The sequence below is a fragment of the Scaptodrosophila lebanonensis genome, unplaced genomic scaffold (genome assembly GCF_003285725.1).
Source record: "Scaptodrosophila lebanonensis strain 11010-0011.00,11010-0021.00 unplaced genomic scaffold, SlebRS2 tig00000043-arrow-pilon, whole genome shotgun sequence".
In the NCBI taxonomy this organism is placed as follows: domain Eukaryota; kingdom Metazoa; phylum Arthropoda; class Insecta; order Diptera; family Drosophilidae; genus Scaptodrosophila; species Scaptodrosophila lebanonensis.
Window position 1 is genome coordinate 7,702,829 of NW_022060545.1, and position 144,179 is coordinate 7,847,007.

Sequence of the window (144,179 nt, forward strand, 5' to 3'; positions counted from 1 at the left end):
CTATCTCAACCACTGAGGATTTAACCGCCGAGTCCACATCTGACTACATCAGTGTTATATTGGATGACTTTGTAGGACCCAAACACATATTGCCCGTAACAGAGGGAACCATTACTACTCCAGCGCTTAAATCGGATAGTCTCGTGAAGCAGAAAACTACGAAAATTCCAAATACAACGACCATCACCACAGATGCGCCGGAAATGCTCTCCACGACGCCACAGAATGCGACACATTCGCGAAAACTGCAATTCGATTGGATCATTGACAGCGAAATCGAAGACACAGATTCCAAAAACAGCACCACACAAGCAGTCGTCTCTACAACCACCACCACAAGAATGCCACTTACAACGACCGCCAGCGCTGCAACCGTCCGTCCCACTAACCCAAAGCCATTGAAAATCAGTTGGATTATCGATAGCGGTGGCAGCAGCTCTGAGTTTAGCAGCACCTACAAACCCAGGACCACCGTCGCCTCATCGACTCAAAGTCCAGAGCGGGATGTGCATCCACTGGATAACCCCAGTAGTGTGGAGAACATGCTGGACAGCTTTGAGCGGCATGAGGCCCAGAAGCCTCTCCTAAAGGCTCAAAACAACGCAACGACTACAACTGCGCCGAAAACTAGCAGCGATGTCTACGATCGCCAGCACTGGCTGGAACAGTTCAAGCAGCAGGCAGCGCCAGCCCAGACCCAGGACGAGCTTATTGATACGTTTGGCAGCGGACTGGATGCCAAAAGTCTGGACAATATGGGGCCCAAAATAAATCCAGCAAACATAAATTTATTGAATGGTAAGCAAAAAGAGTGGGCATATTTTATTTTCTTATGATTACATCAACAGATATGGGTATGTCGATACATATTACAATAAATTAAATTGAATTCAAAATAAGTTATAATTTTTACTTCAACAATAAGAAAGCCTAAAAAGTCCCAGAACAAAAAATTATATACTTACTTTGATCCTGTTTCGTTAAAAAAATCTTGTATTTCTACCATTAATCCTTATTTGGCTATTTTATCAATTTCATCAAATTGTTAGCCTTTTTTCATATTGTTACAATAATAAAGATATTCGTATAGAAGATAGTTTTTAAACAGTTCGAGTTATATTTTAAAGGCCATTTTCAAAGCTATTGGGTTTTTCGAGTTCTATATATGGTTTTAGATGTCATTTCTTTAATACTTATTATTTCAACAAAAACTTAATAAAGTAATTTTACACCTAAGAAGTCACAAAACAAACTCCAAGTCCAAAAACAAGAAAAAACAGTAAAGAAAAATTAAAATAAGACAAAAATATTTGCATTCAAATCTTTAATTGGGGCCTGTAACTAAATTGGTATGAATTTAAATTTGTTATTAAGCCTTTTGTTTTTGATGTAGTTTCAGCATTTTGATTTTGGGACATTTTTGACTAACAAATAAGTAAATATTTCTGGTAGTGCGAATGTATTTATTATTCTCATTTAAAGTAATGACCAGTTGCGAGAAATTGCGCCTTTATAGTGTATTGTCTATTATCAAAAGATCTTCCTTATTCCATTAATACTTTTATACTAGATTTTGATTAATCTTCAACTCCTATTTTCCACAGCGGCCGATGCCGAATTTTTGACAGTATGCGAGCGCATGGCCAAGAAAATGCGCAACAAGATGGGTGTGAGTGGCGAAACTGGTGGTGCCAGTAATCCAAGCAACCCAGTAGTTGCACCCGTGCCAGAAGGGGAAACGGAAACCTTTACATCTTCGCCCAACGTGCAGTTCACTAGCCGGGGACCAGGCGGGTTTCCCGTGTCCGGCGAAACAATGAAGGCCTCGGCACAGTTCATGTTTAATCCCAACTTTGGCATGCCCAGCATTCCTGTTTGCTTCTACATGACGCCTGCCAATTTCCGCATGCCCATGTGGTCGCCTTCGTATTATGGCATGCAGGGTGGGCAGTTCGGTGGCATGAATGGAGGCGGCGCAATGCCAATGGGCGGGCCTGGTGGCATATTCTTTGTGCCCAATCAATTTGGCACCACTGCCAATTTCTTTGCGGGCCCCAGCGGAGGCACTGCAGCAGCGGCGCAGAATAATATGCCAAATATATTCTCTAAGAATGCCTCCCCTCAAAAACTGGGCAGTCAGCAGCAACAGCAAGTCTACTGCACCTACATGCAGAATCAACGAGGACAGCAGCCAAATGTGCCGCCCAATCCAGCGACAGGCAACCAACTGGGCCTCAACCCGGGAGGTTTCTCAAATGCCAACTTCAAGATGCGCCATGCCAACCAGACAGCGTCGACCCAGGGCCAGATTATCTATGCCTCGTATATGGGTCTGCCCACACTTCCAGCTGACCGACCCAAGTGTGCGCAGCCCGATCAGGTGTCCTGCTACGGCAGCCAGGAGTGCATAAGCTCCGAGCGTTTCTGCGACAATGTCGTCGACTGTTCAGATGGCAGTGATGAGTCCGCCTGCACCTGTGCCGATCGCTTGGACGAAGAACGCCTGTGTGATGGCTATGCCGATTGTCCCATGGGTGAGGATGAGTTGGGCTGCTTCGGCTGCGAGCAATTCGCGATTTCCTGCTACGATCGACCGCAGGACTATGAGCGACACAATCGTTCCACACTGTCCATGTGCTACAGCCAATTGGAACGTTGTGACGGATTTGTCAACTGTCTTAATGGACGTGACGAACAAGAGTGCAGCATGCTGGTCACAGACGTTACACATCCCATGGTAAATAACTATAAATTCCATAGAGCTTATATTTTCAATGTTTTCAATTAGTATTAGTATTTAGTGTTGGTGATGCAGAGTTAAGATCTAGTTGGCTTATCATTTAAGTAACCAGGTATAGAACAGGCCTCAAGACTACAAAATACTGACTAGCATTTTGACATTACCAGACTTAATGGGTGTACAAACCTAACGCAGTTTTGTGTAGAAATATTAAATTATGTTGAAACAAAATCCAGTAGCACGAATAGATGATGGATCAGTCGTTAATTTCTTCAACTCTAATAACTGTAAGGCATAATGCCAAAATTTGTATACACAGGCTCACTCCGTTTCTGCGACGGAAGGATACCTTTATCGCAACCATCGCGGCGAATGGTATCCTGTTTGTAATAATGGGGCCAAGTGGGCGGCATCTGCCTGCGACTTCGAGGACACTCAGTCCAGCTCCAAGGCAGCACCAAATATCACATTTCAGCCTTTGACGTTGCCAGGACCTTTCATCGAGCCCTCCCTGCATTCGGGCATGCACTTTGCCCAGGCTTGTCATGGACGCAATAGCGAGGATAGTCTTGTGAATCAAGTGGCCTATGTGAAGTGCGCGCCTGCCGTCTGTGGCGTGCCCAGCAAACCGAGGCAGAGTCTGCACTCAAAACGGGCGCGTCGAGCGGCCATTGCAGCCGAACTAAGTGAGAAGTCGGATCCAGAGGTTGGCACAAGTCGCATCGTAGGTGGCAGCTACACAGATGCACTGCAGTGGCCCTTCGTGGTGGCCATCTACAGAGATGGCAAGTTCCATTGCGGTGGCACCATCTACAACGAACGCTGGGTAAGTCAGAAGCAGAAAAGTGGAATGGCAGTCTAAGCGTTGCTTTTCATTCCAGATTATTAGTGCGGCTCACTGTGTCATCAATTTTGCCAAATACTATTATGAGGTGCGCGCAGGACTCCTGCGACGTACAAGCTACTCACTTGCCACTCAAATCGTGCCCATCTCCCATATAGTCTTCCATCAGGCCTATGAGCGACGCAGTATGCGGAATGATCTGTCCTTGCTCCGTCTGGCAATGCCGCTTCAGTTCAATCGTTGGGTGAAGCCCATTTGTCTGCCCGACAAGGGTCGCACCACAATTGGTGATGACTGGATTTGGGGACCTGAGGAGCACACGCTATGCACTGTCGTTGGTTGGGGAGCCATACGAGAGAAGGGTCCGAGTAGTAAGTAGAGAACAAAAAACTTATTAGAATTCTGCTATAATCTCTGTCGTCATATCCAGGCGAATCCTTGCGACAAGTCACGGTGCCAATACGCAAACGCTGCACAGACCCCGAGGATCAAGCTGCTGAAGATATATGCGCAGGCGATCCAAATGGGGGACGCGATGCCTGCCAAGGCGATTCGGGTGGACCGCTCTTTTGTCGCAGCGTCACAAATTCAGATGAATGGTATCTGGCCGGCGTTGTGAGTCACGGTAATGGCTGTGCTCGTCCCAAAGAATTTGGAGTCTATACCCGCGTAGCCCTTTACTTGGACTGGCTAGAGATGGCCACAACACAAGATCTGCTGCCGTCGCGCCAGCCCCGCCAAATGTGTCCGGGATTCTTGTGTGTCTGGGGTGGCAAACGTTGTATAGCCGAACGATTGCGTTGCGATCGTGCGGTCGACTGTCTGGGCGGTGAAGATGAGGTAGGCTGTACCTACAACTTTATACCGGACATGGTGGGCAGTCAACACAATGTCAGCAGCACCACAGAAAGTGATTATCATCCTGAGCCGGAGCAGCAACAGCAGAACCAACAGGATGGGCAGGCCGATGGCGATGAAGAGAGTACCACACCCTTGGATGAAGCTACCACACAAGAGTCGGACTTGGATAGTTTCTCAGCAGCTGAGAGTGTTACGGTGACGACTACAATTGATGGAAGCACCAGCAGCAGCAGCCTAATTACTGATGAATTCAACGTGGAGGACAGCACTTGGACCAATGAGCTTAGTACCTCTATTACATCTGAGCCCACAAGCCTACCCACCACAACGGAAACTTTCACAACCCTGCCTACAACAGTACCAACAACCACAATACCAACAACATGGCCCACAACAATCGCACAAACCACATGGCCTCCCACCTCGACGGAGGATTTTATGAAGCTGGCCGATTTGGCTACCCAAGTCTTTGAGGAAGCAACGCGAACCTCTAAAGAAGCCGAGGCGACGACATTGCCTTCAACGCCAATTACAACCGAAGCTCCAAACAACTCGAGCAGCACAGTGCCAGCAACAACAATAACAACAACTTCCACAACCCCAAAAACAACAACCGCAGCGACCACAACAACAGAAAGCAGCAGCACATCTACCCCCATCACCACGTCAACACCCAAGATTACAGCAGTAACATCATCATACGACAGCCAACAGACGACAACAAAGAGCGTGAAACTTTCGCCCAAGACCGCGCCGCCCAATAAATTTGTTTGTCAAAAGTGAGACTGAACTAACAACTTCCCACCACAGCCACCCACCCACCAACTAACTAACTGTTGTCCTTTGCCTTTTCAGAATGTCCCAAATTGTGGAGTTGCAGCATCGCTGCGACAAAAAAGTGGACTGCGAGGATGGCACAGATGAATTGGACTGTAGCTGCCGTGACTATTTGAAGGGCTCCTTGAGTGTGCTAATATGCGATGGCAAGGCTGATTGCGAGGACCTAACGGATGAATTGGAATGCGGTAAGATCTGGCTTTCCAATTAAACCTGATTACAGTTTTTTACTTTCTTAACTGCATTATAGGCTCTTGCGAAGAGAACGAGTTCCTCTGTCCGCTATCCAAAACATGTTTGCCTTTGACTAAACGCTGCGACAATTTCGCCGATTGTAGATTCAAGGAGGACGAAAAGGATTGTTGTAAGTAAGACAGCACACGGTAACCAAATATATGGCTGACACTGCTCCCTTCTCTTTATCCTCTCCAACAGTTGCGCTCACCAATGGCCATGACATTCACTTCGAAGCCCACAAACAGCCAAAATTTAGCAGCACCGGCATCTTCTCACGAAACGCTCACGGTCAGTGGCGTGTGGTCTGTGCCCATGAGACGGGCTTCCACACACATGGAGCTGCCACAGCCGATGCGGTATGCGCACTGCTCGGCTTCAAGGGCGCCCGCTACCACAACAGCACCGAGTTTGTGGCGCAGCGGTCGATGATGCCCATTACCCCAGAGCTGGCACGTAAATCACGACTGGGCTCACAACTGCGGGCTCTTGTGCGTGACAATGTGCAATTTACTAGTAACGAGGACCTCTTCCCACTGCATCCGCACTCGCAACAGCATCTGGCGCACATCGAGGGCGAGAAATGTTTGGGAATTTATGTAGAGTGCAATCCTCAGGCGAACAAGACTACGCCCTTAAAGACACTCAGCGCTGGACAGGCCATCAAGCACTCAACGGCACAGAATCTGCCAGTTATGCAGCCCACCATTGAGACACACAACACGCCCAATGTCCACTTCAAGCCGCAACTACCAGCACAGCTGCTGAACAAGAAAGACGAGATCCTTGACCGTTTGGACAAGCTGATCAAGAGCAAGAAGAATCAAACTGTGCTGGTGAATGAACAGCTTCACGAGGCCATCGAAGAGCTACATTGGCCTTGGCTGGCGGATGTGTATGCCAATGGGAACCTCTGGTGCCTAGGGGTGCTGATGGACAGGCGTTGGCTGCTGGTGCATGAGAGCTGCATGATTGGAGTGAGGTGAGAGGAACCCACAAATCTCCGATATCTATATACCCATTTACACTTAAATTCTTTTCAGATTTGAGAAGCACTATATAAGCGTATTGCTGGGCGGTGGAAAGACCAAACGAACACTCCATCGAAGTACACACGAGCAAGTACGACGCGTGGACTGCTATGAGGCAGTTCCCGATACGGATGTCCTACTCCTACACCTGGCAGAGTCGGCGCGATTCACACACCATGTGCTGCCCACCTTCCTGCCAGATATGTAAGTATGTTTAGATAGGTTATGATAAGGATATTTCGAGGAGTTAAGAGTTCGTTGAGAATCCAACGCCTATTAAAATGGCACTCAACAATACATGATTGACAAATTCTAACGAATGTGTCCTTTCCAGCTCCAGCAAGAATTCAACACGCGACTGCATCAGCGTCCTGCATGATGAACAGACGGGTCGAATCAAAACTGTGGCCATTGCAGCCGCTTCAAATGACACGAAATGCCAGAAAACAGAATCTATATCCTGCTATCAACTGCAGGAGAAGCAACCACCCGTCCATTTAATGCGTCTGCTCAATGTCAGTGCCGAGGATATGGCCTCTATATCTGAGGAGGTGGAGCTCATCAATGGCATAGCGCCCACGGAACTGCCCGCCCTCACAAAGTTTACCAGCTGCTCACAATTCGGGCAGAAGAATGCAAACGACTCATTAGGACGACCCGTCGATCAGGGTATCCTGGTTTGTCGCGATCCCCATACGGGCTGGTATCCAACAGCGCTCTTCAGCTACAACAACAGCGATTGCCAGAGTTTCAAAGCGCCATTCGGCATACGGACATTGGAGCTGGCCTACAAGAAAATTCAACATATTATAGGTAATATTTCTTTCTTAGCAGCTATTTTGATAATTGCTGTGAAAATCTTCATACTCTACAGACCAACCGCACTGTGCGAGTGTGAAAAGCACTCCATCGTGCAACACCCATCGTTGTCCACTCGGACTCTGTCTGTCGCATGCCGCGCTGTGCGATGGGAAGAGTGACTGCCACGATGGCAGTGACGAGGATGAGCAGATGTGTCGGGCGTTGAAAAAAACCTGCGCTCCTGGCGAGATGAAATGCCGATCCAGTCGCAAATGTGTGCCCAAGGAAAAGTTTTGCGACCATATACCCGACTGTGCGGACATGACTGACGAGCCCACAATATGCAGCTGTTTTACCTATTTGCAGTAAGTTATAAGCAACCCATTCTTCCCAGATTTTATCCATTTAATTTGCCTATCTAAAGAGCCACCGATCCCTCTAAAATATGTGATGGCAAGCGCAACTGCTGGGACAAGAGCGACGAGAGTTCTGTGCTTTGTAACTGCACTTCGGAACACTTTCAATGCAGCTCGTAAGTATACTTGTATTTTGATTTTCTATAAATTAGTTATTAATTTAAATGTTCAGTTCACCGGAAGACTGCATTCCACGCGACTTTGTGTGCGACAAGGAGCCTGATTGCCCAAATGGCGAGGATGAGCGTTACTGTTTTGGCATAGAGCATCCGTTAGATATGGAAAAGAAGGACTTCTGGGCGCCCAACCAGCACAAGTGAGTTTTCAAAAGACGAAATATATACTTCAATTTATTGGAATTTGTATTTCTCTTGCAGACACAAGGAAACGGCTCCCCAATACGGACAGGTCATTGAGCAATCTTATGGCATTTGGCACACAAAATGTTTCCCAAAGAGTACACCGCCTGGCATTAAAGAAGTGCGTGCGATATGCGCCAAGCTTGGATATAATCCGTATCGCCAGCCCAGCTATCGACTTATAGACGATGGGGCTAATAAGGCAGTGGAAACTTACGAATGGGCCGACCAACGTGGTCGCAGCTTCAGCAACGATACGCTGGTGGGAAAATATCGTGAGTCCACCAAGGCAAAGATAGTCAGCAAATTCTCGCCTCTGCAGCTGAACGACCAGCTTACGCTCTTCCTAAAGCCGAGTCGACCCATAGCCGAGTTGGTCAAGTGGAATGCCACCGACTCAAGTCGTTGCTTTAGGCTGGAGATCCGATGTGCCTGAGGAGGAACGTGTGATGTGCTCGTGATTTTCCTTTGTACGTTTTAGTAGAAAATAAATACGAGATAAAACTGCAACCATCGTCTGTTTTATTAAGTCCTTTTCACGTAACTATTCTTTTAGTCAGTTTTCTATATTACTGAGTTTATTTTATGATTTATTCATAATCCATTATTTTTTCGTACTTCGTAAGCATACTTGGGGTTTTTTTTTTTGGAATTTCGTATTATATGTTTAACAAACAAATTTTCATGTTTTATAAATGTAAAAAATTGCACGCTTTTTAGTAAAAATTCAAACAATTTTTAATACTTCAAGCACTTAAAATATATATGTATGTATATATTTGTTTAAATTTGTTTATATGTTAAATTCGTTAAAAAGATTTTTAAGATGTGTTGTTATATGTATGTGAGTAGATATATTCTATAAATTAGTTAAGAATTATTCTTGTTTTGTATTTCGAAATAAAAGGTACTTGAGATTTAGCTTAAGAATAATCCGCTTTAGGGGATCAGTTAATCATTAGGAGGCAATAACAATTGGTTGAATTTATAAATACTTTAACACATCCATTGTGGGAGGCTTACTTTTATAATATATTTCTTTTTAAAAAAAGGCAGGGCGTAACGTTCCCAATTTTGTTTTGTTCGTAGTAGTAGTAGTTTGTAACGCTGGATTGTAACGTTGATTTTCTGGTAAGTCTTTGGCGCTGAGTACAATTTAATTATTTTGGAATACTTTTAGGAAGTAATTAATAATAAATAATGTTTAGGATTTGATTTTGTTTTGTAAATACTTTGAAAGTTATTAAGGTTTGAGGCTAAGGGCTTTGGTTTGATTTCTTTTTCTTTTTTTTTTTTTTTTTTTTTTTTGTTTAATTTAATTTGTACAAAAACAATGTTCATTTGTATAATTTAAAATTTAATCACAAATGTTGAATTAATATTTTAGTATGTAAGTAGTAGTAGGCTTATACTAGTATTTGTGTTTAGTGTGTTAAGCAAGCATTTGTTAAGTTTGTGGCTAATAATGTGCAAATGTGTGTGGCTGGCTGTCGCAAAAGTGTGTGATCGAATGTGATTGATTTGGTTTAAGTACCTAAGAGTACAGACAGAAAGATGCCTTCGCATTTGTCTCAACACAACCATATTGGAATTCTAAATTTAGTTATGAATATAGTAAAGCTTTTTAGTTTTCTTTTCCGTTTTTTTTTTTAGTTCGAAGAAAGCGTAAAAGGTATGAGTTGTGGCTAAGTTTTGTGGCTTATTCGACTACAGTGCGGCTCCCATTCCCAACTAATATTTAAAAGCCAATTGGGGACAATCAGCCGATCTTGTAATACATACTCGTACAAACATACTATAAGTACATATTACAATTACAATACTCGATTTACGTTGTCATGAAACACAGCAGTTTTTTGTAATCATATTTACACTTTCTAATTATAAATTAGTGGCTTGATCAATTTTAAAGCGTCACCTGCAATGGCAACGCATTTCTTCTCACTAATCGTATGCTAATATTAGGATTTTATAAACATTACTATCTACGTGTTTATTAAATGGATTTCCTTCCCTCTTTCTTTTTCCTCTCTATTAAAAACTTTATGAAATAGTTGGTGCGTTGTCTATGTACAATTTGTTCATCTAGTCTAGGTTTAGTTCTCATATTTATTAGTTAGTAAGTTGTTGTAGTTGTTATGATTATTTTAAAGCTTAGGAAGTTGGTTGCATGTGTGTGTGTGTGTGTGATTCGGATCCCCATTGTCATCAATATAATATAGTAGTATAATGGTCATCAAGAGCTGTAAATTGCCTGAGATGTGACAAAATTTGCATTGAACCTGTGTCCCAAAAAATGAAAACAACTACATAAATGAACGAACCGAAATCAGTAAATAAATAATTCATTGCATACTTGTATTTCACTAGAATTTGCACAAAAACATCTGGTAGGAGATTGTCATAATAAATAATTTATAAAATAAACAAAAATGTTGCTTACTTCCTACGTAGTTTGTTGTTGCTTGTTTGTTTGTTTACGGAACTACCGAGGGCTCGGCATTGTGCGTGTTGAGTAGTGCGGCGAAGTAGTGCCATGCTACTCGCAATTACAAATAAATAAACATAAACTGGATATACAGAGTCGTCCACTTACTACAAAACAGAACAATTAAACAAATCAAAACACACACTAACATTTTGAAGCGCGCTTTGGAGCTTCATAGAGAACATAAGTAGAACAAGTCTTAGATGTATATATATAGATGTATATATAACTTTCAATAGTTGACTATAATTTGAATCACTTTCACAAATTCTTTTGTTTTTGTTTTAATTAGCTAAGTGATGGAGAGCGAGCGTTATAAATTAAATTTGAGTTTCATTCGCATAGGTGGTGGCTACATCTGATTCCCATAGCCTTCTAGCTATGACGTCCTTCGGGAGGCTTAAGTACTTTTCTCTTTACTCTTCGCGTCGCTCGCGCTGCTGTACCCCAGCGGGGGCAACTCCGATTGTGTGCGCACTAAGTGCGAGGGCAGTTGCATGTTGAGCGGATCCTGCAGACGCCTCAGGTTGTATTCGATCTCCGCCGTCTTGCGCTTCAACAGATTGTAGTGATCCAAGTCGAAATTCACCTTCTTGGCACTTTTATACATGGTCAGGATATATTCCCGATTCTTCACATGCTCCATTACATATTCCTGCAAAACAGAGAGGTGCCAAATCATTCAATGTGTTTCATGAAATTGGGGAGCTTTGCTCATTTACCCGCTTCGTCACACAATAGTAGGCGTACATGGCCATTGTCGTGCCGTAGGTAACAAAATAGGTAACCGGTTCCATAATATCCCACGAGTACTCCCACCAGGTGAGGCGCGCCAGTATGCCGAATTGCACGGACATGAGGCCGAGACCCAACCAGGTCATAATATTGGTGCGACGGGACGCCTGTCTGCTCAGTTCCATTTTTTTCTGCGCCAGCGAGAAGTTAAGGAATTCTGATTAGAAATCCTATCTGGCTGTCTTAATTTATGTAGATTTGTGCAGTTTTTTTCTCAGAATTTAATCTTTCAAAATAAGAGCTAATTTGTTTTCATATTCTGACTATTAAACTTCCTCTTTTTTAAACCAAAGACATATATATCCAATTCTGAGCTAAATTTTGTAAGTAAATACCATTTAAATTTCATCAATTTGTTTCTAGTTAGTGAGAAAGTTGGGGCTTCCCCTTAACAGAGGGGGGCAGAGCTATATATTTTTCCAAATGAAGTTTAGCCTCCTCTCTCCTCATGCACCAATTGAAAGGACACACATATTTAATTAAAAAGAGAAAATTAACTTAGCTAACGTGAAACGTAAAACAGATTTCTTTAAATGCTTCGTATAAACATGTGGAGGATGCTGCGCTCTTAAAAATATCACCACAATTCTTAAAAAGGCTTCGGTGAAATGTTTTTCGTTATTTAAATCGTAATAAATATTATGAATAAATCCGCAACTAGTGCTTGATATGGCTTTGGTTAAGGGGTTTTAAAATAAGTGGCTGACGAAGGCTCTAATTTAAATTTAGTCGTAAAATGTAGCTTAGTTTCGTCTAAAAGCCAACTTTCTTCTCACTAGTTTGTCGGATACTTCTAGATGTTAATACGGACAGACGAACTCGACTCGCCTCCTCATGCTAAACTTTTCAATTTTATGTACATTTGCAATGATCTGGTATGCGATTTGATGAAGTTGTAAGCAATTCACTCACCTCTTCCATCGGCTCCAATTCATAACGTAGGTTTTCCAGTTCCTTAGCCAGCTGATTGGCCTTTTCCAGCTGATACTCGCTGACATTAAAGGCTTCGTATAGCTGCAGAATCAGCGCAAGATTTTAGATAGTTTTGAAGGGCTCCTCTGCGCCACACACTCACCTGTGCAATGACGCGACGCACATCGTCCACCTTATCCATGGCCTCTAGCGAGATTTTATCGCGCTGCGGTGGATCTACTTCCAGTGTGCGGTCATTAATTTGTATGCTGGAGAGTTGGATTATTTATTATATATGTAGGAGGGAGACAGATTTATTTCGCATTTTAAAATGTATGGTCAAAGAGGCAAATAATTTGCATGCAAACTAAGAAAATTCGCATGTTAAAGGTGCCTTTTGTTGTAGAGAAACAAGTAGTAACATTTATGTCATTAAGTTAGTTGTGATGTGAGATTATTTGCCTGTCTGACCAGAGCAAGCTGACTGCAGACGACTCACCTAAACTTATCATCCAGCAAGCTGTCGATGGTGCAAGAGGAGGCAATGCGTATGCCGTGCTTGTTGATGATTGCCGCCCGATCTATGCCACGATCCTCCATCTTCAGCATGTCCAGCAGATCCCCGACGTTGTGCGTGATGGGCTTAAGGGCGAACTGGCACATCTCATTGCGGCTGGGCAGGCGCACAGTCAAGTGTGGCATACCATTCACATATTCCACATAGATATCACCTGAGTGGAGGCAAGACAGAGAATGAGGCACTCATTAGTTGTCCATGTTGTATGGGACCTGGGCTAACAAATTCAACGATTCCGATTTGTGCTACTTTATTGCAGTTTTCTTTTATTTATTATTTACTTAAAAGCACATACGAGTAGAGATACCATATGTATGTATGTACGAGTATCTATGTGCAACAACTCAAGGTTATTGCTTGGCTAAGCCAAAGACGCAGTTAGGCGCACCAATTGCGCTGCGAGGCGTGAAAATTCGTTTCAGCCTGGGCGCTGTGTTTATCGTACATACTATGTACATATAGTGTGTATATATGTATGTTTGTGTCTGTGCTCGATATTGGCTTGTCAGATGACAGAATATTTGTAGTGCAACAGCAAAAAGCACAGCGATTCAATTAAAATACATATATAGTATACAATGTATATATAGTAGGTTCGTCGTCTTCGTCATCTCTGGGGCGCTGCTTGGAAATCGGTCAACAGTTAATTTTCACTTTATGCGGTATGTTTCTTGTCGCATGTGTGATTAATGCAGCCATGAAGTGGCGCACGCATACACACACACACACACAGACACACCTACATCCTCTGAACATAACAGTCTATTAATTGCATGCAACAAATGCGGCAACACGCCAACAACAAGCAGCAGCCAATTTCTATACAGAGAACAAAATAATCACTAAATCAGTTCAACTGCTATTGCTAGACTATTGCTAGACTGACTACATTGAAGAGAAAAAGTTCTAAGGGGATATTATTTTTAAATTATATTCAACTAGCAAATACCCTCACTGGTTCCCATAAACTATACTTGTTACTATTTGTATTTCCATTTGTGTACACTCACTACAATTAACCCATGAAGAGAGCCAATAAATATTACAATCACAATAAACAGAAAACATGCAGTTGCCTACAGAAGATTCAGAATAGGACACACAAAACTTACACACGAATATCTACTCAATAAAACGCTTTGCCCATTCTGAAATAGATCTACCCTAGCAGTTAAACATTTTATAAAACAATGCACCCCCACAAAAATTCGCGCTCCCAACCAACTCCTCGCAGAGGCCAACACTTTAAAAATAAAAGCACTTGTTAAACTTATCTCTGAATTAAATATATGTATAGGCGAGATATAGGCGAGAATATATTCCAAGCAGCTTGTGGGCCTTAGCTTTAAGTTCAAATAATGTAAATAAATAAATACAATTGTACTTTATCTTTTCTAAGTAGCTACTTAGCTAATTAGTTAGTTGGCCTATGTATGAAAATTCACGAATAGAGAAAAACCATTTGTGATTTAATTGAATTATATTTTTCTCTTAAGTCGTTTTCAGTTTTAGAATTTATCTCTAACAGTAGATAAATGGCTCACCAAGGTTATGGAATCATAATACTTTAAGTCCTAATATATGCAAAACAAGTTCTTTGATAACAATCGAGCGATAGCTTTAGCTTTAGCACAAGCTTCAAAAACCGTAGATTAAAATTGGCGCGTTCTGTAGAGGCGAGCGAGATAAAGCTTTTTATTTCCACAATATCTAGTATGGCCTAAAACGGTAAATAGGTTGTTCCAAAATGAAAACCAGGTGCGAAGCGATGGTCAATTTTCTTGCAGTGTAAGTACGAATCGAAGTAAATCTTAGCCACATATTCGCTTGCCAAAGAGGTCTGTTCAACCCATTGGCGGCGCCAAATGTGGGTAAGTAGTGGTGCTGTGCTGTTGTTGTTGTTGCTCAAGCTGCGCAAGCGCGACTATCGAAGTGGCCGCCGTCGCCGCTTAGACGCCGACAACGCCTCCATCAGCACCACAACACCACACCACACAACACCACACCACACTACACACCACAGCACAACAGCACCACCGACGCTCGTTAGCAGTCGCCACCGCTGCTTGTTGTGATTATTATTTTCATGCACTTTGATTTTTTGGGATTTTAAACATTTTTTATATGTATGTATGTATGTAGGAGCGAGTATATATTGTAGTTTATGTTTTCTTTTTTCGCTTCTACCTTCTGCGGCTTTGTGGCGTTTTTATTGATAGTTTCAGATCTTTTTTTCCTCCCCACAAGTTAATTTTCAGTTAACTTTCTGATTTTCGCGCTTACAGACGTGTGCACAGTGCCTCGTACTAGTAGTTGTTGTTGTTTTTGTTGTAATTATTATTTTATTGATGCGGCGATAGTGTTGGTTACTATTCGTGTGTACGTGGCAAATATATTTTTGAAATTCATATGCAAAAACGCCAAGCCATAGAATATACTCATACATATATATTTGTGTGATTGTGTGTTCAAATAGAATGTATGTCTGACACAAATACTGTTTCGTGTTTGCATTCTAAACGAAATTCTTTTTTCAAAGCCACTTCACACAACTCATTTAGGAATTTTCAGAACTGTCATTTATTTGTGTGTGTGTGCATATAAAATAAACTTCACATGGACAAACGGTTTTGCAGAATATTGCACGAGTTTGTTTGTAAATTTGCAGCACATGCTCTTATAACCATAAAACGAAGCTGAATTCTAATCATACATAGTTGGATATTGAACATATCGAGAAATTCGATACACAGTCGACAATTCCAAATTCCAATACCAAGCTATTGTGTTTCCAATTGATAATGAAAAACATTTCATAACAAATTCCAATTGTGTGTCGATATAAACAAATAAAAAAAAAGAATTGTAAAACTAGAAACGAGATGACATTCGAAATTTAAGCCAATAATATTAATGCAATATATGTACATATCAAAATAAATAGTTTTGTGAGGAAAACATTTTTCTGTATAAAAAAAAAGATATGCTAAAAAGTTAATCTCTGCAACAGACTCAGTGAACGATCCTATAAACAATTTGATTTTTATATGCATGTGTTTTTTAATTACATTTAAAATATCACATATGATCATTATTATAAATGTCGCTGTGTGTTGAGAGCTATTCATATCGAACATTTTGTGGCGAGATCTGATTAGATAAGTTCGGTTGTATTGTCTTCTGTAATATGTTGAAATATACCAAAAGCATCTGCAGAAAATAAATGACCGTACGTCTAGTTGCTTCCAATGGCTTCAGCGAATACATTTTACAATTTTTAAACGCTCTTTATCTCGATACATATACTCGTAGTTCATCTAATTAAATAGTTTCAATATATAGTAATAGCTGCTAGCAACAAAATAGCTTGAGAACTGTGAGTTCAACAATGAAAAATAATGAAAAACCTCTTATTGGCACGACAAATCTGACATGAATTGAGACTCACAATTACTCAAGTATTTGATAATTGTTAAAGTATATTGAAGCTATGTGTTATTTTCAAGCTAACCTGAAAAGGGCCTATATATATTTTTAAAAGCAAAAATTGATCGACTTATTATGAGTTCAATATTTTCATGTAAATCAATTGTCTTAATGAGTTATGTGATACAAAAAAGGTATAAGCTGAAAAACGGTCTCCAGTTCTAATTATAATTTAACTAACTATATAAATCTTTTTTATAAATGCCAAATAGTTCCTATTTATTAAAAAGATACTTGACATGTGCATAAAATTGATATTCTGCTTCTGCCACGCCTGGGCTACGCACAACGTGTTAGGCTTAAATATCACCTGCCTGGAAATTAATAATTGAATATATCTTGAAACTTTGAAGATTTTATTACCTGCCACCTCTACCAAACTCCAAGCGTATAATGCATGTTCTAGTGAGTTGGCAATATGAGAAATTAAGTTTTTGAAGTGAAGCACGATAATTTCGCTCATTTGGTTGCTGTCTCAACCCACACATACACAAGCATGTATATGTATGTATGGTATGTTATAAAATATGCAGAAACAAAGTTTGTTTGCACACTGATTTGGATAGTAACAAAAGTTGTTTCCCATGTTGTTGATGTTGTTTTGCTTGTTGGGGCTGCATACGCAAGTTTTCGACACCCATCAAAACCGCATAAAGCAATAGTAGATGCAACAGCAATAGCAACAACAAACAAATTGGGTTGAAAACATTGATTCAGCCGCTTCTCACTTGGGCAGGAATGGGATTGTGGACAGGATAGGGCCACAACTCGACAGAGCATTTGTTTCATCAAAACTTAATAGGCAGTTCCGACAAAGACACACACACACACACACACACACAGATACAGAACCGCAGGGATAACAAGTGTCAAAAGTACACACACACAGACCCCCTACACTCCTAGCTGTAACTACAGTCACCGCCACATTACTAGCCACAATCACACGTACGTCATAGGCATGGCATCGCTTCCAAAACAAAATGGGAGCAAAGTGTGCCAACCTAGTTGCCTCCAATCCTTCCCCTATTCCTGCGATGCTCCGAATCAGCGAACCGTAGTCCGTGCCGGTGGTAGCGGAAATGCAAGCGGCAATCAGCCTACAATTTATAGCAGTTGACGGCTATACTCGTAGTGGGGGCTGTTGTTGTTTCTGGTGTTGTTGCTGTTGCTGGTGTTTTGTTTTTGTTGTCACAGCTGCCGCACTGGCTGTTGCTGTGGCTATTGTTGTCGCAGCGCCTGTTTTGATACCTGTGCCTGGTATGTCAAGGTATGGGTGTGTGTGTGTCTGTGTGTGCAGTTCCCTGTTAGCGAGTGCTTGCAATTAACTTTTTTATATAAATTTACAACCTCACGCTATTAAATAAAAGTTCATAAGAGGAAATTGCAAAAAGGAACCTGAAGGTAATACTATAAGCCCGCTAGAAACTTTGCTGCACTTTACAAATTTCTGGTAGGGTAGAGGAAAAGTTGATATCAAAATTGTTATGAAGTGAAGATTTACTTAAAGTTTGTTCTTACAAATTACTGAAAACTGTTGTTGCTACTGACTTTGCAGTAAAAGCTACACCGTTTCCGATAAGAATGGTGGGGCGTGAATAATAACAATGAGTGACTAAAGCTACAGATACAGAACTGACGGTAAGCAATAGCCAATCGTGTGGGCCGAGAGTAGTGTCCTAACCTTCAATTAAAACCTATTTATATTCTAGGCTGCGAATAAAAAGCGCAAAAATAATTGCAATTTCTTAGGTGCATCTTTTACTTAGAGATTTCTAGGCGTTGATCTATTTCATTAAAGACTCCTCGCTTAAACTACTATTATGTTTATTAATTTTCAATTGTATTTAATTTTTTTCAATGTAATTTATTTATCAAAATATAATTTTTTTAAGAACAGTATTTTTTTAAGAAAAACAAGAATTTAGATTTCAATGTTCGCAGCCGCATATTTATGTTTTACGAGGCAAACAAATTGAAGAAAAAAGGTCAGGTATGGATGGGCTTGAAATTTGATTTAATTATTATTAATTTTTTAAATAAGCTAAAGCGCACAAATTTAAATATGTGCCTTACGTGCATAGCAAGTTTTATCAGTCAACTTTTTCAGCTCATGTAAGCCGCACCCCTTTCCATAGCCGAGTTTTAATAAAAATCAATAGTTCGAAAAAGTCGTAAGTTGTTCAAAGTTGTTGTCTGGTTCAGTCATCGATGCAGTGCATACAAATAACAGGAAAATTTTATTCATAATCTGTAGCATACTTCAGGGCTGCTTGAAGCATTCGAGCCTCTGTAGTGCACATAACTGCAGAGAAGCGCGATACATAAGCGTGTAGCACATATATACTACACATTATGGTATGCAGGTACAAGTGTCCTTTGGTTTTATTAAAAAATTCCACAGGCCACATTTCGTTATTTAATTTGTACAGAAAATTATTTTTTTCCCCCATCGAAAGTCGCGTGTTGCCAGCTGCTTTAAATTCTACTCCTCCTCTCACCTTTAATGTTGGCTATGAATGTGTGTGTGTGTGTGTGTGTGATGTGTGTGTGTTGGCTTAACTAGTAAATCAAATTTAAATATACAAATTTATGGTAAAAATTTAATTCAATTAATGACATTCCGAACAAAAACCAAAGTTTGCAAAAATTTAAAAGGAAACCTGTGAAAAACGAATTCGTGCACTCAACGTGCGGTAAGTTCAAGTCCCATGAGCAATGGCAGGTAATATTTTTGGCTAAGCGGTATGCAGATTTGCAGCAGTAACCACCAATCATCGTTAATGTGACTACAGAAACACCAAAAACTACGACAGATGCTGGTTGAAATTGCTATTCTCTGTATTTATGCTGATCACACAGTCTGTTCGGTTGGTCGGAAAAATCTGGCCACTACAGGGACATATTGTAGATAGCACTATCCAGCACCATTATTGACAATTGGTTTTCCGAGCAGGCAGTACTTTATTTAATTATAGAGGGCTATACACTTTTACAGTATTCTTTTTTTTTTGACTGAAGCTAAAAAAAAAACTCAAGAATTTAATTAAGATTGTTTTGCAACCCTTTGTTAAATCATTTGATAAACGTTTCTTTATCTGACGGCCCCAAAGTTTACCAAAAAGTGTTCAAAGTATTCAATTATTTATCAAAATTGGTTTTATTTTTTTTTTCGAGCCCTGATGGCACTGAGCTTGAAATTCTTCTTATACTTCTTCTTTGAACAACAATTATGCTACGAATACGAAGCTTTTAAGCAGCATTGCCGATTTCTTTTAACAAAACCTTCTTTTCTATAAACAAAACCTTTCTTCTATAAAATCTATAAATACTATATCGAATTATATACTATGTACTTTTCCTCAAATTTCTTAAATCTTTGTCAGCGAAACTGTTAATTTGTATTTCATATAAACAAATTATTTGCAAGCCGATGGAAATTTCAGCTTATTTCAAAATCTGTCTTACATTGAGAATCTTTAAAATTATGTTGTCGAATATCGGGGGATGCCGGAATAATATTCGAAATACATTCACTGATAAAAATGGGGTTTAATTATGATTGCCCAAATTTAAAAATCCATTGGTAGAGGTTCACATTCAAAATATAAAGGTTTGCTCTAAATATATATTCTGTTAAATTATAAAAATTATAAAATTTTAGTTTAGTTTATGTTGTACTTGTAGAAAAATAATCTGTTTTATGTTGTTTTTTTCAAGTCCACAGTCAATTTCGTTTTTGCTATGCAAATCACCGTTTTTTAATTATGAATAATTTATAATTGCAGAACAATACAGAACTTAATAAAGTCCATTATAATTCGCATTTTCAGTTCGTGTTATGCACTCTATAGCAGAAAATCCACGAGGAAATTATAATCCAATGTCACGGAAAAACGCCCAGAAAAACGTCCAAGTCCTCAAAAAGGTATAGAGAGCTTGAGAGCTGCCAAGGGAGAGACTTAATGTTTCTAGTATTCTTAATTAAAAATTGTAATTCTCATTTTAAGCCGTTGGCTTGATTAAAGTACTTTCTCTTAGTTTCTTGTCTTTCGTTTTGTTGCACAGTTTAGTTGCAGGTGCAAGTGCAGTGTGGCAGACTAGAACTGATTCCCAGCTGCCCCACCACTCCTACCTGCCTCCCTCCCTCACACATCTACCTACCATGGCGCACAGAGGAGGTGGCAGCAGAAATAGAATTATCGGTACTCTCGTCGCCAGCGCCGGAAGCAATTGCGTTGGCAAAATGATTCACGGGCTGTTGCTGAGCCTCCGAGTCGTCTGTTGGTGTTGTTGTTGCTATCGTCGCCATGGTTGGCAACTCGTCAGCTCTTGGTGGCTTCTCCCAAGGGCACGCCTGCGACAAATTGGAACCTGTTGGGAATTCTTTGCCGTCGCATTTTGCTTGTGTTGCTGTTGTTGTTGTTGTTGTGGTTATTGTTGTGCTTGTTGATTTTGTATCTGAACAGTTTTCCAAGTTAATCAAGCGTTCGATTAAAATTTGTTTTCTGCCCGTTGCGCTGAGGCCACGGGAACGCAGACGCGCCCTCAAGGCGTCCAGAGTGAGGCGCGACAAATCATCAACTGCGGCGGCCAAAGTGATGAAAAAATAAAAATAAAAGAAAAGAAAAGGGAACGAAAAATCGTGGCCAAAGAGTACATAAAAGAAATTAAAATTTTGTATTAAAATAAGAGCAGGTTGTTAGCAGGAAAAGAAAATGCGGGCGTGTCTTCAAGCTTGGCAGTTGATGAAAATGCAGTGGGAGGCGTGTGGATGCCACATATCGTCTGTATATATATGTAGATAAGCATATATAGCTATATATATATATATATTTTTGGCCTGCATAGACTGCGCCCAGTCACGAAAATAACACGAATGAGTAACAAAGAGCTCGCTAGATAATGAATGAAAAAAGGAGCCGAAGCAGACGACAAAGAAGGGGCAGAGAAGGGCTAGAAGTGGGGGAAGTCGTTGGCAGTGGCAGTTAAAAAATGGACGGGCACGTGCAGTTAACGCCACGGCGTGGCAGAAACATAAAAAAATGTGAAATGTGTTGACAAAAAAAAAACACACACAGAAAAAATACAAATTTTGATGAGGCACGCACCACGAAGCGCCAGCCTGGGCAGCCATCGCTGCACATTTCGGTGACAACATATATTTTATTCAGCGCATTTTCATAATTTTATCAAACCGGAAATGACACGCACACAATAAAAGAAACAAAAAGAAGCGTTGACGAAGATGGAAAAACAGAATTTTATGACAATTTTGTAAATGACACAAATGGTAAAAATATGATTACATTGTAAGTGGTATGCGAGGGCAGTATTGGGTTAGATGTGGTTAGGAATCTCATGCAAAATAATAAAATAGAAAAAAAATTGTTCTTAGACATAATTTCGAGCACATTTAATCGTTAGTTTTGCCAATTTAATTCTCATAAATCAGTTACTTCGGTGCTGATGTTATTGCCAAAATTTGTGATGAAAAAGCACATAATGATTGCAATTTTTTAAATAGACAAATATGTTAGATGAAGGAAGGATGTGTATCCCAATTAATCAACTGAATTGTTATTTTTAAATTTCCAAATAACGCAACGCTAGTAAGCACATTGTTTTAAGGAATCAAGTTCCTATTTAGAAGCAGTCTCCTTAGAGTTAACAAGGCTTTTGAGTGTTATACCTATCTTCTTAAATGTATTGTAGTAACCTTTTTTATCAAAAATGTATTAACCCTTATATACAAGTATATATCACTTAACCCCTCAGGCTAACGCTTTTCTCCCTCTCATTTGAAAACATATTACGGCTTATTTGCAACATATGCTGAATATGTTCAGATTAATCGCCTGTCTGAGCACATCATTAGGTTTTTATTTTGTTCGCTGCTTCGCATTTTTTTCCCCCTTACTTGTCCCATTGCTAAACTAAAATTTTGCTTTTTTTTGGATAGAACAGTGGATAGTTACATTTTACACTGTTTCTGCCTATGCATGCAAATGTGTGTTTGCTGGCTTGTCTCACTAGAGAAACTCATAAACATGTGAAATGCAAAATGAACATTCGCAATGCAATGGCAATGTCGAGATGCATTGTTGTTTCTGCTCTAAAAACGTGTTGTTACTTAGCAAGTAAAACATGCTGAAGAGGTCCTTTACGCTTTTGATTGTGTTTACATGTTCAACTTAGCGAAAATCTTCAGACTGCGATGTTAAATTAAACAAAGCATTCTGCAATCTTCGAAGGGCAACAATGCAGAGATAACAAAACGAGAAGAGCAAACAAAAGAGTAGAGCAGGGAAAATACAAGTAAATACAAGTAGTAGTTTCAATTGTTTCAAAATAATTGTACAGCACTCATATGGTGTATCGGGGCATGTGATATTTGAATGCATCTGCAATCCCATAAGTTATAATTTATCAGAAAATCAATATCAATCGCTTAAAAAACTTTTTATTTTATAGTCTGATGAAATACAATTGAATCCTAATCTCTAGGCCACGCCGCTTTAATAAAGATAGTAATTCAAGTTCAATTTTGGGGACATTGTTCAATGCTTAAATATGTTTCCAATAATTATAATTTACTGGTCTTTCAATTTTGTTCATAACAGGATTGTTGATATTTTAAAAACTTCGATAATAACTATTTAAAAATAATACACATGAACAATTCGAGCTTATAAAAATAATAATATAATTAATGAGTTAAACAGTGAAGATAATTGCCAGCCCAATATTTTTAAACACACAGACTTTATATTTATTCAACGCTGACTCATTTGACTGCCCTCGCTGAATGTTCGTTTAATTTCTTTAGCCTGGCTTAATCCAATTTAAAACTATTTGCATTCTTTAATTAATATGGCTGCTTTGTGAGTGACGTAATATTCAAAGAGCTTGGAGGCTTTAATTCTAATTGAACTAAAGACAATGGAAGTGCAACAATAACTTTAAGAAGCAGAACTCCCTGAGGCAAAAGCGCAACAGCATAAAAAGTAACGACCCAGCTTCCATACTTCATAATCCTTTGGGCTCGTAAAATATTAATGGAATTGCCTGTCATATGTTTTATAGCCGTTTTCGACACAGATTGTTTATTTATGATTACCGTTGCAATAAATTCATAAAATGAGCACGCATTAGGCGCTCAACCACATGATTTGAAACATTTTACGCTACGCCAGTCACAATAAATATTTTATGCTTCAATGTATGTTAAACAAGTTAAAATTATAAAAAAACACATCATATTCAAATAAAATTTGCATACATTTTGAATGCGCCTAAGCACGGCAATTAAAAAAGCATCGCATGCCATCCAAAAAGAGTGGCGCGTGAAAAGTTTCAGCAAACTTTAGCTGCTAGTTTAGCTTTGAAACGAGGCAAAGATAAACTTTGAAAGTGGCATGAAATGCGATGCAGCTTAATTAATGAAGAACGCGCGGGGACCTCCGCCAACACCAATGGGGTGACGTCAGCAACGCCACTGAGTGTCAAAACACCACCGCGCTTCAGTTTTGTGTGAGAAACTGAACGAGAAGCTGCAACGGCAGCTGCTGTTTGAAATCAACAACCTTGTAAATCTATGCACGCCCATCATTGTGTGTTTCATTGTGCTTAGACTTTTAATATTTTAGTTGGGTTAGCTTTTTGCTCGAGTTTGTCTGTGCGAGCTGGGCGCATTCACCAGTTACCTTGAGCTCATTTCTCTGTTTGCGCCACAAAACGCCAAAGCAGCTGCGGAGTTTGCACAATAAACTAGCAACAGCAGCAGTAGCAGCATCAACAGCAGTAGGCTAGCAAACAAAAGCGTAACAAAGGCCAAAAACTCCACAACTGTGTGCAGTCGACCCGCAAAAGTAGGCAACACTTTTTGCACTTATTACACTGAGTCATGGTTGAGCAAACTTGTCGGCTTCATAGCATATATACTAAGGCAGGCAGGATGGTAGATAAATAAAGCAACACACTAAAGTTCCGTCCAGACATGAAAGCAACACTTTAAAGAAATTAGCTGTCGAAAAAATGCTTGAAATTTAGGGAATTACACATGAGGACTTTTTCTAAATCAACTATTTTTTTATTTCTACCGTCCACTCAGTGTTCAGTTACAAGTTAGAATTTATTTTAATATTTATATATGTATATCGTATCTTTTAGGGATGTTTTCAATTTATGTGAAAATTAGCAACTCAAACATATGTAAAAATGAGTAATAAGTTTATGTTACATGGGTAACATGGGTTGACTGTTTAGATGAAATTTAAAAATACAAGTTGATGGCAATCCTTTTCAATGTATTTTATATTCAAGTCTGAATAATAAAATAATTATTTAAGTAATTCACTAAATATGTACCACGATTTCAGAACATACTACATTTTAACTGTACATAGTACTGGGAAAGTGTGAGTTTTAAACAGTTATGCAAATATTTATAATACATGCACATTATGGGGCGCAAGCAATTGACAATTTATGGATTTGAACTTGTTTTATGTTTTAAATATTACATATATACTAATTATGAAAATGGGAAGTTATTATCTTTTCATGGAATCTAAAATTGTGTTTATGTAATTGATTTGTGTTTTAACGAAATATCCTTTCTTTAAATGCCCTTTAGCGTCTTATCTATAGTAAAAACCCTAATATTTTGCTGCTCGGTTTCCAATATCCAAAAAGTTATAATTTAATTGAGTTATAACATTTTTCTATTTCCACTATACGTTAAATATGTGAATATTTTTCTTGTAAATTAATCATGTTCCCATTCTTCCATTCTGCGAAAACGTGACTAGTGCTGTGTTTTCATGTGTCGAACTTCAATTGAAATGTTTAGTCTAGTTTCTTGAAAAGTATTTCACCATCTGACCAATACTTAAAAGACGCGCAGACGGTTCATTTGAGCGCATGGTCAGAATTTTGATTTTCGGGTCGAGTGCTGTTGAAGAACGGAAATTATACAACTGGCAACATTTGCACTGATTGCCAAAAAGCAGTCCCTAGGCCAATTGCGAGCCACCTTACGATGCCATGTTTACAACTTAAGTAAAATCAAGCGAACAGCCTGAGCTTAAGTAAACTTTTTAAGCTCTTTACATGAGAAGCGACCTTAAGCAGAATGATGCGACATTTTTAACATTTTTTAGTGCCGACAGCAGCCGTTCAAAAGATGCACAATTATGCTCTTAGTTTGATGTCTCTAAGTGCTTAGGTGGACGTCTTAAGTGGGCCGCTGCTTAGGACAAGTGCCGCACTTAACCACTCTTTAGCTGTGAAATAAGACCCTTACGCATGTTTATATTTAAACACCACTGCCTTAATTAATGGCACAAACTTTGACAAATTCAAAGTTAATTAAATGTCAGGCAACTTATCTTCTATTTGCAGTAGCCGAAGCCACAAACCCACACAGAAATATTGGAGCGGCCTTTTTATTTATTGACACACTGTCCGACACATTTTGCACGTCAAAATAGGATCCGGACAGAGTCACAGTCTCTGCTATGGCGGCACGATGGGCAACGGCTATTTTCGAACGTCACAAACGTCGTCTACATCACGGCAGAGGGACAAGCGGTAAGTCGAGCACACTTCCATACTCAAGTGGGACGGGTCTCAAGTGGCAGCTAATAAAAAAGTGCGACTATGGGTGTCACATGTGGGTAATGTAATGTGTGGGTTAGTCCCTTGTTAACCAATGTAAGTGGGTGTATGAGCATATCAGCTTGTTAGTTTAACCAAAGGGTTTTATTGAACAAAATTACAACCATAAAAGTCAATGGAATATGAGTAACTGCTAAGTGAAGGAGTATTGGGCGGCTATGTATCCTCGCATGTATCCTGTTAGTAATAAGCTGGCAACCCAACGTCAATATTTATGGCTGGGCAGTAGACTTTGGGGTTCAGCTTACGACTTTGACAAATAATTTGACAACAAACCTAAATCAAGCAGCAAGAGGCCTACAAATAACAAACAAAAGCATATCTTAGCCCGGCAACAGTGTTTGTCATAATAGGCGAGGGGAAATTGGCAAGCAAGCAAAATTTGACTCTATAAGCAGCGCATAAAAAATGTATTTTGATTCTTCACTTAATTTTAATCTTAAAGCTAATTTCTGTTGTCACGATGGCTTTGTTGTATATACACGAAGCTCTTTATTAATTGCATGCCAATTATAAGCCATTTATAATTGAATCTTCTATTTATAGCGTACTCTTTTGATCCTAAATTCAATTAAGCCATTTATTTACCATTGCCTTTAAGCTAACTTGTTTTGCCACGATGCTGACCCTTTATAAAAAAGCATTTCATTCACTTCTTTAAATTAAATGTAAATATATTCATTATATAATTTTATTATTTTATAGACGTCAATAGATTTAAAGCGTAATTAGAATCTTATAGGGGAGTGGAAAGCCAGAAATTAGGTAACTGATAAAACATATCTGTGGGACTTCTATGTTTTCCAATAAATATTAGGAGCGATTTATAGCTGAACAATGAAATGCATTCTTAAATTTAAATATTTAAAAAGAACAAAGAACGGTTACCCTTTAATATGGAAAAACTTAAGCAAACTTAAAGCTGGACGATCTTAAAAAAACTGTTTCTGTAACTTTTGAGTCCAAATCAATATCAATATATTCTTGCAGTAAATATTAGCTGGGCTATAAAATTGAAGAATAAAATAGATTCCTAGGAAAACAATAGAATGGAAAGCGTACGTACATATGTAAGCCTCCAGTCTACAAACTTTTACGCATTTGCATTGTTTTCACATTAAAGCCACTCATGCGGAAAACAATGAAAAATTCGTCATGTGCTACACGCATACACACGCATATTTAGGTGTGTGTGTGTGTGTATTTGTTTGCATTGTGAAGCCCAACAAAGACAAATAAAAATGTCGAAAAAAGTTTTACGCGCATTGCCCAAAAGCGAAAGGCAACAAAAAAGGAAGACCGCACAATGCACAAGCATCAGGATAGATCCAGACAGGCTCGTTAAAATGGCCAAAGTGAAGGAAGTAAGGAAAGTTTGAGTCTTTTTGTTTTTATTGCGCACAATTTGCCGCAAAATAATTAAATTTCGTACTTGAAAACATCAGCAGCGAATGTAAATATAAAAGGGAAATCTCAATAGATGCGGTCGAAAACAATTAGCGATGACTTAACTTGAAAAGACTTCGACTTCGTGTTCGAGTGGGGGAGATAATGGAATCGATTTTAATTGAGCAAATGATGCTGAATGAATTATGGATAGGCACACTGAGGCATCGGAAATCGTGCCAGAAATGCCAATTAATCAAATGTCAATGCGTCGCACCAGAGAGGATGCAAAAAATTGCGGCCGAACATCAGAAAATACCAATTAAAATGGCTTACTGGGCATACGAGATGCCAAGATACCAAATACCAAGGCAGGCCAATGGCTGTTGCACTCCGGCAGAGGCCATTCAAGGCGATTGCCTGTACGTGGGAGTTGTGATGACCTAATCTGGATCTTAATCTAGATCTAGTTTCTTAATTGAGCGCTCAATAGAATTAGTGCACTAGCTGCTTATAACAAAAAATTATCTAAATACTATACTATGTATATGCTGATAATACGTTCCTGAAGTTTAAAAAAGTAATGAATAGAAAACTTGCTATAGTCCTTTTGAAAGTACGTTGTGATATAAATCCCCGATAAGCAAGTGCTACTGAATTTTTACTTTAAGGCTTTTTAACTCATTTCAACTAAAAAATATATGTATATTGGAGTAATTGAACTAGTATATGGCAAAAATTGAACCGCCTGTAAACCATTCAGTAGACAGCCAGCGGTGCTTAAATTCCAATTGTCTCTTGTTTATCCTGTTGCTTCCGTTGCAGCAGAGCAGTTGTCGCTATGGGCGTCCATTCCATGCCTCAAATCGACTTGCTGGACGGACCGAGTAAATATTTGAATATTTTGAAAGCTCGAATGGAGCAACAACGACAACAACAATATAAAATGCTGTCAATTTTCGGCAGCAGGCTGCCAAAACGTATTTTTCCTTTTTGTTTTTTCTTTCGTTCTGCCTTGAGGGAGGGCCAGAGCTCCTGTACATGCATGTTCACCAAATTGAATTGTCGTACATATAGATTTGGCTCTTTGCTGTCTTGTTTTCTCGTTGCATACGCACAGGCGCAGGCGAGAAGGCAAAAACCCCGCTAGTCTGTAACATATTCATTTAAATGCATAAAGCAGGGGAAAATTTATGATATCAACAGACTGTTAACGACAAATAAATGGACGCCCGATACGAATGTGTGGAAGTGCGTGTATAAAGATGGAAGGTGGCATACGCACATACGCACATATACAAAGAGACATACATAACTGCAAGACGATTTAATGTTGTATGTGATAACTGACGCAGCAAAAGAAACACATCGATTTATGAATAAATTTTACATGCACCACACACCAAGTGAGACCTGCGACTATCTGAAGCTACTTATACAAGTATTTGTGTATGCGTATGTATTTGTGTGTCGGGGTGAGTTAGGACTGCCATACATGGAGCAGTCAGTTAGCTGTTTAGTCACGTTTCTTCGGCATTTGCTCGCTGACTTTTTATTGAAATTGCCGCAAAAATGTCTTGATATGTGTATACGTAAAAGTAAATGAGACCAAACCATGTGTGAATATATCTATGTAGCTACGTAAATGGTGTGCGTGTGTATTTTGGCGAACCGGGAACATGCCGTTTAGTGTCAGCAATACGTGTAAGGCATTTTTCCAATGCTCTTTCCTCCACCTTACCAAATCATACTTTGTGACATCAAACTCACCTGCAAAGAGAGGAGCAAAAAGAGAGAGAGAGTGTGAGTGTGGAACGAGTTATAGTTAATACAGTTTTGTTAAGCCAAATCGCTTGCAATTGGCACGTAATATCTGTCGAAACCGAATTGACAGCATTTATTGAATTCATGCAAAAATTTGTATAGCATACTTTTGTGCGTTGTCTAAAAGTTCCCCCATTCGATGTTCATTAAAAAAGTTTGTCGAACATTTTTGCTGCCATCGGCTATAACAAAACAACAGTTGACAACAATTTAAAGGCTTAACTTTCGCAAACTTAATTTAAGAGCATTTAACGATTCAAATGACGATAAAAGTGTAATGAGAAAGGGATGGTAAGAGAGCTGAGAACTAACCTCAAAGCATTTCGCCAATTAGTTGCGCAAAAATGAGAGCAACTGGAAAAAGTTTTGGTCAGCAGCGCTCGTAAACTGCACAAGTACAATATAATTGCATTCTACTGCGTTTTACGATCCCACAATAAAGCATATTTCTGCAGTAAATTTACACCATAAAGGCACGGGGCCAAGTAAATGAAGCGTAAATGAATGCTGGCGTCGGCAACAAAGTGAATGAAAAATAAGTAGCTTGGCTAGGATACAAATTGTTATGTGTGTGCCTGTGACAGCAACAACAACAACAACGATGAAAGGCAGCTGTGGAATAATAAAGCAAAACTTGAGACAATTTCCTTTTTGTTTGGGCAGAGAAACGAGTTGAGTTAAGTGCAGGGAACAGCTCCATAGCGCCAGAAAGTAGGCTAAGCGTTTGCCGACAAGCTAAAGGCGTAACGAGCAGCAGCAGCATAAAAACCCACCCAACAAAATATGGGCAGAAAACAGAGTCGTTTTCCAATCCTATCTAAAGCTGGTTTATTCGGAAAAATTATTGTCGAATTTTCTGTATGGAAGTCCCAATTGGCACATAAAAAATTCGATTCGAAGCAAACAAACATGGTAGTTATCATCTTTTTTATTGTTATTTACATTCTATTTCTTTTACGAATTCGCCTTTTTCATATTTTGACATACATCTTGAGTCACTGTTGAAATAAAATTACAACTGCAACTAAAATGTAGAAGATGATCAAATTTTGTAATAAAAAATAAAACCGTGCTTCATGTAATAAATAAAAGGAAAATATTGTGCAGTCAAGAATGTTAAAGTTAAGTACAAAAAAAGTTATAAAATAATCGAATTGCAAGTAAGGCAAAGGATTTTTATTATTTCTTTTATTGCTTTCATTGAAATGCACATTTAATAAATTATTCCAAAAATACATAATAAGGAGTAAAATAAATTTCCCCATCAGAAACCGAAATAATTGTTATTAATTTCATTTGTCGTTTGAGCAAAGACTTAGCTAATTAAGAAAAGTTTAAATAAACTAATGTTTAGTTAAGTCTTAGTTTTATGATATTACTATTATTGCTGTTATTGGCTAGAATTTTGGAGTTCGAGTTCTTTTTCTAGACAAGTTGAATGAAATGGTTTCAAGCAAGCATCGGCATTACGGTTTTTCTTTGTATAAATATTTTTCTTATATTTCAGTTTGTATCTTCAGTTTACAATTCATGATTGCTTAGTCAAAAATAAAGCTACGAATATTTAACAAACAAAACTACTATATTCTAGGAAATCGTCATCAAATTATTATTCAATGAACGAATTAGCATAGTAAATGGTTGTCGGGTGGACACAACGACTACCAGTCAATTCGCGAATACAACCAGTCCATGCATTACACAATTAGGCTCACATTGTCAATGTCAAAGGCAGCTAACGAAGCGGCAAACTTCGGTCTGTCTGTTCGACTAACTGTAGAAATCTATAATGCAGACAACCGTTCGATAGTGGATTGCTGCAGCGCTTGATTAATGTTCGACAAATTGACAGGCAGGCAAGACAAGAACGAAATGCATTTACAAATTGAATGTACTGGCAAATTGCCTCGAAGTGAAAGGATCCTTCTTTGCAGTACCTGTGTGTGAATATTCATACAGTTTAATGTAATTTTTTAAATGGAATTCCCTTGCTTACACAAACATACACTTATCCCCTACGCACACACACTCGTACTTTAGCCTGAACATGTAAGTTTGCGGTTTTATTTTTGCATAAAATTTCGCTTACGCTTCTCACACACGCGCCATTGGCTCTCATCTTGTTTACATTTTTAAGCTGCAGGCCACTTTGGAATATGTACCGATGTATATAAAAAGCAAGACGGCACAGAATAACGGAAACAATATTTGTTATAAGAAATATTCACTGGCTTCGCAGACAGAAAAACAACCCGAGGCTGCAAATATGGCAAAGGAAGCGTAAGCAAGTTTTCCATTTTCCATTCACATTTTAAAACAGCATAAGCGGAAAGGACAGGCGGGCTAAAAAACAAAAACAACGCGCAAAGTTATGTTTCTTATTTAATATATGAGGCTAGAAAAATGCATAACAAGTGCTAGTCGGATATAGAAGTGGGTGGGCATAGACAAATGGAGAGGGAGAGGGGGTCGGACACAGTGACAGACAGCAGCACATGTTTTATTTATTGTTACTGCAACTGACACTGTTGCTGTGTTTTTTTTTTTTTTTTTTTGCTTCTTTGGCGCTCTTGGCTTGTCTTGCTGGTTTATTGGACTTTTCAACTTTAGCTTAGCTCAACTTTAATGTACTGGCAAAAAGTAAAGTGCATCTGAATCTGAACGAAATGGGTGGGGGGAAGTCATTCTTGTTGTTGGTAAGCCAAGCATTCCATTACAACATTCGGATAAAGTTCAGTTCTTGATTGAAATGCGGATTTAAAAGCAAGTGTTTTAAGCAATTTCATGAACATACAAAAAATATTTGCTTTTTGCTTTGATACTCAAACAGCAAATGTTCCAAAGATTTGTAATGGGTTTATCCTGTCTTTATACAACTACGAGTAGTTAAGTATTATTTTAAAAACGCGCTTGAGGAAGAAGGAAATTCTCCTTTGAATATAGTAGCATATACGAGCTATGTTTATTTGACATAATTTTCTTTTATTGTTGTAAATTCTTATTTTATTTAAATTTATTTTAAAATACCCTTATTCATTTTTATTTTCATTTGAGGAAGAAGGAAATTGTCCTTTGAATATAGCAGCATATACGAGCTATGTTTCTTTGATAAATTTTATTTTATTGTTTTTAATTCTTAACTTATTTAAATTTATTTTTAAATAAATTTATTCATTTTTACTTTCATTTGAGGAAGAAGGAAATTGTTCTTTGAATATAGTTAGCATATAAATAATAAATTTTATTTGATTGTTTTAAATTCTTAACCTATTTAAATTTATTTTAAAATACCTTAATTCATTTTTAACAATTTCTTTAAATTATTTAATTAATCTCAAATTACTTTTATTCATTTGGTCTCTCTTTTAAAATATCAGTCAGTTGAATGATATTTTAATCGGATCAAAAATTGTAATAAGCCGCTTCATTTTCAAATATAAATTCGACTATTAATTAACAAATAAATAAAACCACATATCTTAACTAGTACACAATTATAAATAATTCAAGCGAAGGGTCGCGTTTATTTAAAATAAATTGAAAGTGTTTTAGTAAACTAAGAAAACAAATTCTAGGAACAAATACAAAAACGCCGTTTTGAAGAAATGAGTTAAGCTATTCTTCATGATGGGCTAATAAACTAATAATTTAATATATAACGGCATGCCATTGCGTATAAATACTAGAGTTCATAGCAGCATTTGGGAGTACTTGTACAACTCATATATACATTTTTCGATGAATTATCAAGACCATAAAAATTGCAATAAAAACACCTCTTAGAATCCCCCCGTCGTAGCAAAAACGCAACTGACTAACTGTTTCTCTATTCGAATTGTGCTTTGCGCTAAAAACTGCAGCAGGCTGCGGCGCCACAGAGCTGCCAAACATTGCAGAGACGTGCCCCATGGCGTGCAGACAAACTATACACACACACGTGTATATGTATGGAGGAGACTCTCAGAATAGACAGTCGAGACACAGCGTGTAGCCTTGGTTCAAAATGCTGCAAGATTTGCTTAGCATTTAAAATTTAAGCATTCTAGTTAGAGTGGCAGACCGAGAGAGAGAGAGAGAGAGCTACTCCAACATTCTACCCGCAAGCGTCAGGGAGAGAATGAGAATGGAAATGTTCTGCATCTGGAGCTACAAAGGTGGAGCGGTGTGGCATGGCGTTGCATTTTCCTTCAGTACTCGCCGTCACGGCTCGTTGCATTCTTAATACGCACTCAACTTTTGCTGCTTTTTTTATTGAAATATTTTTCCAGTTGTTTATGCAAATGGGTTGGCTGTCGGGCAATGCAAACAGCCAGCTGATTTCTGTTTGCTAAATTATATACGCACGGACATACATACACACACACACACATACAAATCACAGGAGTGATGTGGCGCCTGCACCCAAAAGTATGCATCAAATGTCACTCACATTGAACACAGACATGCGAGTACACCCTCGCATGTAAACAATGCATTAGTTTTTGTCAGTGTAAATTTGCCAAGCATCGTTGCTTGTTTTTTTGTTGTTGTTTTCCCTTTGGAGCGTTTTTGTTGCACGCCATCACCAACAGTAGTTGTCATGACAAAAGACATGGAGGTCGGCACTGGACGAATGCATTGCAGATGTGCGTGAAATAAATAGCACTTGAGTGTGGCAGAAAGTTAATAATATCAGAACTGTTTAGTTTTCTCAGATATTCACGACTTTAAGGATAAACCACATTGGTTATCAACCGACAACTAAAGCGAAAGAACGTTATACTAAAACTTAATTCAATTAATTAAACATCACATCAGTTTAATGTGTTTTTTATTATGCATTATATAGATAACATATAATGACAATTTAGTAATACGAGAAATAAATATCATCGGATTTTATTAGTTTCGAAACAATATATTTTTCAATTGTTAGCGTAATCTTAAAAAAAACAGTTGGACAAAAAAATTAATTTAAATTACTTGATCCATAGATTTTTTGGGCCCTTGAATAGAGAAGATATTATCTTGGCTAAAAGCTGTAGCTATTACTAGTCTTTAAATATTTAATTAATAAAATAAAAAACACATTTCAAATAAATGAAGCATTCGATTTCGCGTGATTCTGCAATCACGCGCCCATCTGCAGCTTGAAATCTTGTTGGGGCACGTCTTGCACAAAATGTCACAGCCGGATTTAATTTGATAGACATTGGACAGCTTTGATCCTCCTGCACCTAGATACCTCCATCACAGAGGGCAGCTCGAAAGCATGCTCCGGGTGCAGACTGTGTAATTCATATCAATTTTTGCAGCACGTGCTGACCTTATAGTTGGGTCCCGTTGCTGCAATTGCAATAAAAAGTGAAATGTACTTAAACCAGCGACTGCGAATGTCTGCTTCTCATTTTGATGCTACAAATGTTTGTAACAAGATGGAAGGCAGTAGTGAGAGGGCTCTTTTTGTATTTATTATCCCATTTGGCTCTCAATACAAACAGCGCACAAATAGAACTAACCAAGCGCGCTCTTTTCAATTTGGCTTCTCCGCCCGCTTTTTATTTCATTTCAACCTGCCTCTATCTAGTCAAAATGGAATTCAGCAAATTCTGCAGTTATTTTTGAGGAGGGTTGGGACTATAAAACGAATTATGTTGCAACAATTTGCATTTAAATGTAAAGTAAGAGAATATTCATGCGTAAATCTCGTTAGCGTAATGGGAGGAAAGGTGTGAGATATTTTTCGGGCGGCCATTAGGCTAATCATCTTTAAGAAACGCTGACTCTGCCAAAGTATGAGCCGCAAATGACCAATTTGTAAATTAACTTTTTGCTTTTGGCGCATTCGAGAAATTAAAATAATCATATCAGAAATGTTGAGTCTTTGCACAGCAATTCATTAAATTGTAGATAAGGACTGTTTAACAGGAATTGTGTCTTGAGAATGCTTAATGCTGACTTAATTGTCAGTTGAGTCATTTCAATTATATTGTCAAGTGATTAAGCTTTTAGGACTCGCTTGGGTTATTCACGATTATATAAACACTTTTGCTGTAGTTCGTACCTCACCTGCCACTTGAAAATACATCGAATATTTGTAAATTTTCACATACAATATTTTAAAAATCTTTCTTTAGGTCGTAAAAAATTCGATTTATAGCAAAGGTTTATTAAATTTGTTTGCTTTAAACTTAATCGATATCTTAAGGAGCAAAGGAAACTGCCTCCAAGTTGTCTTCAAAAACACTTTCAGCTATGTTTGCTTAAAGCTTTAAATGTTAAAAAGTCGCTGTCTGTTGCTAATGTCACACAGTTCGAGTCTGGAAACCAAATAAATGTTGGGATCGGTTGAAAACGTTTTGCTGAAAATATACGCCAACCACACCGGCCACACATCACTTGCTTTATGACACACACACACGTGCACACACATCAAAGCCATTCATGGAAAAGCCAACAAAATTTAAAATAAATACAAAAAAATTCGTTTGTGGCCAGCCAGCAAACCACACCAGAAATTAATATGAAAAGGGCAAAAGAGTGCGAACAATAATTTCATTGGTTCCAGAGACTGAACAGCCAAAATAAAATTGCGTACGTGTGTGGGTTCCAGAGCTGATACCCAATGAATGAATAGAATGGTAAATGCGAAAAAAATAAAACAAAAGCTAACAACAGGAACTAAAAGTCACAGACCCGCAGACCCGTCCAGCACAGATCGGGTTATTTCAGTCTAGTGCCCAGCAGCATACGTCACATGTCCATGCATTAAAAAGTCGTTTCAAGCGAGCCAAAGCTGGGGATTGGGGTTGCTTTTGGAGCCCTAACTGACTCATACAGCTAGCCATGGAGGCTTTTTCAAGCACACATTTTAATAATTCGCTTTGCGTCATTTTTCGACGGAGACGCTTCACTGCCCGCCCGAAAAAACGCTTTCAAATGGGGGACACAGTGAGTACGCAAAGTATTCGCCATACTGTGTTGCAAGCTCGTCTATTTACTGCTCTGCTTACACACTTCCGGCAATACTCGCCAAACTCTATGCTCCACTCATATGCTGGTATAGTTTTTATTATAGTGGTAGTAGTAGTTGTTGTTGTTGTCATTGCAACGCATTTCCGCCGCTTTTGTTGTTGTGCGCGTTGGCAGAAAGTCTCACTCTTCACATATGAGAGTTAAATAGGTGAGTGTATGAGTGAGCGCTTGATGACGAAATTGCCATGCACACAGAGAAAAATATGTATGCAATAAAGGCAGCCAGTTTTATATTTTATTTAATTAAAAACGAAAATTCTATTTTCAAGAAAATGCTGTAAAAAGTTGATTCAGTTTCCAAGCCTACCTAACGTCTAAAGAATTGCTTTGTAAACTAAATTACGCATTGTTTCAATTAATATTATTATTAAATATTAAGACTATAAGCTATAGTTTAATAAAGCTAATATCGCTTTAATAGGGAGCTGGTTCTCTTTTGTCAAAAAATTTTATAAATTCCACGTTGAAATGTAATTTTGATTTTATATAAAAGAAATTCTGTCATGCCGTGGCGGAGATTCATCATATCATAATAGACATTTTTTTTAATATTAACTATATTCAAATTAAGTGTATTTTTTCCGTGTAATAACACCAACAAAAAAGCACACACACACAAGCCCTTTGTGCACACGTCAAAAGTTCAATTAACGCGGCAAACGCTTTTGAGTTCAGCGCCAGTTCATTGTGACTGACATGCCCGGCCACTTGCTCCAGCGACCTATTGCCAAAGGGATTTTTACTTTGCCATGCAATATTTATTGCTACATGGGGCGCAGACAGGCAGGCAAACTCATTTCGCATTCAAATACCATAATTTTGTTTTACTTAGCAGCTGGTCTTTGGCCACAATCGGGAGCGTTCAATCGTGCGCGGGTTCAAATTAGATTTTTATGGCCAAAACATTTCACTGGCACTTATCGAGCTGGTGTGCCCCCAATTGGTAACACATGACGTCTTTTGGGTCTGGCATTTTCACCCACCTAAGGCGTTTTTAATGAGCAATAGATTCACATTGGCAAACAAGTTCGCCGCGCATTTGTTTAATTAAGCCATAAATTGCTTTTACTTTTCCATTGCTGCCACAGCTGCCGTCCTCGCTTGCCGAGCACTGCACACCAATATTATGATATTGGTAGTACACACAACACAGAAACACAAACGCACCCAGCTCTAAGGTCCAAACAATTGCACTTATTAAGTGTGGCTGTGTTTTAAAGTTGAGGCGCAGCTCGGCGTAAAACTTGGTTATAAAACCTAAAACTTGAAAATTTGTAATATGAAATTACGAGAAGTGTGTTTGTTGTTGGTGTTGTTGTTATTGTTGGTAGTGTGGCATGTAATTTTATTAACCTTACACCTGTGTGCAAGCTAAATGCCACCCGGCAACGAACATTGAACGCCAGACGAAAGCGACCGGCAAGTTGGTTGCACAATCTCGAGAGACAGCGGTGGTTGCTTGGCAGTGAAAAAGGTTAAAAACGAATACAGAGTGGCAACAAAAACATATCTTTGCCATGGCACACTTTTAATACGCTTTAATGTCAGAATAAATTCTATAATTAGGTAAGATTTCATAACATTTTAAATGCATCGTTCTGTTCTATGCACAGTTTTTGTGTACAATTGTATTTTAAAAACGTATTTGATGGCTTTTTTTATTTAATTAATTTTCGTAATACAGTGAAAACTCTCTTAATGGACATCTTTTATTCGGATACCCTTTCCTAGATCATTTGTTCGGTAAACTAAGTTCTTTTTTAGTGTACCATTAGGCGGATAAAATTTGGCCGACGCATCGGCGAATCTGTCAAAAAGAGTTTTCAGTACGAAATTTATAAGTATAAGTACAAGTATATACATATGTATAAACAAAATAAAATCAACAGAGTGGTGATTTCTTTTAATTAAAAATTGTGAATACAACAGAGTAATGTATTTATTTTTAATTAACAATTGTAAATACAAGCTGCCGCTTGTTTGCGATGCAAACATCATTGCCAGCATAATACACTCCGTAGAGAAGAGAAAACCATAACAATGGAATACACCGATCGGAGAGCATCGTCGCTGCTGGCAACGGCGCGAGACTGGCCGAGGGTGCAGGGGCCGCAGCGACGCTAACGCGCATGTGCGGCGGCGTCCGACGCTTTCAGTCGTCAGTGAGACGCAAACGGGCGCACAACACAGAAAGCGGTTGGTCGGACGAGTGCGAGTGGAAAATGTGAGAGAGAAGACAGTGCGGCTTACAGTGAAAAAGCGTGCGAGTGAGCTTTGCGATCACCAGTTGCCGTTGCCAATTTGTCTAATTGTTAGCTGTTGATTTTGGCAATTTCATGCGCAATAAATTCGATTTTTCTCGAGCTAACAACATTGTGTGCAAAAGAAGAAAGCAACATCACCTAATAAGCGGTCAAATTTATTTACACTTGGCACGCCGACCCACACACACACACACACACACACACACACAAACACACTTTTTCCCGAAACGAACAACACACGCAATTTGTCAATATTTGTTCTGCTAGCATTCGACGTCATTAGGAAGCTGGAGGCTGATATTCCGCCCCAGAAATCAACGAATGAATGGATTAATGAGCCATTAGGCTATTAGTGTGCAGTTCGGCGTAAAGGCGCCTCAGGAGTGCCCAAGGTAATAAAAATGTATATATACTTGTATATTTGTATGAATGTATGTGAGGCCATGTGCTGGTAATTAAGTATGCCAGGTTCAATGGCGTTTGTAATTGGGATGCAGAAGTTATAAGGGTGGCCAGCTAATGGAAGCTGTACAGTTTGCCAAAAAAGTTGCCAATATTATGACCCCAACCTGACGTTAGCAGTCGAAGCGCCCTTTGCAGTCAAATTGCCGCAAAGCAATAAATGTGATGATAAAGTACTTATAATAGAAATTTGTCAGAGGAATGATTGAGAATGCCTGTTCAAAAGTCTGGGAATTTTGAATCACTTCAATTTGCTTTCAATGGTCTTGAAGTTCTTTGAATTATGTACATACATACAAAATAGTTTTAAAAGCACTTGTCTTTTGTGAACTCCGTCCTACTACTTCTTTTCTTGTGAATACAATTTTGCATTACATGATTGCTTGCCTTTATTGCTTGCTTTTTTGCCTCTTATTATTTAACCTTTGCGAAGACTGAAACGATTAGGTTTTTTCAAAACATTTAGATAAGCATAAGCCACCACTAACTTATTAATCCTCGCGCGGAAGTGCTCGAGGTTCGGCTATTTTATATTTGTAAAAATGTATTGTTAAGGTGCTAATCTGAATGCACGGCTTCAATGCATTGATTAAACAGAAGAAAAAAAAAATTATTTAAAGTTTTAGTTAAATTCCTTATGTGATAGTTAAGCCCAACTGGATTAAATGGGACTCTTCTGTATAATTTGAGTTCGAATATATATTTTCTTAATAAAAAATCATTGGTAAAATATTAAGAAATATTGTATTTTATTTGCTAGTTCTTTAAAAATGCTACTTTATGTTAAGGTCAAAATAACGAAATGCATATGTTTGTATTTCCAATCCAGTAAGCTGAATTATTAAGAGAAAGGCGAAGTGTAGTTTCACTATTTTTTTAAAACCTTTATTTTTGTGGGGTATTTCCTTGAATAAATTCTTAAATTGTACAAGGCAATGAGCTAGGAAAAACTTTAACAATACGCTGACAACTCAATCGTACAGATGTAGTGCTCCATGGCGGATATCATTAGTTGTGATAAAATCACAGACACGCATCCAATGTTGCCCATCTCTAGCAGATCATATAACGCAGAAGGGTCTCTTTGCGGTAGACCGCAGTAGTCACGCAGTCGGCGGAAGCTTTGACAGAAATGACCAAATTGATTTAGCATTTCATTTTCCCGCATTGTCAACACGATTGCTACTCCGAAAGTTTGTCCGAGTGCCTGACTGTGCCCTTCTTTAGCAATTTCTGCACTCTACATCATATGTACGAGCCACTTGATGTTTGCAGCAATTCAGCCAGCACCGCCATTAGTGTGGAAATTGCCAAATTTTCAAATGTCACTCGAAATGTCGCGTGTTGCTGTTGCTGTTGCTTTTGTTATTGTTTTCGTTTTTGTTTTTGTTGTTGGTGTCGTCCCCAACAAACCGCGCCATGCTGACAGGTTTTGAATGCAACGCTTGGCATATTTGGCAATGTATTTTTATTTTCGCTTGTCTCAATCCCTCAATGCTTCTAACAATACGCTCTGATTATTGATGCTGAAGCCCGCATTGTCTTTCTTCTTTTTTTTTCTTTTTTTTTTGGTTTTTGGCTTAATGTTTATTCTATTTTTGCGCAATTAATATACAAAAAAAGAAAAACGTGGTGTGAAAACTATGTATTTTGCGGTTTGTGCATGTTCATCCTATTGTTATTGTTGTTGTTACTGTGGCGGCTGCTGCTGTTACTGCTTTTTATGTAAATTGTATACTTTGCACATTGTTATTGTTGTTGTTGCTGCTCATATACCCAATAATTTTCTGTGTTAATTAATTTGACGCTGCCATGCGAGATTTGATTTGGTTTTCTTTTTTTTTTTGCTATGCATGAAAGTTTGCAATTTATGAAGAAACATATACATAGATAGATATATCATTTTATATTTATTTGCCTTATTTTTTACAATGTTTTATTAAATTAGCAGTTTTCTAATTCATTTTGAAGTGTGCGTGTCTTTGCGGATGAGTGCGGTGGCATTGACTTAGCTTATTCATAGATTTGTTTATTGAAGTTTCATTTTTAATTGAATAAACATCAACGATGTCTATATGCAAATGTTGAATTTGAATTATTATCGTTGTTTTGCTATGAGCTTGGATTCAAATTGTGATGTATCTGATGCTGTATTTTAAATACATCCACTCAAATTATATATGTATTTATTATATGCGAAATGTTTATGTTATGCTAAGGTCGGACAGACAAAGAATTTGCGCAAATTCGTATAATATTGCAAATGCAAAGCTTAATTTAAAAATATTTGTTGTATATCACTTCTATTAAGTGAATAAAAAAATAGTTAACTTTGACCATCGGGCCATCTATTTGTCTATATGAATGCAACGATCTCCCAAATTCTTTTCGACTCTCATCCGGTTTGGTTAAGTTCAAAAAAAGACCTGTGGCTATTTTGATGTATTTAAAAAATACAATTATTAAAAACAAATAAAATAAAATCAATTAACTTCCCCAAAATTAAAAACAAAAGAAGTGAATGACGAATATATTTAGCTTTGATTAGGTCCTCCAAATAAATTATGTATGTATGTATGCATAATTGATGAACAAATAAGAACAATCGGGCACAAAAGCGACGTTGCATTTCCCAGTGTCAAGTGTCACTAAGCAACCTCTGACATTTATTTTTTAAGTATCAGAGGATTATGTGACGGAAATGTCTATTTAAGCATAACTTTTTTCTAGCAATCAAAAAACTTTTTGAGTGGAATCAGATGAGATACCTAAAAACTTTATTTATCTGATTACTTGTGACCTTTTGCGTTGCAAAGACAGTTTTGATAGATTTCGACAAATCCCGAGATAACGAAATAATTTCGCGTTAATTGTCCCGTCAACAGCTTTGATGTCCTTGAGCGGCCAATCTGTAAACGTGTTTAATTTTGCACTTAATTGCAAATTAAAGTGTACGCTTTAGGCAATTAAATCCAGTCAAAAGTAAGCACGTGACTGGCAAATAAATTGCACAAAACTCGTGCAACAAATGAAAATGAATTAATTTTACAGCAAGCCATAAAGTTGTGTACATACTTGTATGTATAAAAAACCAATTAACAAACTTCCTATGCACACACTTGATATAAATGCGTGTGTAGAAAGTAATTAAAACTTTAAGCCCCGCACTCAACGAAATGTAAAAAACAAAACAACTTCGAAAAAGAAGCCAACGAAGCTCTGCTCACAAAAAAGTGCAAATTTGTGCGAAACATTGGCCGTGCCTTATTTTTTATTTATTATTATTTCTTTCTTTATTTTTGAATCAACAAAGTTGTATACTTACTGTATAAAAGCAAAAGGTAAACAGCAGAGAGAGAAAGAGAGAGACAGCCAAATGATAATGACGATAGACAGTGAGTCGAGAGGCACAGGCAGCCAAAAAGAAAATTGTTGCACATTTTTCATTTTATTTAAGTATTTTTTTTGGGCCAGGGCGCGGCAAGGCCAGACGGTCGTTGTCGCTCAGCGAACTAATTAACTTTTAATTGAATTACAAAACGCGACCATTAAACTCACCAGCATAACCTTTGCCATCGGACCCCCCAAAAAAATATAAAGTATATACCTACTTAGTATATGCTTTGTATATAAAACCGTAAGACAAATAGGCCTTTCTGGCCTATTGCTAAACGGTGAGGCCACATGCATTTAGTTTTTGGTTGCCAGGAGACACTTTGCGCATAAATCCAGCAAGATGCCGCCAGTACACGCCTTAACCCGTTAATTCTCGGCTGTTCTGAGACGCTTGAGGCACGCAGGATGCAAGGACAACTGCAGCGGACACAAGCCGCCAGCCTGGCGCCACACACACACACACACACACAGAAGCCGCTACTCGTCTGCATACTCGTACATAGTTAAGCAACATTAGTTGGCAACATTTGCAATTGTAATGGCGTTTATGTACCTACGAGCTGAAGCAAGTGGGCCAACACTGAGGCAGCTGAAGCTGTTGCCATTTTGAAAAACAAATGCAAAATGCCGACACATAATGTGTTAAGGTGGCGCCGCTAGTTGAGCCATTAAGGTCAGGCCAACGGGCAGGCTACAATGTGGGCGGCACAATGTCTGCCTCTCTGTTTGTGTGTGTGTGTGTGTGGTGTGAGTGGGACTGTTGGTAGTGACCAACTGCAATTAGCATAGAAACTAAGCTGAGCTTCATAAACGATGCGAATTCGCATTATTATCGTGATATTATCTGCACATGCAGATCTAGTGTAAAAGAAAGTGATAGTCGCTAATGGGCTTAACTGCTTTTAAAAGGCACAACTGAAACTATATTCTATATATGCATATTATCTCCACCATCGAATGAACCGATTGGTATTATTAGAAGAACGTAAAAATCAATTAACTTGTGCTGTGCCACTCAGTTACAATTTTGCTTTTGTTTGGTTGAATAATTCCCGCGTTGTCTGTGCTTTTGTCAATGTGTAGTATTGATTTACTCGTAAGTAGCAAATTCTTGATTTTGTAGTACATTTTATTCAACTCAGAAATTAAAAACACTGCACGATTAAAGTTTGTTTTTATTATTTTTATCGAAACTAGCGAATAGTCTATATATAGTCTTTTGCTGAACTTCTTTAAACTTTTAAGCCTTTAGAAGCAGATACTATATTATATCCTCAGAAGAATACTCAATATTTTGCTTATATTATAAATGAAATAAATGAAATAAATGCTAAAAATAAAAATAAAAATGCCCGAGCAAAAACCTTAAAAAAAGCAATTACAATTAATTAAATAAAAAAAAGTTTGAAATAAACACTTTTCATTTATTGAAGATACCAAACTAAAATTAAATATTTTTTGCCGTAAAATGTTGGTTTTCCGGTCGAAGTCCATAAAGTCAAATGTTTCTGTAACTAAAGATTAGCAAGTAAGACACACCTAACAAGGTGCATAGCTTATGAGGAACAAAAACTGCTAGTACTCCATTAGCAATGGGAACTTAAAAACAAACAAATTGAATCAACAGCAACAAGCAATCAATTTGAATAATATGATTGGTAATCTGAATTTGTTTGTATTAAAATCGATTCGAAATCACTGCAAATCGAAATTGCTTGTTTTTCGATGCTACCATGTTCCAAGAAAATATAATTAACAGACTGGACTGTCGAAAACATGAGCGTTAGTCTCTTATTTAACCTTTTCCCTGTCATTTTCCCTATCTACTGAAGTTCAATTTGAGCTCCGAACGTGTATTAGCATTGAAAGTCTGCACAGAAACAATCAATTTATGCAATCAACTCATCAATCTGCTGCAGTAGCAGCAATTTGCAAATAAAAACTTGGGCTTTCACCCACAATGGCTGCAACAACAACAACAATAGCAACAACAAAAAATCTAAAGGCATTTGATGCCAGCAGCAGAAGCTCGCGCGGCTCACATGCTTCATTGCACCCCAAAAGCGCATAAGCTCTTCAAGCATCTGGAAATGGCAATGGGTGAGAGAGATTTTGATTGTGTGCGTGTGTGTGATTGTGTGTGGGTGGGTGGATGCGGGTGGGTGGCAATAAGCAATTGCTTGGCTTAAATGCTTGAATGAACGCCACGCGGCTGATGCGGTTGGCATTGCTTCAGTTGCTTCAATTGCAAGATCGTAAAACTGTTTGACTTTTATTAACATGAGGTACAGTTGTGCTCGAAATAACTGCAAGAGCCATTGCGTGTGTGTGTGTGTGTGTTTGTGAGCGTTTATGTACCAACTTGAATACAATTGCGTGCCATAAACATTGATTACTATCAATGGCTATTAAACTCGCGAACTACCCAACTATTCGCCATTATATGAAGTCATTTAACAGGCAGGTGCAAATAAATCATAATCTAAAAAGCCCCAAAAATAGCGTAGCAAAGCTAAAATAGTACATATAATAAAAGGAACCATTCGGTGTGTGTCACATAAATATATAGAGCTATGAGCTAGGTACATTTTCAATTTCTGTGTGTCACGGAACACGAGCCATTGTGGTGAATGGTGGAAGGTTAAATCTTGGCAACTCAGAAAATGACTCCGTTCTGAGTTTTATGGATGGAGAATCTTTGTCCTTAATTTAGTACTGCAGTGGTATTTTATTTTGTTCTGCGATATTTACTGCGAAATGCTGCTCCTCTGCTAGAATTTAATTGTGTTCTGCTTAGATTAATTGCTTAATATATTTTTTATAATTAATGTTGAAAACTGTTGGAAACGGCCAGCTTTATTTCTTTTATTTTCGCCAGCTAGCCAGATAAAACGTAACTACATTTTAAAAACTACCCTTTTCAAATGTTGCGCAACTAAAGTTATTCGTTTTAGTGTTTTTAGTGTGCCTTTTTTGCTGCAGTTAAATTTTTATAGGTCATTCTAACTATCATTCTTCTCTGACGACATAATTAAAATTATAGAGGAAACATGTTAAAGACTTTTTTACAAAATGAAAACAATTTTGTTAGGCAGCGGGCCACGTAAAAAATAATAGTACCCTTAATTTATATAGAAAAATTATTGTTAAGTGGCGATTTGGATATTATGTAGATATATAAAATATAGATAGATATAGATCTTAGAGATAAATAGCTCTTAAAGATCTCACAGACTTTTCTTCAGAGTAAGAGAATTTTGCTGCAATTGTTTAAATTTTCTTTTCATTTATCATTTCAATTAGTGGACAACGCGGTAAGGAAGGTTACAGCTATCAGCACAATTACGTGGATCGGGTTCGACTCGAGGATACGCACGCCCATCATTTGGCTCACGATCCGCGCTGTCCACAACTGCGCGCTGGCGGCTGGCGCCACACGCACAAATCCATATCCCATCTCGATTTAGCCACCAGCTGTCATGGCGCAGCTGACGTTGGTATAGATCATCAGATAAAGCAGCCGCACAGCAGCAACAAATCAACACATTTGCCCCACCACTCCCCCCATCATCACCATCATCATCTGCCGCCCTCGTTGCATGAACACGCTCAGCCCCATTGGACGCAGTGTCGCGTGGGCGGTGGTCAGTTGAGGAACCCACGTTCCTTGGACTACACACAGTTGGAGCGCGACGAAAACGCTTTGGACATTGCCGAGTTCTATTGGCGTTTCGATGCGGAAGCCGCTGCCCTTAACCAGTCCAACTACGAGGGTGAGTGTGGGTGTGAGGGTGAGTAACAATTAAAAAGAGTGGGTTGCGCTCAGTTGACGGCAACCTTGCAGCGACGCATTCAAGCTGAACTACTTGGGCGTGCTGTAAAATACAATTCCTATTATTGTCTTTCCACATAGTTGACGACTTTAAGCCGCAACAAACGTCAACAGGGCCCACAACAACAACAACAACAACAGCAGCAGCAGCAGTAGCAGCCACTTCAACAATCAACAATCTGAGCACCACAGCAGCCGCTGCCACATTCTTTGACTTTGGCAACGAGTCGTGCAGCTTGAGACGCTCACGCAGCTTGGCCGTGATTCGTGAGGAGACGTTTAGCGATCTGCAAATAAGCTCAGCAAACAGCAGTCGCCGGCGATCTCAGCTAATACCGCGTGCTCGGCTCGTTAATCGTGGTTTTTTCCGCGACTCGCCGCAACCAACAATACAACAACAAAATCAGCACAGGTGAGTCAAGCACGCATACGCCCCATTGGTCGCTGAATTGTTTTATGCGTTTGCGTTCACGTTTTCTGCGCTCGCTCGCAAATTTTCATTTGCAGTCGATTTCAGTTTTTTAACGAAGCTGGCCACAAAATCTACAGGTTGTGCGCATCATGCATAGTAGTAGTACTCGATTTAAACAGTCGTCTCCATTGTTTGTGCACTTTGCACATTTGGCTTTTCTCTCTGCCGTATGTGTGTGTGTGTGTGTGTGTATTTCTGTTTGTGTGTGGATGCCAGTGAAGTATGTGTTTGTGCGGTTTCGATTGCCATGGTTATTGGCCAAATAATTGGGTTGCATTGTATTGCCAGCGGCTGTGGCTGCTATGGCTTGACATTTAATGCCATAAGCTGATTTATGCACACCAGAGTCACGGGGTCTGTCGAAAATGGTTTAAATTTATCGCTAAGCATGACTTTAAAACGTTACGCAACTTTTTCATCGTAATAAATTAATTAGCATAGCACAGAATTAAATGAAATAGTGAAAGATGCTGCGTTGGAAAAAAGAAAGCTGATAAAACCAGTAAATGCATGAAATATCTAGTTAGCCAAAAGTTGCGAAAATATCGCAGCAATTCCAAAGTACAGATGTTGTCAGATGTTTGAGATTTCATCGCTGTGATTGTGTCGTCAATTCTCTTGACCCCACTGAACCCACGCACTCAACCGCAACATTGATGACTCTTTTATTAAATGTGTATGCTTTGCATTTGTCAACTGTTGGGTAGTCTCCGCTGTACACAACACACTGGGTCATGGAGCTGTTGACAATGCACTAGAGAAGTTCTGACAAATTTAAGCACTTCGCTTTTTCATGGCGTCTAGTTTACGGCTAGCTCTTAACAAGGAAAGCTTTTAGCTCTGCAGTGGATTGCAGGACAGACAAACACAATGACAATGAAGAGTGCAATTGAGCCAATGCATGCAACTTGGTTTTTATTTAATTTGCCGCAAATCGCAGCGTCAAGTGGTTGGATAAACTTTTAGACCAAGTGAAATGTGAAACGTTTAGCTGTGTGTGGAAATGTGCGTGGCTTATTGCTGGAGCCGAGTTATGACAGCTGCAGAGCATCAGGCAACGGGCAACAAGAAGACAATGCCAGATGAGAAATGGGCCATAGATGTAGCGACAGAATGGTCTGACACTGACAAAATACCAATTGCAATCTGTTTTGATGAAGCTGCTGTAAATCACAGCTGTTTCATTCACGGTTACCTTTGGGAACGTGCGAGTCTACCTGTCGACGTGCCAAATCGCGAAACGAGAGAACAAGATGGTACACGTACAGTGGTCTAAATCGGCTTCAAATGCAAGTAATTTAATACATAACATTTGGCCTGGCTTGCTTTTTACTCAATGATATCTTATTTTGATCACAATTTTCCGCATTTGGAAACCAAATTTATAAAATAACTGGCATCAGCAGCATAGGGTTTTATAGAGGTCTGAATTGTCTTCTGTTCAGATATTCTCCTCGTTTCACAGATACACATTAGGCCAGGATTTAAAAAAATTCTATTTACAAATATTTTAATTAACTGACCCAATATCTGTCAGAAGGAGAAATAGTTGGAATATCCTTTTAGGAATATTAAATATAGCCTCAACATTATTACAACATTTTCTATAAAAGTAACTTGTTGAGTAACAAGCCATCAACTCGAATCTTCAGAACTGTAATCTTTTCGTAGCTTGACTCAAAAGGTGACATTTTTCTAGAGAAAGTCCCCTTTATAAATTAGAACTAACCAGATTTGGACACCGTTTTAAACACTGTTGAGCACAAGAGGAAAGTGTGAATGCCTGTCACACTCTATTCGTGCATAGGTTTGATTGATTACACCAGCACTTCATGATTGCTATAAGAATGTATATTGATTGCGTGTGTAAGTAGGTGGGAATGTGTGTGAGTGTGTGTGTGTGTCCTCGATCAACCATTGTCAATGCACGTTATATTGTTGTTAACTCAATTAAGGCTGAGAGCAAACCCATAGTAGCGACAAGGTCAGCCAAGTTATTGAAACGTGCGCCATAATTTACTCTTGAGATGCGCCCATAAAGTTGATGTAAAGGGAAAACAATGGCGCTCATTACGATAACGTTTTCTCACCATTTCCTCTCTCTTTCTCATTGTACACAGACTAAACTGCAGTGTTTACAAACAGCAAACAGCAGCAGCGACGACAGCAGCATCAGCAGCTACAACAGGCGTCCCGTGTGACGAATTGATAGACGACACCCACAGCCACACAAGCGGAGCGGCCACTTGCGATTCGCATCAGCAGCAGCAGCAGCAGCAGCAGCATAAGCAGCAACTACAACAGCAACATCATCATTGCCACCATCAACGACGGCATCAACAGTTGACCGGAGCACGCGATACGCGTGACTTTGAGGTCTATTACGATAATTTGAAGCGCTTGGATGCACTGGCCCTTGGCCTCAGCGAGCAACTGCATCCCTGGCACAACGACAAAAGCGATTTGGAGAGTCTGAACTCGGACTATTTTAAGAATTCACTGCATCAGAGCCACGAGCAGCAGCAGCAGCCATCATCGCTGGAATTCGAGGCTTTGGAACAGACTGTCACGTTACTCACAGAGCGACCGCGAATCTACCAGTCGCGTCGTCAGCGACAACAGCAACAACAGCAGAGTCGCCATCTGTGCGTCCGACACACAGACGCAGATAAGTCAATACAAAGCGGCGGCGATTCTTGTCCAGAGCACAGTCAGAGCAGCGTTTTTCCCGAGACTACAACCAGCAACTCGGACGATCAATCAGACAGTCCTTCATTATCCGAGCAGGAATACGACCTCACGCACATTGAGCAAATCTTTCAGCAAACGCAGCTGGAGGGTGAAGAGAGCTACGAACTCATTAGCCTGACCACCACCACACACACGCATTACGAGGAGAGCAGCGAAGCCGAACAGGAGCAGAGGTCAGTGCTAGACTCCGACCGGGTTGATGGGTCTACCTACGAGAGTGAAACCAATACAGAAAGCACTTTAAAACGCGTCCACAGTGAGCAGCTGGACAAGCTCATAGCCTACGATTCGGTTTATCTCTCCTCCGAGGATAGTTCTGAGTGCACACTGGTGGGCGATAGTTGTGAGAGTTTTGAGCAAAGCACATTTGCAAGCTGTTTGGAGAATGAGGAACTAGAAGCTCGTAGTTTACTGCACATATCCATAGAAGACACTGTCTATGAGCCCCAACCAAAGCAGTACAAGAAAGAGACGACGACCACAGGCGAGCAGCCACAATCAAGGGAAACAATCGAAGAACCAGCATTAGCAGTCAGTTCAGCTAAAATTGTACTCACTGCCGAGCCCAAGCAGTCGCAAGTCTTTACCCAAATCCTAAAGGTGGAACACACGCCTAGCACAACCACCAATGTAGGCGTAACCTCCAGTGCAGCCAGCAAGCCGAAAATATTGTCCGTGGTAGAGAAGCGTAAGCTTAAGCGTTACACGGAACCCTTCGGCACACCGCTCGAAGACTGTTTGGAGCACAAAGCACCGCCGCAACTGAAACGGCAAGCTACTGACTCGTTGGTAATCGGACACAAGACAAATCTCACTGAGAATCAATATCACAGTTTACCAGACGTAAACATTGGCCAAAGCCTCAAGGTGTCCGAGTGCATTGATGCAGAGCTAAGATCTTCCTATAATTTGCAGAGGCAGCAACGCAAAGAGGCGGGTGCGAACTCAAAGCAGACGAAACGACAACGCGCCGCTGAAAGGGCGGAAAGAGGAGAACGCGGGGAAGTGACGAGCGCCGAGACCTACGATTCAATTAGGCGCTTTGGTCGCGCTCATCAAAAAGCTCGACAGCTCGAGTACAAGGAGCAGCAAGAGCAAGAGAAACAACAGAGAGAGCTTGCCAAGCCGGAAACGGAAACTAAAAGACAAGCGGAAGTACTGCAGGAAAAGCGCAAGGAAGGGACGTCAACGATAGCTGCGAGCAGCGACCTAGCGGCGCCAACTCAAGTTGTTGAGCAGCAACCGTTGCCTCCTCCTCCATTACCCACTCAAGTTGAACAGCACAGCGGTAGTGACGATAGTTCCTGTCCGGAGCAACCCAAAGAGGCACCGCTCATAGAGGTTGCAAACTTTACAAAACTTATTGAGAGACGCGCACAAGAAATTAAAGAGCGCAAGCCGCAATCGAAATTGGAAACAAACTCACAAACTTCAACACCACCATTCCGCATCATTGTCACAGACGCACAGAACAATATTATTGAGCAGCAAGCCATACAGGAACAGCAGGCACAGACCAACAAAGAGACCACAGTTGAGCCCAAATCCATTTCATCCGCTAAGGCAGCTACTGTCAGCAGCACAACTCTAAGCTCCCCCAACTCTACTCCCACCCATCGCTCAACATCCTCCTCACTGAAAAGAGTGAGTAGCAAGACCCGACGGCATCACGACTTGGACAAGCCACCGGAACGACGTGTGCTGAGTTGTGGCACACCCATTTATAAGGCACGTCCCATTAAGGTGCTGACGACAGGCGATTCATTTAGGCGCAAAATGTCGCGACCGCAAATTTTGCACGTTGTTGACAGCAATGCCGGCACCATGCGGCGACGGAGCAGTGCAAGCAGCAGCGGGACAAGCGCCGGAGGAAGTAAGACGTCCAACGACTTCATTAGCAGCGTCAGCAATGCCGGAGGTAGCCAAGTGGAAAATGAGTATTTGCAAAAGGTTGATGCTGTACGTTGCTATTGGTCCCGACTGGCAGGAGATGCGGAGCAGGAAGCTGCAGAAACGACAGCACCTAAGGAACCCTCACAGATATCAACACGACAATTTAAACTGGGCGCCGAACAACCACAGTCCACAATATCTTCACCAGCAACGGCACTAGCGCCTTCTAGTGAGCTCGACTACAGCAGCTACATGCCGCCCTCCATTGAGATTGTGGAGTTGGGGGATGGGGCCCAAAAAGCCACTATAGTTAGCGCCAATGTCAATGCCAAGCAGGAGAATAATCTTAACAACAATGCTGCTACTGATGACGATGATGATGCTGGACAGTTCGATCACATACGCTATAAGGTGCTCAAGTCACAACAGCTCATACGCAGCAACATTCTGACGGCACGCAACAAAAAGGAAGCGCAATTCGACGGACTCATACAATATCTGCAGGAGTATAGTTTTCAGGAACTGTTGTCCAACAATAATGTGGTTATTGTGGAGCCCGTCCGCACCAAAATCGAAAAGCCATTGACTGTGAACACAACTACTACTTCAGCATCGTCAGCATTGACAACAGCAACCACAGCAACCACAGCAACCACAACAACACCTGCCAAGCCCAGCAATAACATAAGCAACCACAAGGCCGTGAATCAAACGCGTCGTCAAGCAAGGCAACGCCAAGGTGGTGGCGGCGGCCTAAGGAGGCACTTCTTTTATCAGCCTGTGCGTGTCAATCGAGAGCTATACGAGGACGAGTTGCCCGATCCCGACACCGTACGCAATGTTCGTCGCTTTTTCGAGCAACACATCCTACCGACGCCCGGCCAGGGACTACTGGTGCAATCCCAAAAGTTCGGTGGCTCTGCTTGTCAGCTGAGCCCCAAGACAGCCAGGCGTGCGCGCAAATATCGCTACTTGACCATAGACACCAGTTACGGGAGCACTGGAAACTCCAACGGAGAGCAGCCCAAGGGCATGGACCTGCACACGGAGGAGGAACACCTACGACAGCAGCAGCTCCAACTCAAGACCAAGCACTGGGACAATGCCAGCCTGTCCAGCGGTATCTCCAGCGGTGATCTGTCATCTCCATGCGGTGAATGCCAGCACGATGGCGTCAAGGAGTCGCCCATGCTGGCTTGCAAGGACGTGCACGTACAGGACGTGGTTAGGCGGCACAATAGCAATGCGGCTAATGCAAAGGCGCGTGCCAAACTCAACCGCCGCACATGGTGTGCAGCTGTGGGTGTTGGTGGTGGTAACAGTTCAGGTGACTCCCGCTATCGTCAAATTTATGAACATAATTTGGGCCAGACTAATGCGGCGCAGCGTGCAACGACAAATTCAAATGGCACTGGCGAACAAGAGAATTTCTATGACGACGGAAACGAGGATGAGGATGAAGATGATGACGATGTGGATGATGTTGAACAAGACATGTGTGAATCCTATTATGTCAGCAATGTAAGTAGCGGCCCACAATTTCTTTTGTTCGTTCGCCCACACACTCATTGGTTTTTTTTGTTTGTTTGCTTGCTTATGCGCCAGGATTTGTGAATTTCGGAGGATTTTCGTGCGCTTATAGCTTATAGCCACTTCTCTCCCCTCTTGAAAATCCCGTTACCTCAACATACTTTGGCTAATTTATTTTCGGATCAGCTAACATATTATTGCGCATTCTCTGGTAGCTGCTCACTGTCCATACAGTAATTAATCTTTGATTAGTCAGCGTGACTTTACGCTGGTTTTCTTTCCAAAAAAGAAAAATGTATTATCGACGTTTGCAAAGTTTTTGGCTTTCTATATCAGCTATTTACTTTGTTCATACTCGTATATCAAAAACAGCGCATGTTCACAAATATTCCATCGCATAAACGTTACATATATACATACATATGTGCTCAGAACTTTATGAACCATTAACACTTGATGGTCGCACATTTATTTTTTGGGCCAGCCAGCTAACGATTTTTTTTTTTACTCGCACAGGACGTGCTGGCCAAAATACGCGAATGTGGCTCCACAGTGACCTACTATGGAGGTCGTGTGCTGGAGCGCACGGCGCATGCTGAAGCGCTTGCTGCGACAGCGCAGTCAAAGCAGAAGAACTCGACATTGTCGAATACACGCACACGGGTGCGTCAAATCGAGGCCTGCAATGTGTGTCTGCCAAGTCAAACCTGCGACCATCAGTTGCAGACGACGCAAAGGACGACGGCAGAGGATTCTTATCAAGGTGAGTGCTTCAATAACATAATTTGCGACACTAAGACAACTGAATAACCCACCCATCTTAGGCATAAAATTCAAGTTGGTCAAGTCAAACAGTTGCAGCAGTCGCCTCGAGTTGGCCGGCGCATCTGAGTCGCTGTCCATGCCTGCGGAAGCGGAAGTCGTTCGTAAAATGGTGCATCACTTTGAGGGTAATCAGACGCATACACATGACTCTAACTTGACAATAAACAGCCAGAGTACGACAAAGGGCATGAGCGATGGGCAGGAGGAGAAGGCGTTGCAGGATCAGGCACGACAAGTGACAGTAAATAATCACATCAATGTGCTTAGGGAAGCGACGACAGTGGCGCCTGTCGAGGCTCAGCTCAACAAATGTGAAAACTTTAATGGCCAACATGACGCTGATAAGCAGGCGGAAAAAACGACAGCAACATATCAAAGTCAGGCCATGAACATAAGCCTTGATGTGAGGGCTACGATTGCTGATAATTCCAACAACATAATCAACAATGGCAGCGGCAAAATTTGCCGCAATAAAAATGTTGACTTGGCCTACACAATGGCCAAGCAGCAGGCACACCAATCCCAGCCGCAGTCCCAACAGCAACTCCCTCCCGGGGGAATTGTAAGTAAAGCCATTGGTACACCAAGCACGCCCAATGGCAATCAGTGGGCACAAGCGCAGAAAATTGGAAAACAATACACCGAAGTCCAAGTCGAGCCCAAAACGGAGCGACTAAGTTTTGGGAACACAACAACGACCACCACGGCCACGTCCACGACCACGTCCACGTCCACAACGAAAGTTGTCAAGCAGCCGGAAATTATGAACAGAGCACAAATCATTGTGCCCGTAGAGATTCATCAGCACGAGCGCAGGCTGAGTAATGCCAGCAGCAGCGCCTCCATTGTGGACAAGAGTGTGGTGCGTCAGTACGTGGCCAATGACAAGAGTTTGTTCGAGAAACGTAAATACGATGACATTGAATTCGAGGAATTCGAGGTGTACGATCCGCTTAAGGATCCGGAACGATTAGCGCAACAACAACAGCAAAAACAACAGCCAGCAGACTTGCCTCCCGATTCGGAGCTCTATGACAGTCTCGACGACAAGTTGTGAGAAGTTAAGAATGCTCAATATATACATAGGTGCAACGACTTTTGGGTGTGGGTATAAGGATAAGCATAAACATTATATACACATACTTATATTAAATACTTAAACTAAAGCCTAGCCACTAGTTATTTGTAAAGCCAAAACATATCCAAAGTACTTACAAGTAGACGCTCTAATAGCTTCTCTATCGCTATATTTTCCGATGCATATTTTAAAACATAAACTGCACAATTTATGCGCTACATAAATGTTCAAAATATGTTTGTAAAAAATTAAACAATTATGGTAAATAAATTTGCGAGTTATTTAACGATCTGTGGCAGCTGTCAATTAATTATTTACGATTCATAATACACATATTATATTTATTCAATCACCAAGCCGCACAGAACCCAGCCTGCCAACTATTTCATGCGTGTTAATTGGCAAAAATTTCCATTGGCATGGCGCCCAAAGAGGGCCACAAAATCGAAGGTCATTCGCCAAGCGGCTTTGAAAGAAATAAGGGGGAGATAATTTGGACATGCGGGATTTAACTCGCATAAAAAGACTAGCCATGTGTTTGACATGAGAAAGGCAACCACAATGCAGGTATGTTTATCCGCCCGATTATAAGCCACAAATCATTTGGCTAAATCTGCCACTAATGGCCATTTTATATGGTGGAAAATATGTACGGATAAATTATTTCTGGCAAATAAATTATTACTAATAAAACAAGAAACGGCATTAATACTTTTTCAATAAAATTTTAGAATGGCAAAAAGATGACTTCATTAAAAATGAGTAAAGGTTACACTTTTTTAAACAATACAAATATACAAAAAAGAAAGTTTACTAACGAAAAAACTATTAACGTCAAACTAATATAAAAAGGCGTTTTTACGAAGTTTTAAGCTAGCAACTATCACCAAAATAATCCGGACTTTTTTATATTCTTTTTAAATACAAAACAATTAAGAAAAATGTTCCTAAATCCTAAGTCAAAGTGCTTTATTTTTCAATGTTCTCTGAACATATAAACTCACCATATTTAGCTCTATATTCTTTCATGAAACATTTTGCCCTTTTTTCTATGAGAGAGCCACCAAAGTCAAGGCTGCCATCGCTTTTAGCATCTGTTAAAGCGGAATGAATATCAAAGGCACGAATTGCATACTCAAGGGATCGCTGGGGTGGAGACACTCACCTTTCCTATCCTTTGAAATACTTTGAGTTTGCCTCACTTTGCATATTTCATGCTCTGATTTCTTTTGCTCGGATTTGATTTCGCATTGCTTGTTTGTTTCTTTGGTTTCATGCTTCAACTCGCTAGGCCTATTTTCTTCACATTTCACAATTTCTTCAGGCATTTCTGCCTTTGTTTCACCTTCTTCTTCTTTTATTTCTTGGTCTGCAAAATACCGAGCTCAAATGGATAACAAACCAATACCAAATAGTTGAGGTTGTAGCAATGAGGCAGTATTTTGTATTTTGCGTACAAAGCAATCATACAAAAGAACCAACAATTTTCAAGTAGAAACGCACGTACATACTTCAGTAAATATGGTAAGCCCGAACCGAAAAAGCAAAAACAAAAGCACAATCACTTGTTTGCTGCTTACCTCCAATTGGTGGCTGCTTCCTCCTCCCGCTGTCATCGTCACTCGTCGAGGACGCATAAGTTCTGTGGCCAGGTCGCAGGTGCTGAAAAGTGAAAGACAATAGGGAGAAGCTGATGAGTAAGACATTTGCGTGAAGGTGTAAGTGCAAATTAACATTAATGGCCCTATTAACATTATTTCACCTTATTGATTGTGGCTTAAAAAGACCATAGATCTTATGGGAACACCTTTGCCGCAGCCATCAAGCAAAATATGTCGAAAGTACTCGCCGAAAATATAAAACAAAAATTATAAGCAACATAGGCAGCAAGAGCCAGAGGATGAAAAACAAAGACAGCGTCAATGTGGCGGTGTTTACATTTGTGTGTTCGTGTGTTGGTGGGTGTGTGCCATCCTTGCTCCTTCCTTGTTACTCCTATACTATAGCTGTACCTAATTAAGTTAAAATGCTCCCCTGCGAAATCACGTGCTCCACATAACGAATAGCGAAGCACACAGCAGACGATCCGAAGCAAAAGGGCGGCTCAGAAAATGGAAAACGGCATGCGTAAATACAGTTATTGTTTGAATGGAGCCGCACAACCTGTACTACTTTTTATGCTCTTTCCCATTTTTGCCGCCATTTGGATGGGACCAACACGGCGTATGAGCTATCAGAAAAACACGCAGAAGTCAAAGCGGCGCCAAAGGCTCCACAACTGTTTAAGTTTTGTAATTCACTTAAATTGAAAGCATATCAGCGATTTCAGTAAGTTGTTCATATTGAAAGTGCATTTAATAAATTTTAGTCGCATTCAAATCAATCAAATAATTTGCTGTTCATATTCGCAAATAGAAACGAATAAAATGATTGTATATTAAAATACCTAATTCATATATGTTTTCAATTAGATAAATACTTCAACTCATTTTAATATACCCCATCTGTTTCATTTTGAAAATAAATATTCCCGAACAAATATTGGAAACATTTTGGTTTAAATTAATTACTTGACTGTAATTAATGGCAACTATTTTTATCTATAATAGGCATATACTGTCCGCGTACCGATAGGGGGATCCTTTAGACAAGAAAGCCTTTATTCAAACTTTTAATAATACGTAAAACACATTGGGGAATTTTACCTGCAAGCTCCGGCCAGTTACACTACAATTCACAGCCAAATAAAAATCATTTTTAAATAGTTGTAAAATGTGTTAAAACTACAACATAAAAAATGAGTAAAACGCAAATAAATGTTTAATAATATTAAATCAAGAAATATAATACAAAATACTGAAAATTTGTTGACCCATTGGGGATACATTTCTTAGCTTTTCTCTTTTCTCTCAAAAAAATAAAGTCAAACACAAACGGAGGTCTATATCGTAAGTAGATAGCGCAATGACTATAAAATAATGTCAAGTACTTGGCTTTAAATTGTACACATTTACCTCATTTAACAGCAAAAATATACGCAATAGCTATGATTCAGTTGACTGAATGAATAAATTGAACAGAATTGCAAGAAAATGATTTCTCAAAACCGAATGCTTCAATTGGAACTCACAAGACTTCCATTTCAAGCGTATTTCATCTGCGGCTTACACTTTGTTTTTTTCTTTTTTTGTATGTTTCATGTCCTGTTCTCGCTTTGGGAGTTGAAAATGAAATCGAGACTGTTACTGTTTACCTTGCCATTTGCCCAGCTGCCGACTCTAGAACTGAGTCGTGACTACATACTAGATATATATGTATGTATGTATATATATATGTGTGTGTATGAATATATGTAAGCAGAATATGAAAAAAAACCATTGCATAATTTTAGGGCATGTGTATACAGCTGTGGCTGAGTGTGTGCGTGTGTCTAGCTATCAGCCTGTACAATGTTGTGTGGGTGTGTTTACTGATTGGATTTTACGCTCGAGCTCAATCAAGCGTTTCAATAATTCAGCATGGCAATTTATATTGAAAAATACATACCGGAGCACGGCAGCAATAGAGGGGATGCCTTGAGAAATTGAATTTTAAATAGCGAATTGAAATGGCATTGGCAACGCTGATTGTAGCGAAAGCCAATTCAAAACAGCTCATAAATTATGAGCGCCAAGGGCACTGCTCTAACCCCTTACAACGACGGCCAAACCGTCATAAATCACTGTTCCGTTTTTGTTTTTCGCGGTTAGAGTTGTGATTTGTTTTTCCCACGAGCTTGTACAAACTTTCATTATTGATGGTGCTCGTGAGCCTGTCAGACGATGACATTTTGACAGATCATTATGACAGCTACAACATGCAGCCGCGATTCTTGAACGGGCGCCCACTCAAGACTTGAACTCGGGAAACTTTTTCATTGCAAGCACTTGCCCCAAAATCAAGTTTTTATTTTCGCCAATATTGCACTAAGGTTTTGCTCAACTAATGACCAAAAGCGGTCGCTCGTCAATATACATCAAATGATTAAATGTTCATTTGAAGAGGCAAACAAAAAGTTGGGCAAGCTGGCCATAAATTCTAAGCTGGGCGAGCAAAGGCAACGCCTTAAAGTATACTTTAACGAACTTAACGAAAAGCTTTGGCCTGCGGCCCGCATGTAAAAGGTCTGTTGTATGTGTGGGTGTGTGTGACCAAATGGCAAAAGTTTTTATGACAGCAGAGCAGGCAAACAAACAACCAGGCAGCAGTAACAGCAGCAACTGCCAGAGAACTGTCCGACAACAGCAGCCGGTGGAAGTAAATTGAAATCACAGCCGCTTACAAGAAAACTGCTGTCTCTGCTCAAATGAAAATTAAATTTCATAAATTACACCTGCTGCTGTGGCAGCAACTGGCGCAGCATTCCGAGGCACCTCCGCGACACTTGTACAAATCATTTAAACTTAATTCGTGTTCGGGGGCCAACTTTAAAGGCAAGCCAAAAGCCGTTGGTTATCAGCGGCTGAGCAGCGCAAACAACAAAGAGTCCTGCGTTCCGCTCACATTTGTGCGGGGCGTTGTCTTTGCTGGTTGTCTTCCCTCATTTGCCACGCACAATGCGGCAACATGTCGCAGGAATATCTTCATAATGTGCTCAACAATGTGACCACGTGCGTGGTGCCGAGGGCGCCAGCAACTGCTCTTGTAGAAATTATTGTTGTTTTTTGTGGTTGTTGTGTTGCTTTGGCTGCTGCTGCTGTTTCTTCGTAGTCGTGAGCCACTCAAGCTAGAGTTGAGCAGAAGTCGTGCCTTCATTCGTGCTGAATTTTTAGGAAATATCAACATCATTCTAAGTTACGAACAAATTGTGGCTAACATTTCCTACTACTACCTATGCGTCTACATATATATATCAGTATTAATCAGGAAACCTTATTAAGACACTAAACTAAATGCAACATGAGAATCATGAGAGAATGCATATATGCATTGGAAAATAAATCAGTCGGTGTCCCATTGACAAAATTAGAATGCAGAAAACATAGTGTAGTTTTTGCAGTTCATACAAGTATGTAAAGGAACCCCAACGCACTAGCGAGACCGCTGCTCCCCAGACCCAGGAAGAAAAGACTGAAGAAGTGCCACCCAAAGGATCTCCCCACGAGATCCCTTGTGTAAAATATATATAAAATATATAATATCATAAAAATTTTTTCATATTTAATCTAAAATATTGTAAATATTCCATTGTATATACACATAGATGTAAGTGCGTCCTATAGATGCAAGGAAGGACTACACTGCCATAAGATTTTGGTGACCCAGGAAGCGCAAATCAAACAACTGTCAGGACGCCTTAAAAAGATTCAAAATGTCATACGAGTAGCTGCAAGAGAATGTTCATCATTGTAAGTTTATACGCTCAGGCAGACTTAGAGTTTCAATAAAGTGAAAAAATTAAATGGGTAATTCTAAGCCGACGAGTCTCATTTATTCATAAAGCAATTAAAAATGCTGTATATAACAAACTTTTTGTTACATTTAATTTTATAAATTTGTTCGATATTAACATCAGCAGAAAAACTTTTATTGGAGACAAACAAAATATGCAAAGGAGAACTTTTCAAAATTTGAAAAGAAACAAGCATGGGTCGATCGATCAGGAATATGCATATGTAGAAGAAGAACAAAGAAACATTCAAAAATGTCTTTCAATTATTCGTTGCTATAAATCAGTAGACTTAAATACAAAATACATTGGAATATTCAAAAATTGTTTGTGGTATCTAAATCAAAAGAACAGCAAAAATTATGCCGGCTAAAATATATATCTACATAAATATATATAAATCTTTTTACATCTTTGTATTTGTAGCCGGCATTTATTTGGTTTTTTGAGGCGAAAAATGCTGCATATACACATAATTAATGAGCAAATTTACTTGTCAAGTCAAAAATATACAGTTAGTTGCATGAAATATTAAAAATTTGAATATATATACATACATATACTTGGCAACTATAAGAAAAAGTAATTGGTTTCATAATTGGGTAGGCAAGTAAAGATTTCAACCAGCTGTGGGATTATCTCTTTTGTTTGTAATATTTAACGTAATATTTTTCTGTAAAAAATTTTACCGTTTATTTGTTTAAATATGTGTGTTGCTTTGCACCTTTTATTGGATTAAAATACTACTGCAAGTATTGTTTCTATTTTCAAATTTTAAATATTATGTTACCTCCTTTTCTCTCAGAACTGTGATTTTTTGTCCATCTCTAGCTGTGCACAATAACTGTCACAAAAAGAAGAAGGAGGAGGCGGAATAACAAACGAGGCAAGTGGACAAAAGGTAAATGGGCAACGGTGACGCCACACAGCAGCTCTTAGCAATAACAATGACAACACACTAAATGTGAAAGTGTAAGCAGCAGCCTGGCATATAATCGAGGTTGTGCCGCCCTCCCCCTCCTCCCTCCACATAACTGCCTACCCGAGCCGGCGGATTGTTGGCAGCCCTCGACATCGCTTGTCTGCCTGTAGAAGACAATGTGCATTTTGCATAATGTTGCGGCATTTGAGGCGCATGTCAAGCGAATGAACGAGCGGAGGAGCGCGTTGTCAAGTTTGTTGTTGTTGCCCCCTTTGAGTGCTTGTTGGCAAGGATGTTAAGCATTTTTTCTCTAAATTAGATACCGTCAATGGGAAGGGATTTGTATTCATTTGGTTACGTCAACTACTATCGTGTGTTTATGAGAGGATGTCAAGCATTTATATGAAAACTATTTTGTTGGGGTAGAAGATATCTTTACTATTGTCTTACTTGTAGACTAAAATTGTTTTTTTTTTTTTGGTTTGCGTTGTGCTGTTAATCTAAGAAAAAGGTCACACCCTTCTTAATAATGTTGACTTCTAGCTTTAAATGAATACCTTTTTTAAAACCAAAATACGTTGTTTTGGACATTTGGCAGTGGATTTTAAGATTTTGTACCACAAGTTAACCCCACAATTTAAAACCAATTTATAATTACAAGTATAGTTTCATGTGTATTTTTATTTTAAAGCTTCTCGTATGTATCTTCAAAATTTAAGCCGATTTCAACTGCGCCTAATCTTTCAACTACCAACAGTATCGATAAAAATAACAGTAAAATTTTGCAGCGCAATTTAAATATTAAAAATGTAGAATGTTTCTTGTGTTCCAGACAATTGTCGCTTCTTTAAGTCAGCAAATACTTGTATATACGAGACTTAAATATATTTTATTTTATAATCCTCATAACTACCAAACACGCATTAGTACTGTCCTTCTGATGCTTTCCTTGCACCACAAATAACATCAAATAACCATTGCGCAAGATATTAAAAAGAAATGCAGACTTATACAAATTTTATGCTCAACAATTTAAAAACACATACATATGTTAGTCATATTAGAACTGTAGTTAACCACACACGAATTTGTAGCTCATAAAAACTTTGTCATAATATGGGCAATATACACAGTACTAACCTTAACTACTAACTGTATTTTACAAACTCCCCGTCTATCTCTAGTCTAGTATTTGCTTTTTATTGCATTTCATTATTTGGCGCTCTCTCATTTTATTGCAATTTATTATTTCTGAATGATGCTGTGGCAAGTGAGTCATAAACTTGCCCTCTGAACGTGAGGTTTATTGTCTGCGACACGAAGCGATAAGCGAACAAATCTAGAATTGCAGCTTGCGGGCACATATAAATTGTGCACAAACATATGTACGTATTATGTATATACTCATACTTGTAGGTGAATGTTTAGAAAACTTTCAAGAAATTGACTAAATAAAAATACAAAAATGCGATACACAAATACTAAAAACTACATGCACGCCGGTTAATAAATTTATACAAATAAAAAGCAGAGAAAATAAAGCACAGCCTGCAGAGAAAGCCAATAAATAAACAACCTGAAAGCTAAAAGCAAAATTCTTTCTGAGAAAATGTATAAGATACATAGAGAGTATGTAAATTTCTCATTTAGAATATTCGATACGCTTGAAATACCGCTGCTTGAAAGTCTTTCGATGCAATGCGAATAAAATCTAAAAAATGAAAATGCTGAAATTTAAATAATTGCTCATTGGCAATTTCTATTGCCCTTCCCAGTAGCGATGATTCACTATCATTCAAGAAATCTATCCGAGATAACACATTTTGAGGAGCGAGGGAAACATGTTTTTATTATGTTCTGAGTCATGTTGTGACGTCTAGCAATATTTATTACGAACAGACATTTCTAATGCATGATTTTTGCATTGAATTGAAGTGTCATTTTAAATTTCTTTTAAAAGCTAAGCATAAGATTGAAATAATTAAAAAAAAATTAATTCATGCAATTCATATTTTTTGTTCATTTGTTCAAATGATTATTAATACAAAAATGTTGCTGATATTTGACATAATCAAACCGAGTCTTATATCACTTTCGGTTTTATTTTCATTCACACAGTCCCCTTAAAAGATTTTAAATAATGCGTAGAATTGTAAGTAGTAGAAGATAAAACTGTACTCTCTTGAACGAGAGAGATTTCATTTCACTTTTTTTCGTCTTTCATTGATGAAGTGTAATACTTTTTATTTTATTTATTTAGAAAATCAACAAATAGTTCTGTCAATACAAATACGAAAACTATGATTTATATTATCATATAATATTATGAAATAAAATAAGGATATTTAATAACATAACGTTATAATTTCAACTTAAAAGATAAATAAATATAAATTGTGTCTCTTTTTTAATTCTGCATAGATTTCTTTGTGAATTATGGCGACAAAAATTGTCATTTCCTTTAGATATACATGTACATCTTATCGAAGACAATATGCTTCAGCTCTGGAAGGGTATTGAAAGCTTTTCTGTCAATAAACATTTAGTAAAAATGAGCTGCAATAAAATGGCTGAAACAAATAGCGAGCTGCAGACAGAAGCGACTATCACAAAAATATAAGCGTAATGACAGAAATGTTTTTATATACATACTATACATAGAACAGAAATACAAAAAAAAAAATCAGACACGTTGGAAATAGATAAAGAAGAAATGAGAGCAGAGCAGACAGAACTAACTAAAATTAACGCACGTATTGCGCGTGTTTCACAGATATGCCAAGATATATAGACAAATAGATATGAAAGGACGGGCGGCTATGGAAATAGAATTTTGTGTTCTTTATGAGAGCAACAAACTTGAAAGCAAATTTCGCAAAATGGAAAATCTAAAAGAGCAAGAAAAAACTGAATGTGCTCGAGGGCCATTAGAAAGTCGTCCGAGCCATGGATAAGAAAAATTCAGACTGAGAAAGACAACTAGAGACGAGCATTTAAGTCATTTGAATTTCAGGCTTAGAGTTAAACACAGTCAGGCACACACTACGGACTTCAGAGCACACAGGCACACACACACACACACATTTTGCCAAAATGGACAACAATTTGTGCCCCATATACACAGATGAGCCATATACATATGCGTTTGTGTGGAGGGCAAGGGTAGAAGCCACCCCCTTAGATGGCCAGAGAGCTCAAAAGTGAACAGAGACGGAGTCTAGCTATTTATACGGCTTTTCGGCAATGTATGTTTGCCTGCGCGTTTGTAAGGATATAGTAGTAAATATGGTATGGTATGGTGTTTAATGCCATGTGCTATTTATATAACGGTCTGGTAAATATGTTTTATAGCTTATTTTGTAGTATGACACAACAAAATGCACATTTTGGGAATTAAATAGCATTTTAGTTAAATTCATTTGAATTATTCTCACTGCGTCACAGCCGGACCCACATGGCGTATACGTAACAGTGCATTGCGTATACGACCTGCGGCAGCTCCTTATACGTAAATGTGTATATGTGTGTGCATGTGTGTGTGTGTACGCGCGTTTATCCAATTTCGATAATGGAAATGCGTTTTAATGCCAAATTAATTGCATTTTTCGAACACATCTAATTAAAGGCTGACGCTTTCCAAGGCAGCCCAGCTAGAGGCGAGCAAACACGTATGGTCAGGTGGAATGCTGTTGATTAAATCAGACACACACACACACACACACAGTCATCTAAAATGTAAGATGATTACGCTGTAATTGCAATAAGAGAAAGAGAGAGCATGATAAAGAGGGGGAGGAGTTCAAGCGTGCTCTGTTGTGGTTGGATTAAGTGGCATGCAAGTTAGTTTTGTAAAATACATTCTGACAATTGCTGACATGGCAGCCATAAAGTACAAACTCGTGTTGCAGGTGCAAATGTTGCAGCACGTTATAGCTTAGCTCTGTCTACCCTATTAGTTTATTCTGAAATTTGTTGACTAAATGCTATGACAGCCACGATATCAATGACAAAGCAAACAATTATAATTCCATTACTATCCAGTTATTTATATACATATGTGCCAACAGGCAAGGTAGTTTGCTGAAATGTCAAGCGAACAGAACAGTGCAGAACAATAGACAAATCCGCTATGTTGAGATAATTGGCCAATTACTCTCTGAACTCTAACAGTCCTGTAAACCTGAATTGATCGGTAAAAGCTTAAGCGTTAAAGAGTGTAGTAAAATGTTTAAACATCATCTATAAATAACAGGTAGAAGAAGGTATAGCAGAGCCCATGTTACAGATACTATATACCATCAGCATAAAGTGACGAATCGATATATACGTATGAACACTAAGTACTTTTGAATCATAACAGCTGGGACTTGCCTTAGCTATATATTTAAGGCAATTTTATTGCAAACCATATCCACGCCTATTTTTTAAATAACCAAGGATCGATTATTGAAATATTTAAACTATAATCTATAATCTTTTTTTACTAATGTTGGTATTTTTAGGAATATTCATTTTAAATAAAATCGCTTTACTGTGTAACTCAATACCTAAGAGTTGAACGGTCGTAACTTAAGCGCTCTACTAGTTTTCAATTAAAAAATGCTATCAAAATTTCTTTTCGTCTTGATGGCTTAAGTTTTTGTATTAAATTATTCTGGGTTATTTCAATTCTGAAATGCTTAATAAAATGTGCATCCACTTGCACGATTACAGTTTTTACAAATTTTATTACTTTCGTTACTTTCTATATGAAATATAACAAACACTAAGGTGTATTTGGCGCTATTTAGAAAATTTCTTTCCAAAAGCGAGTTGTGTTTTCTGAAATACTTTTCCTTATACATTAGGAAAATATTCTTAGTATTGTGGATTTGTTTCACGACACAAGATGTTATTGCTATTTAAATTTATAAACTACTACAACTAATTTGTAGCGTTTTATTTTCAGAGCTTGTATTCATAATCTTGCAATTCTTTTGTATAGAAATATTATTCGAAATGAAACAAATATGATTGCTTGCCTGCGTTTAATTAAACTTGGAAACTTTTGCATAATTAACTACTTTGCATATCAGATAAACTTCCACAGGGACTTTACCAAATTAATATGCATAATTACAAAACGGGACGATAAGAAGATGGACAAACATTGTTCTTCCTGCACAGCACAGGTGCTTGAAAATTGCATAAGCTACCGGAAAATGTCGATAACTACATATTTCAATTAAACATTTTTCCCACATATGGATACATTTTCAGGCTTGGCTGCCTAAAAGCAGCATTTCAATATGAATATTGACACCGAAGAGCCAATTTCAAGCTGTCAATATGACATGCAGGCGGAATAAAAGGGCCATGGAAAGCGATGGATATAGAAAAAGAGATAGCGATAGAACCACGTTGATGGCTTCTGGCAAATTGAAGCGTTAAACTGTTGTAAAACTGGCAATGTAGCGTTTAATGTAAAAGCTGGAATAATAGCGCGAAATGAAGCTGTCAGTGCGGGCTAAACAGGAGATAAGTAAGGGGGTGGGGTGGGGGTACAGCAAGACAGGATACATTTCATGCGTGTGTGCGTGACAGGAAAATGCTGCACAAGCAGCATAGAAGGAGAACGGGGCAATGGAATTACTTAATAACTAGAGTAGTCGGAGAGCTTTATTTATGCAATAGCAAATTGAGTAGAGCAGCGCACATAAAAAACGCTTGAGTAATTGCATTACTCACTCAAAATAATTACTCATTAGTAGCGTGTTGATGATAGTGGTGATGATAATGATGATGATGACGATGGTGATGGCGCTGGCGATGATTACAGGGCACACACAACTTTTGCAACTTGCCGCCGCATGCTGCAAGTAAACGAAGACGTGGCCAACATAATTCTGTTGTGGCATTGGAGAATAACTTTTCTGGCAATATGTCAGACTTCATTTGCCTGCTCTCCAAGGTGTGCTGTATTTGAAACTAGCAGAAAAAACCCCATAAAAATTCCACAAAAGACCTCCTCATTCATTCAAGTATAAGTCCAACATGCTTTTCTGACTGCTCTTTCTGGCGCAGACGGGCATAAAAAAATTCGCCAAAATGCAAAGAAAATAATTCACTTTCAAGAGCAGCTAAAAGGCTCAAAAAAGCAGACAGCAGCGCCTTCAGAAAAATCTTAAGAGTAAAAAATTTATACATGGTTTATGTCCGAAGAAGCGACTTTCAGTTCAGCTCTGGCATATAAAGCGATGTGAGTGGGTGTATGTGGGGATGTGTGTGATAATTTGCAGGACGAGACATGTGAAATTTCAAGCAACTGATGACCTTGCAGGCCGATGCCTTTCAAGGAGCATAATAAATTTTGTTCAAGTTATACAGAGACTTCAAACTTGCGCCTCCTTTAAGCCGCTGCCCCAAAAAGCGCAACTCAAGGCAGGACAGAGTTCAAAGCCCAAAAGCGCACGCCCCGATGCTTATCTCCAAAAAAAACGTGCGACGACAGACACCAGGATGATGAGGATGACAAGGACGAGGGTGATGCTGGTTAATTAGAAAAGGAGCAGTGGAAAAAATAAAAGACCACAAGCTTAGCTTGTCTACTTTAAGAATATGAAAACGACATAATTCAGTGGCTTAAAGAAAATGAAATACAACAAAAACAAAACAGTAAGCAAATGGAAAAATGAAAGGAAAGGAAACTTCGCTGAAGTTGAAATGCCCTGTCAAAGCAAATTCAACACAATTTTTCCCGATGAAAGCTAAAGTCGCTAGTCGATTTGAGTGTAAATTCACCTACGTTTCTAATTTAAATAGGGCGACTAATAATATCGAGCATAATACTTGTAAAAAGCTTCCAAACTATCACCTACAAAAATTAAAAGAAACCAGCATATGGAACAAGGTAGTTGTATTATTAAATATGTTTATATTGAGTTCATACAAGTATTGCTTCCATATGTGATATCGTTAATTAATCAGCACTCGGCCCTCATAGACCCACAATTTTACCCACAATCCGAGTCCCAATTGAATGAAACATTTTAAAAGAATGCCAAGATAGCCTAAGTAACGCACTGTATGGAAGTGATTTTGATTTAAATATGATTTAAATTTATAGTTTCATACGCATGTGCATATATCATTACAACCTTTAATAATATTCTTTACATCTATTTTCCTTTGATTTGCTAAATAAAAAACTAATCGATGTGCAAATCTATTTTGTTGGTTAAAAATAATGGTAATCATAATTTGTATTAATTCGATAGAGAAAGGTAACAAAATAGTTTAACAAACACTTAATATTTCTTTTTTATTGTAAGTATAATTATGCTTGTATTATCGTATGTGCACATAGTTCCTTTTAATTTTAAATTTTAAGTTAATTTTCGATTTTTAATGCACAATCAAAACTTGTAAGAATATCTGCAACTTATGGGCTATTTATGGACTTGTGGACCATTCTGGCAAATATCTGTACAAAGTTATGAATACCCTATAGGGTATACCCGAATGCGAGACAAAAAGAAAATAAAATAAACAGGAAAAAGCACCATCTAAAAATTTATGAAGCTCATTTTGTGGCATTTTGTCGGGCAACAAAAATTTGCATATAATGGCAAAAATTTGCGCCTGGCCAAGCTGACACTGCGAATGGCTCTCAGTTTTACACTAGCTGAATTATTAATGGGGTTTTTATGCAGTTAGCATCAGGTTTGTTTTCTTTTTTTATGCGCCCGCCTTCCATTCCTGTGGTTGTTTAGGCCTTACCCCTTAAACCTGGCCATAAATATATGCAAAGGTTTCACAGACAGCAGCCAGCAGGGTTTCTTTATTCCTGGCAAGTCAAGAGCATGTCAGCTGTCAGTCTAGAGAGTGTGTAAGCCAAACGTAAAAGCACACCCACAAATATTTGCACAATAAATTAGGCCCACTTCGGAATGGCATTTTGGACTGTTTACGCAACGCATTATCAGCTACGGTCGCGCAGCTATAAGTTATACATTTTTATTTTTATTATTTGGACATTATTTGGGACCCAGCCGTGGGCTTTAAATCTGACACTGAGTAGAAGAAGCTGACAGGGCACGTGCGCTAATGGAAACAAAGTTCAACTGACAACCACGAAAACATGACCCAATATGAAAGGCCGTGTTTGAATCTAGTGATGCGCAGAAACCCAATTGCAACTTGTTTCTAATTGACAATCACAAATGGCTACTTATTTATATTCATACCCATTCCATAAATATGAGAGCTTACATTCACGATTAGATTTTAATTTAGGTGATAAGAGCATTAAGCTATTGAAGGGGGCAAACAAAGTACGAGTAGAATGTAGTGTGGAAAACAAACCTAATTATTATTTATACATATTTAAGCGAAAGAATAAAGCAAAGTTGAAGCACAAAATTCAAAGGAAACACTCGCTTTCTGCAATTGAAATAACACACAGAGTGATTTCACTTTGTGCCTCGTTTCTTTTGAATACACAGTTAATACACTAACTACTTAAAGCCTTCATTTCCTGAGGTAAAAAGTAAGCAACGCTTTCAGTTATTTACCAGCAGCTTACGGCTGTGGGGCCACCTACTTTTCATCTAACCAAATGTTCCATCATCTTTTCTTTTTCACTTTATTACACTTAAAATAGAATAAAGAGTAAAGTTGGCAGCTTCAGGCGAAATAATGAACATAAGATTTCAGCTCCCGAATAATAAATAAATACATATGTATGTTTATTTTCAAATTTGCATACAAATCCAAGAAATGATTTCTACCACTCCTGCTGCAATAACTGAAATAAAAAGTAAACGCAGTAATACGCAAATGGCCACATTCAGAATAATACGAGTATGGAGAAGAAATTTTGCAATTCTGTAGCCATTATTGATTTTATCAGCAAAAATTCTGGTAATTCAATATCTTAAAATATGCAAATTGCCATTTGAAATACAATTATGGGGAAATTCAATAGCTGTTTTGATTATTTTTACAAATAAGTATTTTTATTCAAATAAAACAAATCAGCTAGAAAGGGAAAAAGCTATGTCTTTAAATGTCGAGTTAAATGCTCAAACAAGAAGTTTAAAATTAATAGAAAAGGCGTTTTAAACATTTATAATTAAAAACACTTTTTTTTCGTATTTTCTACATTCTTAAAGTGTCAGAATCTTCTCAAAATATTATAGCAAGCGGATTTATTGATTTTATTTTGTTTCATCTTACGCGATTTATTTATAGACATTAATACAATTAAATACTTTGAGACCAATTGTTATTTTAACAATTTGTTTATTTTTTGCAATTTTTAATTTATTTATATTCTGTGTGTAACAGTAAACCTATTTAAACTGCAAACCTGTCGGAGTAACATTCCGCAGCCAAAAGACTAACCGATGTTCAGTGCACCTTTAATTGGAATTGCTGTTGGCAAGTTTTAGGAATTTCTAACAAGTTTTCCAAACTTTTGTGTGTTTCGGATAGCCAAAAACTAAAGAGCAACCAGATAAAGTTCGCGTAGCGGAAAGTTTTGTGCTGGGAGCCTCGTGATTGTTAAACAAACTGGCACATCTTTTGCCTCCACTGTAGAACAACACTACGTATTTACTCTCATCACTAATTAAGAATATTCGTAGAGTTTGCAGGCTCAGCAAATTGACATAGGCATATAAATTATGTATACAATTGAAATGTTGTTCCCAACTTGGCTGATTAATTAATACAACAAGCGGTTCAGAAAGTGTGGGTTTGTAAGCATTACAAATTTATAAAGCGATTTTTTTACGCATTCGAACCAGCGGAAATAACTGTTATCAATGGCAGTCAAAGAGCCGCCAAAAACTGATAAGCATTCATCAACAAAAAAAAAAAAGAAGAAGACGGCCAAAAGTCAATTAGCTTAACGATTGAATTAAATGTGAGCCCTAGCGAGCGGCTTGCCACTTTCAGTTAACGAAGCACTGCAAATATCTATTCAAAGACGCCAACATATGCATGTACTTGTATGTACGAGTACTGGCCACGTATATAATGGCCACGGCACCCACTAAACTGTACACAGAGAGTTTTATAAAAGGCTGCATAAACACAAATGCAAACACACACACGCACACAGAGACATGTTGTGTGAAAAGCACGCGTATCTAATAGATACACCTTGCCCACAACATCAACTTGAAGCTTTTCGTATCTACATATACATATGAATCTGTGTATATATATATATATATATGTGTGTGTGTCTCGTACTTCTAATGGATACACATTACCCACTTCAATTTTCTGTTGGTTCAACATGTGGCTTTATGGCGCAGACAGCGCACGTCCACACACACCCACACCCACTAGATAAACATCAAACGAAACATTTCAGCAGACAAGTGGCAAGGGGTGTTTTCAAACTGAGTTAGTTAGTAGCTTTAGAATATGTGGTACCAGCAAATATGCGGGTGGTCAAAAATCCACTCCCCAGCAATCTGCTCTTCTAATAGTCCTGCCAGCGAAAGTCAAGTGCAGTCCTGGCAATAACACGCATGAGACTGAAGCAAGTGGCCAAAGGGTTCGTTCAATTGCCCCATACATACGTGTATTTGGGTGAGAGGAGTATCTGTAAGATACTCGCAGTCACAGTTAACTACACACAAACAAAAATACTACGTATGTATCGACAATTCTAGAGAAATAAGGCTTTTTACTTATCATTGTACAGTAGTCGTCTTAATCGACTTTACTTGAATTGATTAAATCAAAAAAAAAGAAGGTGTTTTGTAATCTTCAACTATCTCCAAAAATTGGTTATAACTAACTAACTTAATTTTTCAAAGTTATTCGCAGTTTTGTACACCCAGTATGATTTCAAATTTCAAAAAGTTATTACGGGAAAACTGGTTTCAAACAAATTACTTGAAGTCTTAAAATTCTTGCCGATTCGCAAGAAAATAATCAACAATAAAATGAACCTTTAATTCTGTATTTACACGATTTTTTTTACAGGTTAGAAAATTAAATATTTTATATATGGTTACACGACTTATTCCATTAACTACGATTCAAAATAACACAAAATAAATCAATAACAAACAGCTAGAAACCATTATTATATGGGTCGTTATCACATTATATATGTGACTTAATAAAATAAACATAAATCCTTGTTTTTTCACTGATTTTAATAGATTTTAGAGATAAGGAACCCATTCCCTATTTTTGCATATGATCATTGTCTTTTTTACACGTTTTTTTCTGGAACCAATCTTCCATGTAAAAACAGAATTAGGGGTACAAAAGTATTTTTTGATCTTCGATTTAGGCTTCGTTGAGAGTAGGGTGGAATATCTTTGTTTTCAGTGTATATTATGGCGAGTGGTAGACGCGAATAGCATATAACATTTAATTTAAAGTTTGCCATCATCCTAGCAACGAAAACACGGAAACACGCCATCTAATGAGCTTCAGATAATGACACAAAACTCTAGGCCATGCTGCCAGGGCCTTTCAAAACTTTGCGAAGACTCGATTTTCTATAAACCACTCCCCACAACGTATGCACCTAAGTACCTGAGGAGCTAGAGGGCAGCGCGTTAATTATGAACGCCAAAATGGTGAGGCAATATCATTGGAGCGAGTTCCTCGCCCACATATGCAAATATTCATACCGATGGGAACATTCTGGGGCTTTTCGTTCGCTGATAGCAAGCGCAAAGATTTGAGCGTCTGATAAATGTGGGAAAACGTGCACAAGTTGCCAAGCTGTGGTAGCCATGGCTGGGCGGGCTGGAGAAGAAGAGCAAAAGAGGTAGTTGGGTGCTTGTCTGGGTGGGTGGCGGATATTATTTGCAAATTTCTTGTGGTTTGCGAAAGGTTAGATAAGAAGTATTCTGCTTTAATACTCGAATGATACTGACTTTAAGTTTAAGTGCCATCAAATCGAAATATGTTAATCAAACACAAAGCCGATGAAGTCTTGGCATAAGTAGATTAGCAAAAGTTTTTAGCCAACTAGACAAAAGAAGGAGACACAAAGTATTAGACACACATTTATGTGTCTGTATATTCATGTTTTTAGCTAAGCCGCAACTTATGAACAAGTTAGTTGTCTGGAAAGAGCGGTGGAAAGACAGTGTGTGACGTTGCCTGTTGGCAAGCATAAGGCTTAGAGCGGCTTACATCCTGACAGAACAAGTCAAGTACGTATACTTAATATGCGTATTTGAGCAGAATTAAGAAACACTTGAGTCATTGTTTGCACAATGTCAGATGCTCTATCAACTGAACTTTGATTGGCAAGTCATGTTGGAATATTCTCTCTGATTGAATTCATCTCCACTAAACACAATTATTTAAACCAGAAAATTACTGCCATTCCAATTGATAGTTCCATTATTTTTCCCTAATCTTATAAAGGAACATAGTAGAGGACAGATGTATAGATAAATGAAAAATAATACGGTTATAAATTTAAGAAATAAATGTATATTCGCGACTTTTTTGAACGAGCACCAATGGCTAAAAAAACTCCAAATTTGTTTCGAATTATTCGAACCCTTTTATATGCGATACACTTGATTTTAGAGAACTGCAAGAATTAAAAAAAAACTATTCAAATGAGAGAAAAAAAAATTACATTTCACGGTTGTAAAAAAAAAATAATTTTAAACAAGTTAAATGCCAGAAATGGTATTTTTTGCTTGACTTCCAATTTAATGTAAATGTAATTATTTTTGATATGCTGCTAGGTGAGAACAGCTGCTCCAACGTCATAAACCCTACTTTTTAATCAATGCAATATAAACAAATTTAAATCAAAAGCTATTCTATAAATAAAAAAAAAAACAAAAAAACTACTTCTGTTAACCGAAAATAAAAATTGTAAAATAATAGGTCCGATCCATTTCGCTTGTGCGTAATGAATGAGCAAATTGTTGAGCTAATACCTGGGGCTTTTAAAATAAGATGGCATAATTAGACACAAAAAGCAAAGCATGCTGAAAGAATTGCAACCCTGTTGCTCACAGCGTTACCATACCACACTAAAAAGAGCTTCTTCTATCGATTCCAAGCACGCGATTTAGAATTTGTTTAACAAGACAAGAAATATTAATTTAGTTATTTGATTACGAAATGAAATTTAGTTACACATACATAGTACTAGAACTACACTTAAGCCTTCGATTTATTTTATTTATGGATGTAGGCTATGTTTTACTTCACTGTTTATTTTTAATTATTTGCCACCAATTTCCCACCTTTTCATTAGAAATAAATCCTTTTATACACATAAATCAAAAATAAAACGCACAATTATAATAGTATAGTATATTGCATGTATATTAGAAGCTTCGCAAAGCCTACGTTGTTTATTGTCGTGCATCTATTTGCATAAATGTCTCGCAGCATTGTGTATGCTGCCCTTTGGCTTTCAGCACACATATGTACCTACAAATGCATCTACATATATGTATATGTATGTAGGTATTTGCGCGCCACACACAAACAGTTGCATATATGTATACACAGGTTCAAACATCAAAACAATCGTCGTTGTAGTTTTTTAATCAAATATCAATTGGACACTTTTTCCTGTCGATTGCACATGCAAAATGTATGTGTGTGGCTAAAATAATTGTTCACAGAGGTCGCCCGGCAACGCGAGGGGCACGAAAATCAGCGCAGGTGGCATGCAGGAGCAGCACAAGCAACCACAAACGACACGCCTAGTACGCCCCATGAGCCACCTTTCACTATAATGGAAACCCCATGGCATATACATGTGTAAGAACTAGTAACGCCACACGCGAATCAGCGTAACCGACTATAGAACACCCTGTAGTCCCACGACAAAGCACCCAGTCTGGCATCATTAACAGTACATATTTAGTTTTTAAATTTCTGTAGTTCCTCAAAGAACTCACATCCATACATCGGTCATTAAAACATTTATTTTGAGAGCCTAAATTGTTTACATGTTTAAGCGTTTTTAAAAAATATGTTTTTTTTTTGCACTATACTCATTACAAGCTTTGGTTATCCGCTAATATACTCTTTACAGGCAATTGCAGAGTATGTTTGTATGTGTACACAAACATAAATATGCTCATGGATATACATATGTACATATGTATTTATAAATAAAGCAGAAACTCCAACTACGCTCACAATGCAAAAAATCAAACCAAAACAAGGTCCCATTCATTGAGACGCGCCCGAGCTCCAAAAAGCTGAGCTGAATAGTTTGTGGAAATGGTTAGCTGGTGAGCAAGTGGTAAGGGGGGAGGAAACGCAAGAGGCGGGTCTATATGAGCACTGTGCACACATTTTCTGTGTTTCGAGGCAGACCGAATGGCGCCAATAAAACTTTTTTCATGCTATTCGAACGCAAATGGAAAAGGCAGCTCCATAGAACAACAACAAAAATAAAACAAAAACAAAAGAGCAGCGTCGAAGAGCAACTTTGGTCGGCGCGTCCGGCGTTTCATTTTTGCAACTATAGCCTCAAAAATGAGCAAAACAAACTCGTCGGCCGGGCCGGAGAGTTGAGGTCAGCAGGAGAAATGAAGTTGGGGGCCCAAAAGTGGAGCAGAAACGTGCGCACAAAATTTATGGCAGGCTAAAGCTCATCTAAGATGTGTTCTCCCTTGACTTTAGCCGCAATTTTGCCAACTTTAGATACATGGGTGTGTACGTGTGTAGTGTTTGTGTGTGTGTGTTAGTGTTAGTGTTAGGGTGCAAGAGCCTATCAATTTAGTTGTATGTTGACTTTAATCAGCATTACAAGAGCGGAAGCCAAAGTAAATGTGAATTAAGCGACACAAAAAGTGCGCCAACAGTTACACAAACACAGGGAAAAAATGTAGCTGTAAGGTTATCATCGCAGCTAAATACCCTTTACTGTGCCTTACCACATTCTACTGCATCCTTATATTATGTTCGAAATATTTAATCTTTTATAAAAAACGTTTTTTCTTAGACACAAGTCTTCCTAAATCCAATCGTCTCTATGATAGTTTTATTATATATACTGATTTCTACTTAATAGTGGTTTTTCTGTAACTAATTTTGATAAGAAATCGAAATCTAGTTAAATAAAATTCATTAAAAATAACACTAAAGGTAAGGTTTCAATAATTTCAAAGAAACACATTTAAAATTAAATCAAAATAATAATTGTGGAAAGCAAAAGAATGTAACACCAAATAAAACACTGACGGTGTGGCAGAATCGTAACAAATGTGTTATTCACTTGATCGTGGACTAAATTTATCGCTGCTCGCAGACAACAGACTTGCATTACAAACTAGAGAGTATTTACCGTTACAGTAGTGAGAGACTGCGGCATGAGAGAGCCAACAGTGCTACCATATGGGTGAGGCCGCAGGCCTGCCACATAATAAAATCAGTCTTGAGTTAATTTCTTATCAAAATCAGAATGCCAAGAATATGAAAAAGGGATCTTCGTAGAAACAGTGACTGATAACATGTGATCTATAATTGTTTCTTATGAGTGTTACAAGCTTACCCACCAAAACACTATACCCTTACAATGTTCAACCCCATGAATTAAACAACAACCTGCTTTAATGCAAATAATGCCGTTATGGTATCTCTCGTGAGTGTCAAATGACGTCGACACAATGACTCTCAGTCATACCGGCGCCTCCCCAACCTTAAAGCTGCGCTGACAAAAACTTTTTTCCGGCCTGACACTTTGTTGTTCGTGCGAGCGTTTTTTTTTTGTTTTTTTTTTGTTTTTTTTTTTTTTTGTTTTGTTTGTTTGCGCACCACTCTCAATCCAAACACAAATATACAAACACAAATAAAGGCGAAACCCCACACCACCGGCTTGCGCCATAAAGCAATAATTTAAATCATTTCGTATGCAAATCACATTTGAAATAACAAGACATGTTATGGGCAAACGATTCCTTTCCTTTCGCTTTTCCCCACTCCTTGCCACTGCTGTTCTGCGTTTTCCGTTTAAATGTCTCACCTGAGACAGAATTTTGGCTTAATCGCTGAAACTGAAATTGACGTGTGCGCCGATGCGATAAACAAGTCACATGGTACACGCATAATGCCAAAAAGTTCAGAATGCAAACTCGAAACGGGTCAGAAGCGCGCGACCGGCTTGTGCGTTGTTCGGTCAATGCTCTGAAATCGAAGTTAAAGGCAAAGAAACAATCAATATCCGTTATACAAACATACACACGTGTTGTCTAAAATAACATATAGAATATAGGAATAGCTTTTTAAATACCTATATATTCTATTATGCATTCGTAGTGGGGTGTGGGCTAACACTGTTCATTTAAATACCGAAATAATAAAATGGAGGTTAGGGATTTTATTGCAAATTTAACAAAAATTCTAAAAACATATCAATAAAGACTCCCAATTACTTGTATGTTATTTGCTAAGTATCATCGATTCAATATGTTCTATGACTATATGTTACAGCAAATATTGAATGTAGTCTTAGAGATAAGTAATACTTTATACCGTATTGCTGCGTTTCTTTTAATATTAAATTTTGTTTTATAATGTTTTAAGATTTTGTTTGTTGTAAAAATTGGCAATATGCTTTTCTACAGATTCTCGCATAAATAAATAAAGAATATAGTTTAGAATCGAATATGAGTTAATTTTCAGGAATTTGGAATAAATTCCAATTGTTGAGAACATTCAACATAAGTATGTACATACTTACAAGTATATAGTATGTAAATGTGCATGTTTTATTTATCCAGAAAAAAAGGACCCCACTCATAAATGTCAGAAAATAAAAGAATAGAAATGAGGAAAAATGTGCTAGGCCGAAAACAAAAGTACGATAATTAAGATACCATAGACAGCAATGCTCTTAAAAAATTGTTGATTAAACCTTACCAGTTGTGATACATGCATTATGTATGTATGTACATACTTGAACTATGTATGTATGTATGTATTCCGAAACATCGGACCGACAGTCCCCTATCATTTGAGGTATGCTGATACAGTATATTTGACAGTCGGGCTAGCCCCACTATAACCCAGTTGTGGTAGGCTAAGCTCTCGGCATAAGTGAGTAGATAACGAAGCCATCTGATTTAATATTTATTTGTACACAGTATATAGTCTATATGTAGATAGGGGCTGTATGTTATCTCTGTTCGTTAAAGCCCTACAATTCCGCAGTTTGACGGTCACTGCACTTGTTCTCTGACACTTAAATGGTTGGCACGATAATAAACAATGCTCCCCACCTCATCGCTTCATCAAAATGTCGCTCATTGGACCTTCTGCTAAGCAATTCTGACAGCTGTTTTTTTGTTTGGTGCTGTGTTTTGGCAGAAGAGGCGCGCAGGTGCCAAGTTCAACAACAAGTTAAACACACAGACAGATATGGAGAGAGCGCATCACGCGCTCAGCAACAATAACTTCAAACGAAGTTTTATGCGTCAACAATTTGGTGTTGCCGATTGTTGGCTGTAAATAAACGCTAGATAAGCAATTGAAAATTATAATGCGGTAAAGAAGAGAATTTTGCATTGTTATCCCTCCTATAAATAATCTGACCTGCCCCGTTCCGAGTTTGCTTTGTTTTCGTTTGTAAGAGTATTTACGCTTTTAGCTTTAGTTATATACAAGTATGTTAGATAGTTATATGACTTGAGGAGTCTAAAATCACGACATTTGTATTTATTACTTCTACATGATATAGTGGTACTTTAATCTTAAAAATAAAACTAATTTTTAAAAATGTGTAAATTACCAATTTCATATTTTTTGGTTTTTTGATTTGAGTTATACATTTTAAACCTCCATAACTGGCGTTAAAATAGCTAAATTGGCAACACTGCAAAAATTGAAGAGAGTAGTGGAAGCAAAAGTAGAGAGAGTAATAAGAGAGAGAGGGAGAGAGTTGCGAAAGTTGCTTCAAGCCGCTGCTGATGCTGCTGCCAGGTCGTCTGGGCTTTGGGAATGTGCAAAAAATAAACAACAATAAACAAAAAACTACAGCTTTAAAGCCGCGCGAGCCCGCCTTTTGAATATACATACATACATATGTACTGTATACTGTAAAAATCAAATGTCAAATTTTGTAAAGATATATTAATGAACAAAAATATGTACTCTACTTGTCGATCTATCTTATGATAATATATTATCGGTGTTGATACAGACGAACAGGTCTATGCCAACACACTAATCTACAAATGTACATATATACATACATGTACATATTTACCTTCTAACAAGAGATTTGCTACGCTTCCTTCTGTCTTTTACATACATTTCGCGATTTGGCTTTCTAGTATACCCTTTCAAGAGAAGCAAAAGCAAAACAGCGTAAATAAAGAAACTTGGCAGCAAATACAACATACTAGAACATATTTGCGTTAGCACTTCTGTATGTATTGTATACTTGTATACAAATGAATATATGTATGTATTTGTTTGTTCGCATGTGCATACGTATATATGTATGTACAATTATATATTTATCTGCTACATTTCGATTTTGCGTTTGGTGTGCACATAAATTTTAATAATTTAAAAAATGTGCCCACACACCACACCAACAAAAATACATATGTATATATGGATGTATGTTTCAAACAAGCAAACAAACATACGGGCCGACGTCAGCACACGCATGTTTACACACACATATGTACATATGTATATGTATATAATAAATTCAGTGAGTTATTTTGAATCAAAAGAACTCAAACGAAAGTAAAACAAGTGTATATTTTTATAAATTTCTCTATATAGAGAGGCCAACGCTGACAGCTGCAGCCCGTTCGCTCGCCCTGCTGCTCCCCTGGAGTGTGGTCCCCAACCCCTCAGCCAAATTGTTTTTTTTTTTTGATAGACTTACCAGCGCGAAGGTCGTGACCGGTGTTAGGCGCATGCCACAAAGTCCAAATTGTGGGCGACTCGTGCAATGCAGGAGCATACGGAAACTGCTTACAACAACATTTGGCATGTTGCTGTTGTTGTTCTTGTTGTTGTTGTTGGTGGGTGGATTTGTTGGTTGGTTGGTAGCCGGTTGTTTCGTTTTTGGCTTAAACTGTTGCTGCTTCTTCGCACAGCTTACACACACGCATACGCACACACACACAGACGAACAAAGGAACTTTCGCACTTCCTGCGGCCACTTGCCACGCCTCTAAACATGCCACAATAAACGCGGGTTAACAACAATAACAACAACGACTATGCGGTATGACTCAAAAGCGTAAACAACATGTGTCTCTTGTAATGAGTAAGTTCTCTAGAGAGAATTATTGCTCTTGCTGTTGCTGTTGTTGGTGTTGTTGTTGTTTTGGCTGTTGCTATCGTTGTTGTAGTTGTATGTATGAACTTTTTGTTTAGCTAACTGATAATGCTAATTAAAGTGTCTAGGCCGTCAAAATAAAGCACGCAATTTTGTTAAATTAAACAAATGAGTCTTAAAGCTGGGCGGCCTTTGCTCTAATTTTCACCTTAAATTTTGAAATTCAACAACAAAAACACACATATGTATGTATATGTATACTGTTCCTGGTTGAGGTAAGAATTGTGTGGCTTAAATGTAGTTGGCGGTTAATTTTGAATTTTAAAACAATGGTCCACGAATTAGATCAAATTTAAAATGATAAAATAAAAAGAAAGAGTTGACGTTCAATTTAAACAACTTCAATGCAAACTTGTTAAACAGAACTTTTTCTCTCTCTCCCATGTGCCCAGAAAATGCAACAGCGACTGTGAACGGCAACAACAATAGCAACAACAACAAAGGCGGCGCCAAAAGGGAAGATGAGACACACAACACGCAAAACTACAAAGCAAAAAACAAAGTAATTACCGGTTTCTTTATTTATTCTAAAGCTGCTGCGGTCGTTGATACACGACCCTCTTGTAAGAAAAACGAGCACTTATTTGGCATTAATTTTTTATTTATTTGTTACTATGCACTTTTATTTCACTACTTATAGATAAATTAAGCTTAGACCGCTGCCGCTGAATTCCAATTGGAATTTTACGGACGACGACGAAGTCACAAACACAGCAGCACTAGTAGCGGCTTCTTAGGTGGCAGTTTTGGCGACGAATCACTTAGTTGGTGACTCACCTTGCGGCTTTTTATTTGTTTTGTATATTTTTAAATATAATTGTATTATTTAAATATTTAATATTTAAAGCTTCATTAGTAGTTTATACAGCCGCACGCGAACCGCGCGTTCTAAAGTCAAGACATAAATACAGAGCATGAAAGCAAAGTGTAACCAAAATAGGACTATCAAAAAATACTTAGTGCCTGAAATACCAAAAATACTAGCAAACGCAATGCATCTCTTTTTAACTATGTGGCAGCGCTGCACTGGTACGGTTTATTCAAATTAGCGAGCATGTGCTTTCAAGCTGACTGCTACTATATTTGCGCACACAGGCTAAGGCTGGCAGCATTTGATAGTAAAACATCGTAAAAGCACATACTCGCACCATAGCAAGGACTCCAACCTTTCATATATAAGAACATACACCAGATGTTGAGTATATCGATATCGAGTCAACACTTATCGATATAATAAGAGATGGCGCGCCATCTAACAGTTGTTTTATTTTTAAAACTATACCGCTTTTGCAGAAATGTAGTTTTTCGGTTTTTTTGTGATTCACGTGAATTCGCGACCAGCGGAACATTTTACCTCCATTTTTGTCAGTTTAATTATTTGTTATGTTCCACTATAAAATCAGAAATACTCCCCTTGTTGTATTTGCAATAATTTTTCGCTTTTATTATTGTCGCTTTACGGATCTAAACTTGTTCTATTCTATGCATATATCAACTATACAATATATATCTACTATATATCTATATATTAATATGTAGAGCTTTGCTTAGTGCTTTAACATACAACTAGAATTTTGCTGAGTTTTTCAAGCAGCTTCCGTGCTCCGATTGAAGCTAGTCGTTGAAGAGGCCCAGTGCTGCGCTTTTTCCTTCCTGTGTATTTTACTGTGACTTTTACAAGGTTTACAATGTAACTTTTCTATACACTTATAGACTAAAGCAGCCTTAATTATAATGCAGCGCACTTGGCGCGTTCGCAAAGCAATTTGTTGCATATTTTTTTTTTTTTTTTGCCTTTTTTTTCGCTAAGTTTACAAGTTTGGCGTTATGTTTCAATGTTCTCATGAATTTAAAAACTAAAATATGTTGCTGACTACCTGCAGGTGAGGCGGTTTGTCAATCTTTAACTCTGAGGTTGTTAGTCTTTTCGGAATTATGCAGAAATTAAAATCAAATACAATTGTGAGGTAATCAGAACAGAATAAAATGCCGTTACGACAGACAGTGGCAACTTAATTAGTTTTATTGCTATTCTTTCATTAAATTGGCGAACATGGCAAACGACAGGCCCAGAGTTTTAGGAGGCTTTCGAACAGTACTAACAACGCGCCAACACATTTATTTACTTATGCTATACATAATTATGTATTGTTAATTTTTAGCATACAAAATTCATCACATAGCCTATTTACACAACATTTACACAAACGCACACCCAACTATGTATACACTTAGTTCTAATTGTATTCATACACGCATTCACGTACACGTACACGTACACATACACATTCGCCTGCCACTGACAACTGCAACGACATTAATTAGCGTGCAACAAACGGACGGCGCAAACAAAAAGATTTATGCTTAAATACAACAGCTAATTATATTCCATAATTTTGTTGTCAGTTGTCGGTATTGCTGCTGTTGTTGTTGCTGCTGTGTCGCCGCCGTCTCTGCCAATTGGCGCCGCCTGCCACTCCATCTCCTCCACCGGCATGGCCCACCTGATTGTCCTCGACATCGGGCCATTGCATATTTTCTGGCTGCTGCACCATGTAGAGCCAATGCATTTGTTTCCTGAGTTTTGCGCGCAATTTGCGATATTTATTGCCGCCATTGCCGCTGCCAAACAGTTGCTATCACGTGCCCGTCGATAAATCATCCTTGAGCCATTGTGGTATGGGACGCGATCCCAGCTTTTTGAGCAGCTTTACCAGCGCCGTATTGTGATTCAAATAGTATCTGCAAAAATAAAAATAGAACGGATGTGTCATTATTAGAAACCTTTGCCAAATCCACCAAAAGTCACAGCTAAACCGTCGCACAAATTGTCACAAAATGCGCGCCATTCGTTGTTGACAGCTGCGGGAAAATGGCGTCGCCGCGCCCAATCAGTTAGCCCAGGACCAGGACCAGGCCCAGCACCAAGAGGACGAACAGCAAAGTGCACTTGCAGCAGCCGCAAAACATCGCTCAGTCCTAGGGAGAGAAGTACCGCCCGCCCCCCACTCACTCACTCCTTCGCACACACACACACACACACACACATATGTTCATTAATCCCTCACTCAAAGCGACTTAAAGCCACCGCAGTCCCAAAACGCCCATCCACACCAAACCAATAAAGCGACGGCATACAGTGGTTACCCATTTTATTTGAAGTGCTTTAAAGTGTTTTGGAAAATTTGGAAAGTGCAAACCGCATGTGGAAATTCCTAATTGACGACTTAATGGGTTTATTTATAACACAAGAGTTGGAAATATATTGTACATAAAAAGTGCTTATATTGATTGTTTCCCAGCAGTCCTGCCAAAGCCATGTATCCAATACTATGCCCCTACTCTGACTTTTTGGACCAGTGTGCCAGCAACAGCCAAGCACAGAAGAAATAAAGAGAAAACTGTAAAAACGAAAGCTATTTAAATAGAGCTTTACACACGCGGTTTATACGTACTTCTCTACCGTTCTTCCAAATGGGTTAATCTACTTTCTATTTCTTTGCATGGTTTATTTTTTTTTTTTTTTGCTGCAGAATATTTCACAAGCTCTATTGTATAGTTTGGGAGCATTATTAACGAAATAATAAACTCATGATGTCTGGAATACTATATGATGATGCTTTTAGAGTGACCGACATTTTCCCATGTTTTTCTCGACTTGAAAAATATATTTTATTTTAAAGAAACTGTAGCATACTTGTATTTTTAAACTACTTAGAAAGAGCAATAATTATAGATCTGAGTTTCATCCCAGAAAAATTCTCTGCTTTTAAAAAAAAAAAAGATATAATTAAAATGTTGTCATGTTAAAGCTGCAAACACAGCACTCATCATACAAAAGAACGGTTACTCATATAATGCTAAAACAGGGGGTTTTAGAAAGCGTCCACTAATTTCATTTTAAGCTTGAAGTTCAATTTTTAAAGTTTCCTACTTTGATTCTGTAGTTAATTTCTGGTTCAAAGGTTGAGGTATGAAATATCTTTTTTATATTAAATTAAATATATTATATATACAATATATTCGATATATATTCGATATATTCGTAGCACGAGTAAATTGTAGAAAGACCTGATTACCGTAAATTTATAGGTTGCCTTCAAAATTTAGGGAACTTTTAAAGAAACTCTATCTAAATGGAAATGTATCACAATCTAATATCTAATTCATATAGTCTTCCAAAATATTTAAATTTATTCATTACTTCATCAAATCTATATTCCAAAAACATTTCAATCAGTTAATAATATAACTATATCAAAAAAAAAGAAAAAGATTTCATTAGAAGTCAAAAAGGCGCTTTTGGTATATGTTCTCAAGAGTCTTATATTAAAATATCTCTTGATTCCCGGTAACGACGATGCATTTGAAAAATGTGAGACTTAAAAGTCTAAGCACTCATTTTGTTAGGTTAAGGTTTTGTCTTATTGGCATTATTATCATTTTGGAAGTGAAAACACAATTAGTACCAGAATAACAACTGAGGCACTGCTGTTTCTATTCGCCTGTATATAACTTTCAAAACGACTCTCTATCTAGTTAAGAGTGCCTTATTCTGTAATACAAAGGAAGATGTCGCTAAAAAGTATGCTACATTTTTGCAAACAACAAATATCTCTCCTCGAAAATGTACTGGATTGCAACGAAAATATAAAGAATACCCTTTATTGGGTGCCTCGCTGCTCTTTGTCGCCCGTTTTCCTGTAATACTTGTAGTCCTGCTTTATGGAAAGGCTATTGTATTCCACTCGCATCAAAACGCTGCATATTGAAGTCGTTCTGCTAGCATCTGTATTTGAATAGCATTGTAGGACCACTGTGCGACAACCCTTTTTTTTTTGTTGGCCCCCGCCCATTTGGATATTTTATGTGCGGGTGTGGGTGTGGGTGTTTGGGGCATGTGGAGCGTGTTACTCACCGCTGCAACAGCTTGGCGCTGCGTTCATCCATGGCCGCATATTGTCGTCCCTTCGACTTGCCCAAGCATTTATTGCGCTTCTCGCTGACAGCCTGACAGAAGAAGCCCTTTTTCACATCGTAGCGCAGGTGATTTGAATAATCGAAAACCGGTTGGATTTTCAGGAAGCGCTGCAGCTCGTTCATCACATCGATGGGATTGAGGCGCAACTGTTCGCCATCGATGATGTGCAGTTGTTGGGCGGCATAGTAGGCCAGCCAGTGTTCCAGGTGTTGGGCATATTTGCCCGGATTAAGGCAGCGATTGCGCAAATCCTTGAGTGCTTTCGGTGCCGAATCGGTTGCGGTTATGACCTGCACAAAAATAAAGTAGAACATAAAATACCAGAGTGAGTATAGGAGAGGAGACAGAGTAGCAGGAGGATAAGAAGTGGCTCGTCGTAAAGGCTAAAATAAATACTGTCGAATTTCGAATTGTGCGAAAAATGCTGAGTGGCCGAAGATACGAGTATGAGTGAGTGAGTGAGTGTGTGCGTCTGTTTCTGACACGAACGAAGAATCCACTGTCCACTGTCCCTTCCTAAAAGATGCTTGAAAACTTCTGAGTGCCCGACCGGGTTCAAACGCATGTCATAAACGTGTTGCCCAGTCAGCCGACTGCAGCATTGCCGTTGTAGAACTTTCGACACTTGGTCGAGCAAACAAGCACAAGGAGCAGCATTTGGAACTTTAATCGACCCACTAACACATGTTGACTTTGCTGGCAAGGCTTCAAGCTGCAAGTTGCTTGCCGAGCCCAGTCCAGTCCAGTCCAGACCAGACCAGACCCAAACACCATCGTCATCATCAGGTGCAAATAAATATGCTCCGAGTGGAATTAAGTTGAAATGTGTCAAAGCAATCTGTTTTCTGTGCGAGTGTGTGTGTGTGTGGCACGTGCCACAATACGATTGAGTGCAGCAGAGGAGGACTTGGCCACAAATCGAAAAATGATGCCAATGCAACGAGGAATTCTGGCAACGACTGCTGCTCTTCCTACTGCCTCTGCCCCTGCCCCTGTCACTGCTGCAGTGCCTCAAATTAAAAGTGGGCGGGTTTCGGGACACAGCACACATACTCGCACACAGTCATTCAAAATTGAATAGAAAAGCCATTTTGTGGTGCCAAATGAAATTCGTTTTTAAAGTTGGTCGGTCCATACGATACGGAAGGACATTGTTTGTTGCCAGCCCGACACTTTGCTGTGCAAAGCTGCCAACTGGGAGCATACAGGCACAGTATTGACGAGCAGATTGAATCAGACCGAGTCGGGTCAGACCAGACCGGGCCGAACCGGACTGGGTTTGTTTTGCATAAACTTTGCAAGTTTAGTTATGCAGTCAACGACGGAAATAGCGAATTGGACGGACAAATACGAGCAGAGTGTTGGGCATGCAGCCAGCAGTCAGGCATCCAAGCATCTAGGCATCTGGACAGCAGCAACAAATGAGTTAGAACATTAAAATCAGCTTATCTGACTACTCGTACGTAAAGCACAAAAGTTGGTAAGAGCATAAGAGCCCCTATCAGGATATGCAGGCCATTCGGTTCTGTTACGCGCTTAATTAAAGACCACACAAATGGGGAAACAAACAACTACGTAAAACCAGAAGCGATTACTTTGAATACATTTCAGTAAATCAGGAGGGTCGAGTGTGCATTTAGACATAAAAACTAGACGAGCCTGAAATTATTCACTTTAGTGCCAAACAACAACCTGCTGTTATGGAAAACAGGTAGAGGAAATAGACAGACACTTAAGAGTGCTAGTTTGTATAGAATACTAGAGAACTATTAAAGCTGTCATAGCTAGACTGTATCAAAATTCTTCAACTCAGCATGGCATAAGAGATCCAAGGAATTGAGAAGGGTTTACCTTTCCTTCCAGACCTGAACGACCCACTGCATACTCTCTAAAGCATAATATCTCTTGCTCCCTCGCTGGCACTTCGCAGATTTAATAATAAGCCAAGGAATTCATAGGAATTTGTACAAGGAGTCTTACAAGGCCCCCAGAATCCTACTTGGTGCCTCCCGGTTTGAAATAAAAACATTTTATAAACGAAATCGAGAAAGCTTGTAAAATTGGACGTTTCAGTAAATACAAAGTAAAGATCTTGCCTGAGAAGGGACTTAGTTGAAGAGCGTTAAGAGTACAAGTATGATGGTGAGCCGATACTTTATTTTATTCAAAGGTCAAGAAGGTTGAAGCATCGTTATTGACTCGCACCCAACTCTGACGTTGGTTCAAAAATATGGTTTCAAATATTTTTGCTCTGCTTTATTTACACTGAGAGCCTCCACAGATTTGGGGGATGGCCGCAAACCGAGAATTACGGCATATAACTATCTGCCCCCGCCTCGACCCTTCACTGAACCCTAAACCTCTTCACCGAAGGCACACAAGTAGATAAAGCGACAGGGTACTGAGACATACGTAGAATATAAGAGGAATACTCCCTGCCAGACCTTTACGAAGGCTCAAACGGTTAGGGTCTGCCAAGACGGCAAGCTACCACTTGCTTATACAAATGTCGCGTGAAAGTACTCGAGGTTGTTTTTTTTTTCCACTCTTATATCTTTATTTAAAATCTGTCCTATACTGAGAAACGCATTTGAAATTCGACAATCTTCCAAAAAACTAAAGAGCCACACTTGGACGATCTGCTGAAAAAAGAGAGAGCACCTCCACTCACCTGATAGAAACTATAGTTGTTTGCTATTACATCGCCATGTGCGCGCTGGTGCTGGTACCAGGAGTAAGCCCGCTTAGCCGGCGATATCAGGATCGTAACAATTTTGGCGCGTGGCAGCAACGCATGCGCCCGCTTCGGCACCGCTTCGCCATCGAAGTAGGTCGCACTCTTCTCGAACATGTAGCGCGGCGAGTTCAGTGTTGTAGGCATGGGCGAACTAGTGTTGGGCAATGTTTCCGATGGAAAGAAGTCCATGTACCAGTCTAGGCCGCGATAATAGTTGTTGCCATTGAAGAATTGCACCTCTTCGTAGGTGTCCGGACTGGCGATGTTGCTCGCAATGCTCGAGTGCATGGAGAGGAATGTGTAGAGGGCTGTGGTGCCCGTCTTTTGGGGACCAATAACCAGAAACTTGGGCAGCGAATCACAGTTCTTGGTCTTGGACCAGATCTTCTTGTGGCGCACATCATCGCAGGGATTACCCCAGACGGGATCAACCTCCTCGGGATGCAGCTGGAAGTACATCTCGGCCAGCTGTATGGGCGGTGCGGATGCCAACTTAAGGTTCGTCCAGCACTGTAGGAACTTAATGACGGACTGGAATGTGTACAGCGCCAGTCGATCGGAGCCGTAATTGGACATGTGCGTCATGAAAATGTTGATGGGATTATAGACAATGGTCTGGAACAGCTCGCCACCTTGTATGGACTCATCTAGCTTGTCCCGTCCGCCGGGATAGCGATCTATGTACATGGTGTGGGTGAAGAGCCCGCAGGTCTGACGAGGCAGCACCATTATGTTGCGATGAATGAAGCCCCGACGCAGTCGTGCTGGTCGCAGATGCGGATACTCCTCCGTGGAGGTGACTTTCACATTCCACACACGCTTCCACGCCATATAGAGTAGCTCATGGGCCGGATAGACGCCCGAGTGGTGCGGCGATATGGAATAGCCCGAGTCCGTGGGTATATTATGGTCCTTGGCAAAAGCATAGTTCAACTGCATCTCCGCCATGAGCAGGGTGAGATTGTCATAGAGATGGGGTTGCTGATGCTTCCACATATGAGAGAACCAATTGAACTCGTGGACGTTCTGCAGCAGGAAATCGTCGCCTAAGTTCTCCTCACGTGTACCATGATGATAGTACTTGCCGGAGAAGCCCAGATTGAAGCGAAAACCGGGCACCATGCCGCCAATGATCTTCTGGGTTGCAACCAGAGCCCGCACATCGTCCGGTCGCAGACGAGTGCCCTTCTCACCCACAAATATGTCGTCGATATCTACAAGTATCATGCGATCCAGGCTCAAGCTTAGCTGGCCATGACTCAGATACGAGAGCGCATCGAGGAAGACTAGACGATGCAGCCAGAAGCGCAAACTGCTGCCAAAGAGCACACGTTGTATGCCATCGAACTGTCCACGATCCTGCAGCACCGTTGTTAAGGGCAGCTGCACCAGACCCACACTATCCGCCGGATACTCCTGTGTGTTGCGCTGCGCCCACTCCACCGGCTCGTACGTGCTGTGATTATGCTGGAAGACCGCCCAGTCATCGCCGGGCAAGGCTCCCCACGCCGTCTCGCCGGCTCGCGTCAAACGCAGCACCGACGAAGCGGGATTCAGGCTCGCATCTCGCAGTCGCAGATTTGTGTGCACAAATAGTGGAAAATCACGCAGTTGTGCACCCACAAGCGTCTCCTCGCTGGGACTCACAAAGCCCACAATGCCCACCGAGTACTCCCGACAATATTTGTCCAGGAGCTCGCGATTCCACTTGTCCATGTTGAGGTACTTGTCCAGATTCTCGAAAACTATGACGCCATAGCGGCCCTTGTCGAGATTTGTCAGCACCGGAAGACTTTTCCCCGCAACTTCCGTTTTGTATCTGCAAAAATAAGAAGAAGATAAAGAATTTAGGCATGTTATTATTTTCTTGATAAAATGTATATTAATCATCAAATTATACCTCTAATATTATAGTTATTATAGGATAACTCGTTGATAAAGCTTAATAAAGCTCAATATTCCAGATACTCTGTAACAAGCCGCTAATAATTAATAATTCTTAAGCCAAACAATCCTTGCTCTTTGTAAGCCAATTCAATAAACAAGCCTTTATATATTTTAGAAATATAGAGCAGAAAAGTATTGCAAGTCTAACTAAAAAGCCGAAATAATTTATGATTGATGATGTACGACGGGCTAAAACTTATTGGGTTACACAAACAAGAAATCTTTGTTCCGCGTAGAATCATATTGTTGGGTATCCCTTTTAAGACAGATTAAGAAAGAAATGTATAGTCAACATCTTAAGAACGATGCGTGAACAATTTGTGCAGAAACAGTGAAGAGGAGGGGGAAACTATTTCTATTCCTTCCTTTATAAAAATCATGCCAAAGTTTCTAATTTTTGCACAGGCCCGGCCAGTAGTCAGGTCAAAAAATTATAGGGTCCAAAAGGACCAAAAATTATCTACAAATTTAAGACACAGTACCTTAAATGTGAGCAGAAAAGAATGACCTAAAATTTAGGACACATTACTTCACATTTTTAGAGACTTCTGGAAAAAATTGATTAATTTTTAGTCATGGCCGTTTAAAGTTGAAGTGATGCCAAGTTGATCCGGAGAGGACGATGCTGTTTAGAGCTCTGTGGTACCACAATAATCCTATATTTGTACGAAATGTGTCTATTTAAAAGAACAGCAGCACCATTACTTTAGAACCTAATATGGCTTCCTTTTAGGATTCAATAAAACTTTACCAATTTCTAATTTGTCAAACTTTTGACAATGTCTGTATTTAATGAACTTATCACATGCATATGTATAGTGTGTCATTTATAATCCTTGATTAAGCATCGGTTTGATCCTTGGGCATAATAAATGTTTGTTCAATTAACCACTTGCTTTGATTTTCATGTGTATTTGTATTTGTTTTGGCTTTGCTCCTTTATGTGATTCCTATTCATTTATTCATATTCACAGATTTTTCATATAAACGTTTCAATTCATTATCCTTTCGTGCGCAATTCACACAGTTTTAAATTGGAAAAGCCTCAGCAATAATTGTATTGCATATTTTGTGCAAATATTCGCTGACGCATTCAAGTATAGTGAGTGCAAAACCAAATACACACAGTATGTGTATGTATATAAATTAAATCAATGTAATGTTTTTATTTGGAATCCGCACACACACACACACATATGCATGCACAGATAGAGATAGACTGAAAATTCTGACTGCGCTTAACCCTAAGCCTTGTCTTTTCCTCTTGCCTCTTCCTCTCTCCTATTTCATGGCATTATCCCAACCAAAATCCAAAGTGCCATGAACGTTGCGTCTGCGTAAATATTTTGCATAAATATTGAAATATTTTCAGTGATATGGAATTTCCAATTGATTGAATTTATGTGCATATGTGTGTGTCAGTGTGTGGCAAACTGCCAGTCGAGAACACTGACTGTCATTCCAACTATCTGTTCTCTAACTCCACCATCCGTCCATCGTTCCGTGTGGTGTGTCCATCTATAGACCATAAATAGTATGTCCATTCCTGTTAGGTCTACCTGGATCAACAATAGTGACTCGACTACGTGACATGGCGACTGAATTTGGTCATTTAGCGGCATTAAAGCGTCTCAACACAAACAATGGTCGAGGTCGAACCACTCTGGCACCTGTTTCAAATGCGTTTCCATGCCCAACAATGAGAAGAAGAAAAAAACCCACAATAGGTAGGTAAACCAATGTAAGAGTTTGTTTTTCTTTCACAATTTTTGGTTCGTTTTTGTTGCAATCGCTGAAGCATATTAAAAATATTTTCCAATGCTGAACAACATCAAAAGTCATAAAGCAAAACACTTTATATACACAACGTATCGTATGGATGCAATGGGCGTGGCATTATTGATAGTTTCAGCCCAAAATGCTGGCAGAAAAAACACACACATACATGTGCAATGACTTGTTGTCAGCTCTACTAAGGAGAAAGGGGGCAGAGGGCAGGGGCTAAGGGGAGGCCAACACACACACACACACACACACAAACAAAAAAAGGGCAACCACGAAAAAAGGTCGTTGCTGACATACTGCATGCATTGCATATTTTATGGCGCGTCAACACGAGACCATGTGTCACAATGCATGAAGAGCACAGTGGGCGAGATATCAAAAAATGTCCATCATAATATTGTTCAAGAAAAATGGTATGTAAATTACAATATTATTTTGGATTTTAAATTTACAAAATCTTGAATGCTAAAGGCGATTAATTAAATGTTAGGGATTGAAAATATATATTATACATGAAAGTTGATAGATAAATATACGAGTATAGTTAGATAGATATACAGAGATAAAGAGATGAATAGATACTAGATAGATAGTTAGATAGGTAGATAGAGGGGCCTTTAAATATAAATAATTATTATCATTATTACACACATTTATATTTATCTTTATAAGAAATCTTTTAGGATAAATATAAAAACAGCATAACAGAATGTTATGTTAAAATAAATCTAAATATTGAAGAGAATCACTAACTTTATATGTATAGGCTTGTAAAGTAGCTAAAGACGATTAAAAAGGGTATACAAGTATTAGGTTTGTGCAAAGTATGTAACATGCAGAAGGAAGCATCTCCGACCCCGTAAAGTAGAATAGATCTAGCAATGTCCGTCCGTCTGTCTGGATGAACGCAAGGATCTCAAAAACTATAAAAGCTGAAATAAGTTGGTTTCCAGATTCTTTTAGGTCTGAGAAAGGAATAGTTTATTTAATTTATTTTTTTTAATTCTCCCCCCAGAATTTTGTCAATACTGTCCACATTTCTACAGCTACATAAAGCAAACTTTGCACACGTAATCTATATGTTATATATATCTATATATTATTATTAGATATTATTTTAATTTCTTCTACTTAGGTCTGTTTTATGCCTTCCCTATGTCGACAGTCAATGTTTATTGACATACATATAAATAAATAAATAAAGAATAACAAAGTATTAAAAATAAATTGAATATGAGACAAATTTTTATAAAATAAATAAGCAAGGCCATCTCCAAAAAACCCTTTTTTGGGTGAGGCGGCTGTCAAATACAATAGGAACGCACTTAGGCCAATGCAGAGGCTCTTTGTCTCAAGCATATTACATAATATCAAAATCGATTCAGCAGGTTAAAAAAGTCTACAACTTTATGGTTGCCTTCCACTGTTCTGGGTATTAAAGGGGGTTGTAGTAGCGAATGCGAATGGTGTGTGTAGAGGGTGTTTCGGGGGTGTGGCGCCGGGCCCGCTTTATTCGATGGAGCAACAACAGGATATTGAAAAATCGCGCACACTTTCCCTGATGTTTGGTGTTGGGAGGTGAAAAACAAAGTATTTAACAATTTTTCATTGCATACTTTAAGGTGTCGCGAGTTGAAACCAAACGATGCAACGCCTTTCGGCCATTAATTAAAACGTTTTTATCTGCACACTGGCGGAAAATGTTTGTTTAATTAACTACGAAGGGCGCACACACAAGCTTAAACACACACACACACACACACTCACATACTGGCACGACTGTGTGTATGTTGATATTTGAAATTTAATTGCCGTGCTGGTTCATTTACAGGCCCGCAGCGGATTTGTTTTAAAAAGCCATTACCGGGGATTACTTGCAAGTAAATAAATGTTTTTTTTATTTTTATTTTTACACACTTATCGTGATGTTAGTGTGCATGAATATGTGCTACTCTCTCTTTGTGTATGTGTGTGTGAGTGTGTCTGTTGCTGTCTACGCGCGCACATTTGTTTGCATTTGTACGGGTGTTAAATTATCCTCAGGATAAACGTAAAAGTGCAAATGCCGACACACTCACAATGTTGTTGTTTTTGCTGTTGTTGCCACTGATGTAGCTGCTACTCGCATTGTTGTTGTAGTTTTTGTTGTTGCTTGCACTTGCAATTGGCAGTCGGCAGCAGCCTAGAGAGCGAGACGGAGAGACAGTCTGACAAAGTCGGCAAGTCGCTTATGCAACGCATTAAATGAGCTTAGATTTAGTTGACTCCGCTGCTACTTTTGCTTACTTTCTTGCCATCCTGCCAGCGTCCTCTACTGCTCTGCGCTCTACTTCACGTTGTTTTGTTATCCTCATCGTGTTGTCTGTTCCGTTGTAATTTCATTAGGACGCGCTTAACCCCCCTTCCATGTGTCTTCAGCAATGCTATTGTTGGCAACACCCAACACCCTCCCATCCCACCTCAGCGCTTGTTGATATTTGCGCACGGAAATTAAGCCGTGACGCGTTTTATTAAAGGCACTCTAATAGAAAAATCCACAATGTTTCGTTGGCGTCACACGCTTGCTAGTGCCTCGGTTGTTTGCACGCTTCTGTTTTAGTGTTGACATTACTGCCAGTGCTTTTCCTTCTCTCTCTCTCTTTGTAAGGATACGATTTACTCTACTGTGGTCATCGTCAAGCAAATGTCTGCGTGTTTGTCTTTTTATGCGATTGACACCCACAATGTCAACTTGTGGTTTCCTAACAAGCCAAGTAGAGAATACATATACGAGCATTAAATAGGTTCTGCAGCGCTCATATCTCCGAAAAGATCAGAGCAGCTCAAATCACAAAAGAAGCAGAACTAACCAGGAAGGGATGATGGAAGGATTAAGAGAGTGTCTGATTCTTGTTCTACACTGCAACCTAAAACTTAACTAAACTTAAAGTGTTTAAGAATCAGCGAATTCTTTCCACAATCATCTTTTTCAAGCAGATATATGCAAATTTACTTATTATTTATAAATAGAATTCTGCACATTAAAATTAACTTTTTTAAGCATTAGCACGATTTTCATTCTAATCACTTTTTTGTTTCTCTCTTCCAATGAGTACATAGATACAGTTTAATTGATTCATTGACGATTTTCAAAAAATTTACATTTGGTGACCCCTTTCTATTCGTGTAGGATTCCGTACCATAGTAGTATGTAGCTACTACCTTCTAGAATAGGAATGAATAATTTGTTTGTAAGGTAACGCACCTTATAGGTTTGAGTTAAGAATGAAAACTTCTCCATACTTCTATCACTGAATCTATTATAGGAAGTCATCTTGATTATGAAAATGACAGTATAAACACATTATTTTGATTTTGGATTAAACAAGCAATTCGACCATGTTTCTGGGCTTTCAAGTTTTTCTAAAATTTAATAATTGTCCAAGAACAGATCTCAAATGAAGACTGAAAATATAAAATGTTTCAGGGCTCGGACACTTTCTATTGGATTTTTTAATCGGGTTGAAACACTTAGATTAATTTTTGATATTGCATCAAAAATTCGTGGAAAGTGTAAATGGATTAAATAAACATGGAAAATAAAGTAAATAATTTATTGAAAGTATTTTAAAACACATTTGCTCTCATAATATACGAACATTTATTTAAACAACCAGTTGGCGTTGCACATTTAAGCTGCCACCTCAAAAATAAATAAAACCAAATAGAATGCTCAAAAGAAGTAAAGTTCGTAAACAAAGACAGGCGTTTATTTATTTTATTGCTTTCGATTTTGTGTGAGTAGTTTTAATTAAAATCATTTCATACATGTAATTATTTGTACAAATCTAAAACCTCTACCAGCAAATTGAAAATTGCTATCTATATTCAGTTTAAATTGCTTTCAGAGAAATAAAGCCATTTGAAAATGTGCACTTGGTAAGTGAAGAAGATTAAATGAACTTTCTTCATGGCCTTACCCTACTATACTGGTATGCTATGTACTCGTATAATTTCTTTGTGTTTTTTGTTGTTCACAAATCCCTTCTAAATTACTTGGCTTGGCAAGGCTCCTGCAGGCAATTCACTCACGCAAAACCATAACCAGCCCAGCCACTCAACTAGTCTGCTAGTCAGCCATTCTGCCAGTGAGGCATGTATTGTATTAAGCTATTCGCCAGCACAGAGAGCCTATAATTTTGTCCTTAATTAAGTCAAGCGCCTTTTAAACTCTCCCAGCTCAGGCGAGGCGTTTCTTTTGCCACAGCTGCCACTTAAGTGCTTTGGTATTTGTTAAGCACCGCCAACGATCGTAAATAAAAACACACAGTCGACTCACATTTTCCCAGACACTAAAACAATGTGAAAATTATACAACAACAAACGACCATATTATGTACATACTCGTACGTACAACAACAACAACACCAGCAGCAAGCGCTTGTTCGTTGTCGTTGGTTAGTTGCTGCGTTTGCCAACACCCGGCAATAAATGAGTTTAAACTAGAAAATTTATTAGACGCGGCAAAACTACTTAAGTCAAATACACCCAGCTCACATACACAGACTGTATCAAGAGTGCGAAATGGAGAGGGGGGACGCCTTTGGGGCCATTGACTGGCAGGCTTACGGGCAGGAGGACACACGCAAGGGTAAGCCGTACAGTCCCATCTTTCGTTCACAAGTCACGACCCCCTTAACGCACGCTACTTATCAATATAATCATGCGAAACGCGAGATGGCGAAGTAACAAAGAACGCGTGTTCATTCAAATAATGACAGATTTTGTAATTCATACAAAGTGGTTTCCTCTCAGCCAAGTGCATATATATGGTAAAAGGTTAGTTGGCTTATATAGCTTTAATAGGTGCTTTAATTTAACCATAATCATCCCATTAAGGCAAACGTTCAAGTGTTCACCAAATCCAAAGCTTATGTGCATTCGACTTTATGGCAAGGATTCGTCGTTATAGTTCTTTAGTCAAACTTACACATAGAGTATATACTTGTATTTCTAATAAAACAGGCTATTCTAAAATCAGCAACGTTTGCTCAAAAATACACGATTCAGTTTCAGCTTTAAACTAAGATAATAGGCAGGCTTTATGAAAGGTGGAATTATGAAACGAAATTCATGTAAGGGTCAGTTTTTTATTCCTCACTAAAATATAGGCAGTCCAAATGATCCTTTAATAGAAAAATAAATTATGATAAATGCATTTTAAATATCAAAAGTTTATCAAAAGAATACGATTGTGTGTCAGCTTGATAGCAAAAGCTTTCTATACATTGCTTTTCAATATTTATATTTTGTATTTATAATAAGTACAAGACTTTCCAATATTAGAGCTACTTTTCAGGAGAGTTTTTCAAAGATAAAACTAATATTTGCCCTTTAACATGCTGGAGAGAGTTTGCAGAACAATCATTTATGACTATCTTCAACACTTTCCGACGTTTTTTGAAATCACGCAGACTTTTCTGTCTTTTCTGATTGCATTGATCTACAAATAGTTGCTATTCGAGTGAACAGCATTATACAAGGACACGATATATATTGTGTGTGTATGTAGTATGTGTGTGCGTACGTGTGTGTGTGCGAGACTGCTGCTTGAGTAATTCAATAAAATAACCAATTTGTTCAAAATAACAACAAGAGGCAATGGGATAAAGTAAAAAGGAAGCAAGGAAGCAAACGCAACTTGTCACACACAAAAGAAAAAAAATATATATATACAATATATATATAGAAGGACGAGAGCAGAAGGGACAGACTCTTACTATGTGTGATGATGACGACGCGTCCTCGCCGTCCTCGCGTCCTCACCGTTCTCAGCAAAGCTGCTGCCGCGTCACGTGCCAAGCGCTAGAGCAAAATATTTTTTATTTATACATAAACACGCACCAACACACTCCAACATGGCATTGGGGTTGCTGGGAATTGGGTCCTGCGCATAAAATGTTGCAGGTTAGACTCCATTGACTTGTGAAAAATTGAAAATAAAAATTTTCCGCGACATTATTAAAGTAAACATTGGCACTGGCAGCAGCAGCAGCTGAAGGTAAAGGGTGTGATTATGAGGAGCCAACAGGCAGCGACAGGCAGCAGAGCAGGAAAAGGAGAGGCAGCCAAGACGATGTTGCCATGGCAAACTTCCAATTGTGGTGGCTGTTTATTTGTCTGTGTATGTATGGGTATATGGGTATATGTATGTGTGTGTGAGTGAGTGAGTGTGTTTGTGTGTGTGTGTGTGTTGGTTTGTATCATTGGCTGCGGATTGACGTCAGTAGCCTTGTCTTGTCTCCCCTTGTCGTTCATTGCCTGGCCTGTCTTCGTCCAGGACATGGCGCAAAATTTCGCGTTTCAAAAGTTTTGCTCCCAGTGGCGCAATCAGCAGCCGAGCCAAACAGCAGTTTGTGCAAGGATATGAAGAGCGAAACCAAACCATGAACAGTTTTTGGCTGCGGCCGCAACATGCTACATTATTTATGCACACACACACACTCATCCACACATACACATACGCGAGAGTTGGCGGCAAATGATAACAAGGCTGCTGATGACTTCCGTGTGTGCTGTTGGATGTTGCCATCCTGCCTGCCATCCTCAACTGACTTTGCGCTTCACTGACTAACATTATTGGCAACGCGCGGGCGCACGCTTCTACACACAAAGCCAAATCAAAAATTGAAAATAAGGTTAAGTAGCTATTACGCGCATAATGCAACAAAAGAGACAGACAGACACCCAGACATGCAGACAGACTGAGAGAGATAGATAAAAGATTGGATAGATCGTAAGCCCCACTTGGCTTAGGGGCGTGTTGCACATTATAAATGGCAATTTAATAAGCGCCAGACATCGACACGACACCACACGATGTTGTTGGCAATATTTTCAAGACCGAGCCAAGTCGTCGTTCGTTGCCACAAAACAACGGCATCTAATTACCTTAGAAATTTCATTAGAATTTCACGGCACATTAGGCGGTTGGATGGATAGGATGCTGGCTAGGCTGCTGGCTAGGCTGCTCCACGACAGCACCCGCCAAGTTTGGTGTGTTAATATCTTTTTCGTCCCTCTCCTTTTGGTGGATTGCCACAACCCCCCGCCCACTCCTACGCAATTCAGGCACCATTCAACGCACAGTACAGAGTAGACTGGGCGTACAAACTTTGAAAAGTTTTGCATACTTTTTTGCCTGGCAGTAATTTGTACAAGAAAATGCCATTTGTCTGCGCTGCTCAAGCAGCACAAAATTGAGTGTTTCATGGCGGGTGGGGGGAGGAAGTGGGAGGCACGGGTGGTGGAGCTGGCGAGCTGGAGCGCTTGCCGCAAAACTTGGCAATCAATCAATTGGCTAGCGAATGGGATTTGCAGGCTAATTGGGCAACGTTGTGCTTGTGAAAGGAAATGCGGAAATAAATATATATAGAAAAGCTGTAGGCATCAAAGCATGATAAATATATGCAAGTAATGCTTGGACAAGGACAAGAGACCTTTTGGCAGGAAAATAACTTGGGATTAGTGGGAGCAATGTTCATTGGCACAAACATAAAGGAATTATGAAAGCATTAAGCTGCTCGTTAAGCAGTTAGTACACAATTTATTTTAACGTTGACACAAATGCTTTTAATGCTGCATATATTAATATGAATATATAATAATAAAGAAAAACCTTTTCGAAACCAGCCACAAAAACAAACGCAGATCTTCTCTGTTCCAAAGTTTTTTTTTTTTTGAAAATGAAATCTATACTAACTCTTTTTAAAACTATATAAAAACTTAACAAATTAATACTGTTGAGTATTGTGGATTCTTCGTACCGTTTTCCGATAAAGAACAGAAACTATTATAACTGACCAAATTGATTAGCCATTTTGTTTATAATCCTAAAAATAATGAAAGACTTTTAAATAAATATCAGTTTAGTGTTTCAGTTTCAGAAATTCGATAAAATGAAATCTACGATTTATGAATTTTGTAAATATAATATCATCATTGATTTTGTCCATCAATGTAATTACATTTTTAATAAACAATTCAACATCTTCTTCAACTCTGAATAACGCTATTTAAAATAATCTGTCCTTTTTAAGACATGTACATGATTTGTTGATTTACTTCTGACAATTCTGACATTCAGTCCTTTACATTCAATTAGGTTTAATGCCTTGCCTTTCATTTCCAATTAAATTAACTTTGATTGTTCTCAGACATAACATTTGCAGACATACTTGTATCATGTTAATATTGCGTATACGTCAAGTGTGTCACTCAAAAGTCATAAAGAGTGAATTTTTCATGGCTAATTGAGTGGCAACCAGGGAACAATTTGAAACGAGCACTATGAGAAGATACTCGTAATATAACGTCAAGAACAGCGCGCTGACATAAATAATTGATAATTAGCGAATAAGACAGAAAGGCAGGCATATGCATATATACATACATATATAGCGAGGATTGCTAGGCAATCCTGTGTAGCTATTACTATCGAGACTACACCGCACCCACATCCGGCCGCACACACACACATTCATTCATTTATGATGGAAATTGCTGGCAAGTGCGCGCAGGTCGAGTGAATTGCTCGTGTTGTTGCCATTTTGTTGATGAAGTTACTGATGTTGTTGTCATTATTCTACAACTAGTGTAGTAACGGTATCTACATAGACAAAACAGCGTTGCTGGCAATGCAACAAAGTTCGCTCATGCATGCACAGATACACAATCACATACACACACACACACTCACACACTCATACAGAGGGATATACTTGTACATAGATACACCCACTTAAATAGACATAGACAAAAGTCATCAGGAATAATGAGATGGCAATGTTAATGAAATTTGTTGCTGTTGCTAAGTTTTCCCAGCTCTACCCCTCCGCAAAGAACCCGAAATTCGGGTTTGAGGTCCTGTCGACTCGGGTAACACTAATGAAGTCATTGATAAGCGCATGAGATGTGCTTTGTGTGCAGCCAAAAGGGATTCACACACACCGCACACACGACTATACTTATGTATACCATAAGTTGATTGCATATTTGGTTCAAACGCGAACAGAGACAATGGCACATTAGTTGGATAGTTGCATAGCTGAAGAGCGACTTTGTTGTTCTGCTACGACAACTGCTGCTGCTACTGCTGCTGCTATTTGTACTTGAAATCTCATTAAATTTGGAAGCACTCCAGTGCCAACAGCGAGAGGAGCAGCAGCTGCGGCATCAAGAGTCCTACGTTGAGTAGCTGAGCTTGCATGGCATTACGACCAAATTTAATTATAACACAATGCAAGCACCAGAACGCCAGCAGCAGCAGCAGCCGCATCAGCATCAGTATAAGAAGATGCAACTGCTGAGAAACAGAACAATGCAAGGAAGACAGAGGATGAGAGAGGAAGGGGGCAGGTACGATATGCGGGTGCTTTAAGCAACAAAACGCTGTAGATTGAAATTTTTTGGCCTTTTGACTCTTAGCCGGCAGCAATGCAGCTTTATAACCGCAATTTACACACACAAGCACAGGCACGTGCACACACACACACACACACACACACGGCATATGCTTCATTTTTCATGTAAAAGTGTGAAGTAGAGATGTGTCAAAAAAAAAACCAAAACACAAACACATACGTGAATTTCGTGAATATAACGTTAGTCACGATGAAACAATATTAACAATTTCGTGAAAATTCTCAATGTGCCAGCAAATTACAGAACCAGAGAGTTTCAGAAAGTTTCGGAGAAATCGTACTTATAAAGAGAATTTCAATGACGTCAAGGTAACATTTAAAGATTTACATTTAAATAACATAGTTTCAATATTTCCAAACTAACACAGAAGTGTACTTTTTACAAACCATCGGTTATGTATATTATTTTTCAGAGGTGTAAATTATAAATATAAGATTACAAAAATAACCAATGCCAGTCAATTTATATGAATTTAAAAAATTAACAACATATTTATACATAACAATTTTATTACTTGTTACAAGATAAGGTGATCCACTCATTTCAAACGCGCTAATATGTTTTCAGATTCTATAAAACAACTTCATTAAATCGCCACATCATTCCAATACTACAGTATTTTGATTAAGTTTCAATTCTACTATACTATGTATATCGTGGCGTTCTTTAAAACCACAACACCTGAAAAGTTATTGATTATAAATCGGCCAGATATTAAAATTCTCAAAAATAAAAGTTCAAATACTTCAACAAAGGTAAAAAATAACTCGATTTTCGTGAATGGTACAAAGAAAAAATATTGTGTTCGTGATTGAAGCTGTATTTTGCTGCACGCGCACACATCTAATGTATGGCGTATAACCTAAATAACAAAAAAATTAAAAGGCGTTCTATTGAAAATTTAACACGCCAAGAAGCAGCCGTAACCGTTCACTAATAATTGCGGTTTCAGCTGCAGGAGGAGCCACAGCAGCCAGCACCTTGCGGTCATTGCGGTTACAAGCATGCCAGGATGCCAAAGGAGAGCAGCAGGTGAGAAAGGCACATGCCACTCGACCAGTCAGCTAGCCAGTTAGCCAGCCTCTTGCCCTCCAGCAAAGCAAACTTAGCTAAGAAAAGTCTTTTGTGTCTGCATGGGGCGAGCAAAGAGCGCAAAATGCAGCCATGTTCTATATTTTTTTTCTTTTTAATACAGTAACAGTCTTTTAAATAGATGCATTCAACTGAAGCTGAACTTTTTTAATCTCCATAAAGTAACTGCCAGTGTTACATATTGTAATATTCATCCAATATAAATATATTCTTTATAATCTATATATATAATCCAATATTCTTTATGACTATTTTCAAAATAGTATTTTGACGCCAAATATTGGTAACTAATTTGTTTTTTCGAGCGACAAACCATACTTGATAGTTTCTGAATAGTTGCTTATCAGCAAAGAAAATATTCCAGCAGATATGCAACGATTCCGTCAAAGGAGCTCTCTCTCCCTCGTGTTTGGTGTAAGCTTACAAACTAAGTATGGTGGCATGATATATTATATATATGTTGATTCTGTATTATTGGCAATTAAATATTTTATACGAGTACATTTTGAACATTTTTTTCCCTAATAATATATGTTTATATTTCGCAAACACAATTTGAGAATGTCAATAAGCAGAAAATTAAATTCCGTTTCATCTTTTTTAATAGGTATTTAATTGAAAACCATTTTATGTAAAATATTTTGACATTTTTTCAAAAATAATTGAATAGCTAACTCAATAATAAAAATAAAAATAGTGAAGGAATCTAAATCAGTGTTCATATAACATTATCAGTTTCAAAGGATATTCACGCTCTACTGTCTTCGTTCTTATACGAGTGTATGCATATTAAAATGTATTTCAAAAGGCTTTTTCTCAGTTATGAGGTATTCCTGCAAAGCTAAATGTTGCTATTCAAGTGCTTGTAGCCGTTTGTGGGCGAGCTTCGCTTTAATTTAATGCCAGGCAGCGTGACAGGTGAGACACAGTCCGGGCCTCAACTTCCGCTTGAGTAAACGGCAGGCACTCGACTCGGAGACTCAGAGACTCGTCGTCGACTCGACCACAAAAGCATAAGTTGCCAATTAAACTCGAATGCTTTGCTGGCAGACGCCGTCGACAGGCGGCCAAGCCACATTAATTTCATAGCGTTTTTCTGGCTTGCTATATTTTTTTTTAGATTCACATAAAAATTGGGTCAACATTGACAATGGCCAGGCAAAAGGCAGCCAGGCAGGCAGGCAGGCTGGGTGGTTGATAGTCAGACTGGCTGGCAGGCAGTCGGTTAAAAGGCAAAAAGGCAGAGGAACAGTCATAGTCACAGTCACATTCAGAGACACAGACACAGACACTTGGCAATGTGCAATCTATTTTCTGGCTGGAGTCGGTTTCTCTTGCACTTCCGTTTCGAGTTACTTTGGGGCGCAATAATTGCATAGAACGTCGCCCGGACGCCGCTCTAATTATGCAAATTTGTCTGTTCTCTGTTGGCATTTGCTTCGTGTGCCCCTTGCGTTTGAACTGGACTAATTGTCGTTTATTCTCGTACACTTACTTGATGCGGTTGTAGACGAGCAGCTCCGCTATGTCGCGCCCCAGACCAGAATAGGTGGTCTCCACAAAGACAAGCACCTTGGGATCGATGCGCAGTCGCGCCTCTGAACGATGATCTGGCGCTGGTGAGGCATCGCGCACATGTTTTCCAGCTCCATTTATCATGCGGCAGTTGATGATGGGCGCAGGATGGGTGGGACGTTGAATGAGGCTGCAAGAAATACAAATAATTAATTATTAATAACAATATTATTAAAAATATGTTTTACCATTTTAAATACTTCAAAATAAAGCATTTATACGGTTTTAAAAATTGTACAAAGCACCTTTACAAAACAAAGTTCCGTACAAAATTTTACAACATTTTAGGAATTTAGGAATTTAGAGTTCATATTTTGATCTAATATACTGTAATTAAGACTAATTAGTAATCAGTGAAAAAATATATATTAAAATTTAGGAATTTAGAGTTCATATTTTGATCTAATATACTGTAATTTAGACTAATTAGTAATCTGTGAAAAAATATATATTAAAATCTGACAACATGAAAGGTATTGAAAATGTTTTGTAAATTATATAAATATCCAATATCAATCCTATAAAATCGATTAGACATTTTTTGACCTTTAAAAGCTTTATATATCTAAAGTGTATATAGTATAATATTTCCAGTTCTAAAAATCTCAGAGACATGAGAAACCAACGACTGAGTCCGAAAGCCAGACCATTTGCGGTAAATTTATATTTAAAAAAGAAACTGTTTAATTTTATAGTACAATACCTAATTTTGTAAACGGTCATAAATATCATCCATCATGAGATTATTGGTTTTGGGGCTATTGAATTCATAATTTTGTTGTTTGTTTGTTTGTTTTTGCTAAAACTGTTATGAAGACAAGGTCTGACACAGTCAGCAACAATTAAAAGTTTAAAAATCAATTGTGTATACAATTTTTAATATGTTGTAAAATGTAAATATTCCTAGAAAAGTCCCAAAGCCCAAAAATTTTAAAAATATTTTAAGCCAATTTAACTAAACTTGCTGAACTAAATGAAACAAATGTCATATAAATATTACTGCACATTTGAATAGTATGCAATATTTACTGAGCTGGAAAAAGGTTCACTCTTCATTGGACACTCTTTAAAGATTTTGCGTAATTGGAAAATGTTTGTTAGCCTAATGCTAGCAGCTGCAGCATTTGATTTCCATTTCGGACAAGTTAATTAAAAATTTAGCAAAGCAATGACCAAACAGCCAACAGCATGGCTTCAACTGAACGTTATCGTATTGCCCTTTAGAATATTTTGCAAATGGCAGCCACTGACATTTTCCGGAGCACACGCTTCTGCCGAAAGGTGAAAACGGTGAAAACTCGCAGCGCTCATGCATAAAAAATACTATGAAAAAAAAGAGAGAAAGTGAAAACAAAATAAGAATGAAGTATCGTTGCAGCGAATATTGTGCAGACGAAGAGGAGTTGCAGATAACAAAAGGACATTTCGAAGGGATGCCGTAAAAGTTTGGACTCCTTTGGCAACTATATCTTGCGCTCTGTGACAGTAATAAAGAAAACTTATTTGAATGTGCATGCATTTATAAATGCATACGGAATCCCTCGGCGTTCATTTATTGTATTTGCTTTGTCAAGCGAACACAGCTTACAATGTGCGAACAACAACAGCTACGAGGGCGAGGACGGAGACGACGATGACACAAGGACGTCTCCGGCAGGAGGCGAAACCATAGAAGAAGGAAAACCAAAAGTGGCACAAATAAAATGAAGAAACCGAAATGCACACAAACTGAACAAATGAAGTAACAAAGAGGCTACCAAGGCCCCTGCCTTCACAGGATGGGAAGGATGCGTTGGCAACGCTGCGTATACGCCATATGCAAAAATTGCCAGTGCCTGTTGTTGTCGTTCACGTTGATGTTGTTGTTATTGCCACAACTGCCGTTGTTTTAAGATTTTGGCTGACAAACATACAAAGCAGCTGCTGGCATTACAATGCTACCATTGTTGTAATCCTTGCCAAGGATATTCTGTTGCTCCACACATCACATATCTTCATTTGCATTGTTTTCTCCTGCCGCCGCCTTAGTGTGTTTGTAAATGGCTGCATGTGGCTGTGTGTGTTTTCTTTGCCGCACCAATGGAGCTCATTAACGGTTGCGAGCAATAAACTGAGCAAAAACAATAACAAAATAGAGAGCTAAAGACCCACGCACTTGAGTATTAGATAGATACCCTGTGCTATCATTTAAATATAGCATCCGCTTGTTTTCAATTTAATTTGGTTGAATTTCAATTTGTTGGATATCTTGCTAACCAAATACATATATATTTCTAGATCGACTGAGAACTGCAGTTAGAACCTACCAATGCGATCTCTGCCACTTTCTTTTGTACGAGTAGGTGTCACACAGAACCGCCTAGTTAAGCTTTGCCGGCAGAGTGTAATAATAGCAACATAAATGTTTAAACTTGCCTGACTTCGGCCACCGGCTCAAGTAAAAGTTACCAGCAAACTAAATGTTATGTAACAACTTTACCGATGTTGCTGCCCCCTCTGCTGCTAGTAAATCCTTTGCGGCATGTCTTTTTCCCCCTTTAGATTTTATCACATTTTTCGTAGCATTTATTATAAGGCTTATACAATTTCCCTTCCACACACGACTACAACTTCCGTGCAGTCCTTTTTCTAAAGCTTCAAGCAGTACATTACAACTATAACAAGTTGTATATACAAGTATGTACTCTCTCACATACATAAGCAGCCAAGTACCACAGTGTTTAGCAACGGCAACATGTGTAAAAAAAAAACCTTTGAGCGCCTTTTAAGGCAAAATCCCTAAAATTAACAAAAACCTATTAGGCAAGCCCAGAATGTGCAAAGCTTTTTGTGAGCTCCTCTGTCTGTCCTTGTGCATGTGCATGTGCATATGCATGTGTGTGTATATGTGGAAGAGGGCAGGACAGTGCATGCCCCGACGACTGGTTGCACAACCAAATGTATGCAACTTGGAATTGAAAATGCAAATAATTCGAGGGCGCGCAGCACACTGCAAGAGGCTGGTCCTGAGCACGGCCACGGCAAACTAGTAGAACTTTTACACTAGCAAAACAAAATATTTAGAAAGCTCCAACACACATAGACACCCACCCGCATACGCACACACACTCATCTACAAACAAACAACTGCTAAAGGAAAACATGCATAAATGGAGCAGCCAAAAATATCAAGCATGCTTTTTTCCATTTTAAACGTTTACTTCTCTGCTCGACTCAACTCGACTCGACCCGGCTCCTTTTCTTCCTATGCCTCGGTATGTTGATGTCGTTGATGATGAAGAAATTTTTACTCAGCTTGTTTGCATTTCGTGCAACATTTGCCAGGCGGCACACGGTACACCCACATGCAACCAACTGAACAAGCAACCTGCGCGCCCAGCTCGTTGATTTATTTGCGCATAGCACAAAATTTCCGTTTCCGGTTGACTCGGGTCGGCACAAAAATACGTATTACGTATACGTATTACGACATTGGGTCAGGAACTAAACGAAAATTATGGTCGCCATCTAAATATATCATGTTTGGAGCTTCGATTAATGAGGCGGATAGGTCAATAAATAAATAAGAGAAGATAAACATAACAGTAAAACACATATCGTGCGAAAAGAATTGGGCAATTTCGCCATACATTTTTATTGGCAACGGCTTTATGGACTGCTCATAAATATTTCTTAGTTCGTCACCTTTTTTCCCAGGTTCCAGATTTTAAAATGCAATAGGCTGGAGTATTATTTAGTAATAATATTTATCAACAATTAATCCTTAATTCTTTTAGACATTTTAGGAACATAACTGTACTTCTTTAACTAAGGGATATTCAAAAAATATACTGTCAAGTTTGGAAAAACGAATTTGAATTTTATTTTAATTTAAGTCGAATTGAAGGCGGATGTAAATTTTGTTAAATATTGTTAATAGGGAAATAGGTGTTAAATTTTAAATTTAAATGTTTTCATTTAAGTGATTTTTAATCCGACTGTCTTGATTTGGTAAAACGAATTTCATAAAAAAAATCGTCAAGTCGAAGGTAGTTTGAAATGTTGTTAATAGGAAAATAGGTTTTACATTTTAGGCTAACAAATAGCAAACAATATATATATTATTTGCAAAAAATAAAAAACCAACAGCAGTCACTAGTTCCCGTCATTTTAAAAAACTACGATACATTTCTTTACGTATTTTCCATTCACTAAACCTTGCACTCAACATGAAGCTAACAATTTTTAAGTACTCTTAGCCCCAAAGTATTATCCTGTTGCCGAGGCAGTAATGTTTTAAAATATTCGATTTGAATTTTGTTTGCTAGCAACAGAGATAACAAATATATTATGACAAGATGAAGACACACTCTTTAATTCTTGTTTTTATTATTTTTATTATTTTATGTTTTCGAACAAAAAGTTATGAGCATAAGCGGCTCCAATGTGCGACGTTATGTTGCATACATTTCGGCGAAAACATTGCATGACGCAGAACTTTTGTGTGCTTGCCAGTTGGTCGTTTGTTGTTGCATATAAATTAGGCACGAAAAAGGTTTGTTGCATAGTGTTATTTATGCGGGCGTGCAACAAACTTTGCAGCCGCCACCAATGTTGCGCAACATTTCGCGCTGCACAGTTGAATGGCACAGTTTATGCCACACAAGCCGCTAGTTTTCTGACGCGTCCTGTCAAAGTTTATTAGTCAAGCTTAAGACTGAAAAGAAGAAGTGCTAAAGCACATGGGTTGCTTGCCACAAGGCTTGAGGCTTGTGTTTGGCTGCTTGGTTGGTTGCTCGCGGGCTGTGGTTTATATGGCAGCCGCATAATTGAATTTCTTGCGGCTCTCTTCAAAGTGCGACCGCGTGGCAGCTGTAAACGAGGCGCTTAAAACGCATGAATGGCAAATGTACATACACATAAATGTATATATATCTATATGTACTTTAAGTATCTCCTCTCTTTACTCCGTGTGTGTGTGTGTGTGTGTGTATGCCAGCCATTTTATGAGCCGGCTTTAAAGCACAAAGCCCCAAACTGTACCAAAGACAGCCATAATAGAAATCCGCCCCGGAGACCGCCCGCCGCCTGCTCAGACAATAAATCGTATGCGTATGTAAAAATTTGTAATAAATTTGCAAAGTAGCAAGTGCTGCGCCCATCCACAGAAGCAGCCGCAAAGTATGCAGCCGATATATTCTTGCATACATAGCATATAGTATTTTTTGTTTTTAAAAAAAATGCAGCCAAAGCAGAGGAGAGTTAACGTAGTATAATAAAATACGAAAATAAGGCGTGCCTGCTCGGATCTAGCACAAGGATATATATGTCTATATGTATGTATGTATTTACAAAAGCACGTAGCAGCAGAAAAGCCAAAAATGACTAAAGCAAACAAAAATCAGAGCGCGCGAAATGCAAAGCTAGGCAGGATGGTAAAGAAAATAGAAAGACGAATCCAATAGGAAAATGCACACTTAAAATAAAAATAAATTGCCAAAGAATGAAAAATGAGAGAGTAACAGAAATTCGCGGTACGGCATCGACTTTTAAATTGCCTCAAATGACTAAGGACAATTAATTTGCAGACCACTCTCGTGATGATTACAAATTATATATATTAAAATTTTTTAACTAAAATGAAAATAGTTTTCCAATTTGGTAAAAAAATATTCTGAATTTATACTTGTGTTTTCTACAAATTCATCCATTTAACCAATAATAAAACGTACTTTTAACTAAATTCAAACAAAAATAAAAAATTGCACTTATAAATAATATTATATTGTAATAAATATTTTTTTAATTTTTGAAATAAATTAATATTTTAATATTTTTTTATTTGCAGGTAAATGAGTAAAATTTTTGTGTTAAAAATGGGGTTAGAATATTTTATTTTATTTAAATTAAATAAATAAAATAGTTTTGAACCCATTTAAAACATTGAATTTAATTTTTTTTTTTTTTAAATGCTCTATAACTTCTAAAAGGGGAAAGCCAAATTATTACTGAAAACTCAATTAAAATTTTGTATTTACTCTTATTTGTTCAGATATTCGATTGTCATGACAATGCGACAATATGAATGAACACTTATTTAAAATGTTCAAGCATCTTCAACTGATAGTGTATGGAGAAGTAAATGTAAAAGGAGCGTTAAAGGAGAAGCGAACAAGTGACGTGATTTACTTTAAGCTTGAAACGAACTTCGAGAGCTTTATAAAAATGCTGGCGAATTCTGTGGATTGTGGCGGCTTGTGGCCATCGCGGTAAATGGGAAGGCGGGGCAACGGCAATAACAATAGCAACAACAGCAGAGGCTGCAGTCAGAAGTGCGCCAGACAAAAAAAGTTAATTAAATAAATCAAGCCAAGTTCAATTGAATTTTTTACGGAAATGAGCGAGCAACCAAGAGGACAATCAGACAGTAGTGGAGTCTCGGACACTTGGCAAATGAACTGTGAAGAGGGCGACCAAGGCAGTGGCGCCAGTGAAGAGGGAAATGAAGATGGAAGCATGGAAATGGTCAGTCGACACTCTTTGGTCGCAATACGCTTTTCAGAACTCGTCCGTTTGTTCTGTTTGTCTTTATGTAATTGTATTTAAGGCAAATAAATGCAATTATTTATTGCATTGCCCAGCACTTGACATTACAGTTGGCCACTTGGATGGAAATTGTTGTGTTTAACGTCGCGTCGTTCCTTCATCTCTGTTACTCGTTTTCAACTTATCCATCTCGCTCTGTCTGCCAACATGGATAATCACTTTTTAAGCACACACACACACACACACACACATACACAGAGAGACAACATGACGGTATTGCTCGTTTATGCTATGGGCCATTGTCATATATAATCGCATTTTCAATTAAAATATTTAGTCAATTAATGCAAGTAGAGACAGTGTACATAAAATATTGCGCATACGCCACATTGCACATGTCGTACAGTTAATGTACAAATATTTACACAAATTGTAGGACCTACAGTAAATTTATGTGTTTATTATCGAAATACAGCGACATCAGCGGCATCAGCGGTTGTTTAGCAGTTGTTCATGTTCATGTTGGTGCACTTGCAGCCACGCCCCCTTTTTATACAGAAATTTAACATAAAATTGCATTTATCGCATTTAACATGCACAACAAAATGTCCAACTCTATGCCGACAGGCTATGATTTGTGGTCGGCTAATGGAAAAGTTAAGCCACACGACAAAACAAAAAACAGCACTTACAAAGTGTAGTTTTTGTTATGGGGTACCCACATTTTTAAGGAATGTTCAATTGTTTAACTTGACGAACAAAATATTTGCTTTCCACCTCTTCTACACAATAACACATCTTCTTTAGAATTCAAATTCCACTTTAGATTAAAGGACATATACAATTTTCTGAACGTAGATTGAAGGATTTATTCCAACCAAGTACAATACCATGTTTGCTATTTTTGAACATGTTTATAAAACTGAGTTGCACAGAACTTTTAAATCTCCATCTTTTGCTGCCAAGTTGCAGCGTTAAGACTACAGAAATTGCACATAAGCGCTCTGCATTTGTGAGATAGATGATCCGACAAGTATGAGTATAATTATTATTGTTTAAAATTAATAAACAAATAATTGACAATATAAAGCTGGAACCAGGGCAGATCATGAAAACTTTTTTTTTTATTTATTTTCTGGTTTTTTTTGTAGCAATATATTTTAAAATTTGCAGCACCCTACACAAAAAGACTGGTTCGCAAAATCAAAGCAAAAGCAATCCCTTAATAAAAATCAATCAAAAATTCTTTCTCTCATCCCTTTGCCAACTTTTAAAACCTTGGAATACTTAAAAAAAAGGTTTGCCACGTTTTATAAAATCATTTGCTTATAGATACTCAGAACAAGACTGTTTAAGGCAACAAACATTTATAATATCTGTGATATCAACATTAAAGCTCAAATAAATTCATGTTAATTGGCTGTAAAGAATTGAAAGTAATATATGTAAGTATATTATAAAATTTGATTTATCATTAATTAAGTTAGCCAGGAGTGCTTTCAAAAGGACTCGTTAGTCATAATGTAAAGGTAATTTTTGTGGGTAAGTTGAATGTTTTCCATTACGAATCAATTATAGCAGCGTGACATGCAAGTGTATATGTGGGTGTGTGCTTGTGTATTTGTGTATTTGTGTGTGTGGATGGTTTGGGGGACTGTGCGTGCTATGGTCGCATGCAAATCACGTCCGTGTGCATTTTGTCAAAATGCGTTTTCCAACTACAACAAGAGCCACACAAAGCTGTACGGCATATGGAAACAAATACGCACACACACATGCATACATACATTCATAAGTATGTGCATGTGTGTGTGTGTGTGCGTATATAGGTGTGCGTTTGTGTGCAAATAATGACAGGCTGATAGCACAAACAAACTCGCACGCACATCAGCTGCTGCCGCAGGCGGCCACAGTCGACGTCACATGCGGCTTAAAACTTGCCACGTCACTTGTTTCCGGTTTTTGCACGTTACGGACGTAGCGGACATTCAGACTGACTGACAGACAGACAGACAGACAGTCCGTAAGAGACGCACAAAGGATTGTCAGAGTGATTTTGAATACATTAAAATGTATCTAGTACTAGCGTACATTTGATATACAGAGAGTGAAGCAATTTGGCTGGAGGCCCAAATTGTTTTCTTGTGCCGTCATTAGGCATTAAGTAAGCTGCTCGCCCGATTGATGGATGAGACCCAACTATCAACTAATGAACTTTGCCACACTAAAGCCTCAAATTAAATTTTAAGCACACTTCAAAGTAAATATTTAATAAGCAACTAGAAATGAGCTTTTAAACGGTAAGAGCAACAACTTTTTCGAGGGAGGAGGAGTGAGAACAGTAGTCGTGGCTGAAAGGTGTAGTCCTTCTTTTGAAGGTAAAAACGGACTCAAAGGATGGGGCAGGCAATTGCCACACGACAAACTGGCGTGTAAAAACGCACTAAAAATCCACCCTTCTGTCCACTGCTTCTCCACTACGTTTCTGGTTCGCCTGATGAAAGTAATCAAAACTTTCGTCCGCTGTTTGTTTGTTTTTTGTTTGTTTGTGGAATGCGCAAGAACTGAAATATACACAAAAATGGCAGGCGCTGCGTGGAAATGGAAAATGGGCTGACGGAAATGTTTGTAAACTATAATTGCGCGCCAAAGTAGTTGCTGGCTGGCAGCTGCCAAAGGTAGCAGGTGGGCGAAGTGCTTCCCAAATGTGTGGCTGCACCAACCAGCCTCTTTTCCTGCTCCATAAAAGCAACGCATCCAAAACAAAAAAAAAAAAAGGAGAGCGCGCAAAAACAAAAAAGAATTTGCAAATTAAAATACAAAAGCGCAACGCGCAAAAAGCACAACAGCAACAAAAAATAGTGCCGGCAAAAAGCAAGCACCGAAAATGTACACTTATGGGCACAATTATGAGCGATGCACGATAGTCGGGCAGTTAGTTATAAGAAGTAAAAAGTTCCGAGTGTGTTGGCAGCGATTGTGAGTTGAGAAGTCAAGCTCTTGAGTTGCGGCTAAGATGTCGCGCCTCATTTCAAAGTATAAGTTAAAGTTGGTAACAGTACTTGACCGTGGGTGACCCGTATGTATGTTTGAGAAGCGCCTAGAAAGGCGGTGCTATGGCAAGAAGCAGAAGTAAAACAGATATTTCAGATGTATGGAGCTATTCCGAATGAACTACACTGTTAAGAACATAAAGTGCTAGAAAGTAATCTTTTGAAATATAACTATGCCGACCCTGGGTTCAATGTCGAGCAATTATAAGAAATAGAAATATGTTTAGCGATTTCGCCTTCAAAAGCTGAGTATCTAAGTTGCGAATAAGCTGCCGCGCTTTGCCTCTAATAAACCCTAGTTAATATTTACATATTGGTTCTTGCTCTAAAACTAACTGATGGACATTCTAGAATTTAAGTAATCTATATATAGTTTTTTGGAAACCTATGCTAATACTAGTGTGTGCTCATTATTTTAAAGAGAAATTTGTTATTTTGGTTTTGAAATAAAATTATTAGAAATTAACGTTTATTTTAAATGTTATACAAATTTAAAAATAATTGTTGCTTTAATTATCACGATATTTTAGTTTTTTTTATACCCTGTACCCAAAGGGTACAAGGGTATATTAGTTTTGTGCGAGTGCACATGGAACACACAGAAGGAGGCTTGGTAGACCCCACAAAGTATATATATTCTTGATCAGCATGACAAGCCGAGTCGATATAGCCATGTCCGTCTGTCTGTCTGTCTGTATGAACGCAAGGATCTCCGAAAGTATAAGAGCTAGAATAACCAAACTTGGTATACAGATTCTCCTGAGACCGAGAAAGGACGAGTTTGTTCATTTTTTCTGATCCACCCCCCCCACTCCCCCCCTATTTCCGATTTTCTAGAACTCCCGTAATTCTTGGAATTTTGAACTAAAATTTCGTAGTCATATTAGGTTAGTAATTATATATCCGTATACGAAGTTTCATTATGATAGAATGATCGGAAAGAAAGTTATAGCCATATAACCAGGCCCAATGCACACATACATACATATGTACAAGTACACAAACACGCATTAGGCACGATTCTGATGTAAATGTATGTATGCATGCATGGAATATTTTATATTTAATTAGTTAATATTTAGTTAATTAATTAAATTAATTTAGTTAATTAATTTAATTAAATTAATTAATTAATTTAATTACTTTTTTGTGGGGTGGTACAGGGTATTTAAGAGTTGAGCCTGCTCGACTTTAGCATTCCTTTCTTGTTTTTTTAAATATAGCGCATATTTCGAAAACCAAAAAAGTAAAATATACTCCTCCTTTCTCGGACCTAGCAGAACCAACTTTGGTTATTCCAGCTTTTATAGTTTCTGAGATCATTGCGTTCATCCAGATAGACAGACAGACGGACGGACGGACGGACATGCCTAGATCGATTTCTCTCGTCATGCTGATTCGGAATATATATACTTTATGAGGTCGCAGATGCTTCCTTCTGCATGTTACATACTTTGCACAAATCTAATATACCCTTTTTACCCTACGGGTACAGGGTATAATAACATATACGAAATGAACATAATATAGTATGTGTGAATTAAATTGATAAGAGATAGTTCCCTGCCCTCTCCTGACAAATTACGATCGATTTTACTCAGTTATATTAAATATAGAATTATCTCTCGGAAATTGAATTGTTTTCTAAAAACAAGTTTTTTAAAGCTTTGAAACTTTTGTTATAATGCTCATAGATTTGGCTTGGCAGTGACTCTTTGCAGTACTTAAATGCTTTAATTTCAATTGTTTTCTAAGTAATAATATTTTTTTACCATTTAATAATATTTAATTAAGTCAGTTAAAGATAAGTGGGTCACTTATAACTATCGGGTGAGAACATAAGCTTCTTACGTAAAATACATTGTAATTAAAAACTTTTCCCCCATTACTCGTACAGGCGTGGCGTTCAATAAAAACCCAATTGTAAAGTTGTAAGCCCATACGTTTTTAATTTAATTTGCAGCGTGGAATATTGAAAACAAGTTCCACAACCATCAACATAGCCTCCCAGAAATGGGCACACACTTGAAAAAATCCAATCAAACACGCACAATAAATACAACACATTCTACAACAGCCGTCGCCGCCACATAAAACCACATTCAGGCGACCTGCTTGAATGAGTGCCGCCCGCCAGCCTGCCTGCCTGCCTGACTGTTCATTGGCGCACATGGGACGATATGAAGAGCGATCCCATATCCATGAACCACTTAAGCACTTGAAAAAATGTGGGTGGGAGGAGGGGGCTATAAAAGTAGAGCCGGCAAATTGAAGTTGGAAAAGTGCTCAAATACTCACCTAACGAACACGCCCGTATCGACGTAATACGTGTAGTAAAAAATGCTAACCACGGTAATGGCGAACAGGGCCAGGACACCGCGTTTCACATTGATGCCGAAACATCGACGCGCAATTAAATTACAACAATGGAGCGAGGGGGAAATGATCGAGGAGCTTGAGCCACTGCCACCGCCACCACCACCACCACCACTGCCGCCATTACAACTGCCAATTGGAGTTGATGATGAGGTAGAGTTGAAGTTGTAGCCACCGCCATGGATGCCGTCGATGTTGCTGTTGCTGTTCGTGAAGCCGTTGTTGTTGGCATGCACCAAGTTATTGGCTTTAGCTTTGTACGTGACATTGCCAGCGGCCAGTGGAACAGAGGCAGAGGCTGCGACGGCAATGGCGACAGCGGCGGAGGCTGACGCAGAGGCGGGGGGTGTGGTATACGATGCGCCTTCACATGCATTGAGGAGCATTGTGTGGTCGGTTGGTGGCATTGCCAAAAGCTTGTTGCCGCCATTATTGAAATTTATGCAACGCTTTTCCGGCACTTCCTGTGCCACATCCGTTTGTGTAGTTCGTTCATTTAACAACAGCATTGTTGTTGTAGTCGTCATTGCATCAAAGGTTTGCGGCTCTTTAATGAGTTTTTCATATTTCAGTGTTTTGCCGGGCAAGCGATTTGAATTTGTTGTTGCTGTTTTTGTCGCTCCAGTTGCTACTATTTTGCGTGATATTGTCATTTTGCTACTGTTGTTGTTGTCACTGCTTTCGTTGTTGTTGCCGTCTTCGTTGCTATATTACTTTGGGTCTTCTGTTGCCAATTTTCCCTCTACTCGGTGGTTATTTGCATTTAGCCTGTGTTTATATTTAAAATTGTTTTAATTGGCAGCGTTTACTGTTATTATTAAACGATATGTTTGCGTGCTCACAATTTTTTCACACTATTCTCATATGGCACTTTATTTGTTTGTGTTCTCATCCCACACTCTACTTGTATATTTAATTTTAATAAAAACGTACAGCTTTTTAAGTACCGATGATTAGCAATTATTATTATTATTTTTTTTTTTTTGTGAGTCTATATACGAGTATATAGTTTCAAAAAATATATTTAAACACACACAAATTTGTAGTCTACGTATACGTATTATCGCTTTTCACACAAACACACTGAATTTAAATTTAAAAATAATTTGCTTCAGTTCGCCACTTGATATGTTTCCAAATTTTCAAATATTCATATTGCATTTTCAACTGCCGCCAGGCCATTGTGGCAATTATTATTGCTGTTGGTGTTTTTATTGTTGCTGTTGGTGTTGCTGCTATTGATGTTGCCGCTGTGGTTTCGGCTTGCGTTGAGCTGCCACATTTCCTCCTCCACAGCTGAACTTATTTCAGCCACTCGCTCGCTCGCATTATCAGCGAGCAACTGAAATTGCGGCGCGTTCCCACTATCGTCCGTTGACTGTTCCGTTCCGTTCCGATCCGATCCGTTTAGTGGTTATCTGCAAGTGACATAGAAAAACATAAAATAAATATTTATTATGTGTGTGTGCATATATATATACTTGTATAAATAAACAAATAGAGCTTTTATTTTTTCAAATTCACTTTCAATGGGCGGCAATGAGCACAAGAACCTTAGGCCAACGACAACGGCATCCACTGCTGCCCGTACTTTTCCCCGAAACTAAGTAATTGATGACACATGTGGCCAGACGGCGTTTGGCACTTATAATGTGCATATTTAATGCTTATTAGGGGAAACCAACAACAAATGACAATGCCAGCAATAAGCTAAGTATATATGCGCATCTTTGGCAAGCACACAGCAAATGAGGAAGGACAGACCAGCAGACAATCTGACAGCCTGACAAACAGGAGGGCGAAGTGTAATATGCACTGAAAGAAATATAAATGACTAATGTTCATTGAGTGGAAATAATGGTGACTAAAGAAATTACTGAATGGGCTGTTTATATTGAAGTTTTTTCGAACTGAAAGTGAACAATTCATTTAAGTGCAATTTTAGTTCAATAGTACCAATATTTATAAATTAAGTATCTATTATATTATATTTTTCTATCTTCTTGTATTTAAAATATTAAAGTCAAAGAGTAAGTTTCAAATGAAATGTTCAAATAAAAGCATTCATGATTAAAATTAAACTATTTAATTCAATTTCGATTTTTAAAAAGTGAATACATTTCTCATGTCGAGACATCGAGACTCTTGTTTTAGAGTAAAATAATTTTGTAGAGCTAGGGTTATGTCGGAGGAATTGTAGTTGGGGGTGTAAATAAGAGAAAGAGCTGTGGCCAGTTTTGCAAAAGAATCTGCTGAAAATACGGAGGAGTAATGGGGTAGAATCCCATAGTGGATTAATTCTGTTTCTGATGACATTGCATAACCTGTAACATCTTTGGTTTTGGAACCGTCTGTGTATGTGAAATTATAATTAGCGTATGAAGCTTTAAGGGCAAGAAAGTGTTGTTGAAGTATTACTGAGGGTGTCCAATTTTTATTGAATGCTGTGAGAGATAGGTCTATTGAATCTTTAACTTGTTGGCAGTTGATCAATTTTGATTTTAATGTTTTTATTGGTGATGTGGGTAGTTCAAGGGCATTGCAGATATTCAGGGCTCTGTCAATAACTCTGGAGTATGCTTTTATCTTTTTTGGCTTTTTAATAATTAATTTAAGCGGGCTGTTGTGGGACTGTAAGAAAGTCTTAAATAATTTTCCTGTAAGGGGGTCGCGTCGTTCTTCTAAAGAAGAAATATTGGCTTTAAAAAGCATGTTGTTTATGGGCGCTGTACGAAAGGCGCCCAAAGATGTTTTGATAGCTGCGTTGAGAATCGTTTTTATTTTACTAAGTTGCGATTTAGGGGCATAGCCGTAGAAAGGTAGGCAATAATCTATTTTAGATAATAAAACAGCTTTAACAACTTGAATAATTGTGTATGTGTTGCAGTTGTATTTGTAGTTTGAGAGATGTTTGATTATAGCAACTTTTTTAGAGAGTGCAGTTGCTGGGTAATTTATATGAGAATCGATGTATTTGATAATAATGAATTTCGAATTTAGGTACAATTTCTAAACCTAAACTTGAAATTGGTTTCTTGTCATTTGTTCATTTTACGTACAATTTCAATATATTTTTCTTTTAGTGTATAACACACACACATCCATATGATTCTGTCAATTTATTTCGGCTGCTGTTTGAGGCCATCAAAAGCAATACAAACAACACAACTACAGTAAATGTATATAAACTACAAATAAAGCGACAAATAGTCGAAGCCACAAATGGCACTCATAAGTGTAACTATGTATGCATGTATGTGTATTTGTATTTGTATGTGTGTGCTTAGCCATTAAGTGCATATGTGCGACTTTACAAAGGTTTTAATGGCTACACTTTAATTGGAAATTCTTGGGCAGCCTGTGGCAAAAACAACATACTTTCGGGCGTTTTATGGCCGAGAAAATGAGTCAATAATGACTATTATAGCTCTGTTAGTTTTATACTGGCTCTATTGACAACCTTTTTATGTAGTAGACAAAGTGCAGACATCTGCTGGATATCTTTATGCTATGCTTGCTTTATTATCGTTCGCACTACCGCTACCGAATTACATGTCCTTATCGTACCACATAGCTCTTCTTCTGTATTAAACTTTATAAAAAACAAAATAAAACAAGAAAGGAATGCTAAAGTCGAGCAGGCTCAACTCTTAAATACCCTGTACCACCCCACAAAAAAGTAATTAAATTAATTAATTAATTAAATTTAATTAATTAACTAAATTAATTTAATTAAGTAACTAAATTAATTTAATTAATTAACTAAATTAAATATAAAATATTCCATGCATGCATACATACATTTACATTTACATCAGAATCGTGCCTTATGCGTGTTTGTGTACTTGTACATATGTATGTATGTGTGCATTGGGGCTGGTTATATGGCTATAACTTTCTTTCCGATCATTCTATCATAATGAGACTTGGTATACGGTTATATAATAGCTAACCTAATGTGACTACCAAATTTGAGTTGAAAATTCCAAGAATTACGGGAGTTATAGAAAATCGTTAATAGGGGGGGAGTGGGGGGGTGGATCAGAAAAAATGAACAAACTCGTCCTTTCTCGGTCTCAGGAGAATCTGTATACCAAGTTTGGTTATTCTAGCTCTTATACTTTCGGAGATCCTTGCGTTCATACAGACAGACAGACGGACAGACGGACATGGCTATATCGACTCGGCTTGTCATGCTGATCAAGAATATATATACTTTGTGGGGTCTACCAAGCCTCCTTCTGTGTGTTCCATGTGCACTCGCACAAAACTAATATACCTGTTGGAGGACAACACAATAATATAAGCGCTATTTGATATGTAAAGTAACATCACTCACTTTTGTTAAGTAGCCCATCTGGCAACTTTATTTACGTTTGTTTTTTACTTATGTTTTCACTCAACTCTTCTGCGAAAGAGAACAAACGCACTCATAGCGGCATAACGCATTATTAGCTATGCCCTTTTTTGCAACAAGGCACTCGCATTTCGGACTTGCATGGTATCAGTCATTTCGGCACGCACGACACATAACATACAAATATACACACATACACACAATCAACCTTGGCGAACCTTAAATTATTTGGGAAAGGTACAGCAGCGCCAAATCGGCTCAACAAAAAACATATCAAGTGGATCGAAGACCCCTCCGGAGCACGTCTGGAACATTTTGGCGACCGTGACAGGACACAGATAAGTCTCGTTCCATTTTTTATGTTAAAATTCGCCGATTTCATGAAATCGTATAGTTGCTATACAGATTACCAAACAATATTGGAACGCCATAGTAATCGTCTGGTTCAGGGCAACGAGCTGCTGGACAGAACATTATCTGTAACTACATATACATAAATCAACTGTAACTAGTGCACAAGGCACTGTGGTCAACTTAGCCGCTGTACCAAGGCCACGCTGTTGGATAGAACAGCAACGGAGACGTCAGCATTTCACCGTTCGACAGTCTACACCCGCCGCTCCGCACATCCCCTCTCAACAACCCACATATTGTTCCCGCCAACGAAACATGTAAGAAGCGCGCTCAAAGAAGAGCACAAAATCAAGCGGTAAATACACACATTTAATACAGTTGCATTCTTAAACTGATGTACAGCCAAATATTGTGGTTGTTGTTGCAAATTTGAACTCGCTAGAAAGATCCGCTAGGCTGTGATTCTTGTTGTTGTGCATTGCTTTTCAGTTCGTTTTAACCAAATTCGCCTAACGCGCTCAGCGCACAGTGGCACAACACTTAGTGAAATTTGTAATAAATTATTTGCATAAGAGATTTAGCTTCAAGTGGCATTAGTGTTGACCTGTTGAGGTTGTGTTACTGCGTTGGTTAAATTTTGCGTGTAATTAATTTAGATAAATAAATTAAAATGAGTCAATCCGACGACGCCGTAATTATGAAAGCTGCGGCCGTCGACGTTAACGATCCCCGTTTGATCAAACTTCGTGTGCAGAGAACTACAATGGAAAGAAACATCGAAAGTTTAAAGTCCAGAATAACCACAACTGGAGCTGGTTCTGAAGTACCAGTTCTTGAGTGCAACCTTCAAATACTGGAGTCCTATTTTCGTCAGATTATGCAGATACAAACACAAATCGAGGACATCCATAACAGGGATACAGGCAGGTCTAGCATTGAAGAACTTTTTATCGCAACAAAGGCAGCAATTGTCACGTTTATCAATGAGAAAAGGCGAACAACTGTTTCTGAGTCGACGTTTCTAAATTCTACATCAAGCATTACTGCTGTCCATCAGAGTAGGCTCCCAAAGATTAAACTTCCAACCTTTGATGGCCAGTATGCTAACTATAAACGATTTATAGCCGCATACAATAACCTTATTGAAAGCGACAGTTCAATCTCGGTAATTGACAAATTTAATTATTTACTAAACTGTTTGTCTGGACCCGCATTAGAAGTCGTGCAGGTATTTCAAGTCTCTGAAGGGAACTATGCCAAGGCGCTAAGTCAACTAAAAAAGAGATATGACAACGATGTACTCATATTCCTTGATTATATATCGAGCTTGTTCAGTCTGCCGAAGATGACCAATCCTGATGCGACGATGCTGCAGAAACTAATTGATTCTGTCTCAGCCATGCGAGCGTCGCTTTTGTCATTAGGTAAAGCTGAGGATGTTATGAATTCAATTATGATTCACATGGTTTTATCCAAAGTCGACGCAGACACCAAGCTTCATTATGACGAGAAGCAGACTTTTGAATCTTTGCCATCTTGGGAAAATTGTTGTACTACATTAACGCACAGATGTAGATTTCTAGAAAGTCGTTCCAAACCCTTAGGGCGACTAGATACGCCAGATGTCAAGCATAAGGCTAAGTTCAGCAATGTATCCAAGACATTCCTCACGAGCAAAGCAACTTGTGTCTTCTGCAGCTCATCAGAGCACTACATTTCGTCTTGTCCTGCATTCACTGCGTTACTTTTGGGACAACGAAAAGAATGGGTAAAAAGGAATCAACTTTGTTTTAATTGCCTTCGTAAAAACCACAACCAAAAGCAGTGTCAGTCAAAGTCACGCTGCAAAGTGTGCCATTCACCGCATCATTCACTATTGCACAACTTCGCGGAAGTTGAGCAAAGGTCGCAAGGACCAACTCTTACAGCCAGCGCTAATCCGAATAGCGGGCTTATGCCGTCATCATTTACGACGCCATCGTTTATGCCGTCTTCATCGGCCCAACAAGGAAATGTATCGTTAGTAGTTCGAGCGTCTACTAGAGGCATTCTCCCAACTGCAATAATACAAATCAAAAGCAAATGCGGTGACTATCACATAGTACGCGCTTTGCTAGATTCATGCTCAGAAATAAGTTTCATGACTGAAGAAACTGCTAAACGGCTCAAGTTAGAGAAATGTCGAGTCTCAAGCTCAGTATGCGGTATTTCGGAAGTTCCTCAAAGGATCAATTTCACAGTTCAAACAACATTGAAATCGCGTATATCGGATTTCGAATGGCCATCAACGTTTGCTGTTATAAAGTCCATTTGCAGTAACCAGCCAAATCGCAATTTGGAAATATCAAAATGGCAGTTTCCACCCCACGTCGAGTTAGCCGATCCTTATTTCTACGAAACGAATAAGATCGACGTTCTCATAAACACGGAAGGTTTCTTCGATGCTGTTCGCGAAGGAAAAATATCGCTAGGCAACAGCATGCCATGTTTAATAAACACTGCATACGGTTGGATAGTAGGCGGTCAAGGCATTCAGCCGAGGAACCAAAACTATTCATGTTACGTCGTAAAGGAAGAGCCAGCGCTAGATAAAATTGTTCAACAGTTTTGGAATGTCGAGGAGTATACGAGCTCACCAGCCAAATTCACTGATGAAGAACAAAAATGTGAAAATCACTTTGTCAAAACCGTATCAGCTCTTAGCGATGGCCGCATCAGTGTACGTCTTCCATTCCGAATCGAATCGTTTGATCTTGGTCAGTCATACGATATCGCACGCAAGCGTTTTAATTTTCTCGAACGAAAACTTGAGCGCGATGCAAAACTCAAGCAGGCATATGCTGATTTTATGCAAGAGTACGAGGATCTAGGTCATATGACACTCATCCCTGACTTTGATCGTACTAAACAACACTTTTTCATCCCACACCATTGTGTATTACGGCCAGACAGTTTGACAACAAAACTGCGAGTCGTATTCGATGGGTCAGCAAAGACGAACTTAGGAATATCGCTAAACGATTGCCTAATGACTGGACCAACAATACAACAAGATCTTATAACATCACTTCTTGCTTTTCGCTTGCACAAATACGCTCTGTCAGGAGATATTACGAAAATGTATCGCCAGTTCGTCATCGACCCACGCGACAGGCAATTTCAAATGATATTGTGGAGATCAAATCAAGAAGACGACTTACGAGTCTATCAGCTCAATACTGTGACATACGGTCTATCATCCGCGCCATTTCTTGCCATAAGGTGTTTATTTCATTTAGCTGATCTATTTGATTCAGAGTTTCCAATAGGTGCGGCAGTATTGCGATCTGACTTTTATGTTGACGACTTACTTACAGGAGCCGACAAATTAGATGAAGTTAAACGAAAAAAGGATGAACTGACTGCAATTTTGAACAATGCCGGATTGCAAATGACAAAATTCACTAGCAACTCGTGCGAGCTCATCAACGACCAGCAAATGGATCAGGAGATTTCCATCGATCACCATGATGACAACATTGTAACCAAGACGCTCGGATTAGCGTGGGAGCCGAGCCATGACTGCTTTGTTTTTCAACACAAGGTGCAACATGATGGCATTGCTACACGCCGCACAGTTCTGTCAACCATAGCAAGGATTTTTGATGTTCTAGGCCTAATGGGGCCAATAGTAATACGCTGCAAAATCTTTCTTCAAGACTTGGTCATTCGGAAATTCGACTGGGATGACCCACTTCCTGCAAGGTTTGTCGAGATGTGGAACGAACTTAAGATTGACTTAGAAAACAGCTCAAGTCTCAAAATTCCACGATACGTAAGCACATCGCCATTAGCCAGAAGTGAGATACACGGATTTGCAGACGCTTCTGAACGTGCTTACGGCTGCTGCATTTACATACGCACAAGGATTGGCACAGACACTAAAGTGCATTTGGTTATAGCCAAATCAAAGGTGGCGCCAATTAAGGTTCAAACACTACCGAAGCTGGAACTATGTGCTGCAGTTCTGCTCAATAGAACTTTTCGCAAATTTCAAAGTAAACTGGACCAATACATCAACAATATTTATTTTTGGACTGACTCAAAAATTGTGCTGCAGTGGATTGGCATGCATTCTTCTCAACTAAACTGCTTCGTAGCAAATAGAATTGCTGAGTTACAGGCGCATTCTGGAGACGTAAAATGGAGGCACGCACCTTCTGCTAAAAATCCTGCTGATATAATTTCAAGGGGATGCACAATTGAGGAACTGAAAACCAACATGTGGTTTACCGGCCCTGACTTTTTGAAGAAAGAGGAAATTTACTGGCCACACCTTAAGGAGCCATTGCCTGCACCTACAGAAGTGCGCAAACGAGCTGCACTGATCTGCATAGAAGAGTTGCAGCCTACAACTTCAATCATTGACACTGTCATCGAACGCTCATCGTCATACATCCGAATACTAAGAATCATGTCTTATGTATTTCGCGTATTCAACAGAGTTTCCGCTAATCGCCACTTAAGGGTTAAAGATATCTCGCAAATACAATCCTCAGAATTATGTGTAACGTTCTGGCGCATTGTAGCGCACATACAACAGTCAGCCTATCGTGATGAGATTCTTCTATTAGCGAAAAATAAACAGTTAAAGCCAAGCTTGCAAAGCCTTGCACCCTTTTTATGTTCAATGCAACTAGGAGAATTGTGTGTAGATGTTGTGAGAGTTGGCGGAAGGTTAGCTAAGGCCGAAATTCCCTTTGATGCTAAGTTCCAAGCTATTTTGCCTCGAGACCATCGTTTCAGTCGCTTATACGTAGAGTATTTACATCGTCAAAATTTACATGCTGGGCCGAAAGTACTTGTTTCTCTCTTACGAGAAAAGGTATGGATCGTAAACGCCAGATTGTTAGCTCGACAGGTTGTACGAGCATGCACACACTGTTTCAAGTACAAACCTCGTCTCATGCAGCAAGTAATGGGAAATCTCCCTGCAGATCGCTTGCGAGCTTGTCGCCCCTTTATGATCACGGGCGTAGATTTCTGCGGACCGTTTATGACGTCGTATCGAATACGTGGAAGGGCGCCATACAAGTCCTACGCAGCAGTATTTGTTTGTTTCGCTTCGAAAGCGATTCATATCGAGTTGGTCAGCGAACTCTCAACTAACGCATTTCTATTTTGTATTCGAAGATTTATTTCACGCCGTGGACTGCCTGAACGCATTTACTGTGATAATGCGACAAATTTTGTTGGCGCTGCAGCAAAATTAGCTGATTTTAAGAAAGACGCTCTTAACTCAGAGGCAACCCACAGCATCAACGAATTTACTTCCTGTAAAGGCTTTGAGTTTCGCTTCATACCGCCGCGGGCTCCACACTTTGGCGGCTTGTGGGAAGCAGCAGTAAAATCAGCAAAGTCTCTTTTGATAAAGAACGTCGCAGAGGCCAACCTCACTTTCGAAGAGCTGCAAACGCTGTTTACTGAAGTGGAGGCTATTTTGAATTCACGACCAATTGCCCCAGTGTCAGATGATCCAAATGATGGCGACGTACTCACACCAGGCCATCTCCTTATTGGTACATCACTGGTATCCGCACCAGAGCAGATCCTCTTCAATCAGGAGGACACTACCAATCTACGCTACTTAGACCGCTGGCAAAAGGTGACCTTTCTAAAGCAGCAATTCTGGGACAGATGGCATCGTGACTACATTCACACGCTGCAAAGGAAAACGAAATGGACCTGTGCGCAGCCAAACATTCAACAGGGACAACTGGTTCTTGTACATGAAGACAACGTACCCCCGCAAACATGGAAGCTGGCACGCGTAACTTCGGCTATTCCTGGAGAGGACGGCAAGGTTCGAGTGGTTGACCTGAAACCAGCAAAGGAGCCTTTCGTCGACCTATTCACAAGATCGCACCGTTACCGAATTCTCACTTTTGAAAGTAGATCCTTTCAAGGGGGGAGGATGTTGGAGGACAACACAATAATATAAGCGCTATTTGATATGTAAAGTAACATCACTCACTTTTGTTAAGTAGCCCATCTGGCAACTTTATTTACGTTTGTTTTTTACTTATGTTTTCACTCAACTCTTCTGCGAAAGAGAACAAACGCACTCATAGCGGCATAACGCATTATTAGCTATGCCCTTTTTTGCAACAAGGCACTCGCATTTCGGACTTGCATGGTATCAGTCATTTCGGCACGCACGACACATAACATACAAATATACACACATACACACAATCAACCTTGGCGAACCTTAAATTATTTGGGAAAGGTACAGCAGCGCCAAATCGGCTCAACAAAAAACATATCAAGTGGATCGAAGACCCCTCCGGAGCACGTCTGGAACAATACCCTTGTACCCTTTGGGTACAGGGTATAATTATGAAATTAATTTCAACTTCTTTGCGAACGAATTTGATTAACATTTTATGTTATTATAGGTTTTAAAGGAAGAGTAAAAGCATTCAGAAATGTGTTGCTTTCTCCAATCAAAAAATGAGTTCGTTTCAAATAGAAGAAAATACAATTTCTGCTGAGTAGACACATTTTCTTATCATCTTATCTTATTCAAAATGCATGAAGCTAATTGTTAGTAGCCTTAGCATTGCTTTTTGAACAACATTACAATATTAATGTATTTAAATCCCTAAATACCGCAGAGCTTCGACTGTCAACCTATTTCAGGTGAAAACCCTCGGCTATGTGTAACCTAAATCACAAATTTCTATGCTTCTTACATACCGTAAGTCACTTTTATTTCCGCTGTCACTATTAGCCTACAAACATACATACTCTTACATACATATGTGTATGCGCGCCATATACTAAGGTAGTGTGTAGCTACATACTCGTACATATATGTATATTTAAGTATCATAAATAAACACAGCAGCAAGAGCAGCTCAAAACCAGTTACACGCCCAGTTAATTATACAAAGAACCAAGAGCAACAAATACAATAACAATAACAACAATTACAAGAATACAGAGACAGATACACCAACGCATCATGACTGGCTTTCCTGCTTGCTAAGTAAATGCTGCGCTTGTCTGCCATTTGAGGCTTTACTGTCACTCACTTGGCCAGGCCACGACAATGCGTGGGTTGCGGACCAGAGAACAGCCCACGCAGCAGCGGCAGCGGCAGCAACAGAAACAGAAACAACAGCAACAACAGCTGGAGCAGCAACAAGCCAAAAATCTTGGCCAAGTCGTTTGTTGCACTTGCACAAAGCCGCTTTGCCCGATACACTAAGCAACGAGTTTGTCGTTGGGGGCGCAACAAAATGTTGCCACAAAATCTGCAGCAAGTTCTATGTGTGCGTGTGTGTGTGTGCGTGTGCTTGTATTCAAATCTCGAGATGTACAATGTGTGTGTGTGTGTGTGTGTGCGTGTATGCGAACTCAGCTCGGCACCAAACTGCGCAAAATTTGCTTCGGTGTGATGCTTGCGGTTGAACGGGCGACCAAAGCCAGTTGCATGTTTAGCAGCCGACATTGACACAGACAGAAAACCCATAGACATTCAACATACACACACACACACTGACAAACACATACATATATAGAAGCACATACTTTGGACAATACACAGTTGCCAGCACCGGCAACTGGCACCAACTGTGGCACCGTGGGCGTCCATTAAAACGAGGCAACACCATCAACTGTGTCCCAATTTATGCGCCGCATGCCACAAAATTCAACGAAACGTCTAAAGATTTGCAAACCACTTCAAATTTAAGCGACGTGAAAAGATTGGAATGTCTCGTGGGGTCATACTATTTTCAATAATTAAAAACATTATATTGGTACTGATGCTGTGTTGTTGCTTTGTTGTGCTAATTGTGTGTGTTCTGCTGCCGCTTTTGAAATGGAACGCGTAGATAAGCGCGAGACGCAGTTTGTAATTTCGATATCGGGTATCGGGTGTCATCGGGGCGTCATGTGGGTTAAGTTTCTTTACACAATATAAAATAATTTAATGATTTCATTGCAATAATTTTGATTATAAAATGTAGTGGATAATTTAAATATTCTGGGTAATTGTTATGGCAATAATATAATTTTCATTTAAAGATAAATTCCATTCTAATAAACTACAGCTCACGACCTGTTTTCTTTTTTGTCATCTCTAGCTACACACACATACATGCACACATAGAAATTTGTTAGAAGCACACGGGAAGTGTCGCTATGAACTATTGTGCCAAGGCCTTGAGCAGCTTGCCGCTCGGCTTAATTGAATTATTAGCGTGTGTACACTGCAAGAAATGTGGAGAGGCCTTGAAATGTGCCTTCTGCTGTAATATTCCCAGCACGACCCTAGCCGCATTTTAAAAGCAAATGTCGGTCTATTAGTGCAACCAGCGAAGGGTAGGGAAAAATGTTTTTCAATTGTGCAAATTGCTCAAGAAATAGCAGCAGGCAGCGCTCACTGGGAGGAGGAATAGGCAGCATATTCCATCCAGTGCACTGCAGGCACAGAAGTCCGTCCGTTCGTTCGTTTGTCCGTCCTCTGGTCTGACTGTCTGTTTGGAGCAGCACTTGAACGCGGCATGAGGCATGGGGCATGCGGCAAATGAAATACGATAAAATCAAAGTGATGTAAAATACATTGAAACACTTTCGGTGCGATATTTTTAGAGACTGCCGAGAAACTGGGTCAGCAGCAGTCAGTTGGGGGGTCGCCACCTGCCCGCAGGCGTGAAAATCTGTGCAGTTGGAAAAATCGACAATATGAACACATTGAAAGTGTCTTATCTCGTTTCGGTTTTCATTGCTACCCCCCACCCTCCTTTATTTCTTTTCTCTCCTAGTATTCCGTACCAGTTGAGTTTATTAAAAATGAATAGTGTACATGATTTGTGTTTTAAGTGCAGTTCGCAAAATTTCGAGATGGCGCTGCGGGTTGCTGCCCAGTTGGTCGTTTCTGAAACTTTTCGGCACAGTGAGATTTAATTAGCAAGCGGATGGGCAGTCGCCAACCGAAACCAGCAACCGAGAGCATCGGTTAGAGTGCAGAAGGCCAGTAGCTGTGCTATTTTTTTTTTATTTTGTTTTAAAATTAAACCAAAATTGGAACACAAGCCATTTCTGTTTTTGTTTGTTATTCCAAGATGCTTTTATACTTGTATACATGTATACGAGTAGTATGTGTGTGCGTCGCATATTATTTAATGTTAATGCTTTTTTTTTTTTGTTTTGTATTTGTGGCGTGCATTGAGGCGTCAAAGCAACTTCTAAGGAAAACATTAGAAAATTGACAATCGACAGCCACGACGACAGCGACAACAACAAGAAAAGTTTACACTTGGGAGACACTTAGCTCGAACAGCATGAGAAATGAAAGCTGCTGAGCATGTATGTATGTATGTACATACATATGTATATAAATGACCGGCAAAAGGCAAAAACCCCCGCAGTCGATAAGTCAATTGATGTCAGTGTGACTGATTTATAGTGCGTTAAATGTGGAAACGAAAGCATAAAGCATGAAAGCACGATACCAATAGCACCGAGGGAGCGAATGAAAAGGGCCGGGCCGGGCGCTAAAGTGCGAAATGATACTAGAACGTAAAATACAACAGGGACCAAGAGCAGACATATACTTGAAGAACCGCAAATACACTGAAGAATTTATTTATTGACTTTATTTATTGATACAAATGAAAAAAAGGAGGAAAACTTAAACATCCAAATATTCCAAATATATAAATATATAAAAAATTAAACAAATTAAAAACAATAAAAATTACAAATTTAATTTAAAAATAAAACTTTAAATTTGTTTTATTGTAAGCAAAACATATATAAAAAAAAAATTTAATAACCAATTTATTTGAAAGTGCAAATTAGCTTGGAATCAATTGAATTGAAGTTATTTGTGTTCAACTTTATCATATTTAAAAAAAAAAAAGCAAGTAAAAAAGCTAAAGTCGGGTGTCCCGACTTTGAAATACTCTGTACATATGTTTACAATAATTATAGAAAATAAAAAAAAATTAAGAAAATAAAAAAAAAATTTGATCGATTTTACCTCTCTCGGTATTCGAACTCACGTAAAGGGTTTATAATTGCACATTAACATAGCAATTGCGTCTGTGTGAGTGTATGTATGTATATGCTCGTATATTCGTGGCTGTGTAAACATGTGTGTAGTCAACCAAAGCACCAGCATCAACAACAGCCGCGGGCAGCGCTGCAGCAGCAAATATATTTATGGCTATAACTTCTTGTTAAAACGGTCTATCACAGTGAAACTTGGCATACGGACACATAATAACTGGGGGTATTTGCAAAATTTTAGTTCGAAATTCCAAGAATTATGGGAGTTACGATTTTGCGGGGGAGGCATCTGGGACAAAAATTTTGTGTTCCTAGGTCTTATAGTCTCCGAGATATAGGCGATTATACGAATGGAAAATCGGGAAAACCCCCATAGGGGGGAAGTGGGGGGGGGGGGGAAATCAAAAAAATAAAACAAACTCCTATAGCGTACATACATAAGGCATCTTTGTGAAAAATTTGGTGTCTCTATCTCTTATAGTCTCTGAGATCCAGGTGTCCATACGGACGGACAGACAGACAGGGCTAGATCGACTCGTCTTGTCACGCTGATCAAGAATATATATACTTTGTGGGGTCTGCCACGCCTCCTTCTGCCTGTTACATTTTTCAGCTCCCGCAAACCGAATATACTTCTGTACATTTCATGTACAGAAAATAAAATTTTTTTTAGCTCAATGCTTTTATTGTGATTTAAAGTACATACATTGAACGTCAATAGCATTAAATGTTCCCACACATAACAGAACTAACAATAAATAAATTATAACCTTTTGCGCCATCTGATAGAATTAAGATAAATTGAACAGATTTTAAATCACTTCGTTAGCTTGGAAGTTAGCTTCAATTTAAAATTAAGAACGCTACTTTGTTGCTGAAACACTTGTTTCCGCTTTCTTTTCGAGTGCATGTTACCATTTCTTATAAGTTGTAAATATCTGTATTCCATATATTACTGTTCAGGCGGTACCTACAATTCTACAGAAAACCTTCAGCAAGATAAGAAACTGACAATATGTCTTGAAAAAAAAAACCATATAAAACTGTCAACCTATGAATGTACATACTGATAATAATAGATATGTATGTAGTATCTTTAGTTGAGTGGGGGAAGCCATTTGTATCACACATTAATAATATTTTTTTTATATAAATAAAAATGTAATCTTCGTTTATTCTCCATGCAACTAAGGACTCGAATAAGTTATCAGAATAAATTAAAAACCATTTTTTGCCCTCTTACAATAGAAAATATTTCATTAACAAGATTACTATATAAGTACTATAGTATGTATACTCGTACTAGGCAACATTTCGATTAATGTGTTGTTTTTTTTTTTAATCGCATTAGGATTGCTCTGTTCTGATAGCAAAACGATTAAATAACAAGATAGAACGCTACAGTCGAGCAAGCCCGACAGTAAAATAGCCTGTACTCTCCACAAAAAGGAAAAATTAAAAAAAAAAAAAATTAAAAAAAAATTAAATTATTAAAAAAAAATTAATGAATTAATTAATTAAAATAATTAATTAAATTAAATTAGAATACATGTTTATGTTCAGTTTTAACAGCACATATTTACATCACGTACCCATGCGTGTTTATATGCGTGTATGTATGCAGCACAAAGTTGAACAAAAGCAGCAACAACAACAACAGCTGCGGGCAGCGCTGCCGACAGAGCTGCAGGCAGCGCATGAGCAGCGATTTTACTTATGGCGGGGTGTATGGGGGGGTGTATCAGAAAAAATAAACAAACTCGTTCTGCCTAGGGCTTATAGGAACCTTGATACCAATTTTGGTTATCCTAGCTCTTGTACTTACTGAGATCCTTGCGCTCATACAGACAGACGGACAGACGGACAGACGGTCAGACGGACAGACGGACATGGCTATATCGACTCGTCTTCTCATCCTGATCAAGAATATATATACTTTGTGGGGTCTGCCACGCCTCCTTCTGTGTGTTACATACATGCGCACAAAACTAGTATAGCCTTTCACCCTTTGGGTACAGGCTATAAAAAGTAAAGCCCTCCCTTATCACAACTAGTACCAAATAAAAATCGAACAACCCTAGAGGTGTTGAGAAAGAAGTGGTATTTTAACTTCCTAATCCATAAAAGCATTAAGTAAATTACCAATTTTTTTCAATTAGAAAATTTCCTTAGTTTATTTAAAGACTAAATAGTCGTGGATTGTGGGAAAAATCATGCCATAACTCATGAAAAGGAAAACTACTTTGGCTGAAATAAAGAAAACATTCCTCCTTTCTGCCCTCTGCTACCATTTTCATGGCTGAAGTGCAATGTCTAATGGGTAAGAGTATAATGAAGGGGGGCAGAAATAAAAGCGCAATCAATGCGTTGAAGTGAGAAATGCCATTAGAGAGTATTTTGCGGCTCATATGCTGCTGTACAAGTACACACACCACATTTCTGATGGATGCAATCGGGCATGGAGTCTTGGTGTCAAATCGAGTGATGCCTACAAATGTTTTGTGTTTTTGTGGGGTTGCTTTATAAATAACCAGAACACACAGCGTGATGGCCACACTAGACAACAACAATTACTGTTTGTCGCTGTGTGTGTATGTGTTCAAGCAATATCAATCATTCATTTCGTGAGACAGACAGTCGGACGGTTGACTAGCCAATGAGCCAGCCAGTCAGTCAGTTAGAGAGTACTGCAGTCAGTGAACCATTCAGTGGTTTAAACATGCGCTTCCAAGACTTTGCAAGTCATTTTAGAGTAGATGAATGTTTTTATAGAAACTGTTCTAGTTATTTCTATCTTTGTTGTTGCTATATTCAATTTACTTTACACAATTGATTGTTTTTGTTACGTTTTAAAGGGGAATTCGCTTTTAGTGTGGAGTGTGTGGAGTGGGGAGCGGGCGGGCCAGCAATAAAATCAACACAAATTGAAAACGATTATCAATATGTCAGAATGTTAGACAGCAGCGGACTTGTGCTGGGTTTGGTTGGGTAAGAGGTGGGGTTCTTTGCCATGGCAGTACATGGCGCGAATGCGCAAAAAAGTATACAGAAGCTGGCACAACACATGGTGGCGGTCAGACAAACAAGCAAACAAGCCGAAGAAAACAAAACACAATGCAACAATAGCAACAGCAGTAGAAGCAACAACAATTACTAGAACCTGAACAAAACGCTACGGTGCTGACTGATAAATGGCCAACACAAAAGCGGCAGCAACGGCAGAGACCATCAAATGGGCAGCAGACGTAGTTTGTGGGACCCTAAGGAACCGGAGAGAGTGCTGTGGGGGAGTGGGTTGCCCGCTTCATTGTTGTTGCCACATGCCTCAATGCAATTTAGAGAAATATGTTGAGGGCATTCTTGTATTTAGAGAGAAAGCGCGAGCAAGCATTCGCGCAATGTAAACAAAATATATCGTAAAATAAATAGTTTGAAAGCCATTAAAGGCCAGAAGAAAAAAATACTATACAATAGCAAGGGTGTGAAACTGCAACTCCAACAACGAAAGCAATAAAAAAAAAGCTACAACTGCAGCCACGCTTAAGGCCAAGAAGCAGAGTTGTGGCATTAATTTTTCAGCATTTTTCCTGCTCTTTTCACATTCTCCACAAATTGTTTAATGGTCGCTTTTCAAAAATAGCAACGACCCCGGGCAAATGAATGCCTGAAATTAATTTGTCAGACATGCATAAAACATTTCATGCATTAGAACAGAAAGACGCACAAATGCAGCCAAATTAAAAGCAGAACAAGCTGACAGACAGCAGAAAATCCAAAGCCATGATAAAATACGAGGGTAGATCAATGAGCTATCAATATGTTTTACGACTTTTCTTTCAAATATTTATGTTTTTATTACGCTACTGGCAGCATTTGAAAAGAAAAGACTTGGGCAATGGAGATTTATCTGAAAATACAATAACATAACCGCATACATACCAAGTGTGTTTGGGCAAGACAGATCTAATACATTACTATAATAATTGTTGTAAATTCTTACAAATTTGAGGTATATTATCCAGGTTATATTTTATCTATTCTCTATCTATTCTCAACGCAAGAACAGAACAAATTTTCATAAGAAAATTCCACGATTCATTTTCGAGCTCAAAAAATTCTTCTTCAAATTAATTTCCCAATTCCCACTGAAGAGCATTTGTGTGTGCGAGAGAATGTGCTTTCATAACATGGTAGTAAAACAAATTAAGGCAATTCACTCACTTCGGCAACAGGTCTGATACATTTTGTAACAGAGTTAGTTAAAGGAAAATTTCCTCCAACATATTTTTATAGTCTTCAAAATTGTTTTACAACTTTATTTGTTGAACAAACTATTATTGATTATTATCAAAATAGGTCTTTTAAAAATTACAATACGTTCTCTGGCATTGGATTCAATAGACATAACAATCGCATACACTTTAGACACACAACTAATATAAGTATCCCTGTTTCAAAATAAGTTTCCCTGTACAAAATATTTAAATAAGAAATTTACGAGAATGGATTTTTACCCAACACATAGGGCAGATGTGTTCAATCTACCCTCGTTGCATACAAGTTGCTTGTGATTTAGGCAAACGAGTGAAGGCATACATAAATATTTGATGTTAATTGAAAAGTGTGCTGGACACCAACAGGGCAACAAAAAGCCAGATTAGGCATAATAAATTTTTAGCAAGCAAAAAGCCAAGAGACAGCCACGCAGAAAGTTGGACAAACATTCAAATAACATGCCGAAGAAAACAGACAGGCAAAAACTCAAATAGCTAGAAGAATGGACAGACGGACAGACAGGCAGACGGACAGAGAAACAGTTGTCGTACAAGCAAATCAGCTGCAACAACAATAATAGAGACAACAACAACAACCACAAAAGCAAAAGTAAAGTGGAAAGTTTAGAAAAAGTATTTATGGCATAAAGAAAATTAAGCAAAAAGAAGAAGTTGAAGGAGAAGCCAAAGCTGATCAAGCAGAGGTTGTGGCGGCAGCAACACTGGAGTGCACATGGAAAGCATGCGGCAGCGGCAGCGGCAGCGACAGTGCAAGTTAAAGTTCTTTTCCTTCGTTGTTTGGATGGTTGTTTGGTTTGTTGGTTGGTTGGTTGGTTGGTTGGTTGGTTGGTTGGTGGCTCGGCTGGTTGGTCGGGCAATTGAAGAGGAAATTAAACAAGTTTGCTTAACGAACCAAAGTTTTGCAAAGTGCGCGCGCGCGCCTTAAAGTATGCAGCAGGGCCACAAACAAACAGAAGCAGCACCAGCACCAGCAGTAGCAGCAACAACACAAAACAGCATAAAACTTCTGCTGAAGCGACAATGCCATTGGATGAGTGTGTGCGGGTACTCTCCGGCATTGTTGTTTCTTTCCCCTCGTCCAATAAAGTCGAGGACAAGGACGTGCACGAGCACGAGTGCGAGTGCGAGGACACGAAGAAGATGCCAGGCTAAACTTTTTGAATCAATTTAAGTTTTGACATTTTAATGATAAATTTGTAAGAAAAACAACGCCAAGTATGCGATCCGCCTGGCAGCTCTCCTACTACCGCTACCACTGCTCCTGCTACTGCTACTGCCTGGTGTTTATTGTGTTGAGGGCAGAATGAAAAAATGCAGTTTCAGTTTGTAAATTACTTGACCCTAAGAGTTCTTTTATGCACTGACTTGACAGTGCGCGCCAGAGCATGGCATGGCCATAGGATGGGTGGGGAGAAGAGAGGGGGCGATTTTTTTTTCTTTCTTGGCAACAAATATGATCTATGACAAGAGACGGTCAATTTGTCAATATTGCTTTTGCATGACTTGGCAGAAATCAATTGATATTTGAGTGAGATAACTTTTTGAACTTTCTCTTACGAGGTTATTTAAGTTTGCATTTTGTAGCCACTGTGGGGTTTACAGTACAGTAGATAAAAGTGTATAATTTTTGGATGATGTATGGCTGCTGGTTAAGAAATAAATTGCGCACCTCGAGTTTATCATAAAAAGTTTTAAAAAGTGTAAAGCATAAACCTTAATATAGAAAAGTATTATGGAATCGATCTATAAAATATGTCATAAAATGTTGAAGTATATTCATGATGTCTGCAAGAATCTTGAAAAGAATGAGAACTAGAGTTACCAAACGTCGCACTTTAGTAAAAAATATATTATACTTGTATAAAATTTAAGAATAAGATTCAATTTTAATTATTTAATTTTCATGCTTTCTTTTTACTATGTACTTTATTCTTTCTTTTAAATTCAACTATTTGTACATTTTAATCTAAAATACCATTTCTTTAATAAAGAACACAAATCCCTTTAAACAGAATAGCATTTGATTAACTAAGAAATTGAATAATCAATCGTTTCTATGTAGACTAAAGGAAGCTTTCGAATGTAATTATTATTGGTCTCGATTTTCTGTTTATAGTCAGTTAAGCAACAAGAATGCAATAGCGTAGTTAATCAATTCAACACTTTAAAACCAATTTCTACCACAATTATTAGTATGTGAAGATTAATTGCAATACTAATGCACCCATTTAATTACTAAATGTTGTTGAGGGACAAAGTGACAATTTGCATATCCTTAAGTACGAGTATATACTAAAGCCACCGAACTCAACTTCAATTATTGGTAATTATTGATTATCGTTCGCTTAATCCGACATCGAAAAGGGAATAAATAATCGCCGTAGACCGTTTAAATGCCAAATGAACAAATATATATACATAAGTACATTCAATATGAGCATTCACACATTTATATAGTTTGATGTACATATTCCTATTAAACCATTTACAAATGGCTCTATTACGACAACATTCAACGCCCGACGTCAGGTGTACGCGTCATTAACTGTTTCCCATAAACTTAGCCCAGACACATGTCCTCGCACAACGCACACAAATGCAGTTTTCTCATCAATTTATTATGCTATTTGTGTGCTAAAATTAGTTAATGAACCTAACGTGCTGGATGGGGCTGTAGGGCGAGGGCGAATAGTAGAATTAACACAACGACTAGGCACTGATTGAACAGACCCGCAAACTACGAGCCTCCAGCCTCGCATACATGAATATAAATACATATGCACATGTGTACATATAATGACATGAATATTGGTGTGTGTGTGTGTGTGGGGGTGTTTGGGTGTAAATTAATTCCCCAGGTTAACTGCAGAGTAACATTTTATAATTAAGCCAGCTGCATAATTATGAGCGGGCGAACGCAGACACATCGACAAGCATATAACTTTATATACAAGTATATATACATGTATATATATTTGTATATATGTACAGCATACGGATATAAATATATGGGTGTATTTGTTTGTGTGCTGTGGGTGGCTATAAGCTAGCATAACACGCCACAGGCAGACTGATATACACGCAATTGGCGACATTTAAGTGAAACGCCAGTGCGCAACGTTAAACCAGCAATATACCAACAACAACAACAGCGGCAGCACCAACAACAACAACATCCTTATTATCATAATGAACATCAACATCAAGCAACGACGCTAACGACGCGGCTTTAATGACAGCACACGCACGCTTTTCACGCACACACACAAACACACACACACACACCTATATTCAGAGAGATCCGCACCTACCCAAAGCCCGGTTAAGTGGTCTGGCCTGGCCGGCGTCCCACATAATCGACGCACAAGCCCCCCTCCCCCTTTCAGTTGCTCTTCGCTGGCCACCACCCAAAAGTTCATTAATACACCGAATGTTGCTCGCTCACTTCAATCTCCATCCTCGATCCGCAAAATGTCCGTCACACAGTGGCCGGGCACACGAGCCAACTGTCAACGTCGATGGGCTTTTGGCGTACGAGTATTTCATGCTCTTTGTGTGCGACCCAACCCCAATCCTCAATCCCCAATCTGCCCATTTCCAAGAGCCGAACGCACTCATCAGTGCGTATTACTTTTTCGCCATTTGCTATTTTAACTTAACTTTTATTGCACATTTCGCCTTTAGCGATGTCATGTAAAAGTAATAAATAATCCCCCAGTTAATGGCCCAGCCCCAAATTATAGAAAGAAGCGAAAAGAAACGGCTGTCCAAGTCAACGCCTTCCATTCTTTGTGGTGTGTTGCTATCATAAAATAATATCCATTAGCCATTAGTTGAACGCTTGTTTAATAACCATTAATAATGCTGATATTTGAAATAAAGCTAAGTCAGCCCAATTACACTACTATTGGGTAATATAGCATTCACAATGCATAAAACTATAATGAATATGCTTTCGTTTAAGCTTATACATATATGAATTATGAACACAAAATATGTAACAAGAAAGGAATGCTAAAGGCGAGCTGGTTCATGACTTATACCCAGTACCCACTACACCCACAAACAATTTTAAATTAAATTAAATGTAATTTAAATAAAATGAAATTATTTCAATAAATTCATTACATTATATTTAAATTATTCAATACATACATATGTTTATGTAGAGTTTCAACAGCATATATTTTCATCAGAATCGAAGCAAAATTTGCGTTCTTCTTTAATGTTAGTAAATTAAATGCAAAGCAAGTTCAATGCACAATTTTGCGATTCTTATTTCAATTCATCGAACGCAATTAAAAGTATGAGGTCTAATTATTAACTAATTACAATCTGTCCTATCCTATTCTTTTATAAAACTTTTTGCTTTTTTAGTGTGTTTAATTATTATTAAAAGGCAGTACCATTCATTCAATAATATATATAATCCCTCATTGCGCTTTAGCAACAAATTATTTAGTGGAATTCCATTTAAAACTTTATGTTTTTCTTAAATGCCATGTGTGGCTTATTTTCCATCGCAAATGAATCCCAAGCAATTTTGTTTATTTATTCTTCAATATAAATAAATTTGTTCATTAAATGATGAAATGGGCGCCATAAGTCATAATTCATTTCACAGAATTTTCCGCTATTTCGTTTCTTAATTAGGTTTTTTGTTTCGCTTCTCACTTACTTTCTCTGTCTGACCTCAATATCTCTTTATCCAGCCAAAAGCTCTGACGTTTATATGCTATTTTAGAACATCCTAAAATCATGTTTGTAGATATTTTGATAAGTACACATACTATATATATTCTCATGTATGTATGTATATGTATTTGTGCAGAAAATCTTCAGCAAGTAGTAATTTATATTTGTCCATAGGCTATATTTACTATATAGATGTCCCAGCACGCTCGTTCAGTCTCATTTGTTTAAATCAACATCAGCAGCAGCAGCAGAAGCAGAGCAGCCTCCACGCACACAAAAATGATAAAAAATCAACTAAGCAAATACATAAAATAAATATTATTCATGGGCATGCCAACAACGTCGTCATCGTTACTGTAATTTTTCATTTTCAGCGTGACAAGAGGAACTACAACAACAACAAGAACAAGCGGATCAGCAACAACAACAACAGCAACAATGGCAGTAGTAACGACAACAAAACTGCAGTTCAATGACATAATTTGTCGCAGCACATCAATAGAAAATACGCTGCTGGACAAAGTAAAGCAACAACAGAAAAGTGGGTATGGGTTCCAAAAGGGGGCAGCTGAGGAAATGGGGGCTTACAGCATCAACAGCAGACCGGAGCAGCCATCCAAACGTCATTCTCATCGTCATCGTCATCCTCATCGCCATCGTCATTGTTTTCGCTTGAACTTTATTGTTTTGATTTATGCACGCGCATAGCCAGCAAGCGAATAAGAAGTGCGGGAGGAGGTGAAGCCGATGGGAATGGAAACGGGAATGGGAATGGGGATCGGTGCGGGCTTTAAGTAAAGCTCAAAACTTTGTGGGTTTCGGGTGTCGAGTGCGCTGGACATGTCGCATAGTTTATTCCGCATCGTTGTATGCCAAACAATGGCAGCCCGCGTTGTTGACGTTGACGTTGCAAGCGGACGCGGGCATCGGAGGCGATTTGAATGATGTTGTAGCTGTCGCTATAGTTGCTGTTGTTGTTGCTGCTGTTGCTGTTACTGCCACTAGCGCAACCGCCGATGCTGCCGACTGCTGTTGTGCCTCGACTGGCCCCGTTTATGTTAATGCGCCCGAGCTCTTGGTATTATGATGTTCCATGTATACGAGTACGCCATAGACAAGACTTGGTGCTGCACATTTTGTAGAACAGCAGCGAGCAAGTTTCTTGCACTGAAAGGCATTGCTATTCTTGTGATTTATAATAATGAAGGCATCAAGCTGCAGTGTTAAATTACAACGCCAAGGGTTATGCAAAAAGTTATGATAGTAAGTAATGAGTTTGCGAAGCGCAAAGCGCAAAAAGCAAATATTTTGAGCTATAATTCATATTCATATTTATTTATATACATTTATATCACCTTGATCTTTAAAATTAAATCCATAAATGTATTTTAGTTAAATGTAAATGAGATTAAAGCTTTCAACAAAATATAACCTCCCTACCACCCTACCCAACAAACAAATTTAACGAAACAATGCCTGCCAGCTTCATACACAAAGTATTGTCAGTTGAGCCATGGGGACGAGACAGGCAACAATTTTCAATATAAATCACTACAATATCGTACATCAATATGGGTTTTATTCAGAATTTCGATTTTGCTGAAACAACAAAAATGGTGGTAGCCCAAACCATAAGGGTATATGAGTTTGGTTGGAATGTATGTAACGAGCAGAACAAGGCTTGGCAGACCACACAAAGAACATACATAATAGGATAAGGATCTTAAAAAGTTTAGGTGCGTATATAAAATAAGTCAATGTGTTTTTTTTTAACGATGCACTACCTCGCGGTCACTTATAAAAGCAACAAACCAAAGTTAGCAGCCCTAATCTTAAGAATCTGAAAAGGTCAAAATATGAAACAGCTGGTGCGCACAGCTGATACAAAAATGAAGGCAATTGTTTGTCCCATAATATTCTTAGTTGAGAAAGCTATTGAAAACACTTTAAATACCCTGTACCACCCAAAAAAAAAAAAAAAATAAAAATTATTAATAAAATTTAATTAATTAAATTAAACATTTACATTTACATCAGAATCGTGTCTATGCGTGTGTACTTGTACATATGTATGTGTGCATTACATAATTATGTCAAAGCAGCAACAAATACAGCTGCCTGGTTATATGACTATAACTTTCTTTCTAATCAACCTATCATAATGAAACTTGGAATACAGATATATAATCACTGGATGCGACTACCGAAATTTAGTTCAAAATTCCAAGAATTGTGGGAGTTAGAGAAAATCATCAATACGGGGGGAGTGGGGAGTGCATCAGAAAAAATTAACAAACTCGTCCTTTCTTGGGCTCAGGAGAATCTGGATACCAAGTTTGTATATACTTTGCGGGGTCTGCCACGCCTCCTTCTGTGTGTTCCATGTACAATCACACAAAACTAATGTACCCTTTTACCCTTTGGGTACAGGGTATAAAAATGGGCATTGACTGAACATTTAGATGATATTGCATGGATAGCATAACAACTCCTAAAACGAGGTTTGTTAAGTTCAAATCATCAATATAAATTATGCTAAGCAAAGGGGGAAATCTAAAGCCGTACTTCTCCCGTGTTGTCGACATTTTTATAGCAGCAACAGTTTTGAGAATGGCGCGCTGAAAACTGTCAGTAAAAGCTATAACTTGATAGCCTTTGGTATAGCATTCTCTTCTTAACCACTCGTTTCTGTTGGCGCTTTAAACAATTGGTTTGTTTATTAAAGTGTCCAAACATCCTGACCCAATGCATCATCATGCCAGCAGCTACGCCCGCATCCCAATTGAACACTTTATTTATAGTTTCAATTCAATTTGCTGTTTTGCGCACAGTTCTCTGCTCATTTTTTGGCAAACCAAAAATGTGCAAGTGTGGCTGTGGATAGCATGCCTACTCGTACATATTTTGCATTTTCATTTGCTGCCAAACAAATAAAGCAACATTATTTATGTTTATTTAGTGCATTTTACATAATGGCCGTGCGCCATTTGTTTAACTGCGCCGCGGCAATGCCGGCAATGTCGGCAATGGCTTAATTAAAATCAAAAAATATGCGCTCAAAAAATTGAGGCCAGGTCATAAACATTGTGGCCATGTTGCACTACAAAGCGGGTGCTTTTGTAGTTGTAGCTGTTGTTATTGTTGTAGTTACTGTTGTTGCATTTGTATGCGTAATTATTCATGTTAGTAACAAAAGTTTGGTCATAAACTAAAATGAAACGTGGTTGGCTCTCTGGCATAAATGCAAATTACAAATAACAATATATCATTTTATCTAATGCCAGAAATCGGACATAATTAAACAAGCATGAAAACAAGTAAAAGCTGCAGCAACAGCAACACCAACAACAAGAAATAATTTGCGGGAGAACAGCTGCGCTTCATATTTCATAATGACACCCAAAACAGGAGACAGACACTCAGAACCACCAACGCCAACGCCAACGCTGACACCACAACCACAACCGCCGCCATCCCCACCACACGAAGTGTGACTTTTTATCATGGATTGCAAAACTCTCCACTTAAGCGCAACCTCTCAAACATCAGCAGCAGCAGCAGCAGCAACAACAACAACCACAATAACAAACTATTGCGATTCTGCAGTTACAAAATATTGCTGTGCATATTTCTTGCAATTTTTTTAACATCGTCATCGACGTCATCAAAAGCGTGAAAAATTGTTGCAAACTTTGACAACTTCAAAATTATGATAGTTTGTTATTGTTCTTGTTGTTGCTGCTGTTTTTGTAGCCTTTGCCAAAGTGCCGAAGTGCGCTCGGTGCAAATATTTCTCTCTCGCTTTAATACATTTTTTTTTCTATGTGTAATAACTTTATGACATAAATAAATCGCACCCTGGCAAACAGGCGGCAGCCACGGATGGCCCGAGGCCAACAAGCATGCTCTTACCCAGTGTCTGCTGTGAATATAAAATTGAATATATAATATGACTGGTGCAAATGATAAGCGACACAGAAAGAAAAGAAAAAATTCAGAACAAATCATCATCTACATGATATTTTGTATACCCTTTCAAACTTTTGATCATGCACATATACGAAATATATATAACGTTACTATAAGGTTGGCAGGATCGTATTAAAGTTAAAACACTTGTCAAATTAAATACAACTCTTTGCAATTATTGGCAATTGCAAATGCAAAACTATAATTATATTATAAAAAAATATTTCAATAATCGCACAAAAGTACATACTAAATTTGTGGGATCTTCTTTTATGGTCAAATAAACTGGCTAGCTCTCAGTATCAAAAATAATAATTATATGTAATTAAACGAAATTTAGTATTAAGGTTGGTTAAGAAACAATAGTAACTATAAAAAAAATTATTATAAGTTTCGAAATTCAATATTCATGAAAATGAAAACATTATTATAAAATTTCAAAATATATCACTTTGTATAAAAA

The 144,179-nt window shown here is 38.6% G+C and overlaps 3 protein-coding genes across 5 annotated transcripts in view; 1 reads left to right on the forward strand and 2 right to left on the reverse strand.

Annotated features, from left to right (window-relative positions):
* Positions 1-8,633, forward strand: part of LOC115622839 (serine protease nudel) — a 10,963-nt gene extending 2,330 nt beyond the window's left edge. The window contains exons 3-16 of the mRNA XM_030516918.1: positions 1-798; positions 1,605-2,737; positions 3,060-3,566; positions 3,622-3,955; positions 4,015-5,224; positions 5,301-5,470; positions 5,533-5,646; positions 5,718-6,498; positions 6,560-6,751; positions 6,882-7,360; positions 7,422-7,713; positions 7,773-7,880; positions 7,937-8,080; positions 8,142-8,633. The exon at positions 1-798 is cut by the window's left edge and continues 1,050 nt beyond it. Of these exons, the coding sequence (XP_030372778.1) occupies positions 1-798; positions 1,605-2,737; positions 3,060-3,566; positions 3,622-3,955; positions 4,015-5,224; positions 5,301-5,470; positions 5,533-5,646; positions 5,718-6,498; positions 6,560-6,751; positions 6,882-7,360; positions 7,422-7,713; positions 7,773-7,880; positions 7,937-8,080; positions 8,142-8,559 (6,680 nt within the window). The 3' untranslated portion in view covers positions 8,560-8,633. The remainder of the gene's footprint in view (positions 799-1,604; positions 2,738-3,059; positions 3,567-3,621; positions 3,956-4,014; positions 5,225-5,300; positions 5,471-5,532; positions 5,647-5,717; positions 6,499-6,559; positions 6,752-6,881; positions 7,361-7,421; positions 7,714-7,772; positions 7,881-7,936; positions 8,081-8,141) is intronic.
* Positions 8,634-10,810: 2,177 nt separating this feature from the next.
* LOC115622684 (calcium uniporter protein, mitochondrial) lies at positions 10,811-81,212 on the reverse strand. Of its 3 annotated transcripts, XM_030516708.1 has the most exons (9): positions 80,962-81,212; positions 79,993-80,283; positions 56,370-56,451; positions 20,546-20,965; positions 12,818-13,049; positions 12,482-12,587; positions 12,319-12,420; positions 11,334-11,537; positions 10,811-11,266 (listed from the first exon to the last, which is right to left on the reverse strand). In XM_030516708.1, the coding sequence occupies exons 2-9, from the start codon at positions 80,098-80,100 to the stop codon at positions 11,012-11,014; spliced, it is 1,509 nt and encodes a 502-aa protein (XP_030372568.1). In that variant the 5' UTR covers positions 80,101-80,283; positions 80,962-81,212; the 3' UTR covers positions 10,811-11,011. The 3 variants fall into 3 exon arrangements, with proteins under 3 accessions (XP_030372568.1, XP_030372567.1, XP_030372569.1); XM_030516707.1 differs by lacking the exon at positions 80,962-81,212 and having other exon boundaries at positions 79,993-80,820; XM_030516709.1 differs by lacking the exons at positions 20,546-20,965; positions 80,962-81,212 and having other exon boundaries at positions 79,993-80,652.
* Positions 81,213-81,868: 656 nt separating this feature from the next.
* On the reverse strand, positions 81,869-116,866 carry LOC115622911 (bifunctional heparan sulfate N-deacetylase/N-sulfotransferase). Its single transcript, XM_030517034.1, has 5 exons — positions 115,907-116,866; positions 103,951-104,160; positions 88,104-89,988; positions 85,370-85,722; positions 81,869-83,193 (listed from the first exon to the last, which is right to left on the reverse strand). Exons 1-5 carry the CDS (start codon positions 116,635-116,637, stop codon positions 83,091-83,093), a joined length of 3,282 nt encoding a protein of 1,093 aa, XP_030372894.1. The 5' UTR covers positions 116,638-116,866; the 3' UTR covers positions 81,869-83,090.
* Positions 116,867-144,179: the final 27,313 nt, after the last annotated feature.

Excerpts from the sequence above, each read along its gene's own strand:
- LOC115622684 (XM_030516708.1), bottom strand. The coding sequence starts at position 80,100 with ATGCCAAATGTTGTTGTAAGCAGTTTCCGTATGCTCCTGCATTGCACG. Across the intron at positions 13,050-20,545 it reads CACCTCCTCTGTGCGCCATG|GTGATATCTATGTGGAATAT; the intron begins GTAGGTAGATGT and ends GCCTCCACTCAG. Across the intron at positions 11,267-11,333 it reads ACTATTGTGTGACGAAGCGG|GAATATGTAATGGAGCATGT; the intron begins GTAAATGAGCAA and ends TCTGTTTTGCAG.
- LOC115622911 (XM_030517034.1), bottom strand. The coding sequence starts at position 116,637 with ATGACAATATCACGCAAAATAGTAGCAACTGGAGCGACAAAAACAGCA. Across the intron at positions 89,989-103,950 it reads CTCGTCTACAACCGCATCAA|ATACAAAACGGAAGTTGCGG; the intron begins GTAAGTGTACGA and ends TTATTTTTGCAG. Across the intron at positions 85,723-88,103 it reads ACAACTATAGTTTCTATCAG|GTCATAACCGCAACCGATTC; the intron begins GTGAGTGGAGGT and ends ATTTTTGTGCAG.